General features: G+C 41.0%; 4 protein-coding genes across 4 annotated transcripts; 1 reads left to right on the top strand and 3 right to left on the bottom strand.

The window, feature by feature from the left end:
* Positions 1-43,366: 43,366 nt before the first annotated feature.
* Positions 43,367-69,180, bottom strand: KLHL42 (kelch like family member 42). The gene is made up of 3 exons (XM_040234616.1): positions 67,217-69,180; positions 54,009-54,202; positions 43,367-48,813 (listed from the first exon to the last, which is right to left on the bottom strand). The coding sequence occupies exons 1-3, from the start codon at positions 68,089-68,091 to the stop codon at positions 48,362-48,364; spliced, it is 1,521 nt and encodes a 506-aa protein (XP_040090550.1). The 5' UTR covers positions 68,092-69,180; the 3' UTR covers positions 43,367-48,361.
* A 4,832-nt stretch (positions 69,181-74,012) lies between these two features.
* On the top strand, positions 74,013-84,972 carry MANSC4 (MANSC domain containing 4). The gene is made up of 3 exons (XM_040234614.1): positions 74,013-75,373; positions 80,091-80,225; positions 83,166-84,972. Exons 1-3 carry the CDS (start codon positions 75,145-75,147, stop codon positions 83,843-83,845), a joined length of 1,044 nt encoding a protein of 347 aa, XP_040090548.1. The 5' UTR covers positions 74,013-75,144; the 3' UTR covers positions 83,846-84,972.
* Positions 84,973-86,921: 1,949 nt separating this feature from the next.
* Positions 86,922-133,511, bottom strand: MRPS35 (mitochondrial ribosomal protein S35). The gene is made up of 8 exons (XM_040234615.1): positions 133,267-133,511; positions 129,013-129,059; positions 126,378-126,545; positions 124,113-124,173; positions 113,897-114,036; positions 105,994-106,103; positions 104,234-104,303; positions 86,922-88,383 (listed from the first exon to the last, which is right to left on the bottom strand). Exons 1-8 carry the CDS (start codon positions 133,376-133,378, stop codon positions 88,114-88,116), a joined length of 978 nt encoding a protein of 325 aa, XP_040090549.1. The 5' UTR covers positions 133,379-133,511; the 3' UTR covers positions 86,922-88,113.
* A 9,142-nt stretch (positions 133,512-142,653) lies between these two features.
* Positions 142,654-143,667, bottom strand: REP15 (RAB15 effector protein). The gene has a single exon (XM_040234613.1). The coding sequence runs from the start codon at positions 143,562-143,564 to the stop codon at positions 142,866-142,868; it is 699 nt and encodes a 232-aa protein (XP_040090547.1). The 5' UTR covers positions 143,565-143,667; the 3' UTR covers positions 142,654-142,865.
* Between the last annotated feature and the right edge of the window lie 512 nt (positions 143,668-144,179).

Genomic DNA, 144,179 nt, shown 5'->3' with positions numbered 1-144,179 from the left:
ACAGTCGAAAGCCCTTTTCACTTTACAGTATTATGTTAGTTTCCAGTGAACAATATGGTGACTCACTATTTCTATGCATTATGAAACAATCACCACCATAAGTCTAGTTAGTTCCCTTTGTCACCACAGAGTTATCACAATATTATTATCACATATTCCCTATGCTATACACTATACCCCCATAACCAACAACCCTTGCAGTAATAAATTGTGACTCTGAGAGGCCACTGCCCAGTGATGGAGTGCTCCTTTCTTTAATGTTAGTGATACTCTTGGTCATGGAATAATGCTGATCTCGGAGGGAGAGTAGTGAGCAGTCCTGAAGAGAGATTTTAGTTCCGTGCCCAGGAGTTAAACCTGGATAACCTGGATGAAAACCGAGTCCTAGCCACTAGATCACAAGGGGTTAGAGACTAGAAGCAAAGTGGTCCTGACTCTTGCCCCTGTTTGAAAGCAAGAATGTTTCAAGGAGGTAAAAACTGAAAAACACAGGTACAAAGTTTATTATTAGAGACACAGCACAATGTATGGGAGAGCACACAGGAAAACAGTTTCTTTTTGCAACTCAGAAGCAGGGCAGAGATACACACCCAGAGAGAAAGGGTATGGCATCCTCTCTAATGAGGAGGGCAGTAAGTCAGACACTAGGCAGAGATACACACACGGAGAAGAGTGCAGGTCCCTGAGTGACCCAGTGCACAGGAGTAGCACAGTGCAGATGTGACGTAAACCACTATATGGGACAGTCCTTCCAGGTCTTTGTTTTTTGGGGCCAATTATCTTGTTTCTTTCTTCACCCCTGACTGGGCCATGGATCCTCCCCAAGATGCATGTGCAACTTTTTCCTAAGATGGATTTCACTGTAGAGGCCTATGGGTGCATGTCCACACTTATTACAGAGTGGAGTTCTCTCCCTTTTTGACTCCCAAGAAACCTTCCTGTGCATGTACTGACAGGGAAGTCTTCCTCGACCTCAGGAGCGGGCACCTTATCTCTTTGCTTTATTAGAGCCCAGCTTTTACCCCTAGCTTTGTCTTTGGAAAGTCTGGGTAAGAACAAAGCTTCAATTTTACTCCAACAATTTGGAAAACTCAGCAGTGGCCACAGGACTGGAAAAGGTCAGTTTTGATTCCAATCCCAAAGAAAGGCAATGCAAAAGAATGCTCCCGAACAAATGCACTCATCTCAAACGCTAGTAAAGTAATGCTCAAAACTCTCCAAGACAGGCTTCAGCAATACATGAACCGTGAAATTCCAGATGTTCAAACTGGTTTTAGAAAAGGCAGAGGAACCAGAGATCAAATTGCCAACATCCGCTGGATCATCCAAAAAGCAAGAGAGTTCCAGAAAAATATCTATTTCTGCTTTATTGACTATGTCAAAGCCTTTGACTGTGTGGATCACAAGAAACTGTGGAAAATTCTTCAAGAGATGGGAATACCAGACCACCTGACTTGCCTCTTGAGAAACCTATATGCAGGTCAGGAAGCAGCAGTTAGAACTGGACATGGAACAACAGACTGGTTCCAAATAGGAAAAGGAGTATGTCAAGGCTGTATATTGTCACTCTGCTTATTTAACTTATATACAGAGTACATCATGAGAAACGCTGGGCTGGAAGAAGCACAAGCTGGAATCAAGATTGCCGGGAGAAATATCAATAACCTCAGATATGCAGGTGCTGCTGCTGCTAAGTCGCTTCAGTCGTGTCCAACTCTGTACAACCCCAGAGGCGGCAGCCCACCAGGCTCCTTTGTCCCTGGGATTCTCCAGGCAAGAATACTAGAGTGGGTTGCCATTTCCTTCTCCAATGCATGAAAGTGAAAAGTGAAAGTGAAGTTGCTCAGTCATGTCCGACTCTTTGTGACCTCATGGACTGTAGCATACCAGGCTCCGATATGCAGATGATACCACTCTTATGGCAGAAAGTGAAGAAGAACTAAAAAGCCTCTTGATAAGTGAAAGAGGAGAGTGAAAAAGTTGGCTTAAAGCTCAACATTCAGAAAACGAAGATCATGGCATACAGTCCCATCACTTCATGGCAAATAGATAGGGAAACAGTGGAAACAGTGGCTGACTTTATTTTTCTGGGCTCTAAAATCACTGCAGATGGTGATCGCAACCATGAAATGAAAAGACACTTACTTTTTGGAAGGAAAGCTATGACCAACCTAGATAGCATATTCAAAAGCAGAGACATTACTTTGTCAACAAAGGTCCATCTAGTCAAGGCTATGGTTTTTCCAGTGGTCATGTGTGGATCTGAGAGTTGGACTATACAGAAAGCTGAGTGCTGAAGAACTGATGCTTTTGAACTGTGGTGCTGGAGAAGACTCTTGAGAGTCCCTTGGACTGCAAAGAGATGCAACCAGTCTATCCTAAAGGAGACCAGTCCTGGGTGTTCACTGGAAGGACTGATGTTAAAGCTGAAACTCCAATACTTTGGCTACCTGATATGAAGAGCTGACTCATTTGAAAAGACCCTCATGCTGGGAAAGATTGAGTGCAGGAGGAGAAGGGGATGACAGAGGATGAGATGGCTGGATGGCATCACCAACTCAATGGACATGGGTTTGAGTAGACTCCAGGAGTTGGTGATGGACAGGGAGACCTGGTGTGCTGTGGTTCATGGGGTTACAAAGAGTCAGACACAACTGAGCAACTGAACTGAACTAAACTAACAAATACCAGATGTCTGGCCCAGAGGCTCACAGTCTCCTACCTCAATGCTATCTAAGTAAGTTTACATTATCAAATCTATTTCTGTTTCTAAAAGTTACTGATAAAGAAATTGATACCACACTGTTGGGAGATCTGCCTAGTATTCCATGACTAATAACTACCAGGTCCAAATCCAGATCTTCTGACAATATAAGAGATAGAATGGAAAGAAATGGGATTTGGAGTCCATCAGAGCTGAGTGCAAATCCCAGTTTGGAATTTACACTGTGCAACCTTTAGAAGTGACTTACCTCTAGAACCTTGATTTTCTCTGTAAGGGGAGGGGTCCTCTACCCAGTGATGGAATGAGAATGGAAAAGTGTGTGGAAACAGTCTGGTGTTTGAGAGGCTCTGATTAAGAGACAGATATTTTTTCCCAACCTTGTATCTTTCCAAAGTCCATTTCTTTCCCAAGAGCTTCGCATCACAGAAGGATCACCTAGGGCGATGATTCAGAGAAGCCTTCAGAATCAGGAGAGACATAGCTTAGCCTGGCAGCTGTAAATGGTCAAATAGCAAGACCATACTGGCCTCGTCTCCAACAGTAACGAAATCGGAGGGAACTCTAAGTTTTGGCTTCCTAGATGGTTTAGTAGGGCCGACGAAGGACTTCAAGATGCTTCTCATAAAAGCTGTTTTCCTTGTGATTAAGTTGTGTTTGCCTGCTAACTATGTGGTAAACAAACTCTCAGCTCCCACCTCGGGTTCTAGTGCAGCCGCGTGTTAATTGGGACCTGGAGGGTAAGTGGGTTGGCAAAGCTGCCTGGGACAGGATGCCAAGGAGCCCCCTTTGGTTATCAGTTCTGTTGACATGAGCTGAGCTGTATGTGGTTGTGTGGCATGTCCAGCAGGTCTAGCAGGGGTTTTCCCAGCTATGAAAGGCCTGCTGTTTGAAATGCTTGGCCTGCAGTCAAATGAGGGCTTGGGATCAGGATTCCCACTGCCATCCGCCCATCAGCCCCACCAGCGCCGTCTCCCACTAGAGTGGGGCCCGGGCCAACCAACATGTCTGGTCTCATCCTTGGGTCAGGGCTGAGGAGAGAAGGAAAGGCAGGGAGTAGGGGTTAATCTACTCTTCTTAACACCCACTGCCACCCCAACAGACAGAAAGAGATCCTTTCCCAGTGCTGAAATCCTTTCCCTCTGTGTCACTTATCAGACTAAACTCAGACACACAGGACTAAACTCAGACACACTCAATCCCTGAGAAAATGCTGCCAGGGAATCAAACGGGTGGGCGAGGCTTGCTGGGAAATTCCTTCCAGCCAGTGGATACACGAATTGGGGCAGTTCCCAGTGTAACTTGCTACCCCTCCCCCAGGAGCAATCACTGTCAAAGACGATTTATGTTAAACATTTTGTAATTATTTTAGCCAATGGAGTGTGTATGTGTGTGTATGTGTGTGTGTGTGTTTGATCATTTGCGGTTAAGTCTGTGTTCACAGAGCCTTTGAGTTCAGTAGAGTCCAACCGCCAAACCCACACCCAAATATTTTGTAGATAACAGAAGAACCATTGCTGGTGATGCTTGTATGTACACAGACAAGCTTTGTGGCCGTACGGTGAGAACTCTGAAGTGGGACTTGGGCTGTGAGGACTATGCAGTAAGAGCTACAGCAAGTCATTCCACTGCATCTCAAGAGATGGGTTTAGAAACCTCCATGAAAACCATTCCTTCTGCTTCTTAGTAAATGAATATGATTAAGTACCTAAATGTTACTGTTCTTGAGTGAAGGTCTATAGAACAGGGTTAGCACTTACTATTAGGTTTAGGGTTGTTCTTATACTCCACGTTAAATGCTCACAAGATTGGAAGCAGTCATGCCAAGATGTTAACTGTGGCTAATTCTGAGAGGTGGGAGTATGAGTGAGTGATACTTGCTCCTTGTATTTTTCTAGAAATTTTTTTCTTGAAAATTTTTAGAAAAATTTTTTCTAGGAAATTAGAAAATTCCTTCTAGCTTAGAAATTTCTACAAACAATAAAGCTGAAATGCTTACTGGATGAATGAATGAGTGAATGAAGAAATGAACCCAGAAAGGTCTATTTGAAAGTAGGCCTAGTTCCTGTTTTCAAACTGCTTCTGTTCCTAAAGAGACATGATGGATCACAACATTCCTCAGCATCTATTCTGTATACTTTTTGTATTTGTTTTCCCTCTACTTTCTCTTTCTTTTTAGGGTATTTGAAAAATGAAAAATAAGAGGCAGTGTACACATTAGGATAGCACAGATGAAAGTCAGATGATAATCATTCAGGTTTAATGAATTGCTTCCTTTGAAGAGCTTGGAAGGTTGCAGATGGACAATAGAGGCTGCCATCTGGTCATATTGATGGGAAAGAAAGAAGACACCACATCAGATAGCACTCACCAGAAGGTTATGAGGGCAGGAACTATTCATCCCTGAATTCTCTGAGTCTAAAGAAGTGTCTGGTGCATGAAGCATGCTCAAAAAATAAACACGTTTTAAGTTATGAGTGAATCCATTTCCTTTGAAACCTAAGGAAAGGGGGAAATGGTTTTCAAATTGTAAGATTTAGAAAATATTTCTGACTATGAACACTTTGAAACATTATCAAGGGTTAGGCTGTGGGATTTCTAACTCCTAGAACTTTGTAAGAAAAAAGACTATCTGAAATATTACAGATGGGACTTCCCTGGTGGTCCAGTGATTGAGAATCTGCCTTCCAATGCAGGGGTTGTGGGCTTGATACCTGGTCAGGGAACCAAGATCCCACCTGCCACAGGGCAACAAAACCCACACACTGCAACTAGAGAGGCCCACACACGGCAGCTACTGAGCCCACATGCTCTAGAACCTGTGTCCTGCAGCAAGAGAATGCCACAACTTGAGAAAGCCCAGGTAACCACAGTGAAGACCCAGCAAAGCCAAAGTTAAAGAAATAAAAAATAATTAAAAAAAATAAAATATTAGTGTTAATGAGAGTGACAGTAAGGTTAGAAAGTTCTACATACTACCCAAAGAGACTTCTATATTCTCTTCTTGGGTCTTACTTGGTTTAAAAGTGATGCTAGGGCTTCCTGACTATCGACCAAGACTGGAGCACGCTCACTCATGCTCAGCTGTGTCTGATTCATCGCGATCCCATGGACTGCAGCTTACCAAGCACTTCTCTCCGTGGAATTTTCTAGGCAAGAATACTGGAGCAGGTTGCCATTCCTTACTCCAGGGGTCTTCCCAACCCAGGGATCGAACCCATGTCTCTTGTACCTCCTCCATTGGCAGGCAGATTCTTTACCACTGCACCACCTGGGAAGCCCAAGACTGGTACAATCACTGGCAAATTGCAAATTACTCCTCTCCTCAGCCTATGCTTTGCAAATGGCTCCAAGTTAAATCTTTATCTTAATAAGCTTGACAGAGCTATTTCAACACTAAATAAGCTAGATAGGACCATGTAAGAGTTAATGACTCTGTAGTAGCTGAAATTGGCCCACGTTAAGTAAATGTAAAACTATATAAGGCTAAGTTGTCGGGAATCTGATTTTAAGTTTTAAAAGAAAGGCACCTGGACCCATGGTCTCCTAGTTCATGGGGCACACAAAGACATTCTGCAGGGACCCTCTTAACTTAAATGCTCTTGCCTAAGCAGTTCAAATTTGGGGGGCCTTATACAATGGACATGAAGCCTGCTGTTGTATCTTTAATAAGTCCCCAGGACCTCACTTTGAAGTGATGACTCACAAAGAATATTTTGTCAGGCCAACTAGGCCATAAAAATATTAAACATGGTTTTAGGTAGTAAACGTTTTTATTATCCTTCTCACTTCCTGTCATGAAGCATTGCATTAAATTGTACTTTAAACGGATTAATGACCAGCTTGCTATGTTTCACAAGAAATTCATTCTTATAAATATTCTAGAAGGATTGATATTAACACTAGGGTTAGTAAAAAATAAAATAAAAAACTGGAGGTGCTCAAAAAATATTCATTGAACTGAGTCGGGGCATTTTAAACATACAAACACAGAACTGCTGGGGTGAAATTTCATTTGAATTTGGTTTTAATCCAGAAGTTTTCAGGCTTCATCCTATTATCATGGAATTGTTGAGGCTACCTTCAGAAAAGAACAAATACTCTGTTTAGGTATTTGTTAGTTCCTAGGGCAAGGTAATTTTTTCCAGCTGGTTATAACCCATAGGCATATCTCCTCTCTTTTGGGCCATTAGCTGACAAGATTGACCAAACTCTCTTTCAATGTCATTGTCTTTTTAAGTCCAGCAAGACAAAAAAATCACTTTTTGAAATATATGTTTATTTATTTGGCTACACCAGGTCTTAGTTGCCGCACATGGGGTCTTCAGTCTTTGCTATGGCATGTGGGATCCGTAGCTGCAGCACGCAAACTCTCAGTCGTGGCATGTGGGATCTACTTCTCCAATCAGGGATTGAACCCAGGGCCCGTGCACTGGAGAGCAGAATCTTAGCCACTGGACCACCAGAGAAGTCCCCCCAAAATCACTTCTTATCTTTGTTATAACTGTGAGGCTTAAAATTTGCTGAGTCATCTCCCCAGTGATCAACTTACTTTTGGGCTTTGCTAAATTCAGTCTGCTGCTTCCAGGCCACATTAACTTTAGCCATCTCTGTCTTGTAAGGCCCCACTTGCACGTTTACTGAAACAACAAACAGAAGTTATCTGAGTGTTTGTCTCATCCCTTCCTTAGACTCAATACTTGTCTCTCACTCTCCCTTGCATGTTCAGCTTCTTTTTCTGGAAAATCAGGATGAATCCATGGATGACTTGCACTAAGATAAATGATGTTTTACATCCATTTGCTAACAGCCAAGTCTTGAAACTAAACTAGCTAAACTAGCCAATATGTATCACAATTCTCAGGCTCTAACTTTGTTAGCATTTCAATATTATGTGATATATATATTCATATCACAACTTCTGGTTAGCTGAAATATGTTCATCCGATTGGCAAAGTTTAGAAAAAAGACCTGTTACCGATATGTTCCTCATTAAATTCATATTGTATTATTATACTTCTCTGAAGAAAAGATATTTAATAGTACTTCCAGAAGAGGGCAATGTTCCTGAGGCTAACTTTGCTATTAAATTTTCCAAACTCCAAAAATTCACACTAACTCCAGATTATTTATTCAAAAGCACTCTCATCCTGAAGTCTGAGAACTGATGACTTTAGGAAAACATTGGATTTGTACAGATTCCCCTTATAAATATTACTGTAATTTTCCTTTTCTCAAGAAATCTGAAACTATTCTATCTGTTTGACATAACTCTTCTCTGGGGCCTAAAGTTTCTGGGAAATGTCTTTGGGCTATGCCAGAGTCTTGGTTTAATTATGCTGACAATTCACAAACTTTTGAGACTGGCTTGCCCCTTGAGACTGAAATATTGATGTTATTTTAGATGGGTGCTTGGCTACAAAGATTACCATTTGATCTGTAAAGACAAGAACATAGGAGAACATACTTGATTGTTCTTTCTTTCTCAAATGCTTGAGCGAAGCTGACTCGTGAAACTATGGGTCATAAATCACTCTGTTGACTGCCCTGCAAATCTGAGATGTATGACCCTATGTCCTCATAGGAACCTAAAGTAAAGAAATAAACTTTCTCCCCACTGAAAACTGCATGATTACATCAGGGACTCTTCCTAGAGAGAAACTGTTTGGACTTGAATGAAAAAAACAAATAAATCACTCACTTCCTAGAAAGATTCCTGAATTCCACGCCAAAGAATTCTAACCCAAAACATCCTATAGAAAGCATTTCAAGAGCGTCCTCCTGAAGAGAATTCAAGTGGATTCTAGGTGGCAAGTGCACTCTCTCCTAAGTGGACAGCTTGTACCAGCCAGACACAATGTAATAAAAAGTGGCCTGCCAGTACTACTGGCACATCCCAAGGAGAATTTTGCCTGAAAGATCTCAGAAAAGCAGAGCCAGCTTCCATTAACCTCTCCAACCCTATAAAATTATCGCCTGGGTGGACATCTATTTATTTATTTGCTTTGTTTTGCCTGCCAACATCCCTTCCCCTTTCTTTTGGCTAAGAATTCTTAAAAAGTGGGCATGTGATCCCAGTTTGGACAATCATATTTTTCTTCTTGGAATTTGACTCTTGAGTGAAGTGATGAAAGAACAGGAATGGTGAGGTGCAATCCTCTCAAAACAGCCCAGTGGAGAGACTGCCCTTTACTTCCTGTTAACTTACATGCTTAGTACTTCCCGGGCTCTATCCTGGCCACGACCTAGCCACTCAGCCTGTCCTTGGATTTTGTGAGTTTAAGTTAACCAGACGTGGACTCTGTTGTTTGCTACCAAAGAGCCCTAAGCCAAAACATCTCCTGAATATAAAGGAACTCTATGAATCCCTATGGATTTTTAAGACCACTGGACCATTATACCACAGACTGCTACCCAGAAGATAAAAAGAAAGCTTTCTTAAAAAATCCACAAAAGACATCCAGTTTTAAGTTGGAAGAGCAAAGATAGGTCCAATCCCCTCTCAAAAATCTTCTCAAGATAATAAAAATAGGAAACAAACCATTTAATATATTTTTGATGAAAATCAAATCATCTACAGCCCTGAATCAAATGACAAAGGTTAACAGTAGAACTGTGAATTACTCAGTTGAGAGGAGGAAAGCTAAATTCAGTGTCTGAAATGTTAAGGGGTGGTGGAAGGACTTGAAGAGAGATACACTTTGAGAAGCAAACCCTGGAAAACTCCAGAATTCACGGTGCCTGTTAGAGACGAGGCCAAGGCACCAAAAAGAGAAGACCTGTCTGCAAGTCTGTAGGAGAATTCCAGGGCTCTGAGTACCACTCCTACCCTACACTGCATCCCTACACTGTCATTCCCTCCCTACACTGTCACTCCCACCATACACTGTTACTCCCTCCCTACACTGTGACTGCCTCCCTACACTGTGACTGCCTCCCTACACTGTGACTGCCTCCCTACACTGTGACTGCCTCCCTACACTGTGACTCCCTCCCTACACTGTCACTCCCTCCCTACACTGTTGCTGCCTCCCTACACTGTGACTGCCTCCCTACACTGTGACTCCCTCCCTACACTGTCACTCCCTCTCCACCCCCACCACATCAGACAAAGGTTTCCGCTCCTGCAATGATTCCTCTGGAGAAATTGAGGCAGGGAGAAGCACAGAGAAAGGCAAGGGTGATGCTCCACACTGTAAAGGAAGCACAGAGAAAGGCAAAGGTGATGCTCCACACTGTAAACAAACAATGCTTTGGATCTTTCCCTTCCCCAAAGGCGGAGGTGGGAGGAATGGAAGTAAGAAACTACCCAACAGTGTTGACTGGGCAGCCCAGTGTATTAGTAAACTTGTTGTGAAGCTGTTGGAAGGTATGGGGAGGCTTCATCACACTTTCTTAGAAATCTGTTAGTTGCTCAGTCGTGTCCAATTCTTTGCAACCCCATGGTCTGTAGCCCACCAGGCTCCTCTGTCCATAGAATTCTCCAGGCAAGAATACTGGGGTGGGTTGCCATTTCCTTCTCCAGGGGATCTTCCCAACCCGGGCACTGAACCTGGGTTTCTTGCTTTGCAGGCAGATTCTTAACCAACTGAGCCACCACGGGTTCCATCAGAGAACTAAACAGATGAAAAAATGAAGTCACTATGTGCTGTGCTAAGTTGCTTCAGTCATGTCTGACTGTTTGCAACCCTATGACCTGTAGCCCACCAGGCTCCTCTGTCCATGGAATTCTCCAGGCCAGAATACTGGAGTGAGTTGCCATGCCCTCCTTCAGAGGATCTTTCCAACCCAGGGTTTGAACCTGTGTTTCTTACGTCTACTTGCATTGGTATGTGGCTTCTTTACCACTCACACCAACTGGGAAGACCTGAAGTCACTATAGTAACATTACCTCCAGGTAGATGAAAAAAATAGTACAGAAAGGAAAATATACAATAGCATACTACTTGGTAGTGAACAACTATTAACATAGTCATAACAATGAAAAGATTCAATATTATATTTGAGAAGAAATTGAAGACAGTACTGGAAGAAGTCAATAAATATAACATAACAATTTGATAAATCAAAATATTAGGAAGTAAACACCAAAAAATACATACAAAAAAACATCAAAATTGCTACTTCTGGGAATCAGGACAGAAATAGAGATGAAAAACAGGTCATTACTGTTTTGTCACAAGCCATTCAACATTATTTGGGTTTTAAACTATTTGTAGGTGATACTTTGATAAACAATTTAACTTTTTAATCCACTAGAACTAGTTGGAAGATTAATAGCATCATTAACACTAATGAATTTTTACAACGCTGCAACTGTAATTGTTAAACTATACCAATAACTATATAAATGTGGCCGTCAGTATCAGAGACATAGCCCACATCTCTCAGTTTTCATGTCTGTAATATGGTGATTGTAAAAAATCTTTGAAAATATTGTACTAACATGTATCTTTTTAAACTTTGAATTAAATTGAGTAGTGATTTGGCGTGAAATACTTTACAAGTCCAAAGCCCTTTAAAAACTAAAATTAGCATATTTCTGAGTAGAAACTATTGATGATTGCAATACAGCACGTGCAAGCATGCTAAGTCACTTCAGTTGTATCTGACTCTGCAACCCCATGGACTGTAGCTGGCCAGGCTCCTCTGTCCGTGGGATTCTCCGGGCAAGAATTCTGGAGTGAGTTGCTATGCCCTTCTTCAGCTGCAATATAGTACAAAATGACAATGCCATATTTCTATGTATTTCACCTAACACAAAGTATTTTGAATTTTTAAATTTATTTCGTATGAAATGTCAGTGCAACTAAGATTGTCATACATTCCAATACAACATTTACAAACTAAAATCATCTCCAGGAAAAATTTATTTATATAAATGTAAATATTAAATACACATTGTCATTCTAAAATAAAGTATTTGCAAATAATTTTAATAAAAATGAATATTTAAAACATCAAGTTGCTGACATGAAAGGGAAAATATGTAAGGAATGGAAAAAGGTTAATAAGAAATATTACTTAATATTTTTAAATGCTGCCTTAAAAATAAAGCAGTGTGTCATTTGTAAATAACGCATAAATTTTTCATGAGAAATTTTCCAGCTGTTGACAAAAGCTTTTTTTGACTCTGACAGTCTGAAGACTACTGAGGAGATACTTAAGAGCCAGCTTCAAATATTTCCCTTTGATTCTTGTATTGTCAAATAATATCATCTCTTTGTTAACAATTTTAAGGAGGCTTTTTGTGAACTTTTTATTTCAAAAGCTCTGTTTTATTGATAGAACCCTGTAGTTTTTGTTTCAAAGAAAGCATTTATGACTTGTTTCATCTTCTTTACCATATTTAGAGTTCAATACTATTGTGTTCATATTCTTCTGGTTTGAAAAAATTTGAACAAAATTAAGAAATATTCTTGCAATATGTATGTGCTTAGTAGCTTAGTCATGTCAAACTCTATGCGACCCCATGGACTGTAGCCTGCCAGGCTCCTCTGTCTATGGAATTTTCCAGGCAAGAATACTGGAACAGGTTGCCATTTCCTCCTCCAGGGGATCTTTCTGACCCAGAGATCAAACCCTCATCTCTTGCATCTCCTGCACTAGCAGGCAGATTCTTTACCACTGTGCCACCTGGGAAGCCCAACTTTTGCATTAGAAGCTTGGCATAGTTGTTTTTTTGTATCTTACACATTGTAGATCTGTCTAGACTTGTAGCCTGCACATCACATTGTCTTTTCATTCCAGTTGAAAATTTGAGTTATTGCTCTTAATTTTGAGACATAATTGACTCAGGTGTCAGACATTTAAAATAATAACAGTACTATACCAAGTAAAATGTGATGATTTGGCAGTTAAAAATAGAATAGTATGCCAGACTATCCCTAGTAGGAGGAAAATGCAAATTGTATATACACTGATTTTCCGTTTGTAAAAAAAATGTTGAACTATTTACCTTCATCAATAAAACAGTACTTTTTTCAACTGCCAAGTTATATCAGTTTGTATCAGATATAAATATTCAATGCAATTAGAAATTCTCTGAATAAATATACATTTTGGGGAAAGGAATGTATGGTTACTATCTGATCAAAATTACTTAGGGAAAGCAGTAATTCAGCAATTCAAAATTTTTGTAACCACGAAGAAGTGCAGAGATGTGGTTTTACTAGCAATCACTCTGTATTAATTTGCCATCGTATCACTAAAAATTTTCATCCAAGAGGGTCTGAGGCCTATTTCTTGAAAATCGTCAAGTATATGATGAGGTTACAGAGCAAAAAGAGATGGTTTCTAGTCTCTCCCCTCAGTCTCCCTACCCTCTCTGTTTCTCAGTTTTCTTTATGCTAAACAGTCAAGAACTTGTCAACCTATTCTCTACCTGTATGTCATACTGAAGATTAACATCTGTGAAGCTCTTTGAGTGGGCTGGCAGGAGAATGATCTGAGTGGACGATTCTCTGGTGGATCATACGGGTCCCTGTAGAAGTCTGCTTTCAGACAGCGTATGTTCAGCAAATGACACAAAAATCAAAGTCCACCATTAGACATTCACTTCTGGAGTTAAGCACCATCCTCTGTGCGCAATACTACTTCCTCTGAAGCCCGTGGAGAAAAAGGCACCTCCAGTTACCATCGTGTTAGTATGGACTTTTGTTTCAGATAATAGCAAAACAAACTGGAGCACAACACTGCTGTCAATGTGAGAAAAACTGTGTAGACAGCAGGGATCAAGAGACCAACGATCGTCTCTCCTGCCTCTCAGGTTTTGTTCTGGGCCCAACTTTATCTCTAACTTTCTTAGCTCAGTGCTTCTCTCTGCATTAATTCTCAGTTCTGGATTGCTCTCCAGTCTGTATTTGGAAGGATCCACTAGCCACTCCTAACACTGAACCTACCAAACCCTGAGGTTAATGAGATTGCTTTACAAATCACAACAGGAAAGCAAAACCACCCAGAAACTGACAAGGCTGAGTAGGAAAGGAAAGGACTACAGAATGAATGAATGTGCAGAGCAGTGAATTAACAGTTTGACTACACGCTTGAAACTGGGGAAGTTAAAAATACTTTTCCTGGATGTGCCCAAGCTTCCAGTCTGTCTCAGTGCTTTCTGTTTTAAATATTTAGGCTTTGGCACACAATAGTTGTACTCCTCCTTGAAGAGCTATGGAAATTGGGCAATGTTTCCTTTTAACCCTCTCCAATTTAAACATGCGGTCCAACCAAATAAGTTACACCACAGCAGAGTTCACATCTATGCACCGGCCTTAAAGACAGAAAGGAGCCTCATGAAGTGGTCATAATTTGCATTAGGTCAAAAGGGTGGCAAAAAATCATTAAGTATGATTAATTTTGTAAAGGTAATTTTGTACAGTAGACAAATCTGTGAGGAACAGCATCTCTATCTGTGATGTACCTACATCCCTCTGGGGATCATCTGGGTGGTTGTTCATTATACACACATAGTCATATAACTTGAACTTGAAATGGTCAAATGGAGAAGGGAATGGCAACCCACTCCAGTATTCTTGTCTAGAGAATCCCATGGACAGAGGAGCCTGGCAGGCCCCATACAGTCTATGGGGTCACAAAGAGTCAGACACAACTGAGCGACTGACACTTTCACTTTCACACTTTGAAATGCTCAACAACTCAGTGAGATAAATCTGGCCTCTACTAAAATCATTCTCTTTTATTATTTCCAGTTCTAGAGATGATCACCAGAACATTTTACTAAAATCTTCATAAGGGAATATGTGAATAAGAGGGTTGGGAAAGAGACCATGACAAAGTGAAGCGTCAGGAAAGGCATTTAATCCAGGGGCTTGGTCAGGAAACATTCAGAAGAACTGCAGACTCCCTGATGGTACGGGGTACACTTATCTAAAGCTGGGCAAATTCAGAGTCAAAGAATTATCCTTATTTCAGTTCTCTGGGAGAGAAAAAAAAAGAAAGAAATCCAAACACAAACTACTAGGCAAGTGTTGAGCTATCCTATAGGAAGTTCAATGCTATCACCATCTGCCAAGGGAGTCTATCTAGACCCTGAAGGGTGCGTGGGGACACGGAATTACCCAGATTCCCTTTCAGGATGAGACATCAGAGTGGCAGGAGGAAGACCTAGAATCCCATATACCAAATGTGGTGTGTGTATCCTAACCTAAAGTATATATCAGCCTCTCAGCACCAGATCCAGCTACATGCATAATTCAGACAACTCAGCCCCATTTCATGATGGAAAATCAGTTTCCATGAAATCTGATTTTCACTTGTCTTTTTTTCCTCTTTTCTTTTATTTCTTTCTTTTTAAAAAATTATTGTACATTAGGCTTATTACCTGAAGAATAATCAAAACAAAATAAAAACTGGGTGGTCATGAGATATTTAAACTCCTTGCTCCTAGTTCTCAATTGGCGTCTTTTTTAGAGCGCTCAAGCCTGTGCCTCAAATGTTGTATTTCATCAACATCGCTCCTTCCAGACCCGAGCTCTGAATTTACACACCGGGCAGAAGTGTTTCTTCGCCTGGGGATTCTCAGGATGCCAGGCTCGGCCAAATGGGAGCAGCTTTCCTTCTAGACCACAGTCTTGCGGCCCACCTTGGAGGCTGAAATAAAGCTACTGTACTCAGCCTCCCAACCTCACCCAGTGCCCACTAATAACCTCTGCTTTATAGCCGTCGTTCCTGCAACCTGCTCTCTCCTGGCTCTCTCATCCTCTCAGAGAGGATGTGCCCTACTATGCGGCAGGTCTGGTGGAAAGTTGACAGTCTTCAAGCCAAGGAGAGCAAAACCAGCCAACACTGGATAAATGACTTGAAGTGCTTTCTCAAGGGACCCTTTCCAGGTAAGGGAGCCCTTCTTAACCAGATTTGGCCTGTGCTGGCAGACAGCCTTGTTCAGGAGCACATTAAAAAAATCAAAATACAGACACCGTTTGGAAAGCATAGAAAGCTTGACTCTAACATCTTATGTATTAAAACATTGTTACATAAAAATGACTGCAAAGCTCCAAATTCATACTTTCCTACCTTGTGAGACCAGTTGCCACTAGGAATAAACCTGGGAAAGTGTGGGGCCCACTGCGGAGCCTCAAGAGGCCTGGGGAGAAGGCTGGAGCCACATTCCAATCCCTGGGGACAAGATCAATGCCCTGGCCCTTGAGGGTGGCCTTCATCTCACCACATGAGTCTGGGGGCGAACACCCAGCCTGAGCCACAGTGGAATCGATAGCCTCTTCCGAGGCCCCCTTTCATCTGCTTCATAAAGCCCCAGACAAATTGGCACAGCTCACAGTTTTTAATGAAGCGCCGGCTCCAGGCTGGAGCCAAAGGGGCATTACCGACTCAGAATGAGGTTCTTTCATACTCTTGGAGATGGTGGTACAGAAGGCCAGACTTCTGGAATAACTTTCTGCTATGGAACTCAGTGCTGGTCATGTAATTCATTTCGTTTTTCCTCATCAAGTTGTAGTAGCATCCCAAATGGGTCATTTCTACCTTTGTTTTGAAGCATACCTGAAGTAGGGCCTTGAGAAGTTGAGGTGACCAGCCATACACGGGCTAGAATGCAACCTCTTGAGTACCGACCGTATGAGGACGCTTATGTAAAGCTTCTGGAAGAGGAAATGGAAACCCACTCCAGTATTCTTGCCTAAAGAATCCCATGGACAGTGGAGCCCGGCAGGCTACAGTCTATGGGATCACAAAAAAGTCAGACACAAGTGAGCACCCAGGCATTGAAAGCTTACAGTATGCCAGGTACTGCTAAGCTTTACGTGCATTGCCTCATTCGATCACGACAACATTCCTATGGGAAACCCACTGTCTCCCATTTCTTGCGGTTGGGAACCCCAAGTACATAGATTTGGAGCATGTAGTTAGTCCCATTCTGTCCCTCCTTCGTGAACATAATGCCTTCAACATCGTTCCAACATGAATGAGTATGGCGTGACGTGCACGGTTGGACACTTGGAAAATAAGGTATTTTGAAGTCAATCGGCCCTTGTTTAAATCTTGATTCTAATACTTCCCACGTTCCTCACTTATAAAACGGGACCATCTAGGGACTCAAGGTCTCTGCACTGGACAGTACAAAACAATAGAATACAGTTAAAACAGGGCCACCTAGAACTGTATAATTTGAAGTTCCTGTCAAGACTTCAGCAATTCCAAATTATTTATAAATTTTTCTTGCCTTTCTGTCCTCCAGAGAGAGTGTGGTATTGTGTGTGAGGGGTGAGGAAGGGTGATACACTTTGATTATTCTTAAATTTGAGTCACAGTTCATCCACATACTGGCTGTGTGACCTTGAGCTAGTCATAACCATGAGTTTTCATATCCCAGTCTGGAATTAGGAATAATCTGTTCATCTGAAATGATTCTTGTAAAGATTTTATTACCTAGAAGTAGAGTATTTGTAGCAAAAACCCAAAATGTAAGAACAGCTTTGGAACCAAGCAATGAGTAGAAAGTGTAAAAGCTGTAAGGATTTTGAGGAGAGTATTAGTGAAATTTTAAAGTGCCTTGAATACCTTATTTATATAATTTTGGACTTTGAGGAAATTGATAGTGAGGATTTAAAGGAAATTGAGGAAAATCACATTGGAAACTAGATGAAAGGATACCCTTGTTATGAAGTGGCAGAGAGTTTAACAACGCCATCACCTGGAGCTATAGGAGAAAGTAGAAAATGCATCCAATGGACTCGGTCATCCAGCTGATGATATTTCTAGCCAGACTATTAAAGTGGTACTTGGTTTCTTCTCAGCTTATAGAAAGTAAGACGGTCATATGAAAGACTGTTAAAATGAGCATGCTAGGAAACCATTAAAACCCACGATAAACAATGGTTTTGAACATTCTCAGCCCTTCCAGATGACAAACAATGATAAATTTTTTTAATTTAAATTTATTTATTTTAATTGGAGGCTAATTACTTTACAATATTGTATTGGTTTTGCTATGATAAATTTTAAAAAGGGCTTTCAAGCAAAGATCAAATAGAGGCTGCTTCCAGGAAAACAGTGTCCCTCAGAGTACTATTCATTCAGATTAAGGCCCTATAAAGATTTTAAGAGTTTGATTCACATCTAAACAACAGGACTTTAAAGATGATTAGGGACACTGTTCCTCAGTAGAATCTTAGGCCTTCAGGGAGGCCTTTCTCAAAGAGATTTATGGGGCTTTACCTAATGGAGTAAACCCCAAGAGGATTCATAGAAAGCCCATAACATTTGTAAAGAATTATTTCAGTTTTGATTGAAAGTTACAGAGAAAAGGATAAAATGAAAATAGACCATAGAGTTTGGGGGCCCCCAAACTCTACTGACAAGAAGCAGCTCAAGACAAATACTCAGCTGTGAACACATGCTGCGCTCATTGTGTCCGACTCTTTGCGACCCTGTGGAGTGAAGCCTGCCAGATTTCTTTGTTCATGGAAGTTCCCAGGCAAGAATACTGGAATGGGTTGCCATGTCCTACTCCAGGGGATCTTCCCCACCCAGGGATTGAACCCACGTCTTTTGTGTCTCCTGCACGGCAGGCAGATTCTTTATCACTAACATCACCTGGAAAGTCCATTAGCAAACACATGCGAATCTTCATGAAAGAAGAAGGAGGACTCGGAGCACAGAAGCAAGAGTCCACAGCCAAGACTGGTGCAGAGTAACTCCTGGTCAGGAGTATGACTTAGTCCTAATCAAGGAACTTCTACATTTGACCAGTTGGAATTCCAAACAGCTAACGATTCCTGTGTGCCTCTCACTTTCCCCATTTTTGAGCAGAAGTCTCTAGGATGATTATCTCATGCCTGTCTAAACATTGCCTGTTGAGTGTCAGTGTTTTTTGTATTTTATTTTTTGTTTTTTTGTCAACAGGTCTACACACAGAGAGGAGCCATACTCTAGGAAACTACACCTGGCAAGTGTCATCTGCACCTAGACCTGATTTAGAGGACAGTATTCTGCCTTTGAAATGATGGTCTAAGGGGATGAGATTTGGGGTCCCTTGAGAAAGGGATGACTGTATTTCGCAGGTGGAAGGGAGATGAATCATTAGGACCCAGAGAATAAACTGCAGTAGCCAGCTTCCACGATGGCACCCTATCTTTCACACTCCCATGTACAGTCCCCTTCTACATTGCACCAAAATTGGCCTGTGTAATAGATTGTGGTGGCTCAGATGGTAAAGAATCTGCCTGCAATGTGGGAGAACTGGGAGACCTGGGTTGGGAAGATCCCCTGGAAGAGGGCAAAGCAACCCACTGCAGTGTACTTGCCTGGAGATTCCCCATGGACAGAGGAGCCTGGCGGGCTACAGTCCACAGGGTTGCAGAGTCAGACACGACTGAGCGACTAAGCACAGCACAGCACAGAAATGGTGTTAGATTGCTTCTGAAATCAGGTTATAAAGGACACTGTGGCCTCTGTCTTGTTCTCTCTCTCTTGGATACCTCACTCTGGGGAAAGCCAACTACCCTGTTGTGAGCAGCTCTGTGGAGATGCCCATATGGTAAAAAACTGAAGCCTCCAGGCAACAGCCATGTGAATGAGCTTGGGAGTCCCAGACAAGTTCTCAAAGACAGCTGCAGCCCCAGACAACATCATGATGGAAACCACGTGAGAAATTCTGAGTTAAAATTACTCAGCTAAGTTGCTCCTGGATTCCTGAACCTCAGAGGGTATGTGAATAATAAACATCTAAACCATTTTGGAGTCATTGTTACCCAGCAATAGATAATGAATCACTTTCACTTTCATAGAAAGTGAACACAGAAAAATTTCTGTATTAAATGTGATTAAAGCCAACAAAGGTGGAAACCTAAAATATCCATCAACAAATAGATAAAGATGTGGTGCATATGTACAATGGAATACTACTCAGCCATAAACAAAGAAGGAAATAATGCCATTCACAGCAACGTGGATGGACCTGGAGATTATCATACTAAGTGAAGTCATAGAAAGACAAATAGTATATGCTATTGCTTATATGTGAAACCTAAAATATGAAAAAAATGAACTCATCTACAAAATAGAAACAGACTCCTAGGCATAGAGGACAGACTTGTGGTTGTGCAGGGGGAGGACAAGTGGAGGAGGGATGGACTAGGAGTTTGGGATTAGCAGACGGAAACTATTGTATATAGAATGTGCATAGAAATAACACTGTATAGCACAAGGAACTATACTCTGTGATAAACCATAATGGAAAAGACTATGAAAAAGGATTATGTGTGTGTGTGTGTGTGAGGCTTCCCTTGTAGCTCAGTTGGCAAAGAATCTGCCTGCAATGTAGGAATTGAACCTGAGTCAGGAAGATCTCCTGGGGAAGGAAATGGCAACCCACTCCAGAATTCTTGCCTGGAGAACCCCGTGGATAGAGGAGCCTGGCGGGCTACAAGAGTCGGACACGACTTAGCAGCTAACCCACCATATATATGGGTGTGCTCGGTCTCTCTGTCGTGTCCTACTCTTTGCAGCCCCATGGACTGCAGCCCACCATGGAATTTTTCAGGCAGGAAGACTAGAGTGTGCCGTTTCCTCCTCCAAGGAATCTTCCCAACCCAGGGGTTGAACTGGCATCTCTTGCATCTCTTGCATTGGCAGGTGGATTCTTTACCATTAACACCACCTGGAAAGCCCCCCAAAAGAAAAAATATGTTCTGTTACCCAGCATGCGTGTTTGCATGCTAAATCATGTCCCGACTGTTTGCAACCCTATGGGCTGCAGCCTGCCAGGCTTCTCTGGCCATGGGATTCTCCAGGCAAGAGTTCTGGAGTGGGTTGCCATGCCCACTTCCAGGGTATTTTCCCAACCCAGGGATCAAACCCTTATCTCTTAGGTCTCCTGCTTTGGCAGGCAGGTTCTTTACCACTAGCACCACCTGGGAAGCCATATATATATATATATATAATCAAATCACCTTGTTATACAGCAGAAATTAAGACAATATTGTACATCAACTATATTTCCATAAAATAATTTTTTAATTATTCCATAAAGTACAATGTCTGTGTGGTTAAAAAGTCTAATTACGTAAAGATGCATGTTGCTAAAAGACATGGAATATAATAAGACGCACTTGCTGGATATATGTCACTACATATGGAAAGAACATGAACATACCGAAATGCTTTCTAGAGTCAAAGTGTCATCTCTGGAGATAGGACAGACCTGTAACCCATGAGTCTTCAGGTCGGTAAAAATCCTTTGCTCTTACCGATGTGCTAAGAATGTCTTCTGAATAAACTCCTATTGATAGATATTTGGTGTCAGAACAGCTCGATTATTGGGGAAAATGCTAGTGTTTATCATTCTGCATGCCCTCAATATGGGGGGATGAAAGGGGCTGGATTTTAATCCACTAAAAGGGCTCCAGAAGACATAGGCGTGGGTGAAAGCAGGGGCTGGGTATTCTAATTCCCACAGCAAAAACTCTGGATCCCCACCCACCCTCAGGAAAGGGTTTTCAAAGCCAGTGTGACAGACAGCCCGGGTGGAGCCTGGGAGAGGAGAGACAGGGGGCTGGAAGAGCCTAAAAAGATTCAGCCCCAGTAACCAAAGTTTCCATCCTATTGAGGATAACTGAGGCATCTCCCTAGCGCCTAACTGTGACAAAACAAGCTGGAACTGACTGTCACTAAATAAAGCAACAGGAAAGGGAGGACATTCTTGACAGCCGTCCCCAGTTTCAGCGGCATGTTTTGACTACAGAGTAGCACTCGTCACCGAGAACTGACAGCAGCTAATCTTCTACATGTCAAAACACACCTCCTCAGGCTCTCTTATTTCAGAAACCTCCATCTCTGCCTCCTTCTGACCACATGAGGCCCTGGGATCTTCGGACCAAATTTGTTTTTGATCCTCTCCATGGAGCCGTTCAGATGTCTTTCTCTTTCATTACCCTCTCTCTCTCTTTCTTTTTCATGTGAGTTGAGTGCCAGTGAGAGAAGCCAGATGGAAACTGAAGCTCTCTGTTTATGACTGAACAGGTACACCACAAACAGCAGTGTAAATGTTCCAGCCCGCTGCCTCCCACACACCCAGACTGCCCCAAGCCCCACCTGGAAGGACCAGTTTCAAGCAGAGAGATGATGGTTCCATTTCTATGCTTATTGAGCCTGGTAATATTTGCTTAAGAACAACATTTGAATAGAGACTCCTTAGAAAACTCACATTTCCATATTTACTGGGGGATTTTTGTTTATTACCAATGAGGTTCAGAAACCATATTCTGTATACTTGCTAAGTGAAAATGAGCAGCCTACAAAAAAGCAGGCCAGGAAACACAATATTAGTAATCATTTGTGAGCATTTATTATACATCCGGACCTGTACCGGGCACATCAGGTCCATGAAGATGAATGGACATGAGATGAATTCATCGTGCCCATTTCACAGATGAGAGACTGAGGTGTAAAAAAAGTGGAGGAACCGATCCCACTGAAGGATCCTACTGCCTCTGGGGAGGAAGGTAGAGGTGAGGTGGAAGGAATCTTGTACTCTTTTCTACTCTTGGAAATTATCTACCACTTTTATTATTTGATGCATTTTAAGTGACAATACTTGGGTTGGGAAGATCCCCTGAAGGAGGAAGTGGTAACCCAGCTCCAGTATTCTTGCCTGGGAAACCCCATGGAAAGTGGAGCCTGGTAGGCTATAGTCCATAGGGTCGCAAAGAGTCAGACACGACTGAGTATGCCCGGTGTGGGGGGAGGTAAAAAAAGAAACAACATTTGCTTAAACTCACAGAGCTGGTAGGCTACTCAGGAAATCCAGAGCCAGTCTATCAGGCCCCCTGGCACACAGGCTCTTCGTCACTCTGCTTTGATCCTACTGTTGGACAAAGGTTCTAAAGACACCAACTAGGGACTTCCCCAGTGGTACAGTGGTTAGTAATCTGCCTTATAATGTAGGGACACAGGTTCGATCCCTGGTTGGAGAATTAATGCTGTGAGGCGACTACGGGAGACCGCACATCGCTTCAAAGACCCAGCAGAGCCAAAAATAAAAAAATAAAGACACAAACCAATGTGTGCATGGTATCTGGTTTCTGGGAGAGGGCAGTAGAATAGAGTGACTACTTCAGCTATTGTCCTAGTGGAACATTTTTGAGAATGAAGGGAGGTACTAGTTGGACCGGGTTTGTCCTCGGTGCACTAGTACTCATAGGGGCATATGCCCTAATTGGGGTGACAGCCTTCATTAAGCTCTACACATACAAATGTTCTATCCTGAGCCAGGAGTATGTTTATAAGAAGATGCCTCTGTTGTGCATCACTTTTTTAAACAAAGACACTCCTAGTTCTGACTCCTGTGGATATACATTTTTTTCCTTGGAATCACAAGTCAAAGCTTGCATAATTCAAATTATTCACCACCGCAGTCCCAGAGTGCTGACAGCCATCGGTGTGACAATCATTATGACTGCAATGCTAATATTTAATCAAAGGGCCTGGAACCATCTCTGAAAGAGAGCCGTTCCCAGCAACAGGGCAGCAACCCCATGATCATGGCTTCCACGTACAGGTGGCCAACCCAGAGGTTCTGGAAAGCCTCCCCAGAGGTCACCCGGCAAGTTAGTCAACCCCTGCTCCACCTCAGGCCAACTTCCGCCGCGCCTCTGAGCTGGAAGACAGTTTCCAGTTCTCTGCGGCTATTCATAACTTTCTCCAAAAAATAAAAGCCAACTTTGGAAGAACATATGTGTTACCTTGGCCACATCATGCTCCAATACACAAACTCCCTACCCATCTAGCCAAGACTATCAGTAAATAATGTCGTTTGACTCAAAACATGGCATGAACATTTCTCAGTAGGGGCAGCCTCGTCTGGACCAGTTCAGATGACTAAGGAACCTCAGGAAGTGGAACCATGAATCAGAAAGCTACCTCCTTTCCTCTGACTCAATGCTGAGCTCATGAGCCCAGGTGGTGATGGGGGTTCTGTGTTCCTGGAGGTGCTGAATTCCTCGCAAACATCTGAAAACCAAGGAAAAACATAATGACCTCTCAAGTACTCTCTAAACTAGGCTCTGAGATCACACTGTACATGAGTTATTTAATATCATAATAGGGTATGGTCCAAAGTACATCCCATTTTAAAGATGGAAAAGCTAAGGCTCCAAGATCTTGCCAATGCCCCCCAACCAAGTTTGTGCCTTATCAGTGCACTTTCTATTATTTTACACTGCCTCACAATAATAAGCAATAAGCAAGAATTTAAATGGTAGAAAACATTCTGTAAGCCTCTTACTAATAATTTTGACCGTGATCTTTTTTACTTCCAATTCAATAAGCTCTATAAATAGTAACATAGCTTTTATATACTTATTTCATTTCTTTAATTCTATTAACCAACTTGGAAAAGTACTACTCAATTTTTCTTACGATCACGATAATTAGAGTATTACCTATTTTTCTCTTGTATACCAAGGGGTCTAACATGTATTAGTAAATTCTTAAGAAGGAAATAAGCAGTGAAATTTTTCAGGAGGTATTAGCTCCAGCCTCAAAGGCAATGTGCATAAGTCTCCCACACTTTTGAGGGTCCACTGAACCCCCAGGAATGACAGAGTCGCAGCTGACCACACAGGGCCCTGTGGTTACAGAGCTTGGGGTTTGTATGGTCAGCCCCTCAAAGGCAGTCTGAAGCTTCTCAATGTAAACACGATGCTTGCAATTCAGACTTTTACCACTAGGTGGACGGGAATGCTTTGTGTATTAACTTATTAATGGCTTTGCTGAATAACTGGTAAGCTTTACCTGGAACCTGGTAAACATTTAACTTTATAAAGTTAGTTATACCAGCTTTAATTAAAGACAATGAGCTCCACTGAAAAACAATATTTTAAAGAGGTGAGAAAACAATAAAACCACGTGGTATAAAAAAAATCTCATCTATAATACCAAATTCCACTTAATTATGTCATTTTATAAAAATAACCTCTCTCTTAAATAAGCCTGAGAATCTAATTAACCTGATTTGGAGGAAAAATAAGTCTTCTTCAAATTGCTATAATTTGATGCTTTTCTCACTAAATTCAATTACTGTTGATTATTGCTGAATCTAATTTCAGCTTTACTTTTTCTGTTTTTAAGAAGACAGCTTTAACTTTTTTTTTTTTCCATATGTGGAGCCTCAGTTGTCAGGAGACTCTGTGTGCAAATACAACTTAAGTTAGAAGTTAATATAACTTCTCATGTTGCAGCTAATCCATATTGTAAAAACTCCTCAGAAGATCTTATTTCCCAGACCCTCCTCAGTCTTACAGTTTTCACACAAGACTTAAGGAAGATGTAGGTGATTTGTTCCATTTCCTGGTGACCACCTCCTTCACTGTTCTTTATAGGAATGATTTACTTCTCCAAACAAATCCTTTCTATTCTAATTCCCAGAACTTTGAATCCTAAAATCAGCATAAACTATAATAATGATACTAATATTAAATATCATAGTTAATGCTTACCTTGTTCTTAAAATATACCAATCACTGTGTAAGTATTTTATAAATTTTAACTCATTGTAAGCTGACAGGTTAAATATTAAAGATTATCTATAAAACTCTTCTAAATAACTCCATACCCCCTTTTGAAAAGTTTTTGACAAATGTCTATTTTTCAAATTTTTATTAGAGTAAATAACATGAATTTATTTTACAGCAAAATGAATCACCTGTATGTGTGCATGTGTGTATATCACCTGTATGTGTGTGTGTGTGTATATCTATATCTATATATATAGATATATATATGTTTCCCCTCTTTTGGGATTTTCTTTCCATTTAGGTTCCCAGAGAGCCCTGAATAAAGTTCCCTGTGTTATACAGTAGGTGCTCATTAGTGATCTGTTTTATGCATCAGTTCAGTTCAGTTCAGTCACTCAGTCGTGTCCGACTCTTTGTGACCCCATGAATCGCAGCATGCCAGGCCTCCCTGTCCATTACCAACTTCCGGAGTTCACTCAGACTCACGTCCATCGAGTCAGTGATGCCATCCAACCATCTCATCCTCGGTCGTCCCCTTCTCCTCCTGCCCCCAATCCCTCACAGCATCAAAGTCTTCTCCAATGAGTCAACTCTTCACATGAGGTGGCCAAAGTACTGGAGTTTCAGCTTTAGCATCATTCCTTCCAAAGAAATCCCAGGGCTGATCTCCTTCAGAATGGACTGGTTGGATCTCCTTGCAGTCCAAGGGACTCTCAAGAGTCTTCTCCAACACCACAGTTCAAAAGCATCAATTCTTCGTTGCTCAGCCTTCTTCACAGTCCAACTCTCACATCCATACATGACCACAGGAAAAACCATAGCCTTGACTAGACGGACCTTAGTCGGCAAAGTAAGGTCTCTGCTTTTGAATATGCTATCTAGGTTGCTCATAACTTTTCTTCCAAGGAGTAAGCGTCTTTTAATTTCATGGCTGCAGTCACCATCTGCAGTGATTTTGGAGCCCAAAAAATAAAGTCTGACACTGTTTCCACTGTTTCCCCATCTATTTCCCATGGAGTGATGGGATCAGATGCCATGATCTTCGTTTTCTGAATGTTGAGCTTTAAGCCAACTTTTTCACTCTCCTCTTTCACTTTCATCAAGAGGCTTTTTAGTTCCTCTTCACTTTCTGCCATAAGAGTGGTGTCATCTGCATATCTGAGGTTATTGATATTTCTCCCGGCAATCTTGATTGCAGCTTGTGTTTCTTCCAGTCCAGCGTTTCTCATGATGTACTCTGCATAGAAGTTAAATAAGCAGGGTGACAATATACAGCCTTGACGGACTCCTTCTCCTATTTGGACCCAGTCTGTTGTTCCATGTCCAGTTCTAACAGTTTTATGCATAGTAATATATATATGTCAATCCCAATCTCCCAATTCATCCCACCTCTCCTCTCCCACTTGGTGTTTGAATGATGCCATTTTTAAACAGAGTTTATATGTTTGTATAAATCTTATACATTCATATACATAAACATGTAATCACATATACACATCTCTTCTCACCACTTCCTGTAGCTTACTTTCCCAGGTGGTTTGTGGGTCTCTGAAAGGTAATGTTCCCTTTTGGCCTCATCTGTCATTCCTTCATTCTGTCTTTCTTCTCAAGAGCGTGGTTCTCTGATCAGCAACATCTGCATTTACTAGGAACTTGTGAGAAAAGCAGAACCTTGGACTCAATCTCAACTTATTGGAGGATCAGTATCTGCATTTTTAAAAGCTGCCTGGGTGGATTGTAAAGCAAATCTGCATTTTACTTTAAAAAAATTTTTTTATTTTATACTAGAGTATAGTTGACTTCCCTGGAGGAGGGCATGACAACCCACTCCAGTATTCTTCCCTGGAGAATCCCATGGACAGAGGAGCCTGGCAAGCTATGGTCCACAACATCAGTCGGACATGACTGAAGCAACTTAGCAGGCATGCAAAGGTGGCTTACAATGTTGTGTCAGTTTCAGGTGTACGGCAAAGTGATTCAACTAAACATATATATTCTCTTTTTCAGATTCTTTTCCACGTAGGTGATTACAGAATATTGAGCAGAGTTCCCTGTGCTATACAGTAGGTCCTTGTTGAGAGTCTGCATTTTTGTAAGATGCCCAGGTGAACTGTACACACATCACCTTTTAGAAGTACCACCCTTCACAACACATCTGAATAGGAAGATGATCACATGATGAAGGAGTTAGACATCAGAAGTGACTGTGTGGGGACCAGGCCAGAAGTTAATAAAGGACACAGGAGTGCCAATTTAGGAATCTAAAAGGTGTCACTAATGAAACTTTCCTAGTGCACTAAAAAGGAATCACGCTTCTCCACAGAGAGTAATAAGTAATGAAGGTAAGGCTGTTTTCTCCCCTCCAGGTCTTGGGATAAGGCACATCTCCTTGTTGTTTATTGTTTTCAGTAGCTTTTGCAACCCCAAGGACTGTAGCCCACCAGGCTCCTCTCTCCATGGGATTTCCTGGGCAAGAATACTGGAGTGGGTTGCCCTTTTCTTCAGGGGATCTTTCTGACCCAGGGATCAAACCTGCATCCTTGCCCCAATGCAAATAAAAGCATAAGTCTTTTTGGCTGTGCCATGCAGTTTGTGAGATCTTAGTTCCCCTACCAGGGATTGAACCCACGCCCTCAGCAGTGGAAGTGTGGAGTCCTAACCACTGGACCACTAGGGAATTCCTAAAGGCATAATATTTATAGCAGAAAGCAAAAAGTGTTGGAAATCCATGTGGTCCAGAGGCTAAGACTCCACTCTCCCAATGCAGGGCACCAAGTTAGATCTCTCATTGGGAAACTAGATCCTGCATGCAGCTACTGTGATTTGATGCAGTCAAATAAAGAGTAAATATTTAAAAAGAAGAAGAAGACAAGAAGTATTTCCTCAAATATTTGATCCTATGGACAGAATACTACGTTAGCAGTTTGCTGCTGCTGCTAAGTCGCTTCAGTCGTGTCCGACTCTGTGCGACCCCATAGACGGCAGCCCACCAGGCTCCCCTGTCCCTGGGATTCTCCAGGCAAGAACACTGGAGTGGGTTGCCATTTCCTTCTTCAATGCATGAAAGAGAAAAGTGAAAGTGAAGTCGCTCAGTCGTGTCCGACTCTTAGCGACCCCATGGACTGCAGCCTACCAGGCTCCTCCATCCATGGATTTTCCAGGCAAGAGTACTGGAGTGGGGTGCCATTGTCTTCTCCGTGTTAGCAGTTTACCTCTCTTTAAAGACTGCTAGTCAGAGTTATTCAGCTCTCTCCCCTTTTTAGATCCATTACATGAAGCAGGAACCATCCATAACTGATCATGTCCCATGAGTGGCATTTGTTTCTATGAAGGTCTCTCATAGGCACCCCATGCTCAAATCTGAAAATGTGACATGTGAGGGTGGGCATTGGCGAAAGTCACCCAGGCTCCAGGTTCTTTCTCATCAGTATCTTCTGCAAACTGCTTTAATAATTGAGAGTTAATTGAAACTGAGGAGGACACAAATGCATTCTTTACACGCCAAGAAGCAATGAGCGTTTCTAGCAGCTGTGGAATGATGTGTTTGTGAGAAGGAGGTGATTCGCAAGAAGTTACAGCTGCTGCCGTGCCAGCTCCTGCTGCCCTTTCTCCAAAGCTGCTGCGAAGCTGGGACTGACAGTTTTTGTTTTTTAATGTTTATGTAATTATTTATGTGGTTATGCCAGGTCTTCATTGTGACATACAGGATCTTTAATGACAACATGTGAACTCTTAGTCGCGGCATGTGGAATCTAGTAACCTGGGCCCTCTGCATTGGGAGCAGGAGTCTTCCATACTGGATGACCAGGAAAGTTCCAGGGCTGACAGTTTTAAACTTCAGGAGATAGGAAGGAATCACGGGGAATTAAATGGTGAGAAAGAAGGGGTGGGCCTCCCAGGGGGTGCTAGTGGTAAAGAATCTGCCTGCCAATGCAGGAGACATGGGTTCAGTCTCTAGGTTGGGAAGATCCTCTGGAGGAGGACATGGCAACCCACTCCAGTATTCTTGCCTGGAGAATCCCCTGGACAGAAGAGCCTGGAGGGCTACCGTCCATGGGGCCAGGGAGCTGGACACGACTGAAAAGGGGTGACGTGAAAGGAAATCTGAAGCTAATTCCAGCCTCTCCTTAGGTTAAGAATAAGCAGCCTGGGGGTCTTGAATACCTTGTTGAGGGAGCATCTCTCTGGAATTCCTGTCTGATGCTCTGTCTTGAAATTTTTGAAATATACATCAGTTCAGTTCAGTTCAGTTCAGTCGCTCAGTCGTGTCTGACTTTTTGCGACCCCATGAATCGCAGCACGCCAGGCCTTGATGTCCATCACCAACTCCTGGAATTCACTCAGACTTGCATCCATTGAGTCAGTAATGCCATCCAGCCATCTCATTCTCGGTCGTCCCCTTCTCCTCCTGCCCCCAATCCCTCCCAGCATCAAAGTCTTCTCCAATGAGTCAACACTTCGCATGAGGTGGCCAAAGTACTGGAGTTTCAGCTTTAGCATCATTCCTTCCAAAGAAATCCCAGGGTTGATCTCCTTCAGAATAGCCTCGTTGGATCTCCTTGCAGTCCAAGGGTTAAATATACATAGGAAAGTTAATGACAGGAATGAGATATATGGTTTTGATATTCTCAATTCTTGTTCAAGGAAGGAAAAGAAATTAAGTGGATGAGCGACATCTTGATTGTGCGTGTGTGGTTGGATTTTAAACAAAAAGCTTGCATTGTTATTATCTTCAGTTCAGTTCAGGTCAGTTTCTCAGTCGTGTCCAACTCTTTGCGACCCCATGGACTGCAGCACAGCAGGCCTCCCTGTCCATCACCAACTCCCAGAGCTTACTGAAACTCATGTCCATTGAATCGGTGATGCCATCCAACCATCTCATCCTCTGTTGTCCCCTTCTCCTCCTGCCTTCAATCTTTCCTGACATCAGGGTCTTTTCAGATGAGTCAGTTCTTTGCATCAGGTGCCCAAAGTATTGGAGTTTCAGCTTCAGCATCAGTCCTTCCAAAGAATATTCAGGGCTGATTTAGGATGGATTAGTTGGATATTCTTGCTGTCCAGGGGACTCTCAAGAGTCTTATCCAACACCACAGTTCAAAAGCATCAATTCTTTGACATTCAGCTTTCTTTATAGTTCAACTCTCATATCCATACATGACTACTGGAAAAACCATAGCTTTGACTAGACGGACCTTTGTCAGCAAAGTAATGTCTCTTCTTTTTAATAATCTTATTATCTTAAATGTTTTAAAGAATGTCTTTTAAATCAAGTCCTCAAGGTTGCCACCAAAGGCTCAACTTTTGAAGGAGCAAACCACGTTCCAAGCTACGATCCTTTGCCCATTCTTCTCATCCAGCTGACCTGCAGATCCATGTGCCCCAAGTTCCCTAGAGATTGGGAGGTGTCTAAACACCATGGTTAGTGCCATCCAATCCTAGTTCCACTGCCTTTTTACCACAAAACCACTGAGGACCAAGTAGAGTTCCTCCTGGAGTTAGAGCTGCCCCCTGTGGGGCAATTTGAAAACTGACCTGGCATTTTGGTCGTTATATTTCCTGCATTTAGTGTACAGTATTTCTAATGGTATATAGTCTGCAATAAATGGAACTGTCCTATGCAATGAATTATCCAACATCCCATGCAACTTTCATGTGGCCCAAGGACATTCATAGGTAAAAATGTCTGCTTATAATTTTGTTACCTAGAACCACAGTCCATTTTGTATATAAGTGTCAAATATTTTTGCATAGTATGACTATACATTGAATTTTCCAGAAACACAACTACTATTTAAATCAAGAGACGCTTGTCTTTTTTTGCACTCCAAATTTTGCAACAGGTTGCTTACTATTGTGGAAATCCACATCACCAGTGGCAAGGCTATGACAGGTACTTGAGTCCCTGGCAAAACATACGTTCATAAGTCTTCATTCAAAAGCAGAGATATGACTTTGCCGACTAAGGTCTGTCTAGTCAAGGCTATGGTTTTTCCTGTGGTCATGTATGGATGTGAGAGTTGGACTGTGAAGAAGGCTGAGCAATGAAGAATTGATGCTTTTGAACTGTGGTGCTGGAGAAGACTCTTGAGAGTCCCTTGGACTGCAAGGAGATCCAACCAGTCCATTCTGAAGGAGATCAGCCCTGGAATTTCCTTGGAAGGAACGATGCTAAAGCTGAAACTCCAGTACTTTGGCCACCTCATGCGAAGAGTTGACTCATTGGAAAAGACTCTGATGCTGGGAGGGATTGGGGGCAGGAGGAGAAGGGGACAACTGAGGATGAGATGGCTGGATGGCATCACGGACTCGATGGACGTGGGTTTGAGTGAACTCAGAGAGTTGGTGATGGACAGGGAGGCCTGGCGTGCTGCGATTCATGGGGTCACAAAGAGTCGGACATGACTGAGTGACTGAACTGAACTGATAGCTGTTAAATGCACAATGATTCTGTGGAGGTACAGGTGTCTGTCTTCTTCATTGTCTCTTTTAGTATAATTGTGGCCAAACATGTACATATTGGTAAAGTGAAGTGAAGTGAAGTGAAGTTACTCAGTCGTGTCCGACTCTTTGCGACCCCATAGACTGCAGCCTGCCAGGCTCCTCTGTCCATGGGATTTTCTAGGCAATAGTACTGGAGTGGATTGCCATTTCCTTCTCCAGGGGATCTTCCCAGCCCAGGGCTCGAACCCGGGTCTCCCACATTGTAGACAGAGACTTTACCGTCTGAGCCAACAGGGAAGTCCACATATTGGTAAACATATTATTTATTTATAGATTGTTTTCCTTTAATTTCTCCTTTCTTTCATCACCAGCACATCATATTGATTTGTAATGAAGGGTGTAGGGAAGCTACATTTATTTATAAACTATATATCAAAATAGAAGAGGGAATACTAAAAAATACAATAAGGGACTTCCTTGGTGGTCCAGTGGTTAAAAGACTCCAATGTAGGGGGCCTGGGTTCAATCCCTAGCCAGGGAACTCAGTTCTACATGCTGCAGCTAAAAGTTTGCATGCCTCAAGTAAAGACCCCACATGCCACAAGCAAAGATCCTGCATGCTGCAAATAAGACCCATTGCAGCCAAATAAAAAAATAAAAATAGTTTTAAAAATAAAATACAATAAAAAGAGAGTGTTGAGTGTAATAGGGTGGAGACAATGATAGAGCAAATTTTTTGGAAACTAAGAGCCAAAAGGAGAGAAGATCAAATAAATGTCCTGCAGAAATGCTAGACTGAGGATTTGAAAATTAGTAAGTGTTTCTGTTGGAGAAGGCAATGGCACCCCACTCCAGTACTCTTGCCTGGAAAATCCCATGGACGGAGGAGCCTGGTGGGCTGCAGTCCATGGGGTCGCTAAGAGTTGGACACGACTGAGCAACTTCCCTTCAACTTTTCACTTTCATGCATTGGAGAAGGAAATGGCAACCCACTCCAGTGTTCTTGCCTGAAGAATCCCAGGAACTGGGGAGCCTGGCAGGCTGCCGTCTATGGGGTCGAAAAGAGCCGGACACAACTGAAGCGACTTAGCAGCAGCAGCAGCAGCAGGTGTTTCTAGTCTAAGGGCTGATGGCTCTTGACTGCTCAGATTTCCCTTCAAGTGCCCTCTTCTCCTGTCTTCTTCTTGAATCTAGGGGTTCCAAATGTCCCCTCTGTCACCCTATTTCCTCACTCTGATCCTCATCCTTGGTAAATGTATCCACTGATAAAGCTTCAGTCAAAATCACTATACAGCTGATTCCAAATCTACACACCAGGTCAGACAGATCTGAGCATCTAATACAGGCATCAACTTTAGGATGAGACACATCTATGTTCTGTTATACCCCAAATTCATGTGGCAAATCACATTTATCATCTTTTTTCCCTAAACTTAGTCTCCCACTTATATTTTCACTATTGGCTAACAACAAAGAAATATAATGTAATCAGAGTGAGGAGTGGTCAAACTAACTTTACTGATAGTTCTACGAGTCACTTGGACTCCCCATCAAAGCCCTGTGCTGCTATAGTTCCAGTTTTCATATACTCATTTGAGATATGGAAAAGGAAAAAGTGTGGTGCCATCTATAATCATTCCCATTTATTGGGGGAGCCCAAAAGATTTCCCAGAACCTCCCAGGAGACTTTTGCTTAGTTGCTACTGCCACACCTCATTCACAGCCACTCCTAACAGGAAGGGAGATCAGAAAAGCAGGAAAAAGAATCACAATTAGCTTAGAACTGTGATCTAGAACTAACTACATGGAGACTCCCAAACAAAATTGACATCAAGTGTGACAGACTCTAGGCTGACCCCACTTTCTGGTTTTCACACTCTTGTTTAATTCATTCTCCTGGGACTTCCCTGGTGGTCCAGTGGATAAGAATGTCCCCCATGCAGGGGACATGGGTTCAATCCCTGGTCTAAGAAGATCTCACATGCAGCAGAGAAAGTAAACCTGTGCGCCACAGCCTGAGCACTCAGAGCCCATGCTCTGCAACAAGAGAAGCCACCACAATGAGAAGCCCAAGCATCACAATGAAGAGCAGCCCCTGCCCACACAGCTAGAGAAAGCCCACATGCCTATGAAGACTCAAAAATAAATAAATGTGTTTTAAAATTCATTTTCCTTCAGTGTGGGTGGGACCTGTGACTTACTTCTAGCCAACAGAACATGGCAAAAATGGAATGCCACTTCCACGATTATGTTACAATTCTTGCTTACTAAGACTCATTCTACAGACTATAGTATTCTTAGCTGGCTTTGAAGAAACATGTGGCCATGTTGTGAGGTCCACATGACAAGGAGCTGTGGATGGATGGCCTCTAAGAGCTGAGCTAGGAAGAAGCCAGGAGTCTCAGTCCTACAACCATAAGGAAATGAATTCTGTTAGCAACTTGAGTAACCGTAGAAGCAAGTCCTTCCCCACTCAGGTCTCCAGATAAGAATGTAGCTCAGATAACCCCTTGACTGGACCTTTCTGAGACCCTAAACAAAAGATCCAGCTAAGTTATATCCAGACTCTTGATCTACAATGGAATTTCCCAGGCAAGAATACTGGAGTGAGTTGCCATGTCTTCCTCCAGGGGATCTTCCTGACCCAGGGGTCAAACCTGGGTCTCATGCCTTGCAGGCAGATTCTTCACCATCTGAATCACCAGAGAAACTCCATTATTTACTTATTAAAGCCACAATGTTTGTGGCAATTTGTTATACAGCAATAGATAACTAACATATCAATGGAGAACTAAGAAATGTGTATGGTGAGGTAACCAAGAGTTTATGCTATATCAATCAAGCTTTTAAATTTCATTTCTTTTGTGTAGAAACCACATTTTTTGCCTTCTTCCATGTTTTATTATTTTTCTTATGCCTAATCTGTTGGCCGGCAACTTAAATTCACAGAGATCTTCTGTGAAGTTCCATCTTCTTCCACACCACTCCCCTCATAAATTCCTTTCTCAACTTTGTTAACATTGCACTGTCCTTGTTTCTTTCAACTTCTCCTCTTCTCGACATGTGCCTGAGGTTTACTCCTTGACCTAATGCTTTTTCTCTAGCTACATTTACCCAGTTCTTTTTGATCTTCCATAGCTACTCTACACTTGAAATGGCTGAAACCCACTATTCGTTTTCTCCCTGTCCCACAAAACAGTTTCCTCCCTCAGACCCTCCTTTTCTGTAAGTTGCACGGTCGTACTTTCAATCTTTGAGAATCAAAATCATGAAATAATAATTGATTTTCCTAACTTTCACCCCACACCAAATCCTGGAAATCTTCTCCCATAATGTCTCCAAGAATCTTCCATTTCCACTGTTAGCACCCTGTTTCAGGACTTCAGAACCTCCTGTGTATTTCACTTCAATTGCCTGCTAATTGATCTTCCTGTCTCCACTTTGCTACACCTTAATCAATTACACATACCACTCCACTGGGAAAATGAAAAAATAGTTGTATCATTTTCAATAACCTCTTTCCTTAACTATGTCAAACTTCCTCCTGATGTAGTATAGTGGTCCTTTGTAGTTATCATCCACTTTCTAGTTCCTTTTGTCTTCCAACAAGTGCTCTTCCTTTCCCTGTCCCTCACCTACACAGACACACACACACAGAGACACACACAGGCACACACACACTCATCTGTATATTCTCTCTCTCATACGGGGATCCAGGAAATCCGATTTCGACTCTAGCCTTCACGGGGAGAGCAGTGACCTTTGCTACAGCAATTGTCTCATTCCATACTCAATTCCCCCCAAACACAGCGTCAGTTCAGTGTTACTTAAGCCAGTCCAAGAAGAGTGAATCTCAGCACTAATACAGGAAATGCTGTGACAAAGATGATCTTTTCCTCACTGGATGCTCTTGAAACCACAAGAGTGGTTCATTCAACCTCATGAGGACAGTGAGGAAACCTCATACTTGGTGATATAGTCAATCTGCTGGATAAAATCTTGACTAAAGTCTGTGCTATCCTTTAATTTCTCTTATATCTTCTATCTAATAATTCCCTTTATTTTTTAGGCCAAATCACTTGGAATTTTCTCTTATTCATAGTCCAAACCATCCTGGTAAATTCAGCCAGCAACCCACAACTAACAGACTGTTCTAGGCTCTACTGCACTCATTTGTGGGTCAGTATATAATGTGGCTGTATGAGTACTCTCTTTTCTCTAATTGAATTGATGTTCATGTCTATCCCTCAACTAGACAGACATCAACCTGCTGTTAGAACATAAAGTTTTTACTTATTTTGTATTCCAATGGTATCCATGCTTGTATCATTGCTTAATAAACATCTGTTAAGGATTTACCGGGAGAAGGCAATGGCAACCCACTCCAGTACTCTTGCCTGGAAAATAGTTTAAGTTAGCACAAACTATGCTAAAATCTAGGACACTGACAGATTTAGAACACGTAAGTGAAAAAAGGGAAAAGAGCCAATTTCTTCACCATGTGTGTATGCTAAGTCACTTCAGTCATGTCCGACTCTTTGTGACTTTATGGACTGTAGCCTTCCAGGTTCCTCTGCCCATGGGATTCTCCAGGCAAGAATACCAGGTGAGCTCCCGCACCCAGCTCCAGTGTCTCCTGCACTGGCAGGCAGATTCTTCACCATTAGTGCCACATGGGAAGCCCCATTTCTTCACCACATTGACAGAATTCAGTTCCTTGAGGCTGTAGGACTGAGATCCTCTTTCTCTTGCTGGGTGTCAGCAGGGGCTCACTTTCAGCTCCTGGAGGTTTCCTGCATTCCTTGCCACAGGGCCACCTCCATCTTCAAGCCAGGAATGGTACATTGAATCTTCCTCATGCTTCTATTCTTTACCTTTCTCCATCTCTGACCTTTAAACTTGGATTTAAAGCACTTTGTGATTAGGTCAGGCTCACACAGAAAATTTTTTTTTGCCATTTCATACTGATCATGGGGTTCTCAAGGCAAGAATGCTGAAGTGGTTTCCCATTCCTTTCTCAAGTGGACCACGTTTTGTCAGAACTCTCCACCATGACCTGTCCATCCTGGGTGGCCTTACATGGCATGGCTTATAGTTTCATTGTTAGACAAGGCTGTGATCCATGTGATCAGTTTGGTTAGAAAGCAAAGAGGAATTAAAGAGCCTCTTGATGAAGGTGAAAGCAGAGAGTGAAAAAGCTGGCTTAAAACTCAGTATTAAAAAAAACAAGATCATGGCATCTGGTCCCATCACTTCATGGCAAATAGATGGGGAAACAATGGGAACAGTGACAGACTTTATTTTCTTGGGCTCCAAATCGCTGCAGATGGTGACTGCAGCCATGAAAGTAAAAGACACTTGCTCCTTGGAAAAAAGCTATAGCCAAACTAGACAACATATTAAAAAGCAGAAACATCACTTTGCCAACAAAAGTCTGTATGGTCAAAGCTATGGTTTTTCCAGTAGTCATGTATGGATGTGAGAGTTGGACCATAAAGAAGGCTGAGTGCTGAAGAATTGATGCTTTTGAAGTGTGGTGTTGGAGAAGACTCTTGAGAGTCCCTTGGACTGCAAGGAGATCAAAGCAGACAATCCTAAAGGAAATCAATCCTGAATATGCATTGGAAGGATTGATGCTGAAACTCCAATACTTTGGCCATCTGATGCAAAGAACCAACTCATTAAAAAAGACTCTGATGCTGGGAAAGATTGAAGGCAGGAGAAGAAGCGGATGACAGAGGATGACCTGGTTGGATGGCATCACCGACTCAATGGACATGAGTTTGAGCAAGCTCCACGAAATGGTAAAGGACAGGGAAGTCTGGTGTGCAGCAGTCAACATGGTTGTAAAAAGTCAGACATGACTGAGCAACTGAACAACAACAATACAGAAAATCTCCCTACTTTAAAATCAATTGGGACACAGCATAATTACAGGCAAGTCTTCAGCAGTACTTGAACTGAGAATTTACAGATGTACAAACCTGGGTTTAGAAAAGGCAGAGGAACCAGACATCAAATTGTCAACATTCCCTGGATCATAGAGAAAGCAAGGAAATTCCAGAAAAATATCTACTTCTGCTTCATTGACTACCTGAAACCCTTTGGGTGTGTGAATCACAACAAACTGGAAAATTCTTAAAGAAATGGGACTACTAGACCACCTTCCCTGTCTCCTGAGAAACCTGTATGAGGGTCAAGAAGAAACAGTTAGAACTGGACATGGAACAACAATATTAAAAGACATGGAACATGAAATTAAAAGACATGTGGAAGAAAAGCTATGACAAACCTAAAGAACATATTAAAATTACTTTGGCAATAAAGGTTCATGTTATAGACAAAGCTATGGTTTTTCCAGTAGTCATGTATGGATATGAGAGCTGGACCGTGAAGAATGCTGAGTGCCAAAGAATTGATGCTTTTGAACAGTGGTGTTGGAGAGTACACTTGAGAGTCCCTTGGACTGAAAGAAGATCAAATCAGTCAACCCTAAAGGAAATCAGTCCTGAAAATTCATTGGAAGGACTGATGCTGAAGCTGAAGCTCTACTACTTTGGCCACCTGATGCAAAGAACTGACTCATTGAAAAAGACCCTGATGTTGGGAAAGACTGAAGGCAGGAGGAGAAGGGGACAACAGAGGATGAGATGGTTAGACAGAATCACCAACTCGATGGACATGAGTTTGAGCAAGCTCCAGAGTTGGTGATGGACATGGAAGCCTGATATGCAGCAGTTCATGGGGTCGCAGAGTTGGACACCTGAGCAACTGAACTGAACTGATGGAACAATAGACTGATTCAAGATGGAACAATAGACTGATTCAAGATTAGGAAAGGAATACGAAAAGGTTGTATATTGTTACTCTGCTTATTTAAATTCTATGCAGAGTACATCATGAAAAATGCCAGGATGGATAAATCACAGACTGGAATCAAGATTGCTGGGAGAAATATCAACAACTTCAGATATGCATATGATACCACTCTAATGGCAGAAAGTGAAGAGGTACTAAAGAGCCTCTTGATGATGGTGAAAGATGAGAGTTGAAAAGCTGGCTTGAAACTCAACATTCAAAAAATGAAGATCATGGCATCCAGTCCCATCACTTCATGGCAAATAGATGGGGAAAAAGTGGAAACAGTGACGGATTTTACTTTCTTGGGCTCCAGAATCACTGTGGATGGTGACTGCAGGCTTGAAATTCAAAGACACTTGCTCCTTGGAAAAAAAGCTATGACAAACCTAGACAGTGTTTTAAAAAGCAGAGACATCACTTTGCTGACAAAGGTCCATATAGTCAAAGCTGTGGTTTTTCCAACAGTCATGTACAGATGTGAGAGTTTGTCCATAAAGAAGGCTGAACACCAAAGAAATGATGCTTTCAAATTGTGATGCTGAAGAACACTCTTGAGAGTCCTTTGGACTGCAAGGAGATCAAACCAGTCCATCCTAAAGGAAATCAGCCCTGAATATTCATTGAAAGGACTGATGCTGAATCTGAAGCTCCAACACTTTGGCCACCTGATGGGAAAAGCCAACTCACTGGAAAAGATCCTGATGCTGGGAAAGACCAAAGGCAAAGGCAGAAGTGGGTGGCAAAGGATGTGATAGATAGCATTACTGACTCAATGGACATGAATCTGAACACACTTTGGGAGATGGTGAAGGACAGGGCAGACTGGCATGCTGCACTCCATGAAGTCACAAAAGAGTCAGACGTGATATAGAGACTGAACAACAACAAATAATCACAGGAGTGAGATCTCATCATATTTGCAAGTTAATATTCAAGGGGAGGTGATTATACAAGGGTAAGAGTCAGACATGACTGAGTGACTGAACAATGAAGAGCAGAGGAACATCTTAGAGCTCTGTCTACCACAGCCCCCTACCTTTTAACTTGACAAATGTATCCCCAAATACAGACTACATCTCCCAGGCTCCCTTACAGCTATGTACAGCCACGTCTCCATGCTGGCCAAAGGAATGTAGAGCAGCATCCCAGAAACCTCTGTAAGATACTGCTGGTGCCCTATATTTGTCCCCTTCTTTTTGGATTTTTTTCTTGTCACCTGGAAAGTATAATTCAATGTCTGGAACTTTTGCAGAAATTTTGGACATGAATGAACATAGGAATGGGAGCCACATACAAGAATGATAGAGCAGAATGATAGAAAAAGCCTAGGTCTCTAATTCTGTAGAAATCTACACCCAGCAGTGTGCTGCTAAGTGTTAAAAAATAGGTTCAATGGAGAGCAAAACCCTGACTTGTAGCATTTGCCAATTTCTGTGATGTAAATACTCCACCGTGGCCAGTTTTGAATTATCAATGTGACATTACTGAACATAGAGTTAGGAAGAGATGCTTATAGCTGGTTCTCAGGAGCTGGAACAAGCCAACTCAGCACCCTGCCAGCTGTACCCGCTCCATGCTGCCTGCCCCAGGCTTCTGTTTCATCAGAGAAAATTAACTTCTATTGTATTAAAGATACTGTAACATTAGGGTTCTCTATTGCATGTAAATACACCTAATCCCATGGTAAATTCTCCAGCTTTCTTTCAACTTTGAAATGTTTTTCACTTGGAATTTTCTCTATATTGATGTTGCCATCTCTAAGCAGGATGGTGGGTGTATGGGCCCAGGATCTACTTCATGCAGTATTCACAGCAGCTGCTGTTTCATTCCAGCCTCCTCTTAGTAACATTGACCCCACTCCTTATACAGTAGAGCTTGAATAACTTCAAAGCTCAGAAGGAAACAGGAGGGTAATTGTATCGAAGAAACAATCATGACGCTTGACACAGACCCCTGGGCAGGCACCGTGATGGGAAATATTTTGAAGCCATGCAACAAATCCACGAGTCTGTGACACTGAAACCCCACTTGACAAAGCTGTCTTTGAAGACTGGTGACTTTCAAGACCCACAACAGAGCAGAAGAGACTTCAGAACAAATAAACATCAGCACTACTAGAAAACACCTATTCACCTCTCAGAAGACAGAGCTGGGAAAAGACACAGACATGCCTTTTCTTTAGGTTTCAGTGGCACAGACTCACTCTGCATGAATCACCCCCAGTGCAGAGGCTGGTCGGTGACCACCAGCCCAGAGGTGGTAGCTAGCATCTCCTGTCCACAACTGGAATTTGTACCAGGGGCATGGCAACTCCATTACAGGACAGCTTGGTGTCTGTATCTGAAACTTCACTCAACAATGGCACAGACCGACAATCCCAGGAAACATAGGACAGTCCATTTACTCTGGTTCCCTTCATTCTAGCATGTCTTCCAAATATATATAGATGTGGATATTCCACCCCACGCCCCCATTCTTTGGTATGAGCTGTTTTGAGTGATGGATTTCCTTCTTCAGTCCCCACAATAATCCCATAGAGTGAATACCACTTTCTTTCCCTTACTTCACAGACAGACTCTGAGCAAGGTACGGTAATCTTACGAAGGCTATACAGCTAGAAAGTGGCAGGACTGGGAAGCAGACTCCATCATTCTTGGTCTGCAGCCCACACTTTCAACCCTTCTGCCTGCAACCCGAGCCAGAGTCTGTTTCAACCAAAGGTGCATGACTAGGTTCTTGAAGGAAGCAAAGAAATCAGGTGGGAATTTCATCCCCAAACCCCTCCCAAAACATAGAGGCAATCATGTCTACTAAAGCAGCCTTCCCTGGGAGGTAGTCTGGCAAGGGCAGAACCCTACTGTTTCAGGTTGCCTCAAAGTTGATGAAGAGATTGGAGCCATCACGCTGAGGATGAAGGGTGAAGGCAGGAACTCTGAAGCCAAGAGACAGACGTCACAAAGATGGGTTCCAAGTTCAAGGAACTGGCCCACAGAGTTACCATAGATCAGATCTACCAGCATCTAACTGGGGTTTCTTAAGGGTTTTGTTGCCAAGGAAATGTTTATGGTCCCCACACAGGGGCCTGGGATTCCATGGTATCTGTAGAATCTCAGGCTTTCCTCCCACCACTCCCCCTAACCCGGTCAACAGGAAGACAGCCGCCACCTGGCACACACAGCCAGGAATAGCCATAGAACGCCCGCTGCAGAGCAGAAGCAAGGGCTCTCAGACTGGCTAGAACCCACCCTACCATCAGGCTGGGAAGCCCTTGCCAGTGGCTACCAGCAGGAAAATGCACACCATTTGACTTCTGACTTCTACATATGATTTCCCCTTCTCCCTTTTCCCAAGTGGCAGTTTGTGACCAGCATTGCCTCAGTTTCTTCAGCTAAAGGGGGATTCATATTTATCACCTTGGATTGCTGTGAAGCCTTTTGTTTGTTTTGTTCAGTCCCTGAGTTATGTCCAGTTCTCTGCAACCCCATGGACTGCATCATGCCAGGCTTCCCTGTCCTCCATTATCTCCTGGAGTTTGCTCAAACTCGTGTCCATTGAGTCAGTGATGCCATCCAACCATCTCATCTTCTGTCATCCCCTTCTCCTCCTGCTTTCAATCTTTCCCAGCATCAGGGTCTTTTCCAATGAGTCAGCTCTTTGCATTAGGTGACTGAAGTATTAGAGCTTCAGCTTTAGCATCAGTCCTTCCAATGAATATTCAGGATTGATTTCCTTTAAGATTGACTGGTTTGATCTCCTTACTGTACAAGAGTCTCTCAATTCTTCTCCAGCACCAAAATTCGAAAGCATCAATTCTTTGGTGTTCAGCCTTCTTCATGGTCCATCTCTCACATCCATATATTACTACCAGAAAAAACATAGTTTTGACTATATGGACTTTTGTCAGCTGTGAGGCCTAAATAAGTTAAATTTTTAAATGCCTAGAGTTCCTAGACTAAGTGCTCTATTACTGTTGGGTATGTATGAAATAAGTTCATTAGCTGATAGGCTGTCAGAGCTGGGTGGTCACCCATGGGCTTCGGAGAGATGGATAACCCCTGACGACCCTGGACTTGGGACTCCGTGAACTGAGATGTCACCTTGGATGCAGTAGCTAGATCTGATCTTTGTTTCTGTTAGGAAAAAGATGGGTGTGTCTTTGGTTTTTAATGGGGGTAGTAGTATATTTCAAGTTGGATCACTCTTAAAACTTTATGAGAAGACTTGTTCTCACAGGTCAAGCAACCAAAGGATAGATGAAGATGGACACAGGGGACATCCCTGGTGGTCTAGTGGTTAGGACTCCATGATTCCACTGCAGGGCTCCCATAGTTCAATCCCTTGTCAGAGAACTAACATCTCACCTGCCTTGCAGTGCAGCCAAAAGAATGAAAAGAGGAAGATGGATATCCATGGATGGATATCATCTAGTAACTGAACTCTATTTTTGGACACTTACCCCCAGCCCTTTCTAAGCCTCACAGACTGTGTCATAGCTGACACAATAGAAACAGAACTATGTGTTTGCTTTAGTTTTCCTAGAGCAAGAGGTGTTTAAAACAGTGGGAAATGGTAGAAAACAAGGGAGGAACAGATCGTGAGGAGCAATAATTGGTAAGCTATGGGATTTTGACTTCACTCTTATTTAGAATTGTAAGGACTCAGAGCTCCTCCTCCCAGATCCATCTTCTTCAAACATTAACAGTTTTCATAAGACACTCCACGTGGTTCTTCCTCTATTAACTGGCTCACAGGTTAATCTGGCCTTCAGGAGTTCCCACTGACAGACAGCTGATTCCTCCTCCCAGCCCTGATCAGCCCTGAGTACACAGCTGGTACTTAACGGACAACAAACACCAATTTAGAACTATTTTATTTAAAGAGATTTTCTTCTGTAGTTCTAAGCACGAAAGGAATGCTGTTTGAGTGAGTGCTTCATAGGCATCATTGTATTTAAATGAATCATGTGAATGTTTACATTTTAAGCCACACTGGAAATTGAAGACACAATACAACCATTTTAACCAAGAAAGTTTCAATCATAACAAAACATAACTATTCATTCTATAGATTATCTTTTTTTTCTAAAATGACCACTAGATATGAAAACATTGTAGAGACATCTAAAGAGTCTCTATTGTTTTTTTAGAAAAACAGCATAATGCAAATTACATTTTCCTTTTCTTTACTAGTAATAAACTCTGACATCCACTTGGCAAAGCACCAGCCAACCCCATCAAAGTCATTTCAGCACCCTTTTGCAACTCAAAATTGACCATCTTTTACATTTAATCTGTCTCCTACAGGAATGAATGGGTAAAACTGGTTATGTTAAGTGCTAAACTCAGTCTGTGTCAATTGGTGTGTATTTTATATTGTGTTCCTAAGTTAACACCAGAAAATGGAAAAAAAAAATACACTTATGTGAATGAAATATACCCTTTAATAGTTATCACAAAGGCAGAAATCAACTGACTCTCAGTCAGGACTAGTATCTAGATGTCCATTTCTTTATCAATATTTTTTATTGAAGTGTGTTAAAGGCATAGGTATAAACACGCACGTGAACAGCTGGCTTCTCTCCCAATACCTGCCTCCCTGGCTTTGCTCATCATTCTCATGGGATCAAGCTGCTGAGCTCTCAGCTCCATGAGACATGGTGCCTACTAAGTATTTTTAAATAAAGCCAATCTCATATCACCCTTCTCAGGAAAATGAAGTACGGAGAAGACTATGGAAAGTAGTGAGAAAAGAGCATACGGTGAAAAAGAAAAGAAAAACCAGAGGATGTGATGTTTAAATTGAGTGTATAGCCGGTATGAATCAGCTAGTAGGATGATTGCTAGTCAATCGTAAGGTAGGGGCCAGATTGGGGCCAGGACTGAAGATGCAGGAATGCAACACTCCCTGGTGCACCTGATGAAAGCGGGCATCTTCCAGACAGTCTAAGACGGTCACGGCAAACATTTTCACAAGGCTGCAAGGTCTTCAAGGCTAGGGATGGTGGCTTACTTATGTCTCTCTCTCCACTTCTTAGCACTTTCTTGCACATGATAGAGATTTAATATGTATTTTGGGAAACCAGAAAACAGCTGAATCAGTTCACTGCTTTCACAGCCATTCTGGGTGGTGTCTACTCATGTAATTCATTCACTCCTCTGCCTAAGGCAGGGATGACAAAGAGACCTCAACTCACTCTGATGGGCTGGTAATAGATGCCTGGAAGCATTAATGACATGGATTTTTAAGACCAATTTCTGCCACAGAGGCAAAAAGTGCTGCTCACTCGTCACGCCACCTTGAAAGAATGGTGGCATAGTGTTTCATCTTCCCCAGCCCTAGTCTAGAAGAAAGGCATCCAATGAAGGACTCATCCGTATTCCCTTTCTGTTGCTATGTCGTCTCTCAAGTGCTCTGCATTAAGCCACTGCTTATTAAGTGCTAGTCGACCAGGACCAGCAAAGCCTTCACACTCGATTTACCTGTGCAGCCAAACACATAGGGTCATGACTTTACCTAGCAATCTGAAAACACAGCATTCACAACGCTCAAAGAGTAATGGTTTATCGAAAGAGAACAGGCATTTATTTGATTACTCTCCCAGTAGAGAGTTTTGTCCATCTCAGAACAATTTTAATTGACATCTAAGGCATTTGGAATTACTTAGGATTTTGGTTTTTTTTAAAAATGGCAGAGTTAAATTCTCTTTGGTATTCATGCTTAATCCTAATCTACTTGTTTCTTACTAGTATCCATAACCTTCTCAGTACTTCACTGTTAAGATTTAACAAATATAGTTGAAATAATCAACTCCTATACATTCATCAGACAAATGTTTAAAGGGAGGGGCCTCAGAAACTAAGGATGCAGAAAAGAAAGCCAGAAGGAATGACGGGAGAACCAATAACCTCCCTCTAACAATTCACACTCAGACCATGCTCAGTGAAATAGGGTGCTTCTGGCAAGGTGGCCGGCACTCAGGTCTTCCCAGTAACTCCCCTCTCCACAGTGGGAGGGCAGCACCCCTCAGAAGCATCTCTGAAAATGAGAAAGCAGTTGGAGAAAGAGGAAATAAAGGGAGACTTTCAAGCAACATTGCCTTCATCATAGGTAGAGTCTTCAGTACAACATTGGCACTGGTGAGGGCATGAGGCTAAACTAACATTACTCTCAAAACATCAACACAGCTAATGTGTACAGCAGGAAGGAAGTCCCAAATCCACAGATCTCTCCTGCCGCACTTTCTGTTTTGCCTAAGTACTGCTGGCAGCCCCGAGGAAGTCTTGTTAGAGTCTGCGTATCTTAGAGCTTAATATGCCAGACGCCTGTGTGTGTGCGTGCATACTTGTTACACACACACATAGATGCACATACACACACATAAAACTTGGTTTATAAAAAGAGCTTTGTGGTTGAGAGTATGCCTTCACTTGGTCAAAGAATCTAATTGTTGGCAGGAGGAAAATAGACCCAAAGAATGTAATCAAGAAGAGAACTGGTTGGCAGGAAATTTTGTATTTCTTATAATGTGCGTATTTACGAGCTAGTCTCCAACTGTTTGTCCAGAATTAATTCAACTGGCTATAATCTTAGGAATATATAAGGTTAAGCCTTAAAGACGCTAAGATCTATAGTAACACAAGTTAACACTATCTATAATAAATTAGATTTTTAAATATATGTAATGAATTACTGGTCACTGGAAATTCAATTCTATAATGAATATAAATTAATATAAATCTATTATTAAAGTACTATTCCCAATAAAAATTCAGTTCAGAGTTTGTTCTTTTAAAAAAAAGAAAAAGAAGGCTAAGTATTTGAGAATAAATGGATATGGCTTAGAAACCCTTCAATATTGTTGTTGATAAGATTATTTGGTAACAAGACACAAAGATCTATCTCCATGTCCACAGTAAAGACTTACCTCATTTTACCTAATAGAAGTATTCCTGAAAAGCTGTACAACTAGAATTTTTTACAGCCAGACCCTTATTTTAAATATACTAGGAGGTCATAGTTGTGAAGAAACCCTGTAGTGACTCCTTGCATAAACTGAAGCCTGTTAAGGTCATCGACTCCTCTGTGTCCTGCCCAGTGAATGCATACTGGAGGCATCAGTAAGCGTGCTGAATGCATGAATTTGCCCTAACAGTTTTTGTTTTTCTACAGGACCTTCTTAAAGTGAGGCACGCCGAAACTGGAATGTTAGGACAGAATGAAAGGATCCAGCTCACAGTTTAAAGTTATTCCACTGCAAAAAAATCAGAGGACTTCAGAAAATGTTTTTCAGTGGAAATAAAATTGCTTTACATGTGTATATACAGGCATAACTCATTTTATGGTGCTTCACTTTACTATACTTTGCAGATTAATACACTGTTTACAAATTGAAGATTTGTGGCAACCCCACTTTGTCAGGTATAATGGTTAGCAGTATTTAATAATAATCGTATTTTTAAAATTAAGGTACGGACATTTTTTTAAGACATAATACTACTGCACACTTAATGGACTATATAGTATAGTGTAAACATAACCATTACATGCACTGGGAAACCTGAAAATCCTTTCAATTTGCTTTATTGCAGTGGTCTGGCACTGAACTACAGTATATCCAAGAGATGCCTGTATATTTTTAAAGAAATGCTGATCTATGACTGGCAGAAGATTTTTATTCATTGTTAACTACTTACTGTAAACAAACAACTGCTTGAGCTGGGTTCCACTTGATTTACCACCCAAGGCAAATAGAGCACCTTACCAAATTTCAGAAGTCCAGGCAGATGCTACTCCATCTCTAGGGGCTTCTTTCCCTCTCTCTAGCACAAATGTTTCAAAGCTGTCCTCACCTTACCCCACAAAAGCAAAGCATGAATTAAAAAGCCAAGATTAAATCTGAAAGGTGTCTGACCTAAGTATAAAGTTTCACTTTCAAACTTAAAGAACTAGGTCAAATACATTTGATAAAAGTAACTTTCAAAGGCATTTTTTTTTCTCTTATTTGGTGCTTCCTTCCCTTCCCATTTAAGACTCAATTTAAAAAATATAGAGATCCATTCTTTTAAACAATATATCCTCTTTTTTAAGAAATACAGAATGCCTAGCAATATAACCTATCTGACCACACAAATCTGCAATCTGCTACATAAATGAAGTAAGAAGTTATACCGGCCTATTTACTCAGCATTTATAACTGTTAAAAAAAAAAAAAAAAAAGACTTGAAAAATAGCTGAGAACGTTGTTACACAGGTTTTGGGGAGGACTGGGTGTTGGTTCCACTAGTGTAAGTTTCCTGGAAAGTCATGTGCAAATAAAATAAATGAACACAGAACCCTAGTTTAAACATACTGCAACATATGTGGTTGTGACCAGGAGAGAAAGACAGCGTTAATATTCATGTTTGTCAAGTAAATTAATAACAACAACAAAAAAACCTCTCACTTAAGGTATCAGTGATATTTCAAGTGACCTAAATAAAACAGATTTAAAAATCATCTTTAGCATTCTTACCAATTTTGACTTTGGCCCTTTACTAAACAGGCACAATGAATCTTCTTTTTGAAGATCAGTTTCAGACATTGGCCCAAGGGTATCACATTTGTACAAAAAACATTATCGTGGATTTGCTCCCATAATTTAAAAATCAATAATTAAAAAAATAATAAAGTTGGTCTCTTTTTTCTCACAAGTTTTCAAGTAATTAGTTCAAGTAAGCTTATTTACAGCTTCTGTATAAATGACCTAAAACTCACATTTTCCCTTTGAAAATCAGTCTCTCTGGAAATTGGACAGTTGGGTTTTCTGGCCTTGAACCCAGGTTTCTGTTTCAATTCTAGGTCAATTCAGTCAGGTTTCTGTTTTATTGGGCAGATAAAGAGAAGAGACCAGCAAATTGTGTCCGAAAGCTGGGAAACGCCTGAAGGCTTCCCAGCTATCTGAGAAGATATTGTACTTGAGGAAAACCCGGTGCTCCAGGCTGGTGGACAGGGTCACGTCTCTGCTCATGATGTAGATGCCGTCGTTGTGCAGCGCGCACGTCAGGTTAAGGCCCGACTTGGACGTGTTCTCCTTGAGGTAGAGCCACTGGCGGGTGGCGGTGTTGTAGGACTGCACGGTGAGCATGTCCTCGCTCTGGCTGCCCCTTCGTGTGGGCCCCAGCTCGTGCAGACAGCCCCCCACGATGTAGATGGTCTCCTCCACCGACACCATCTGCTGCTTGCGGATGTGCACGTCGCACGTTTCGAAAAGAGTCCAGAGGTCGGCGGAGGGGCAGTACTGCAAGATGTTCAGGTTCCGGTCTGAAAGGCAGAGAGGAGCCGCGTGAGGACACCACCAGGGGGAGCGCCACCAGCCGCCCGGCTGGACGTGCACGCCTGCCTCCGCCTGAATGACTGCCTCACACAGAGGCCAAACTGCTTCCGGAAAGCCGAAGTTGGGAAAAGAGTTTGGGAAATGGCTGGGAGGAGATCCGTGCAGAATCCTCCCCGCTGGGCTGGCATTCAGGCACGTGCCTCCCGGGCTGGCTCTCAGAGCCGGTCGGGCCAGGGAGATGAGCCGCTGTGACAGAGCACCTGCTCCTCCCTGGGTCCCCTGCACCTTGGAGAACCATCAGGCCAGTGTAGGAAGATCCCGAGCCTCAGAGAGCCCCCATCAGTACCTAACAGAACGAGTGGCTGCCTAATGCAAGTGACAGGCTGAGCCCCAGGAGGATCTATTCTTGACAACAGATTCTACGAAACAAGCCAAGTGAGCTGAGCGGGATCTCTGGAGCCGTCTAACGGAAAGGAAGCAGAGCTGCACGACAGAGAGATGCAAGAAAAAAAATCCGACCTCTGGCCTTTAAGCCAGAATCGCTTGGCAATTCTGTTTCCCAACTGTAACACCAGAGATGTGCTGACAACGGCTCTTTCCCCTCCCCTTGCCCATTTCACAAGAGATGGTTCCATATACATTTGTTTTTAACATGGACCATTTTTTAAAGTCTTTATTGAACTTATTACAATATTACTTCTATTTTATGTTTTGTGATTTTTTGGCCCTGAGGCATATGGGATTGCACTCACACCCCCTATGCTGGAATGAGAAGTCTTAATCACTGAACCACCAGAAGTCCTGAGATGGTTAATTATTGGGTGGATATAATTGGATGGTAGACGAAAGACCACCCTAACATCATTTTCAATTAATACCTGTTTCAAGGAAAAATGTTGCCTAGTCTCTTTGAGAAATGCTTGTGAAATTGAAAATATCTAGTTTCCTTTTTCTTTTTTTTAAAAATTGTTCTTTTATTCTTTCTTTCCTCAAGGGAAGAATAAATGGAATATTTTCGCCTCAGCAAAAAAAAAAAAAAAAAAATTAAAAATTCTCTGAATTATCCGAAAGAATGAACTTTCTGTTTGTTGTTTTTTAAACAACAACATCAGTGTAAAGAGACAGGTCAGCTTGGGAACTGACGTTCAACGAAAGCCGCAGCCTTTTGATCACTGCAGAGACTGGGAGCAGTACTTCCTCCTGAGAGAAGGACCCACCCACAGAGGGCTGTAATTAAAGCTCCACCGTGCTCTCTGCTACAAGTTGAGTGCCTTGACGAGGACACAGGGGATAAGGGGACATTCTAGGAGACAGCACTAGAGAGTCTGGTTACTAATCTACCAACAAGTACTCCTGAGTAACCTGGTTCTCCATCCTATGAATAAAGGACTTATTCTGGCCAAGCGTCAGTGTATTTATTTCTCAGGTCCAGGTTTGAAGGTCCTTCCAGGTCTTCTGTAAATGTTTTCTCTCCTCACCCAACAAGGGCTCAGGCCATGATGATGTTTGAGTTGGTGGAATGATGTTTGAGTTGGTGGAATGATCTTTTTGCATTTACATTGAGAGTTGATGCTGACATTTAACAAATCACCCCTCTTCCCTTTAGTGGTTACTACTACTTTCTATTGAATTTCATTTCTTCAGTGCTGGCCAAAGAACTAAAATAATCAAACAGTTATCATAAAAATGATGAATTATCCCTTACTAAATTTTAAAAGTATCACCTGACTTAAGTGAGTAGGTTAAAAACCCAACTTCAATTCCTGATTTTTTTTTTCATGGCAATTATGATGTCTTATTTTAAAGACAAGGAACTATTAGGAAGTGCCGGGATGAGCCCAAGCAGAGGAGGAGGGGGCTTCAGAGGACAAGGAGCTGCCTGCCCTCTCATCGTAGAAAACTCATTTTCAGCCCTTGCACAAACAGCCATCCATCCACGTCATCTAACCATCTTGTCATGGGGATTTGGCTCAGGGAAGCCGGGTCAGGGATCACAGTGGGTGGCCCAAGTGAAGAAGGCACATTAGTAGTGGCCTGTGAAACTAGAAAACACAGAAGCAAGGGTTTTCCAGGTCAAATCTAAAGAACATTTGCTCAGCCAGGGTCATGGAAAAACTAGGAAATCTACCAGTGGAGTCGTCTTTGGGTTACAGTGCTGCCTGTCAGGGCTTCCCGACTCTGGGGTAGAAGAGAAACCAAGGGCTGTGTGTGCATTGGGTCAGCCCACAGGGCACATTCTGTGTCACAAAATCTAGGGAGGAATCAGAATTCTTAGAAATGTGCAAAAGTAAATAACTGTATTTACTTTCCTCGGAGAGAAGACACACAGATACACACAGGGGTATGTATGCACACACAGGAATTCTCTGGGGTCTATGGCTTAGTTAAGTCTATAAAGTTGACCACTGTAACCTGAACACCAATGCTGAAGTGAAAGAAGTGACTGCTAGGTTTCATTTTCTTTCAATTATTTGTAAAGGAAAAGTGGAAGGATATCTTATCATCAGTGGAGAGTCACAAGGGACAAGTGATAAAAACTTGGTGTGAAAAAGAAAAACCTCACTGCCCCCCATGCACTTTCTTACCACGTCACCATCCTTAAATCTATAAATAAAAACACCACCTACAGCAGGTAACGGTGGCCCCTGGATAGATATGTTCATCTTCTAACCCCCAGAACCTTTGAATGTCACTTTTTTGGGAAAAAGGATCTCCACAGATGTAACTTTAGTTAAGGATCTAAAGAAGAGACCATCCTCTGGATAACCCAGGCGGCTCTAAATCCAAGAAGTGTGTCCTTGTAAGAGACAGAAGAGGATCCAAAGAAGACAAACAGTTGGCCAAGAGGCACATGAAAAGACACTCAACTTCTCTGCTAGAGAAATGCCATCAAAACTACAATATAATGTCGCCTCACATGAGTCAGAATGACCATCATCAAAAAAGCTATGAAAAATAAATGCTGGTCATTTACTTTTGTGGAGAAAAGGAAACCCTCTTATACTGTTGGTGGGAATGTAAATTGATACAGCCACTATGGAGAACAGTATGGAGCTTTCTTAAAAAACTGAAAATAGAACTACCATCTGACCAAGTAATCCCACTTCTAGGTGTATACCCAGAGAAAACCATAAGACACATGGTTTTCAAATTCCGGAAGACAAATTCCAAAAGACACATGCACCCCCGTGTTTATTGCAGCAGTATTTACAACAGCCAAGACATGGATGCAACGTAAATATCCATCAGTAGATGAATGGATAAAGAAGATGTGGTACATATATACAATGGAATATTACTCAGCCATAAAAGGCAATGAAATCATGCCATTTGCAGAGATGAGGTTGGACCTAGAGACTGTCATACAGAGTGAAGTAAGTCAGAAAGAGGAAAATATCATATACTAACATATAGGGGATCTAGAAAAAATGGTCCAGATGAACCTCTCTGCAAAACAGAAATACAAAACCTCTCTGCAAAACAGACATAGACATGAAAAAAGGAACATGTGGACACCAAGGGGGGAAGAAGGGGTGGGATGAATTGGGAGATTAAGATTGACATATATACACTACTGATACTGTATAAAATAGTTAACCAATGAGCACGCACCATATAGCACAGGGAACTCTACCCTGTGCTCTGTGGTGACCTAAATGGGAAGGAAATCTGAAAAAAAGGGGATATTTGTGAACATACAATTGATTCACTTTGCTATACAGGAGAAACTAACACAGCACTGTAAGGCAACTAATGAAAGTGAAAGTCGCCCAGTCGTGTCTGACTCCATGGACTACACAGTCCATGCCATTCTCCAGGCCAGAATACTAGAGTGGGTAGCCTTTCCCTTCTCCAGGAGATCTTCCCAACCCAGGGGTCGAACCCAGGTCTCCCGCATTGCAGGCTGATTCTTTACCAGCTGAGCCACCAGGGAAGCCCGGGAATACTGAAATGGGTAGCCTATCCCTTCTCCAGCAGATCTTCCAACCCAGGAATTGAACTGGGGTCTCCTGCCATTGTAGGCGGATTCTTTACCAACTGAGCTTTCAGGCAATTATACTCCAATAAAAAAATGTTTTTTACAAGCTGTGAGATGCTCCCTACTAAGACCAGGAGCATAAAACCTACTGGAAAAGCTTGTTATTTTCAAATCATTAACTATAAAATGACCACCAAACCAAGCAGAAAATACATGTGCATACTGAATGCTAAGTCACTGCAGTTGTGTCTGACTCTTTACAATTGTATGGACTGTAGCCCACCAGGTTCTCTGTCCATGGGATTCTCCAGGTGAGGAGAATACTGGAGTGGATTGCCATGCCCTCCTCCAGGGGATCTTCCTGGTCCAGGGATCAAACCTACGTCTCAAGTCTCTCGCATTTGCAGGTGGGTTCTTTACTACTAGAACCACCTGGGAAGCCCAGTAGTCACTCAGTCATGTCCACCTCTTTATAGCCCCATGGACTGTAGCCTGCCAGGCTCCTCTGTCCATGGAATTCTCCAGGCAAGAATACTGGAGTGTTTTGCCATTCCCTTCTCCAGGGTATCTTCCCAAGCCAGGGATCGAACCCACGTCTCCCCCATTGCAGGCAGATTCTTTACCATCCGAGCCACCAGGAAAGCCCAGAAAACACATATGTATGGTTTAATAAGCAGCACAACCACCTCCCACTGCTGGTCAAGAAAGAACACTCTTCATGCTTTTGTTCCTCCTATGATAGCTGAACAGCCTGGAGCTGAATTTCTGGAATCTGTATCCCATATGTTTGTGCCCAAACACAAGGGAGAAAGTGAAAAGAAAGACCTGCAAGGATGCACTGGCGGTAAATTCCAGTGTTAGACAAGGCGGGTTCAGTGTACATTTAAGAGAAAGATAGGAGTTATCCAGCCAAGTCACAGGATGGCTGACTACAGGGTGGGATTTCCAGAGCAGGAAGAAGAAAATACATGTTTTCTTCACAGCTCCCCCCACACCATGCAATTTTCATGTTCATACGAAGGTATCAAGGACACCTCTTTGATGTCCCAAAGGATGCTCTTTTTTCCAGATATGTAAATATACAGTAAGCAATACATAACATCAGGCTGGTGTACACTAGAGGGCTTCCTCCGGCCCCTCCCGTCCTCCCCCAGGCTGCCAAAGCTCACATGGAGGAGGACCACTTTCCAGGCCTTCACTTACCTCTGGTAGTGTATCCTCCAATGACATAAATTTTCCCCTTACACTCACACGCAGAGAACTCAGCCAGAGGGTTTGGTAAGGGTGCCACGAAATTCCAGGCATCCTGCTCAGGGTTGTAACACTCAACATTAGAAACGGCCTGCCCACCAATGGCATAGAGTTTGAAATTAACAGCCACAAGCTTGAAGTTAGACCTGCAAGAGAGAAACAAAGGCCCACAAAGTCAGTTCTTCTGATCACTCAAAAGACCATGGCACAATCTGCTAAAGCTGTGTGTGGAATCTGCTGGGTATTTGAAGGAAACGAGCTCTCCAAGTGGGGTGCTGCTATGCCTGGGGACAGAGGAATGATGGAATAGCATCCAAGATTTCACCCATCCCCAAGAAGCCACAAGAATGCTGCATTCTCCAAACTTTAGCTGTTGAAGGTAAGCAATTCAACTTAACAAGGACTAATCTTGCTTAGTTTAAACCTAGAATCAAAGATACTTTGTATATGCTAAACTCAACACCTCTGTATCCAATCAAAAAATAATATAGTTGTAAAAAATACTTCACTCAGAAATAAAAAATTCACAACACTGTAAATCAACTATACTTCAATAATAAGTAGATTGATTAAAAAATAAACTCAATACTCTCTCAAGAGTGGGAGCAAGTACTCACTCAACTCCCTTGCCCATCTCTACTCCCAGGGGGTAGGCTCCATCCTAGGTATACATCAGCACTGCCTACACAGACAAGCACATGCAATATGTTTTCTACAGGGTGGTCCAAACACCCATTTACCATGAGTTCACTCAAGCAGGTGGCTCACCCATCCTCATATGAAGGCATCTTCTACATTGCTTTGCAACATACAAAGTAGAGGGAGGTAAGCACTGAACTAAATAGAAATATTTTGATCTGGCATTTGATCTCAACAAATAACAGATATCAACAAATGCTCACCTGTCACAAAAGTAAACAATTTTAAAAAGAGAAATGTATTGCTTTTAAGATTCATATTCAGTAATACAATTACATTGCTTATTGGCTTCAGATACTAAATAAAAGTCTCATGACTTTTGGATAGAAAAGAAAAAATTAACTTCTTTCACTGTAGTACAGGGATTAATGGACTCCTTGAAGGCCAGGAAGGATAAGCATTTGGAAGTGCCGGGTGAGCTGACTGTGATACATGCAACGGTCTCACCTTCGCACTCCTACGAGCAGCGGCACAGGGCTGCAGACCTGGTTCTGGACCTGCTCTGGCGATAACCAGCTATCTGCCCTTCGTCTCAAGTGTGTCAGCCACACCCATCCCAGGGCGGTGGAGACAACCACAGCACACAGCATATCAGAAAGTACCAACACAATGCTTTTGTCGAAAGTAACAATGTCCTACTAAAGAATGGGGGTGCAGAGGCTCTAAATGTTCAAATAGAAAAAAGCATGGAAGAGGGTAGACTAAAAAGTGGTAATGAACAAGTAGCCATGCTGGACAGATGTTTAATAAACAATGACACATTATGATATAGAACGTATGTTCGTAATAGCCACCTACTAAAAAACTAGGATTTTTTCACAGAATGTGGTCCACTGGAGAAGGGAATGGCAAGCCACTTCAGTATTCTTGCCTTGAGAACACCATGAACAGTATGAAAAGGCAAAATGATAGGATACCGAAAGAGGAACTCCCCAGGTCGGTAGGTGCCCAATATGCTATTGGAGATGAGTGGAGAAATAACTCCAGAAAAAATGAAGGGATGGAGCCAAAGCAAAAACAATACTCAGTTGTGGATGTGACTGGTGATAGAAACAAGATCCAATGCTGTAAAGAGCAATTCTGCATAGGAACCTGGAATGTCAGGTCCATGAATCAAGGCAAATTGGAAGTGGTCAAACAAGAGATGGCAAGAGTGAACATTGGCATTCTAGGAATCAGCGAACTAAAATGGACTGGAATGGGTGAATTTAACTCAGATGACCATTATATCTACTACTGTGGGCAGGAATCCCTCAGAAGAAATGGAGTAGCCATCGTGGTCAACAAAAGAGTCCGAAATGCAGTACTTGGATGCAATCTCAAAAACGACAGAATGATCTCTGTTCGTCTCCAAGGCAAACCATTCAATATCACAGTAATCCAAGTCTATGCCCCAACCAGTAATGCTGAAGAAACTGAAGTTGAACGGTTCTGTGAAGACCTACAAGACCTTTTAGAACTAACACCCAAAAAAGATGTCCTTTTCATTATAGGGGACTGGAATGCAAAAGTAGGAAGTCAAGAAACACCTGGAGTAACGGGAAAATTTGGCCTTGGAGTACGGAATGAAGCAGGGCAAAGACTAAAATAGTTTTACCAAGAAAATGCACTGGTCACAGCAAACACCCTCTTCCAACAACACAAGAGAAGACTCTACACATGGACATCACCAGATGGTCAACACCGAAATCAGATTGATTATATTCTTTGCAGCCAAAGATGGAGAAGCTCTATACAGTCAACAAAAACAAGACCAGGAGCTGACTGTGGCTCAGATCATGAATTCCTTATTGCCAAATTCAGACTTAAATTGAAGAAAGTAGGGAAAACCACTAGACCATTCAGGTATGACCTAAATCAAATCCCTTATGATTATACAGTGGAAGTGAGAAATAGATTTAAGGGCCTAGATCTGATAGATAGAGTGCCTGATGAACTATGGAATGAGGTTCGTGACATTGTACAGGAGACAGGGATGAAGACCATCCCCATGGAAAAGAAATGCAAAAAAGCAAAATGGCTGTCTGGGGAGGCCTTACAAATAGCTGTGAAAAGAAGAGAGGCGAAAAGCAAAGGAGAAAAGGAAAGATATAAGCATCTGAATGCAGAGTTCCAAAGAATAGCAAGAAGAGATAAGAAAGCCTTCTTCAGCAATCAATGCAAAGAAACAGAGGAAAACAACAGAATGGGAAAGACTAGAGATCTCTTCAAGAAAATTAGAGATACCAAGGGAACATTTCATGCAAAGATGGGCTCGATAAAGGACAGAAATGGTATGGACCTAACAGAAGCAGAAGATATTAAGAAGAGGTGGCAAGAATACACGGAAGAACTGTACAAAAAAGATCTTCACAACCCAGATAATCATGATGATGTAATCACTCATCTAGAGCCAGACATCTTGGAATGTGAAGTCAAGTGGGCCTTAGAAAGCATCACTATGAACAAAGCTAGTGGAGGCGATGGAATTCCAGTTGAGCTGTTTCAAATCCTGAAAGATGATGCTGTTAAAGTGCTGCACTCAATATGCCAGCAAATTTGGAAAACTCAGCAGTGGCCACAGGACTGGAAAAGGTCAGTTTTCATTCCGATCCCAAAGAAAGGCAATGCCAAAGAATGCTCAAACTACCACACAATTGCACTCATCTCACAGGCTAGTAAAGTAATGCTCAACATTCTCCAAGCCAGGCTTCAGCAATACTTGAACTGTGAACTCCCTGATGTTCAAGCTGGTTTTAGAAAAGGCAGAGGAACCAGAGATCAAATTGCCAACATCCGCTGGATCATGGAAAAAGCAAGAGATTTCCAGAAAAACATCTATTTCTGCTTTATTGACTATGCCAAAGCCTTTGATTGTGTGGATCACAATAAACTGTGAAAAATTCTGAGAGAGATGGGAATACCGGACCACCTAACCTGCCTCTTGAGAAACCTGTATGCAGGTCAGGAAGCAACAGTTAGAACTGGACATGGAACAACAGAATGGTTCCAAGTAGGAAAAGAAGTACGTCAAGGCTGTATACTGTCACCCTGCTTATTTAACTTATATGCAGAGTACATCATGAGAAACGCTGGACTGGAAGAAACACAAGCTGCAATCAAGATTGCCGGAAGAAATATCAATAACCTCAGATATGCAGATGACACCACTCTTATGGCAGAAAGTGAAGAGGAGCTAAAAAGCCTCTTGATGAAAGTGAAAGAGGAGAGTGAAAAAGTTGGCTTAAAGCTCAACATTCAGAAAACGAAGATCATGGCATCTGGTCCCATCACTTCATGGGAAATAGATGGGGAAACAGTAGAAAGTGTCAGAGTTTATTTTTGGGGGCTCCAAAATCACTGCAGATGGTGACTGCAGCCATGAAATTAAAAGACGCTTACTCCTTGGAAGAAAAGTTATGACCAACCTAGATAGTATATTCAAAAGCAGAGACATTACTTTGCCAACTAAGGTCCGTCTAGTCAAGGCTATGGTTTTTCTGTGGTCACGTATGGATGTGAAAGTTGGACTGTGAAGAAGCCTGAGCACCGAAGAACTGATGTTTTTGAACTGTGGTGTTGAAGACTCTTGAGAGTCCCTTGGACTGCAAGGAGATCCAACCAGTCCATTCTGAAGGAGATCAACCCTGGGATTTCTTTGGAAGGAATGATGCTAAAGCTGAAACTCCAGTACTTTGGCCACCTCATGCGAAGAGTTGACTCATTGGAAAAGACTCTGATGCTGGGAGGGATTGGGGGCAGGAGAAGGGGACGACCGAGGATGAGATGGTTGGATGCCATCACTGACTCGATGGACGTGAGTCTGAGTGAACTCCAGGAGATGGTGATGGACAGGGAGGCCTGGCGTGCTGCGATTCATGGGGTCGCAAAGTGTCGGACACGACTGAGCGACTGAACTGAACTGTAATGTTTACATTTAAATGAGTTTTAGCTTAGTTGTGTTTTTCAGATCAGAGAGTGAACAGAGTACTCTTCATCAAGAACCTCACACTGTCCATTAAACCCAATCAGCCATTCAGTTTTTCCTGCCAACAGACTTCACCAGGGTGGCAGTTACTGGGGGGTCCCTGGTTCACGGTGCTTACCTTTCCTGCTGCCAGTGGTCCTTAAAATCTGACCGTGATGCCCTCTCTGTGTGTTCAAATTTGGGGAACCGAAGGAAATAAAGCTTGTAAATAAGCACTAAATTTTAGCAGCCCACAATTTGTTTTTGTCCCCCAAGGTACACAGATAGTAAATGTTGTAAGATCAAAACAGTGTTTGATATTCCTCCAGCATAATCATTTGTCCTGTACAATATGTGAGGGACTTCTTTCTGAGGCTGAAGTAACAGGCAGTTAAAAGTAAACAACTCCATCTCTCCAGACCCCAATATGCTCAAATTCACTTGAAAAGAGAAAGCTTTCAATATTGAATTTATGATGAAATTGCCACCCAAACACCGGCCACTTGATGAAGAGGCAGACGGCCAAGGATTATGAACCCAGGCTTGTATGGGGAAGTCTCAGCTCCCCTGCTAAACAGCTCTGTGACCTTGAACAAGGCATTGAATCTCACCCGATCTGAGTCTCAGTTTCCCCACTTGTGAAGGGGGGAGAAGAACAGCACATTGTTAAGAGTTAAGAAGGGTAATCTACAGAAAGAGATCACTGCCTGCATGTCTCTGCACGTTTCTTAACCTCAGGAGGATTAGTTTCTCATCGGGCAATTGCAGCCATCACTGGCTACAAAGCACGAAGTACTGGATTTCTGTACAAAGTACCCTCATGTCCATAAATTCTTGCCTTTTCCCGTTTTCTGAAAGTAAGTCTTCCATTCTTCACATCCTGCAGGGTAGGGGTATGCATCCAAGATAGCCATTATTTTAATTATCACTTTTATAGGGTTTTTCCTAATATTGATCCCTGACATCCTCCATTCAGAAAGCAAAAAGGATTTTTAAATCAAATAATTATTTGCTGTAGCTACATACTTGACTTAAACAGCGGATAGAAATGAAAGTGAGAAAAATTAGATGATGATCTAGTTTCTACTTCACTTAGAAGAAATTAAAAGCTCTTGAAATCCTTCAAAGTTAAGTAACATGAACTATGCTAACCACCAGCACACAGGTATCAAAGACGAACAAGAGCTACTACAACCACTGTAGCTGTAATAGCTACACAGGATGATTGGGGTCTGAGAGGCTGGGAGTGCCACCCAATGAAACTCACTGTGCCTCAGTTTCCTTTTGGGGAAAATGGAGCCAACAGTAAGGCCCACCTTACAGAGGCCCTGGAGGACTTCTAAAGCGTTGACCACAACATGCAGCCCTGAGTAAGAGCTCAAGAACTGTAAACTACCAGCAGGTCCTGCTGCTTAGAAAAGCTGTTACTATTAGGGTAAAACTTGGAGAGAAAAGCTCGCTCCTTTCTCCTGTTCCTGTCCTTTCCCAAGCTCTCTGAGAAAGATGGTGCAGTCTGTGGACCACTAGGGCCTTCTGTCTCCTCCTTCCCCTATGCTACTTCCCCACGTAGTAGGGTGCCCTGGGGACCAGTAAGGGGAGAAGGAAAGGTTAGGAGACAGAAGTAGTCATGCCTGCTCCCTACTCCCAACCATCTCTCAGAAAACCTAACACGCAAAGCAATTTAAACTGCTGGCCAAAATTATATTGGGTGCGGGGAGGAGGCGAATAGACATATGGTTTTCTTTACTTCATGGGGCTTTCCTGGTGACTCAGACAGTGAAGAATCTGCCTGCTATGCGGGAGACCTGGATTCAATCCCTGGGTCAGGATGATCCTCTGGATAAGGAAATGGCATCCACTCCAGTATTCTTGCCTGGAGAATTCCATGGGGTCTCAGGGTTGGACAAGACTGAGTGACTAACACACTTTACTTCATGCTGTCCTGAGGCTCCACTGCAATTTACCATAGAGGACAAAATTTCTCAAAGGTTCCATTACTCTAGAAAAGTTCTAAAATAAACTTTGGCTCAGAGGAAAGAGGACAGCCAAAGCTGACAAGTGTAATTCCTTCCAGGCCAAGGACTTGTTTGATAGGTTTCTCTCCCAGCCTTGCTGTACTCACATGCGAAACAACCCTACTCTGATTTCAGAGCAAGGGTACAGGGCAACAGAAGAGACTAGAAACAACTCTAGAAATAGAGAAGTTAACCAACTGATGGCTGCATCAGTGCCAGTTCCTGCAAGGTATCACAAAGTAAAGCAAGGAAGGGAAGCAAGTCTGTGGGCATACAGCATCTACACACGCAGAGTTGCATCCTGACCACTCCAGACATCAAATCCACGTTCAGACCCCTGGGCAGAATTGTGTGCTTGGACTTCAGAGCAGCCCCTCCAGCAGTGGTGTGTACTCACTGCCATTTGCAAGTAGAAAGCACAATCCTAAAAGTTTCTTTTTTCTCCTTTTCTTTTTTGGTTCACCACTGGTCATTTAACATCATTTTCTCCAGGGTGCAAAGGGCTTTATAAATCTCCCGGTCCCAGGGGAGTCTGAGTTCCCACCTGTCCCTTGTTATTTAAGATTATGGGATCATTTTACTGTTCAGTCCCCATGGAAAGTAGGCTGCTCTGTCTTTGAACCCTTTGTCAATGGTCCAGTTAGCTCAGCAAAGGCAAGTGAATGGGGTAGATGTGAAACACTGTGTAACCAGGGGTCAAAATCTGCCCTTTCTACTCCAGGTTTCTTCCAGTGTTTCTTCCAGTCTCCTAAATTCCAGTGTTTCCGGAGCCTGTGTGGGACACATTATCCAGCAATAATTCCATTCCAGGTTTCACTTTTATTTGTCTCATCATCTAAATTCAACTATAAACTCCTTCAGGGCAGAGCCATATCATCGTGTGATTTATTCAACAGTGACCAGAACGAGGCTGGCACAGAGGCTGTGGTGAGGGCTGAGACACACGTGAGGAAATCCTGAGAAGCAACCCAGGATCGTGAAATATCTGAGCTCGATTTCTTGGAAGAAAATAATTTTTAAAAGGAAAAGTTAAAGGTTTTCATGAAGACAGTCACTATCAGTCATTAAGCCAAAACTTGTAAGTGCTCTAAATGGTTATATTGAGTCAATGAATATTTAAATTTTGGTTACTCTATTTTTTACACACCTTGACCAATTTTTTTAAAAAGTAGAGTAACCAAACTCCAAGTAGGGCTTCCCTGGTGGCTCAGATAGTAAAGAATCCGCCTGCAGAGGAGACCCAGGTTCAATCCCTGGATTGGGAAGATCCCATGAAGAAGGAAATGGCGACCCACTCCAGTATTCTTGCCTGGAAAATCCCATGCTCAGAGAAGTCTGGGGGGCTACAGTCCATGGGGTCGCAAGGAGTCAGGCATGACTGAGCACTAACCCTTTCACTACTCCACATTTTACACATCTTGAGCAATTTACTTTCTGTGCCTCAGTCTCTGCTTCTGTAAAATGGGGACCTAATATGATCCTTGAGAAGAATAAGTGAGACGATACACACAAAGCAGTAGTACAGAGTACTAGGTACTAGACAGTACCTAGTACAGAGTAAATGTTCAATTAAATGTTACTTACTATTATTTTTCAGTGATTCTAAGTAACTAAAATGACTATAATGACTTACAAAATAAAAATACTCACTGTAATGTTACATTTTTAAAAGAACAAAACATACATTCACTTTTATTACAATAATGTAAAATATATTCCACAGTTTAAAAAAAGCCATGCATTTAAAGCATTTATTGCTTACCATGTTAGCAGTTTGAATATACATAAGCATTGAATAAGCAAGAGGTCCCAATCAGAAGAGAAAGAAAAAAGCAAAAACAGAAAATTTCAATTCAGGGTGAGGAGTATGCTAGAAAAGAAAGCATGGCATTTCATCACTTAGTCCAGTTGAGGGTTCAGGGATGGAATCCTGGTTGAGAGTATGTCAGATCTGAGTCAAAGTATGAAGGAGAAAAGAAGGTTAAAATTCCAATATGGTACCCAATTCTAAAAATATAATGAAAAAAGGTATCTGTGTAGAAAGAATAATAATAACTTGAAAATACATATAACAACAAAACAAGCAAACAAACAAACAAACAAAAAACAGACCACACAAAGGTAATAAAAGAAACCTTTCCTGAAGGACCAAAACTCCCCCAAAATATGTGGAAAAACAAACCATTTTTCCATCTGCAAAGTATCAGACAACTGTGAATCCTCCTTCAAATTAACCTATGATACAACGCAATTCCAATCAAAATTCTAACAGGACTTGACAAGAAGATTCTAAAGTATATCTGAAGGAGAAAATGTACCAAGAATAACCAAGAGAATTAAAACAGAACAAATGGGTCTCTGTGCTATAAGACAATAACATAGATTCCCAAGCTACAAAAATTTAAAAATGTGTTATTAATATAGGAATGGCTAAACTGCCCAATGGGAAACAGGGAAATTAGCATAGGATAACTGGTTTAGCAAATCACAGTGAAGAACCAAGACAACTACTGAACATTCAGGAAACATGTTATAACATAAACCCCCCCAAAATATTCAGATGTAAATGTAAAATGGCAAAACTATAAAAGTAACAGAGCACAAGAGAGACGCGGGCTCGCCTAGTAAAAGTCTTCCTTGTAGAAAGCCTTTCCTATGCAAGATAAAAAGCTCATAGGACGCAGATGACAAAACTGACTACAAAATATTGAAACGCTTTTCCTATAAAGGCAAGTGAAGTTGCTCAGTCGTGTCTGACTCTTTGTGACCCCATGGACTGTAACCTACCAGGCTCCTCCCTCCATGGGATTTTCCAAGTAAGAATACGGGAGTGGGTTGACATTTCCTTCTCCAGGAGATCTTCCCGATCCAGGGATTGAACCTGGGTCTCCCACATTGTAGGCAGATGTTTTACCATCTGAGCCACCAGGGAAGTTCCCTTTCCTATAAAAATACCCTATAAACATGAAGCCCCAAACTGGAGGATCACAAGGCCAGTCCTTGTTGTTGTCGACTTGCTTGCTTTTTAAATGGAGTACGGTGCCGCTGCTGCTACGTCGTTTCAGTCGTGTCCGACTCTATGCGACCCCATAGACAGCAGCCCAACAGGCTCCACCGTCCCTGGGATTCTCCAGGCAAAAACACTGGAGTGGGTTGCCATTTCCTTCTCCAATGCAGGAAAGTGAAAAGTGAAAGTGAAGTTGCTCAGTCATGTCCGACTCTTGGCGACCCCATGGACTGCAGCCTACCAGGCTCTTCCGTCCATAGGATTTTCCAGGCAAGAGTACTGGAGTGGGGTGCCATTGCCTTCTCCAAGTACGGTGCCAACATTTAAAAATTGAGATGTCTGGCGACACCATTCCTCACGCCTATGGCAATAAGAGCTGTGGTCGCGATGTGGCGCTCTCTTGCGGTGGATTAGTAACTCTCCCGGAGAAGGCAATGGCACCCCACTCCAGTACTCTTGCCTGGAAAACTCCATGGACGGAGGAGCCTGGTAGGCTGCAGTCCATGCGGTCGCTGAGAGTTGGACACGACTCAGGGACTTCACCTTCACTTTCCTGCATTGGAGAAGGAAATGGTAACCCACTCCAGTGTTCTTTCCTGGAGAATCCCAGGGACGGCGGAGTCTGGTGGGCTGCCGTCTATGGGGTCGCACAGAGTCAGACACGACTGAAGCGACTTAGCAGCAGTAGCAGCCCCAGTAACTCTCCAGTTCACCATAACCCTTCCAAACCCCTCTACTCACTGGCTCTACCTGCCTGGTCACTTCTGGGCATTTCACTTTTGACCTTTATGATTTAAAAAAAAAAAAAAAGGCAGATGAAAAACATGTGCAACATTACCTAATAGATCAGAGTTATTATCTATATACAAGAAGAGAATTTCTAAAATGAATACAAAAAAGATAAGCCAATTTTTTAAAAACTGGGAAAGGCCATTTATAAAAGATATACACATGGCCAATAAACATATGAAACAAACAAGCTCTCCTCCAAGCAGAGACATTCACACCAGTGTTTTTGTCCATTATAATGGTAAAGATAAAAAATGTTCATAATGTCTTATCTTGGCAAGAATTTAGGAAACTGGCAAGCTGAAACACTGTTGCTAAGAGAGGTAATTAGATCAATTTTGATGAGAAATTTGGCAGGAGCTACTAAACTTGAAAATGCATGTGTACTTTGTTCCATCTATCCAGGGATTCCAGGCATTTGCCATATAGAGCTAACGTATACCAACTAAGATAGGCATACATATTCGAAGATGTTCAATATGGGATTTTTATAACGGCCAACAGAAGTGACATAAATGCTCATGATAAGGGAAGAACTGATTACAGTACTGTGCATCCATAGGCTGGAATACTGCACAGCCATTAACAAGAGTGAGGTGATCTACATTCGCTGATACAGAAAAAATACTCTCAGAGTGGAAATACCAAGGGCCATAATAATCAGCATAAGCTAAACAATTTTGCAGTAAAAATATGTACAAGATGCATATATACTCCAACATGTAAATGCATATATATTTTTTCCCCTGTAAACCACCATTACTATATTTATAAATATACATTTGTGATGTATATTATGTATTTATATATTTACATTAATATGTCTATGCTGCTGCTGCTAAGTCACTTCAGTCATGTCCGACTCTGTGTGACCCCATAGACGGCAGCCCACCAGGCTCCCCCGTCCCTGGGATTCTCAAGGCAAGAACACTGGAGTGGGTTGCCATTTCCTTCTCCAATATGTCTATAGATACACATTATGTTTTACTCCATGGTTTTTGAATGTCAGTTGCAATTTTTCTAAGCATGTATTCATGCATTACTGGAATACTTTTTTTTTCCCCTCCCTAAAGAGGACAGTAAGGAGTTCCTGCAGGGGTAGCAGAGAAAGACTACCAGAGATTTGGAGAGAAGAAAGAATCATGTGAGGTGCTGTGTTAAGAGCTGTGGAGCTGGGTTTGTGTGCTGAGCACCAAATGTACAGCAGGAGACACGGGAGCAGAGGGGCCAGCCTGCTGGCCCTTCTACCCTGGTCTCAGCATCTTCTGTCACCACTGCATGTTCCTTGCTTGCTTCAACAAAAACTCTTAGAATCCATTTAAAAGTAACACTGTGACATCAGGTTTTCAATACAGCAGTGTAGATAATGCACTAGAGAGGGGATAGAAGAAAATATGCCAACCTGTAGATGGTCATCGCCTCCCGCAGGAGGAAGTGGTAGTAATGATATTTGTCTATGGCCATACTACCCTGAACATGTGTGATCCTGGAAGCTAAGCAGGGTCAGGCCTGGTTAGTACTTGGATGAGAAAAGTGACAGTCTTCCTGCTTCTTCATTCTTTGCCCTTTTACCATGTTTTCTAGAACAACTACTCATTTTTTAGCATGAGAAAACAAACAACACGTTCCAAATTCAATTTTATATTAAGGTAGAAATGAAGCCAGTGTACCCTCCCCCACTCAGCCTAGAGGGGCATCTTAAGTCAAGTAAATCTGTGTAATGACCTTCTCATTCTTGTTAAGACTTTCTTTGCGCAGTTGTGAGTTCCCCAACTCCTTGTTCCACACTTCAGGGCAGGAATCACGGTGGGGGGGTGGGGGCTTGAGATGGACACAGATGGGCCAGAAGAAAGGGCATGCCTGTCCTTTCTTGAGTTACATTGATTCTTCTCCCCACTTCTGAATGGCTCTGGGCCATCCTGGGCTCTGCCATTGTTTTTTCTTTTTTTTCTAACACTTCTTCCTGTAATACTCTTTGCCCTTGTTTTCCTATTCCATCCCTGACTCTGTTCCCTCTTTCTGCCCCTGATTTCTTCCTTTTCCTTTCTTCAAGTCACCCAAGTGCATGTTGAGAGGGATCTGCAGGATGGGAAGGGAGAAGGTTGGGGTGGATGATCATGTTCTAAGTCTGCAGGTGACCAATGCCAGGCTCAAGTCTTGGGTCCATGATGAAGACTGTCTGGGAAGAAAAGTGAGATGCAAAAGAGAATAAAAAACAAGGAAGGTAATCCTGGACAGCTAATATTAGTAGAAGTCTAACGATTATTTTCTGATCACAGATTGGTAAGCTTCAAAGTCATCAACAAGAACATCCAAAATCAGTGTTACAGGTTACTGCCCCGTGTGTCATTATAATCAGGATTAGTTCCTAAAAGAAAATAAAAATAAAAGCAAAATTAAATAAAGTTTTCTTCGGAAGTATCCTTCTAGGAAAACCCAAAAAAAGGCAATTCGTCTGAAGGCAAAATACTTGCTAGGAAAACCACTTAGCGAGCTGACCTCCGTGGGGGCCTCTGCTTCTCTGCAATTTCTTAGTTCATCGGGAACTTTGCCAGAGTCAAGGCCAACAACACTCCCGAGCAAGCCATTCACATCTCAGAACCACCTCCAGTGACTGCTGTTGACTCCAGTGGAGTCAACCTGAGGGGTATGGCTTCCGGAACAGGCGGATGTGCGGGAACGCAGTAGCTGGCTGGGTGCTTACCTCTTCTGGTTCATGGAGGCCACCTGGAGCCACTCGTTGGTGCTGGGGTTGTAGGAATGCGCCGCGGAGATCTCCTGGCTGGTGATCCTATACCCGCCCACGATGAAGAGGTAGTTGTCCAGGATGGCAGCCCCGTACCCCCTGACATTCACCAGGTCGGGAGGGAGGTTGTTGGCCAGCGGGAACCAGCGCTCCGTCATCTCCTCGTACCTGAGCATGGACGGGGGCTCCCCTTGGTAGGGGTGAGGGGCCAGGGGTCCCCCCAAGAAGTCCCCCAGGGCCACGAGGACCGGAGTCCCGGTCATCCGGGCCTCTCTCAGCCTCTGCTTCAGGCTGACATCCCCAGGGGCCGGAGGAGAAGAGCCCAGGAGGTGGAACTGGGGCTTGCACAGCACCTCGTGGAAGTGGACAGCCATGAAACGCAGGCAGGCCTCCTGCAGGTCGGGGAGCCCGTACACCTGCGCCAGGCGGTACAGCTCCAGGCAGTTGGTGAGCCGCACCTGGGACAGCAGCAGCTGCAGCAGGGACGTGACCTGCAGGAAGGAGGCCGCCTCCACCAGCTCAGATAGCAGGCTCGCCTCGTCCATGTCCTCCTCCTCCTCCTCGGCCCCGCCGCCCGGCTCCCCGCGCCGGCCCAGCAGCCAGCCCTCCCGGGCGCCGCCCGCGTTGATGAAGTCCAGCACCAGGCGCAGGCCCGGGGCGCTGAGGCCGCGCAGCTGCTGCACCTCGGGGCCCCCGGCCTCTGGGCTCAGGGACTCCCGCATGCCGGAGCGGTAGAGGGCGCGGAAGTAGTCGCTCTGCTCGATGAGCTTTCGCTTGCTCACCGGGTAGCAGCGGTCCTCAAGGCGAATCTGCACCATCTCGTCGGCCGACATGGCCGGGGGACCAGGGGCGGTGGGGGCTCCCGCCAGCTCTGCGCGCTCGCCGGGTTCGGGGGTGGCCGCGGAGCGCGGGGAGGAGGCGGCGGCGGTGCGGGGCCGCCCGCCCCCGCCCAGCCTCTCCGGGCCGAGGCGGTCCCGGGAGCGGTGGCTCGGCCTCGCCCCCCCCCGCCCCTCCGGCCTCGGTCCGCGCCTAAAAAGGCCGGGGCGGCGCGCGCTACCCGCTCGGGTCGTCCCGGGCCGTCAGCCGGGAGGGGATCCCAGTCCCCAGCCGCAGCCTCCTCCCCCCGCGGCTTCCCACTTCCGGCCGCGGGACCGCAGCCGCCGCAGCCGCCACCGCCGCGCTCCGGCTTTCAGGGAGGGCAGGAGGCGGCGAGTCTCGGGAGCCGGGAAGGCGCCTCCCCGCGTCCTCCCCTGCACGCCGGGCTCCGTGACCCTGCTGCCCGCCGGGGCTGCAGCGCCGCTTCGCGCGAGCGGGGGACGGGAGGAAGCCTTGCCTTCCACCGCGCCTTACCAGCGGGAAGGAAACGCAAGAGAAAGGGGCGTGGAAGGAAGGGTATGAAATGAGTCGAGGTCTAGGGAGTCAAAAAGACATCACGCGTGGGGTGGCGCATCCGACCGAGTCCGGCCTCGGGTCTCGGGTGGGGACCGAGCCCCGCGGGCCGTCTCTGGACGCGTAGGTGGCACCTCGGGCTGATTCCTCGGAAGGGTCATCGTGGAGTAGCCATCTTGCAGGAGGAAGGGCCTGCTGGATGGCCGCAGGTTGTGCAGGGCTGCGAAGCAGAGGAGCGTGTGCGCACTGCTAGGGTCTGTGCTCTTTGTGCTATTAAAAGAAGTACGACGCAATAAACGTAGATCAGCTGCTTTTCTTTAAAATATTTTCTAACAGCCATTGCATTCCCGGCTTCATTTTGGTGGGACTAGCCACCCTGGAATGTTACCTCTGGGCAAAAAGTCTGGTGGCTTTTGCTCGGATTTTCCTACAGAGGTGGCTTTTCTGTCCACCCTCTGACCTCCCTGACCCCGGCCAACTGAGGACCACTTAAGCAAGGTTACTGCTTCCCCATCTTCTCCCACTTGAACACCGCAAGTAGAAATCGCACCTCATATAAGGATCTTGTGTTACTTATAAGAGGAGAATTAATCCTAGAAAGGGGGGAAGTGAAAGTGAAGTCGCTCAGTCGTGTTTGACTCTTTGTGACCCCATGAACTGTAGCCTACCAGGCTTCTCTGTCCATGGGATTTTCCAGGCAACAGTACTGGAGTGGATTGCCATTTCCTTCTCCAGGGGATCTTTCCGACCCAGGGATCAAACGCAGGTCTCCCGCACTGTAGACAGACGCTTTACCATCTGAACTACCAGAGAATTCTAGAAAGGGGGAGTAGGTAGTGGTACTTATTACGTTACCTTTGAGTAGAAGAAGGGTTAAGATTGGGGGGGGCAATAGTGTGTGTGTGTATGTGTGTGTGTGTTCACTCTTATCTTAACAAAAGCTCCTTGGAAACTTTCTTTGCCCAGAGATTGAGAGCCAAATATAGTAGTCCTCAACCTGGGGAAAATATGTCCTTGGATTTTTTTTAACAAGCTTCATCTTTCTTCATGAATGACAAAGTGTTAAATAGTAACTTCTTCATGAGTACAATGCCCCAAATTTCAACAAAAGATAACCTCCTACAGTGCTGATTAACTTCTGTTAGGAAGTTGTTGTTTGTTCAGCTGCTGAATCATTTCAGACTCTTTGCGACCCCACAGACTGTAGCCCACCAGGTTGCCCCCCAGGTTGCTCCGTCCATGGGGTTTTTCTGAACAGGAATACTGGAGTGAGTGGAAATTTCCTTCTCTAGGGGATCCTCCCAACCCAGGGATCTCCCCCATCTCCTCAACTGGCAGGTGGATTCTTTACCACAGAGGCGCCAGGGAAGCGATTATGTTAAGGAGGGGAAAGGTTAAAAACCAGAGAAGGAAGTCATATCCTAAAACATGAAATCATTTCAACACATTGTTCACTTACATGGTGCTTCTTTCTGTGTGATTTAGGGCTTCCCAGCTGGCGCACCGGGTGCAGTGGTAAAGGATCCACCTACCAATGCAGGAGACGTGGGTTCGATCCTTGGGTCAGGATGATCCCCTGGAGAAGGAAATGGCAACCCGTTCCAGCATTCTTGTCCAAATCCCATGCACAGAGGAGCCTGGCAGCCTACGGTCCATGGGGTCGCAAAATCGGACATGATTGAACACACACACACTGTGTAATTTAGCTGCTTCATCATGAGATAGTGTCGTCCCTTATTTTCTTTATACTACACTATGAAGAAGGAACTAAAAATTTAAAGACAGGGAAGAAAATTCTAGTAGATTCTGGCCTCCCTGGGAAAAGTGAAGGAAACAAAGATGGACCTATGACTTGCCTCTTTCAAGGTATTTTCTTGGATTCTGGGGAAAACTTCTAGTGCTCCCTGTGTTTGACGTGGCCTTTAGATCATTACTGATAAAGTTCCAGTCTCACATGGGACCTCTCACACTTCTGTTCTCAGTGAGCAAGTAGTGGAGACATCTAAGGTTCTTTGTGGGTGCGCGATCATGACAGTAGCTTCCTGTTTGGAAAGGCAATGATTCACTTCCAGTGTTAGGCTGGGAAACTTTGGCCAGGAGGCGCCCCTTGTGTCAAAGAGTCTTGAGCCTGGAATTTGTGCCTCCGTCAGCAACAATGCCGGATTCAGTGGGTCAGCTAAGAACAGGCTCTTAGTGTTTCCTCAGTCCCTTTAGAATCTTTCACCAGCGGATGCTTTTGTTTCCCAGGTGTCATAGATATGCCTTAGACTGGTGTATTCTTGCTTTGTAAAAATGGACCAACGTGAAAAAAGATCACGCTCAAAGAAGCGCATGCATTAGAAAGTAATTCACGCCCAATAATATTATCAGAGCAGACCTTAGGCAGGTAATGTAAGGGGTCAGGTTGCCAGTACTAGGTGCTGAGCCTGTATTGGCCCCTGACATGAGAGTAATGTCATTTAGAATTAAAAGTCTCCTAAAGATCGAATCATTTTAATAACTCACGAAGTAAATTTTCTGTTAAGCTAGAAATGCAGTCAAAAGGTTATAAACTTTATTTGCCAAAGACCTAAAATTACTATTAAGCTTCATGAAAATGTTGCTTGTCTATAACTGCAGATACACTTTTATAGATCTGTTATTGATTGATCTGTTATTGACTGACCTTTGTGGCACCATGATTCACTTCAAACACATAACAATCTGTTTTACTAAAATCTAAAGTAAGGGTCAAACACAAAGTTAGACTATTTCTTTAAGAATTTATGGACAGACTTTCCTGGTGGTCCAGTGGTTAAGTCTCCAGGCTTCCACTACAGGGGACACAGGTTTGATCCCTGGTCAGGGAACTAATGGACTTCCCTGGTTGCTCAGACAGTAAAGAATCTGCCTGCAATTCAGGAGACTGGGTTTGATCTGCGTTGGGAAGATCCCCTGGAGAAGAGAAGGACTACCTACTCCAGTATTCTTGCCTGGAGAATTTCATGGAGAGAGGAACCTGGTGGGCTACAGTCCATGGCGTTGCAAAGAGTCAGACACGACTGAGCAACTTTCACTTTTTCTCTCTTCAGGGAACTAAGTTGCTTGGCACAGCCAAAACTAAGAAAAAGATTTTAAAAGAAAAATAAAGAATTTATGGAAAATATACCTTTTGACCTAGAATAGAGAAAAATCAAAGTACAAGGTGTTTATCACAGTGTTGCTTTGAATAATAAAAGATTGAAAAACAACATATAACAATAGCAGTAGCTAACATTTATTGAATGTTTATTTTATGTTGTAAGTGCTTTACATGGATTGCAATCTATTTTAATACTCTTCTACAGCTGAGGAAGTTGAGCTGCAGACTAAATTTTGGTATGAGTAGAATGAATATCATAGAACTGTTACAACTTTGGATGCAGAGCGTTCTTTAGAGACACTGAACATATGATTTTACATTGGATTTTTTAAAAACAGTTTCTGAAACAATATGAATCCATTTTTTGTAAAATTGTACACATGTATTTTTTTATGGAGATGTCTGGAAGGATGCTTACCAAAAGATTTAAGATTGTAAGATCTTGGATGGCTATTATTTCTTCTTCTTCTTTTCTGTATGATTTGGGTTTTAAAGTACATGCTCAGGCTCAGTCACTCAGTTGTGTCTGGGGACTGCAGCCCGCCAAGCTCCTCTGTCCACTGGGATAATCAAGAACACTGGAGTAGATTGCCAGTTGTATATGCATTTAATAAAAACAAAACATTTTAAATTAATGATATATTCCAATTTCTCAGGCCCCATTTAAAAAAAATGATTTCCATCAATTTTATGAACTGGTGAAATGAAAATGTTAAGTAAATACTACAATTACTATCTTAAAAAAGAGGAAATATTGACTGTTTTTCAAACATCTTTTGAATTTAGTGTCTGTTGTTACCTCACTGCCACTTAAAAATTGTTTATATCTATTTTTTAGTCCATCCTGTATTTCTAAAACAGTTGTTTCCTTTTTGTTTTTTAATAAGCAAGACTGAAATTTCTTGCTTTCATTAAAGCATGGGGGCAATTTAAATGTTTAAAGTAGAACAGTTCTTAAAATAGCTCTATTTAATTCATGCTGAGCCTCTTCATGTAGCCGAAACTTTCGCTTATTTCCGCATTTTCCAGACATCTTAGGAAATCACCTGAGACATTTCATAGAAAGATAAGAACTCTGGTTCCCATCTCAGAGCTACTGAGTCAGGCTCTTGGGAGGCTGGCTCCGGGCCCTATCTCAGGCCATTGTAGTCTCCTCCCTCTTCCCCCCCCCCCCACAGCCCCCCACCCTACCCCCGTCTCCACACCCCCCCTACCCGCCCCCCACCGCCATGCTGTCCTGCTTTTAATCTCTCCTTTTCAAAATGGCCGGCTCCAAGAAGTTACCTGTTTCCAGACTCAGTGTTTAACAACCACCCCAAAAATTGTTTTAATAAATTTAAAGCCTGCTTTTACATTGGAACTTGTAGAGTCTTTAAAATGCAACCTTGATCTTCCCGTGAACATCATCTGAGAGCAAAGGGATTAAACAACTGTGGATTGTTCCCTTACCCCTGCCAGAAACAGGAGCACTTCAAGGAATTATATATCGCACAAAAGAAGCCACATTTAATGTGACTGAAAGATGTGGAGGTTAGAAAGTTGACTTTCCGGTTTATGTCCCCAGGGTTTTGACTAATACAAACAGCTACTGGAATCTAAGGGGAAAACAGGGAATACTCTTTTGTTCCTCCTCTGTCTCCTGTTTTTGCCTTTAGGAAGCCTTTCTTCCCTCTTTCCTCTGAACAGATGAAAGCCTGTTTGCAGGTAAGCAACTGAAACTTGGTTTTTAAAACAAGTTTATTAGAATAAAATATTTATTATTTTTAGTGTATTTTATGTAGCTTATGCAAGGTTAAGACTTATTCTAATTTTTGCTCAGAAGAAATTTTTTAAGTTAACCTTTTGACTGTCATCCTCTTTATTATTAATTACTAATATATGTTTCTAAAAATCAAAAGATATAATTACACTATTATTAGTAGACAGATGGAGAGGTGAAAGTTCAAAATGTGTGATAAACAGATCACAGGAGGGAAATTTTTCACCTTTTTTCATTTTTTTAAAAAGCAGTACAGCACTTTTTGGGCTTCCCCAGTGGCTCGGTGGTAAAGAATCCACATGCAATGCAGGAGACACAGGAGGCGTGGGTTCGATCCCTGGGTCGAGAAGATTCCTTGGAGAAGGAAAGGCAACCCACTCGAGCATTCTTGCCTGGAGAATCCCATGGACAGAGGAGCTTGGCAGGCTACAAGTCCATGACATTGCAAAGAGTCAGACACGACTGAAGCGACTAAGCACACACAGTACTTTATACCCCAAACTAATTATCACTAGTGCTTTGTATAAAAATGGATATTAAAAAGCAACAGTTCTTTACTTTGAACCAATTTCATCTTGGATATTGTGGAATATGGAACACAATCTTCACAAAAGAGGCCATTTTCACGGCCTTTAATATTTTTTTCAAATGTTTTGGCATTGCAGTGGAAGTAACTTTATTAATATTTAAAAAACTATTTCCCTAATGCCCATTTCCTGTAACTACATCTGCTTCAGAGATGCCTTCATGTATGTGCTTCACAAAGTTTTCTTTGTAACTTGAAAACATAAATAGCAGAAAACCCCCAAACTGAACTTCTTCACAATTTTCTATTATGCTTTTAACTCTTGATTGAACAAAATATTCTTGGCTGGATCTTTAATCTTTTCAAAAAGCATGTGGCTGGCCTTTGCAAAAACAAATGCTTGACCCCAGAAGTGACCAGGATTCATACTCAGTGTTTTCAAAATCACTGCAAAGCTAAATTTTTTTTCATTTTTATTTCATTTTCACTTTTCATTTACTTTTTTTCCCCCCAGTGATTCTGAATATTAGAACTTCAATTCAAAGAAAAGATAACTGAAAAAAAAAAAAAAAATCTGCAGTCACAAGTTTCTCAAAGAAACTGACAGAAGTATCCTGACAAAATGATGTCTTGTTTCCTGGTGAAACTGATCCTTCCTTTATCTGACGTCAAGTGACTGAACTGTTGTCTTACTCAGAAAGACTCTTGGCTAGGATTTCAAATTGTCTTTATATTTACTTGGTAAAAGGTGTCTGTGACTTCCCTTTCAGAGAAAGAAGAAAAGCAGAGGAGAGAATCTACGTCTACCAGAGGCTAAAGGACAGAGTACTGAAATGGCCTGGAAAGTGTTCAGAATTAACACCAGCAAGTCACCAAGTCCAAGGTGTGGGGTGCAACTGGGAAGAAACAAAAGAAAAATCAACGTGCAGTCAAAGAGCTGCTTTATTTTTCTAGAAAGTGACCCTTCTCAAAGTTCCAAGGAAGCTCTTCCTTCACAACAGCCCTGAAATCCCAGCTGTTCTGTACCCTGATGGTCAGCTCCAGCATCTGTCTGGTCGCCAGGCTTCCTGCCGAGTCTTCATTCCAGGGAAATGCGTGCGGTGGCAGTAGCAGCCCATGTGATACTGCTCCTGAGCATGGGGGGGACCTCAACCTCTCTTTGCTCACCCACCGTGTTTTACAGAGACTGCTGGATCCGTCGTTTCCCAGGTCTTCTGATCGACCTGGAGGAGTCTCAGAAGCTCGGGGCCCAGTTCCTGAGGTATTATTCCGAAAACACCGGTCAGAAGTGCAGTCGGAACTGCTGTCTTAGGAAGGATGGTAAGTGTCCATGATAGACCTGAGAAAATCAGGGCAAACTTCTAAAATGAGGACCTGGGGAAGGAGCCCTTGGCAGAGGGTCCAGTGAACAACTGACCCAGACTAGGGAAGATGCACTAAAGGAGGGAGTGGGCAGAGAGGGAGAGACACTGAGACTGACTTTGCAGTTGAGGTCAGCGCCAGCTTGCTTCATAAATCTAGCAATGACCCGGGAGGCAGTGAACCTGCTGGTAACAGGGAACCGCTTCTCTTCACTAAAGTGCTAAATGAAAATACTTCCTTGAGGGCTAACTAACAATATTTCTATAGCCCAGAATACAGCATATATAATTCCAAAAGAATTTAAAATAATTTCCTTTTCAAAGTTCTTTCGGTGATATTAGTATCATATCACACTTTTGAAATGTGCTCGCTTGGGCTGGACAAATGTGGGAATGTATTGAATAGGATTTAGATTGTGATTCATGTTTTGAAAGAAATAGGGAGATATTTATCAACTAGAAAAGGGAAGAAAGGCAAAGAAGAGAAAAGAAAGGAAGGAAGGATGGGAGAAAGAAGAAGTGGGGGAGGGAGGAAGAAAGAAATCTACAAAACACCCTGACATAATTTTTTTGGGTATGAGATGTGGAATCAGGGTTAAATATCATTCATATAATACAATCAAGGCCTGTATTAGAAAAATGCTTCATTGTTGCAGAATTTCAAGTTACGTTTGACTTCATTTATTTCTTTTCCAAGATTTGAAAGCTACTTGGAAAGAACAAAAGTGACACAGCACTTTAAAATAATTCTCTTGTTCCACTCTTTCTTCCTGTGGTCTCATACTGACATTAATTGCCTCTTACCCAATTATCCATCTAAGATTTCTACGGTGCAGGTTGGAGCTCCTTGGAGAATCTAAACTGTCAAGAGACCCCAGTATAAGAAGCTGTCACAGACTAAGCCCTCAAATTTAATCAGGCACAGAAGAGAGCAATTAATTTATTAAAGGGGAATGCCGGGGTCCAGCCCTGGTGGATCCAGGGTGATTCGAAGGTGAGGACGGAGTCGGCGTCCTTGGAAAAATACATATTTAATTACAGATATATAGAGAGATTAGAAACAGATAGTGTAGTAGGAAGATTAGTGGAGAAAAAGAGGCTGAATAACTTGGTTTACGTGGAATAGCATCCATGCTCCAGATGGGAATTCAGCCAGCAAAACTAGGAGCAAGAAATAACGACATGGGGGTATCAGTCTTTCCGGAAACTGATCCGATTTCTTTATTTGGGGGTTTGCTTATATACCTTTTGTTACACATAGGGATGAATACAGAGTCATGCAGGGGTCAGCAGTCCTGACCTTTATCAAAATCAGGTGCTTCACATAAATGTATTAAAAAAAGGTCTTAGGGATATTACATCATCTGGCGTGAGACCTGCTGACATTTTATGATCCTTTCTTTCTGATAACCAAAAAACTTATTTTTTCCAAGGGTGTTTTTTCTTAAACCAGGCACCACCCTCCAAATAAAGTTGCATTCCTATAGGGTGAGGGTGTAGTAAGTTACAATCAAGAAAGGAATTTATTTAACCCAAGGTTAACATGATTAATCTTAAAGGTTAATGCTTATTTCTCCTAAATGCTAGTTATATTCATTATAAGGGCAGGGAACATGGAGATTTAGCAGCAAACATCAACCCAACAAATGAAAATCCTTTCACCAATGCTCCCCTTAAGACCTATTTAGTCTTAAGATAGTGATGAAGTTACATTTTTACATAGCAAGGACACAGTGATTTATAACAAAGTACAGTGATCTATTACAAAAGAGAAAATTCATTAACTCAAAAAGTCTAGTATTGCTAACCTTAAAAACTACTACATTTCCTTTTCTATATTCGAAATACATTGATTAATATATTCCCAGGTGCCTAAGGATATGGAGGCCTGGCAGCAATCATTGATTCAACAATGAGAAAAGCCCTATGCTAATTAAGAGTCTCAAAATACTCCAAAACTCTCTGTGCTGTTTATGGTTGAGAGGTAGTAAACAATCATGTGCATAGTGGCAGGAGTATGGATAATCCTGTCACACAAGCTAGTCTGTCAGCAGAGAGGTTTGACCTAAGACACCCTTGTCACACCCAGGGTAGGGAATTAGCAGCAATTATTGGCACAACAAATGAAAAAACCCTTCACCAATATAATTCCTAACCAACCCACTATACTACTAATTTCTAAATTCCCGAAAGAATTTGCCTTTAGTAAGTCTAAAACATCTCGTGCCTCTCAGATTGGGAAGCTGTAAACCATCACATGTGGCCGGATTAACCTATACAGGCTAGATAACCTTCAGAGGAGTCCATAAGCTGAAACACTCTTGTCACGCCCAGGAATTTTTATTGCCTTGGAGCTGCACGTTTACTCCTTCTCCAAGAAAAATGGTTATGGGGGAGAGCCCCCCGTAAAGTCAGAGGTGTAGGTGAGAGCATAAAACAGACTCTGGTTTTGGGGTAGATGCTCGGGAACAGGGGGTTTCCTGAGGCTTGATCATGCCTTTGCGTATGCCAAGCCTCCTTCCTCATGACCTTTGCCATGGGTGGAGATCTTCACGATGGCCCCCGGCAGGGGAATTTTGAAAAAGGTAGCAAAATTTCAGCTTCCAGTTGCTTATAACCCCAGAAACATTCACTGAGAGCAGATGAGGGAGGGGTGATAACTTTTCCCCATTTTCCCATGCCATGAATTTACCTTATTTTCCACACCAGGGAAACTATGGACTATGGACTTTCACGGATACTAAATGCATCCATTTGGAATTCCAGGATTTTAGAGTCTTGTGGGGTTGTGGCTTTCCTTCTCCAGAAGAAAAGGCACGAACACACATCTCTTTTTACCTGGAAGCCAGAACTTCAAAATGCTACCATCCTGCAGTAGCTAACCTACTCAGAGCTGGGACTCTGAAATACACATGAAGAATGTAAAAGATCTTAAAAAATTAGTCTCTACAGGATCCATTGCTTTCTTATCAGAAATTCAGATGCCTAAACTGGAATGATGTTCTTTCTTCCTTTTCCTTGAACTTTACAGCACAGTCCTCAGGGAAAATGTCTTGGTAATCTATAATGTATTGTCATGCGAGTGTTATGTTCCTCGGTTCTTTGTCTCATCACAACAAAGATTTGGAGCAATGGACATTAAAGCCCTCGGCGCATCACAGCTCTCGGGTCTTGGACAGACCGTGTTACAGCTCTTAGGCAAATCAGTGTTACAGGTCTATTTTATTTAGAAGATAGCAGGAGAATACACCCTCGAAGCATGAGGGCATGCCAACCCGAAGACTTGAAGAGAAGAGAGTGGAGGAGCGCGTGGGAGAGAGAGAGAGGAAGGGAGAGAGGGAGAGAGAGAGAGAGGGAAAGAGTGCATGCACGTGGGAGAGAAAGCGAGAGAGCGCGCGCGCTTTGGCTCCTCCTTTTATATGTTTTTGCCTCCACCTGGGCCTGCCATATGCAAATTGGGCTTAGCCAGGAGTGCTGTTTGTTCTACCTGAAGTCTTCACTCTGGTCCTCGGATCTTCCTTTGACCTTCCTTGTGTTTTTTTTTTTTTTAGCCACCGCCATTTTGGACTCCTTTTCCCTATTTTACCTACCTAACAGTATTAGCAATGAATTATTAATTGACTTTTCTCTCATTCTTCCTCCTGGAAAAATAAAGAGAGCAGAAACATGGGGTGTCCCAAAAGTAATGGGGGAGAGGTAACCCCCACAGTTTAGCCTTACACAGAAGCAGAGCAGGTTCTGCCAACAGTTCCACAGCAGCTGCAGGTACATTCTGAGGTCTGGTAACAGTACACTATTCCTCTGTAATCTCATTTTATTAAAGAAGCCGATACCTTTGGGTCAAAGAGTATTTCTTATCACACGGTTCCTGCTATTCAGCAGCAGGAGGAAAATCTGTGCTGCCCTACAGGGATGACAAGACTGAAGATATGCACTCAATAAATCTGACTTAAAAGTTATCCAGAAATAATATGACATCTTTTAAGGAGCAAATCTCCTTAGAAAAGAGGAGCTGGGGAGAGCAATGCCCCCTACAATTTCAAGCTAGCCACCCTGTCGGTCTACTCCCTTCCTCTCACACTGATTAGCTTTCACTGGAAGTAGCTTAGCAGCATAGGGCTGGCACACACCTGCAGCCAGGGTCAAGGTCATGTTTAACACTGCTGCCTCTATACCACCTGAGCCTCTTCCAGCAACAGTCAGTGCTGTTTTTGCTCTTCCCCTCACTACCCTTTCTGTTATAGCATTTGTCCATTTATTGTCCTATTTCTTTCTCTGGTGAATTCCTTAGCATTCCAAGACGGTATTACGCCTGGAAATCTCATACTGTAAACATCAGATTAGAATATATGATATTATAAATCTCCCCTCTGGGGAGAGGTTTTTGTAGTCAATTGAGTTTTCCTGAACATGAAATACTGGGATTGCAAAATAATTCCAGGTAATCCTATGTAGCATGTGAATGTACAAACGATTACTGAAAAACAAATCAGTATTTTCTTTTGAAGAGGCATTTCCCCATCTTCACAGAAATAGCTGCTCTCAGTTCATAGTTAGATGTCTGAAAGGCCCTGCAATGAACTGTTAATCCAGTGTTTGTGAAAGAAACATAAGCTACTCAGAGCTTATCAAGCTGCAGAAATCAATCAGACATACTCTGCCTGCTTCCTTTTCAGTGTCCTGTAACCTGGCCGTCTTCTTCCATGATCCTGTTCATGACAATGTCAACTGCCTCCATGTTCACTGCCCAACCCTGGAGAGCTGCATATTGGAGCCTGGAACCAGTGCCATTTTATATAACATAACAGATGGTAATCATTTATGTATTTTGTACGTATTTCTAAGAATGTCTAATATTTTAGTAGAGGCAAGTAACCTAGAAATTGACTGGAAGAAGCCATGTATGAATCTCTAAATAATTATTTTCCAGTGAACTCTGTCTGGAAAAGTTTGGGGCTTCCAAGGCAGAAAGTAAAAGGAAATTCTCATTCATTTGGCATGTTCGGCAAGGATGACTTTGTCCCAGATAACAAATCATATGTGACTGAACAAGAATATTGTATTTCATTTATCCCAAGAGCCTTCAACAGGAGCCAAAATAGGCATTTCTACTATAGTTGTTAAGAATACAACTAAGAAGTAAGTAATATGCTAAATGTCACTTTTGAGGCTTGCTGACACTATATACAAGGATTCTACAAAGACTGATTCGGGGATGGGAAATACACTTACTGCCACATATTAATTTCTGGTCCCAAGATAACCAGTATGTTTTACTTTAGAAAAACACATGATTTAAGTGTCCTTTGCCCATGTATATAATCTCAGGGTACAGATTAGTAAACATCAAAGGCCAACTTTTGCCATCACAGTGCAAAAGAGATCAATTTCTTTACTGGTCTGTGCTTGTTGCCCACAAGCTGTGTTTGTCACTGCAGCTGTGTCTCTGCCCTCAAGTCCCTTCTAATCTAGCTGAGGAAAGAAGTCTCACAGTTAAAGACATACAATTAAAAATAGGTGATACTGCCTCAAGTACAAAGGCTCCAAAGGTTGGGGGTGGGGGAGCTAAAGAAAGCTCGATTATTCAGGGGAGTCTTCATGGAAGAGGCCATAGAGGTAAGGAGTTTATGTCATTCCCCAGGAAAGTAAGAACACTGATATCGCTACAGTATGGACACATTTGGGGCTGCAATGGAAATATGGGTAGGATAGGGTAGGCCAGGTAACAAAAGAACAGAGTGGAGTGTTGGTTTGACTTTGTCAGAAATATGGAAACAACAAAGGTATTTAATGATAAAATGCTATCATTAGAGTGATGTGTCTGGTTATCTTAGTTCAGGAAAATTATAAGCAGAATGCAGGCCAGAACAAGGCGATTTTACTTGCAACGAAGGAGAGGGATAGTTACCAGCATATTGGGAAGGGATTGGATAGCACTTAGTTTTTGGATAGAGAAGAGAAGTCTTAACCCTGCGGTCCAGTGGTTGACTCTGTGCTTCTGCTGCATCGACACAGGTTTGATCCCTGCTCTGGGAAGTAAGATCCCTCCAGGCAAAGAAAAAAAAGAGAACAGAGGAGTCAAAAATCCCTTAGCAGTGCAGTCTATCATGGGTGATGGAAGAATGATGATGCCTCTGAACAAGACAAGGAGGTAGATAAGATGATGGTTCTGAAAATGTCAGTGGTGATATGAGATGTTTAGGTGGGAACATCCAGTAGTGCACAGGAGAAATGAGATCAGAACTCAAGAAAGGGGAAAAAATTGGGCACATGGATTTCAGGGTCATCAACGTAGTAGTGACAATGAGGATAGTATTTTTGGCAGTGGCTTTGGGGTGGGGAGCTTGGGGTGTGTGGTCAGGGCAGGGGTTATATGGAATGCAGAGAAATGCCGCAGAAAACCAAGGACTAAAGACTGTAGAAATCATGCAATCCAGTTAGGACCAAGGAGAGAACCAACAGAGGAAGGAAAATATGGGACACAGGCAGCCTGAGATAAAGTGCCAAAGGAATCTGTGGTGCAGGGAGTCAGTTCAGTTCAGTCACTCAGTTGTGTCCGACTCTTTGCGACCCCATGGACTGCAGCATGCCAGGCCTCCCTGTCCATCACCAACTCCCGGAGTTATGGCCACTGAGTCAGTGGTGCCATCCAACCATTTCTTCCTCTGCTGTCTCCTTCTCCTCCCGCCTTCAGTCTTTCCCAGCATCAGGGTCTTTTCAAACGAGTCAGTTCTTCGAATCAGGTGGCCAAAGTATTGGAGTTTCAGCTTCAGCATCAGTCCTTCCAATGAATATTCAGGATTGATTTCCTTTAGGATGGACTGGTTGGATCTCCTTGCAGCCCAAGGGACTCTCAAGAGTCTTCTCCAAAACCACAGTTCAAAAGCATTAATTCTTCAGTGCTCAGGTTTCTTTATGGTCCAACTCTCACATCCATACATGACTACCGAAAAAACTATCGCTTTGACTAGTAGACCTTTGTTGGCAAAGTAATGTCTGCTTTTTAATATGCTGTCTAGGTTGGTCGTAACTTTTCTCCCAGTGCAGGGAGTCGGAAGAAGAATTCAAGGAGGGGTGGCCCTCAGTGTCAAGGACAAGAGAAAAGTCAAAGCAGTGACTCCCAGCAATCAGGAAAGAGGGAAGGTACTGACCACTCTAGAAGCAGAATTTTGGCAGAATAGAGGATGGAAACATGACAGAAAGCACAAAACAAAGTCAGAAAGGACATGAAGGAAGTGGATGTTGGTGTGCTGAGAGAGGGAGGGAACAAGAGAGGCTGAAAGGGAAACAGTTTCTGAAGCCAGCCGGAAAGGAGTTTCTAAGAGGAGAGAGGACAAACACTGAAGAAGACAGGAGGCACTGCCAAGGGATGAGATTTAGGGCTCTGCTGATAATTTTCAATACCTACACTTCTCCGGCCTCCTTTTGTTTAACTCTAAAATGTTACTCATATCAAATGGTTACTGTTTCTGAAGTTCTTGCCCCCAGCCTGCTATTGTTGCCTAAAAGCCCTGGCAGATACAAAGTTTTCTCTATGATGTAGCCAAGTTTGTTCCCAATAGAAGATGTCTTAGAAAGTTAAGAATTCGAATGTGGTCAGTATGTCTCAAAGCCTTTGAGAAATGTGCACTAGTGGAACTTGCAATTAGCTTAGTTCAAACTCAGAGAGGCAAAATCCAGGACTTCACTAAACTGTACTTAGGGCCCTCTCTGCTAAACTAAAAATAAATGATGCCTTACTTATTTTTCAGGTATAGATCCTGATTTGCTGGTTTTTGAACAATCACTGCCCACATATCTAAATACCCGTTCTTCATCTGATACATGGGAGAGACTAAGGATTCTAAAAGCTATGTATTTAGATAAACAACAAACCGCCATGATAAACCAAATGCTACCATCAATAGAGGCTCCGTCACCAACCACACATCAAGATGTATTGGCAACCGCAAATAATACTAGGTATTCCAAGGAATTGACCACAGGCTCTTGGGCAAGATTCATTGCCCTGAATGACTCCATTACCACAAAGATAAATACGATGTCAGCCAGTACTGACGGCATCAACAATCCAGATAACAAGACTGTTTCTCCTTTCTTTGTGCCCAGAGACACAAAACTTTCTCATATGCCTAGTCCCTCCCAACTCGACAGCAGTAAACAATTACTAAACAAGACCAAAGGGTACAACAGCAGAAACCATACATCTGAGAATGAAGACTCAGCACCCAATGGGGCACCCATGACTGCTGCAAAGACGTGGCTGGTTCCTGTGGCCCTCTGCACCTCGGTCATCTTTCTTTGCTCTTGTGTAGTCATCCTGGCATCTGGTTGCTGTCGAAAGCAGAACGGCCAGTATAAACCAGGGCAGAGAAAGTCAGGACCCAGGCAAACTAAAAATTGTGCCAATCAGAAGGAGTTCTCTTACTGATGAAAGGTGAGTTTTCAAGAGTATCATTTTGTTTGCTTAAGACAAGCAATTTGGTTAAAAAAAAAAGGAAAAAAAAAATAAAGCACAGATGCCCATTCATACCAATCTCTAAAGAAGGCCAATGTTTGATAAACATAACTGCTTTTTGTGATTATATCCATTTCTTGAATAGTGTACCCTTTGCCAAGCTTCAAAATTCTGACCCCTGCAGTTATTCAGCACAAAATAAGAGATACTGTTCTAAGTGCTGTATGTGTATCGACTTGTTGAATATTTAGAACTCTTTCATTAACCATCATTAACCATCATACTGATATTTTACAGATGAGGAAACAGGAGAAAAAAGCCGAAGTATATTGCTGAAAGTCACACAGCTAGTATGTAGCAAAGCCAGATTTCATAGGCAGTATGGTTCCAAAGTCCACGCTTGAAATCCCCGTTGGACTACAAGTCTCCACTTTCCCAGTGAGCATGGAAAAAAGATATAGGAGGAAAACACCATAATATTTTTCTCCCATTAAGGTCATATTACCATCACATATGTTAATGAAATCCTGTAGTGGTTTGAGCAAAAAAGCTTCTTGATCTTTTATATAGTTTTCTATGTTCAATTGATTAATCTTTCTCAATCCTAATCCATCTTCTTTATTTTCTAAAACATGCCTCTCAATAATTATGGCAGAGATTTCTGAGTTTTCTGTTGAATAAATGTTGGGAGTTTTAGTTTATGTTCCTCAGTTGTATACATTGTTTTCCCAGGGCAAATACTAGCTCTAGGTATTTCAAGATCTGTCCACTCCTTACACCAGACTCACCCCCTAGATCTTATATTCCAACTCTTTAAGTGTAGAAAACTGAATTACCATCTCTAATGATCTTAAACTTTAGACCCTTAGTCTCATCCTTGAAAATATTTTTTAATGGGAGCACAGACATTAAACAGCTATTTGTAGTATGTGTGTGCACGTTCAGTCACTCAGTGGTGTCCACTCTTTGCAACCCCATGTACTATAGCCCGCTACTCTACTCTGTCCATGGGATTTTCCAGGCAAGAAAATGGGTTGGAGTGGGTTGCCATTTCCTCCCCATATATGTTTCTTAATACACTAGTAAGAAAAAACCAAAAAACATGCAATTTAGAGGAAATAACAAGATTTACTCTAAAAAGATATTTATCTGGGAAGCTATGATTTGTATACACATTCTTTTAAAGGGTTACTTAACTTTTCTTTCAAATATATACAAATTGTCTGAAGGCTTCCCTTAGGGTTACTAAAAAAAATTTTTTTTTCTTCCTTGAGATTCCTTCAGAATTTTATTTGTTCCCTAAAATTGCAGTTTTTATAAAAATGACCACAATTTAGGAAAAACATACTTACTTTGTAAGAAAACAAATTCTTACCCCTCTTCTTCAGTCTCTACCTTTGACCATCAGATAAATAGAGGAAACTTAAACTGTAAAGGTGACCCAAAAGTTTGGCCAAGAAGCAAAAACAGAGAGACCTGAAATCATGTCCTTCCTGGAAGTCAGAGGGGCTGGAGAGCGCTTCTGAATAGAATTGAAAGCTTTCAAGAAACAAAGATTTCAGGGCTTAGTCACAACAAAGGCTAAGGTTGTTACACACATTTAAGAAATAACCACGATTACTGAAATCTTTCTGACACTGAAACTGGCCAAGACCTTTGGGGGAAAAGTCTATATTAAGTCCAATATTGTGTGATATATTTACCAATTTGGAAAGAAAATATGCAAAGAAAAAACTAAAGCTCCCTACAATTAAGAAAACACGTTTGTTCCATTTTTTAGTTGCCTATGTGTATAAGCAACTTCTGAGCCACGGAATTTACGTTTGAAGTCAGAAGTGATCACGTTATCAATATAGCAAAAAGTGTCCCTTAGAAACCTCATTAAAAGGATATTCATTACGTTCATTGTGATCTTAGATCCATTAATAGCTTAAAGAGCAGGAATCTAAATAAGGACAAATAATGCTGTTTAATTTTTGCTAACAATACAATGACAGCAGTTTTGTAGTGTTAATCTTACAGCCCTAAGATATTGCCATTAGGTGTCGAGTCTTCAAATCAGTTGCTCAGTTAGTCAAACTGCAAAGGTTAAAAGGGCACAGTCTTCTACACGATCTCCCTTACTTGTGACACCAACTATAAGTTTGGGGGATGGCAAGTCCCAAAACCACTCTCAGGTTCTGTACTTCATTAGAGGAATTTACAGAATTCAATGAAAGCTGTTATACTTACGGTTTATTATGAAAGTGCAAAAGTGTTAGGTGCTCAGTCATGTCTCTTTGTGACCCCATGGACTATAGCCTGCCAGCTTCCTCTGTGCATGGGATTCTCCAGGCAAGAATGCTGGAATGGGTTGCCATTTCCTTCTCCAGAGGATCTTTCCAACCCAGGTCTCCTGCATTCCAGGCAGATTCTTTACCATCTGAGCTACCAGGGAAGCCACAGTTTATTATAGGGAAAGGATATGGATTAAAATCAGCCAAGGTAAGAAGTACCTCGGATGAATTTCAGGGGGGTTCCACACTCACAACTTTGTAAGACACTGTCTTCTCCCTGTGGAAGCAGGATGCATGACTCCCCCAGCACCAGTGTATGACGATATGTCCAGAGTATGGTCAACCAGTGAAGCTTACTGGAGCCTCAGTGTTCTACATTTTTGTCGAAGCTCTGTTACACAGATATACCTGGCTGACCAATTACCTGGGCAGTTGATCTCAGCTGGTAGGTGGACTGATTTACTGAGAGACTCAAAGCCCCTCCAACCCTAAAACACACGGTTGGTTTTTCCAGCATGCCTAAGACTATCAAGTGTAGCTAGCCCCACCCTAAAATCCACTGTGACCAATTCCTGCCCTAAACAAAGACACTTCCATGAGGTATGACAGATTACCTACCGCCCAGAAGGTGACAGAAGAGGCCAGAATCTCTTTGGGCAAAGTGAAAATCTTTATTACACATCATTACTCCATCTGCTTCGATCTGTAGTCCAGGACTGAGGACCCTAATGACCACCTCTTCACGTGTTTCCAAATAACCACCTCTCCTCAGCTCCTTCTTCAGTCCTGTTTCAGCATCTGAGTTCTCCATAACTCTTTGAGTCTCTAAGAAATGTAACATTTCGATCCATTTACATATGCTTTAAATCAGATCGAGAAGTTCAGTTGTATCTACTTTGTTTTTTATTCCCCATCTCCATCCAATGGAGGATGGAACTTGAAGCTCTACTGTTATCCTTCATAGCCTATGGACTCTTGGTCTTGCTAATACCAAATCATACCTTCAATTTATATACATCTTTTGAGAAACTATTTTGAAATTCCTTTTAGCATGTTATAGTCTCAAATTCTGTTAAGCAATGTAAGTTTTAAGCAAATAACAGCCTACATAATTCCTTTATTTCAATTTTAAATTATTCATCAACAACTTTAAAAGTGGTAAGAAATGACGCACAGATATATTTAAAAGTATTCAATTGACAGCTAAATGGAATGAAATGTTTTTTAGGGCAGTGATCACTGTTGTTTATTCCAATTAAAGGTCTTTATATCTTATCTCTTTCCTGAGCTGTGGAAGTTCTAGCTGGGGCTTCCAGAGAGGTGAATATTGGTCAACCTCCACTTCCACTTTTCTGCAAGTTTGGGCTTGGAGAAATGAGCCAAAGAAAATGGAAACAGGATGCTAAACAGAACTGAATCAACATAAAGTGATCCCAGAACAGAGGGATGGAACAAACTTCTTAGGTTAGAAAATACTGCCAAGAACCTGTTTCTAATCAGAATCAGCATCTGCAAAAACCTCACTCGGCAGATAGCAGTTATGTAGACAAAACACTAAACTGCAGTCAGGGGACTGGGTTTTGAGCCGAACTTCCTAAATAACCAAAATCATTATTCAAAAGCAACCAGTAAGTACTGATTTGTAGAGAAAGAAATAGAGCAGGTGACAAAAGAACAATATTGTGTATATATATGTGTGTATGAATACTAAAAGGTTATGGTAGAAATAAAATTCAAACACTTTAAGACCAGAAGAAATCAGAATCAAATTAGTCTGACTGCCCCAGTATATAAGAAAACCTTTGAATAATCATTGCCCTTGTATCTTAGAATGAAAGGAATAATTTTAACTCTAATGTAGTAAAACAATGGCTTAAAAAAAAAAAACATTTTCAACTTTATATCAAATTAATGATTACATATGTATCATAAAATTAGTAAATCAAGGAAATTTTTCTATATAATTCACGTCAAATGTAATAGTCTCTTCACTGATTCTTTGTACTGAGAAAGGGTATGCTCATTGTCCCCCTCATTCTTAAGACTAACAACAGAATTTTTGTAATCTTCAACTTCTTTAGTACTAAGGAGCTCCTCTTTACTTAGTTCTGGATTTTTCTCAGCAGCTTTAATTTGGAAAAGGGTCTCCAGAATGTTTTTTTCTGAGGAGCTGTCTTTCCATACATATTCTTCCATATCTGCTTCAGTCTTCTTTTTCTCCCACTCTTCAGTTTTCTGAAAAGAAAAAAAGAAATCTCTGATTTTGAGAATTATTACTCAGAGACAAAGTCTGGTCAACACTTTGCATGTTCACCTTGATTCACCTCCCTTATCCAGCACAGCTGCCTACCTGCACCAACAGCTGTGGGCTGCACACCCTTATTACATGAATACCTCGTTACCACTCACTAATTCTATCCACAGAATTTATACTTTATCTGCCCTATAAATGGCACTTACAAAGCAAGACTGTTTCCCAAAAGACACAGAAAACTCACTCCTTGTAGCTTTCTAGACTCTAAACTCTAACACAGCAAACATTTCTGAGGTTAAAACTATGAGAGCTGAAAGGAGACTGTATTTATCTTTGTAACATGCCTGTGGGGATCACAAGGGGAAGACCAATTATTATAATAAAAATTAAAATATAAAGTTTGTGTGATTTTTAGTTATAATGATTATATATTCTGTAATTTTGTTATTATCATAACTTTCTGTTCCTAAAATGGAAATAATTTTCAATACTACTTATTTTTTCTTACAGAAAGTATTACCATGTTATTTTAGGGAACACTGGTAGGTTTTAGATTAATATAATTCAGATTTATGATTTAAATGAAGATGTAACATTCTATGAAAAAAAAATCAAGCAACACAGTTCATATGTAATACACCCTGGTTCAGAGAAGTGCTGAATACCAGCCACATTCTTTCCAAATTAACACATAACAATATTGTGAGCCATAGGCTATTATGGAATGAGCCACTAGTCTTACAACATTTGAAGGTGGTAAATCCCCCAAATTATAAAGTTTTTAAAGTATTAAAAATGAAGGCAGGTTTGTAAGGCTGTCAGAAATCATATTCTAACTTTGAAAACTCCTCTTGAAATAGACCACAGCTTGAGCAGACAAGAGCTCCAAGGCGCCTTGGAACCAAATGAGTTAGCAAGAAGGAGGCAGTTTCCAGCCATGCCTCGCTCCCCTCCCCACTCCCGCCCCAAGAGCTCCTGAGAAGAGAGACGCAGGAGCGATCTGTGTCTCTCAAAGGATGCATAGGAGCCCCGCCAAAGGCAAACAAGCCACCGGGATGCCACTGACTCAGCAAACCCCACTTGGATCACTCAAGCCCCGGCAAGAAGCTCCCCTACCACCGAGATCCACAAGAAGAAGAAACCCTCCTTTAATCCTTCAAACTGTGGACTCTCTTCTTCAAGAGAAGCAAACAGACACAGTGTTTCCTCAGCTCCCAAATTCCTCAGCCTAAGCGGGGTCTCCGCTCGCAGCTCCCCTGTGTCTGCCCCACCTCCTTATGCTGAGTTTACGGCTGAGGACAATGTTCCAACTTAAGTTCTAGAAACATCTTATCCAGCTGAGAATCAACTCTGTGCCCCCTTTTGCCTGGTAAGGGAGGTTTTAGGCTTGGCAGAGGGGCAGGGAGAATATGGAATAATTTCTTTTTGTGCTGTCTCCACAACCTTGTTGCAAATAACTTCTAACAGCCAAACTCTAAGTCTGTACATTAAAAAAAAAAAAAAAAAATCTGACAGAATGACAGTACCCTGCCTAGCTTTCACTGTAATAGTGAAGTTGCTCAGTCGTGTCCGACTCTTTGCGACCCCATGGACTGTAGCCTATCAGGCTCCTCCGTCCATGGGATTTTCCAGGCAAGAGTGCTGGAGTGGATTGCCATTTCCTTCTCCAACACTGTAATATATGAGGAAGGAATAAATGTCAGCCCCTTAACAAAGTAAATGCCCTAAATTAAATACGTTACTGGGCCTATCTACTCTTGCCAATGCTTCAAATGTTCAAGACAGTGTCAGATTTCTTCATAATTCTAACTTACAAGTGAAATAAACTGAGCTCAACGAACACATTTTATATAGTATTAAGCAAAACAGTCACTCCATCTCATTCTGAACTGTTAGAAAGTAAGCAATTAACAAACAAAAAAAAAAAGTAAGCAATTAAGAAACAACTGTTTAAAAAATTGTTTCACCTAGGTTTATCTGGATTTTCTTAATTGACTTGAAACAGATGCTTAAACAGAGAAGCTAACCACATTAAACCCACTAACAATTTCCAACATTTTTAATTTTCCCCTTATATTTGGTATATACAATTCTACATTGGTTTCTAAGATGTGTTTACAGTTGTGCCATGATACTAATTCCTAGGCACTCAAGGTGCCCAGTGAGCCGGGAGTAGCAGGGATGCCCACAGCATCCCCCTCCTTCGTTTATTTCAGGAGAGAATTTTCTATGTGTGCAGTGACATGAAAAACATTGCAGCTCCCAGGTGGCTCTGGTGATAAAGAACCTGCCTGTCAACGCAAGAGACATAAGAGACCGGGGTTTGATCTCTGGGATAGGAAGATCCTCTGAAGAAGGAAATGGCAACCTGCTCCAGTATTCTTGCTTGGAGAATCTCACGGACAGAGGACACTGGCGGGCTACAGTCCACAGGCTCGCAGAGAGTTAGGCACAACTGAAGCAACTCAGCACGCACACATGTACACTTACTACTGTTCTAAATAATCACTGTCAGCTGCAAGATTAACAAAACTCTTGTTTTTCCATATATTCTAGCTTTAGGATCCAAACTCAGCCCAGCTCAATATAACTTCCAAGATAATAATAGTAACAATCTCCCAAATTTGAATACTTATTATATACCTGGTACTTCTATACTTACATGTATAATTAATAGGATTTGTATTAAGATCTACTGGATTAGATTTTAACATCTCTACAGATAAGGAAACTAAATATTACAGAAGTTAAACACAGGGTCACAGTCACCTGGGAATGGTTCAGAGTGGCACATATACCATAAATTATGTAACCTCTCCAAAGAAGGTGACAGCGGCAACCCCTAATCAGACAGATTACTACTTTTCTAGCAACAGGCATGAATATTCACACTAAATGGGATAAACAAAGGCTATAAATAGCTTCTCATCCATTCAGATCTCATTTTGCCACCCAACAAGTCATGAAAAGACTAGTGATTTCCAAAGCTTCTGGAAAAACCCTACATGCCACAGTACAACTAAGCCTGTGAGCCGCAACTACTGAGCTCACACTCTAGAGCCTGTGCTCTGGCAACAAGAACAGCCACGACAATGAGAAGCCCGTGCATCGCAATTCGAGAATGCCCACACGCAGTAATGAAGATCCAGCACAGCCAAGAATAACTAAATTTAAAAAAAGTGATCTCAATGGAGCCCTGCCTGGAATCCCCTGAACTCTGGCTCCTGGCTGGGTCTGGCTAATGGGAGGGGCCAGCAGGAGACCTAGAGAATGACAGAGTTAGGTCACCGCTGTCTGCCCAACTCTCTCCTTACAGGGACCACGCCCCACGGCCCCGTCAGGTGGCCCACCCACCCACAGCTCGCAGCACCTCCCTCCCCCACCTTCATACACGGGCTGTGATGGCACCCTACTCTCACCACCCTTGAGAACGGCACCCTTACTTGTTTCTGTTACTGAACCTTTGTAAAATGTCTCCTTAATAAAATATCCTGAAAATGAAGAAAAACAAAAAAGCAATTCCAAAATAATCTTCTAGTCTTTGTAATTGATAAAAAAAGCAATAATATTTTATATAATGCTTGTCACTTCAGAATATTTTTCACTTAAAGAGGTATAGATATAAAATCCTTGAGGGGAAAAAAAACTCCCGATTTTTTTTTTAAATTTTACATTATGATTTCCACTTTTAAATAGGATGTAACAGGTCACAGCCTGCCTCTGCTCTGGCTTCAACTGGAAAAAAAGCCAGGCAGTAAAGATACCAGAGAGTTCCAGAATCAATAAGGACTAGATGAATGTGAATTCCGGGCTGCAAGGATCTGGGAAGCATCCTTCTGAAAACCCCTACCCATTTTCTGCCCTGAGACCATTTTCCAATTCTGTATGAGACTGGCACCTGGCCCATGTGGAAGGACTCTACTTGGGAAAAGAGAAAAGAAATGAGGTTTTTGAGCTGTCATCCAGGGTTTGTGTGACAGATTGGAATTGAAGAGTCCCCAAAATGACTGGTTTTAGTTCTGGTACTACTTCTGGAAAACTCGGGAGGCTGAATCAAGCTTCTAAAAAGCAAATCTCTTGTATTCTTGTAGTGGTTAGGAGGCAAAGTCCTAGTAGAGGAAAGCCCTGTTTCAAACACACAACCAGTCTCCCGATCAAGACATCTATCTGCTAGATTCTGCTGCAAGGGCTAGAGGTTATCAAGTTAAGCTCAAAACTTCTCAAAGGCACAAGTGACTCTTAAGCAGGCTTTGAGATGTGGAAGCAGATTCACCAAGTTTCTAAACAAAATGCTTGAGAAAGAGACACAGGTGAACAAAATCTTAAAAAACTGTAACCCAGTCCCACTCCAGCTCAATTATGATTGGATTAAAATGATAAGCCAGTGATCATCTCTGCCAAGAGAAAAAAAGAGGCAATTCTTTCTGATGGATGACATCATATGGTAAAGAATCCACATGCAATGCAGGAGACATGGATTCGATCCCTGGGTTGGGAAGACTCCCTGGAGGAAGGCATGGCAACCCACTCCAGTATTCTTGCCTGGAGAATCCCTAGGGCCTGAGGAGCCTGGTGGGCTACAGTCCATGGGGTCTCAAAGAGTGGGACATGACTGAGCAACTAAGCACGGCACAGGTCTTTCACACATAATATCTGTCATGCAAATTACTAGACACTTCAGACATTTGAAGAAAATCAATCAATACTGTTGATAGCCAGTGCATGTCCTTCTAAATTAATTTTTTAAAAGCAAAGCTATGATTACTTTTCATATATAATTTTGTACCCTGAGCTGTAATTCACTGCCAAATTTTTATTGCTTCTGAAATTACACCCAGGATTGAAGTGGGCAATTGTAAAGAATTTCTTTTTTTTTCGAAGAGTAGTTGGCATGTATTAATTTTAAAGCATAAACAACAGATATTCAAATTATTTGGGGAGGGCACTTAAAAATAACCAATGTAAGCTCAAACTGATCATCATTTAGGCAGAGTCTGATTAGCCTGTAGACTTCAATTTTAATACCTCAAGTACTAAACATTTACCATTTCACCATCTAACTTAGGTATGTATACAATACATATATGTATATATGGTCTCTTTTCTTCCTTGCCTACCACAAGAGAACCTGCTCTGATTACATTCCTAGAGGAAGCAACCTTCCATTCCACATGATCCTGTTCTCTTGTCCACACAGTCAGCTCTATTACTCACTCACTCAGTACGTATTTGTTATACAACTACTGACCCAGGCACTGGGCTCTCCTGGAACTGCCAGTCTAATATATGGAATGTTGAGCTGAGTGGGAGCTGTCAGATGAAGGCTGTGATCCCAGTAGAGGAAAGAGTATCCATAAAGGTGGAGGCAGGAATGAGCTTAGTACGTTCAGAGCTGAATGAAGGCCAAGGTGAGGCAAGTGGCGTGGGATGAGAAAGCACGTTACATATATAACTTCATTTAACTTTCACAGCAACCCTATGAGGTAGTATTGTTCAAATCTGTTTTACAGAATGGGAAATTGAAGCCCAGAGCAATTAAATAATCTGTCTCAAATCATACTGCTTCTCAGTGGTAGAACATGTTGCAAGGAACATAGAAACACGGTAAAAAAACACAAAAGAATAATTTAATTTCAATCTATCATGTTTCTTCTCATTGTAAGCTTGAATTCAATACAAGGGAAAACACAATAGCTACTTCATGCAATGGTCAATGAATTCCAATGTAACAAGAAGGCAATGAAGCATCTGTTTCACTAAACACACAAATATGTCACCTTCTACCATCTTATTTATAACTCCCTTTGCCTAGGACATGAATCACTGTAATATTCCACTTCTCATGATTACAAGTAAGGCATTGTGCTAGAGAACAGAAAACAGTTTTACTATTAAAAAAATTCAAGTTACTCAAAAATCATGAAAAATAGGAAGAGGTTAAATATCTGTAACGGATTAAAAAGTTACTGACAACTATTTTAGTTACCAAACCTAAACTTTTAACTGAGTTATGTCAAAGAATTCAATTCAAATCAGATTAGTTTTTAAAAAATGTACTGAAAGCTAATATGCCAGATAGACACTTTACTAGATGTTGGGAATATAAAGATGAATGAAATACGCTATCCTGTCCTCAGTGACCGCACAGTCTAATCGAGCTTGGCAGATAGGCATACAGGCAATAACCATAAACACAATGAAAGGAAGGCTAACTGGTGGAAGGAGGCAGGGAAAAGGAAGCGAGGAGACACCTAAGAGAGGTCACATGTGAGGTTTATTAGAGGATTCATATGAAGTTGCAAGGCTGATCAGTTTGAAAAGGTATTATAAGCAAAGAGAACAGTACATGCAAAGTTATGGAAGAACACATTCTGTTCATTAAGTTACAGGGTATATAACCTATATTTCCTGAGCAGCTGGTAATGAGGGGGTGTGTGCGTGGTTAGTCACTTAGTCTGTGTCTGACTCTTTGTAACCCCAAGGACTGTAGCCTACTAGGCACCTATGTCCATGGAATTCTTCAGGCAAGAATACTGGAGTGGGTTGCCATTCCCTTCTCCAGGGGATCTTCCCCACTCAGGGATTGAACCCAGGTCTCCTGAATTGCAGGCCAGATTCTTTACCATTTGAGCCATGAGGGAAGCCCAATGAAGTGGTTCAGTTCAGTTCAGTAGCTCAGTTGTGTCTGACTCTTTGTGACCCCATGGACTGCAGCATGCCAGGCTACCCTGTCCATCACCAACTCCCAGAATTTACTCAAACTCATGTCCATTGAGTCGGTGATGTCATCCAACCATCTCATCCTCTATTGTCCCCTTCTCCTCCTGCCTTCAATCTTTCCCAGCATCAGGGTCTTTTCAAATGAGTCAGGTCTTCACTATCAGGTGGTCAGAGTATCGGAGTTTCAGCTTCAGCATCAGTCCTTCCAATGCATATTCAGGACTGGTTTCCTTTAGGATGGACTGGCTGGATCTCCTTGCTGTCCAAGGGACTCTCAAGAGTTTTCTTCAGCACCACAGTTCAAAAGCATCACTTCTTTGGCACTTAGCTTTCTTTATAGTCCAACTCTCACATCCAAACATGACCATTGGAAAAACCATAGCTTTGACTAGATGGACCTTTGTTGGCAAAGTAATATCTGTTTTTTAATATGCTGTCTAGGTTGGTCATAACTTTTCTTCCAAGGAGCAAGCGTCTTTTAATTTCATGGCTGCAGTCACCATCTGCAGTGATTTTGGAGCCCCAAAAAATAAAGTCTCTCATGTTTCCCCATCTATTTGCCATGAAATGATGGGACCAGAGGCCATGATCTTAGTTTTCTGAATGTTGAGTTTTAAGCCAACTTTTTCACTCTCCTCTTTCACTTTCATCAAGAGGCTCTTGATGAAATGAAGTGGTAAACTGCTGTAAATAGACATACTAAGGAGTTTAGATTTTATCCCACGTAATGGGAAACCACTGAAGGATTTTATAAAGGGATATGATATAACAGATTTGTTTTTTAGAACAATTACTTAATAGCATATGGAAGATGGATAAGACAGGGAAATCAATAAGGCTATTATAGTTATTCTGATAAAAAATGACAAAGACCCATACAGGATAATAGCAGTACGAATAAAGAAGAGAAAATAGTTTTAACAGATGTTTAAAAGCTAGAACTGAAAAGATCTGGTGACTTATCAGGGGAGACAGGGAGGGAAGAAAAAAGTGTAACTTTCAAGTTTCATGACTTCAGCCACTAGATGGAAATTTTTCTTAATGGCCTTTAAGTATATAATAGGCTTCTGGGCATCAGATATAAAATGAAATCTTGCCTGAAGGCAAAGAGATATGAGATGTATCACTTTACTGTATCATCATCCTACTCAAGAACAGCTGCCTACTGCCTACCACATTAAGTGAAAAAAAAAAAAAATTCTATGTATGTATGATACACAAATCCTTCCTTTTTCTTGCCCCTTTCATTCTAATGCCCATATCACACCCTCAGGGCTAACACTAGATACATATACAAAAACTGTCTTTTTTTCTTGTTTTAAGATTTTTTTTAAAATGTGGACCACTTTAAAAATCTCTATTGAGTTTGTTACAATATTGCTTCTATTTCTTGTTTTGGTTTTTTGGCCACAAGGCACAAGCTTCCTGATCAGGGATTGAACCATACCTCCTCCATTGGAAGGCAAAGTCTTAACCACTAGATCACCTGGAAGTCCCCAAAAACTGTCTTAGAAGAGATATATTAAACCTTCTAATCAGCTTCTTTACTAACAAAATTCAGACTGGGGAAATTATTCACAATCAAGAGCTCAGTAACAGAGCCTTTAGAATAAAATACATCTGGGTCTCTCCTCTGGAGATTTTGACTCTGCAAGATCTAAGTATCTGTAACTCAGAAAAGTTTGACAGGTGAGTTTGATGAAAGCCCCTGCTGAAAATCAGTTATGGAGACAGATAAATTTTCAATTAAAAGATAAGTTTTAAGAACTAGCAGCTAAAGTTCAGGTTTGATTTCATCTCTTTTGTTTCCTAATATATTACCATGGAAGTTGAATAAAACTAAGTAATATGATACCATGAAAAGAATGTGAAACTCTGAAGCTGCAGTTCAAGTCTGAGTTTCTTGGGTTCACAAACTCTGTGGCCTTGGGCAAAATACTTGATCTCTCCTTTAAGTCTTAATTTTTCTCAAGGGAATGAAGAAGTTATAAAGGTTATATAATGAAGAGGTTGTAATAGATAAATTTTGTAGATAACTTCTAAAATAATATAGAATTAGAACATGTTTCCTTTAAATATTTGGGAAAAAAAACATATAGTCAAATGAAAAACAAACCTGATCAACATATAGCCCAAATCATACATCCATGAAAATTAAGTACCTCAAACTGCTGCAAAGACATTTCTTAAACTTTGGGCATAATTACTGACTGTTGATTATTAATAAATCATTAAAAAGCTATACCAGTAAAAAATTATTGCTAACATCTAACAAGTATGCTACATTTTACATTACTAAAAAATGAATTTGTTTGTAACTCTGTCACTTTACTTTTTTAAGACGAAAACCCACTTCAACTGTCTGTTTTTGGATATCCAAAAGAATACACAATGTTTCAATAGCTGTCAATCCATGGAACATGGACTAAGGCAACTTTTGTACTCAAGATAGTAAGACAGTGTAACTTGCTGTCTATGCAACGTAGTCAGACAAATAAGAGGCACAAATATATCTGAAAAGAATTAATTTCCAAAATATATAAAGAACTCATGCAACCCAACAGCAAAAAAAGAAACAATCTGATTAAAAAATAGGCAGAGGATCTGAACAGACATTTTTCCAAGACAGACATACAGATGGGCCAACAGGCACCTGAAAAGGTGCTTAACATCACTAATCAATGGTACCACCTCACAAACCCGTTAGAATGGCTATTACCAAAGAGACATTAACAAGTGTAGGTGAGAATGTAAACTGGTGTGGCCACTATGTAAAACAGTGTGAAGATTCCTCAAAAAACTAAAAACAGAACTTTCGTATGATCTAACAGTTCCACTTCTGGGTATTTAGCTGATGGAAATGAAAATTTGAACTCGAAAAAGTATTTGCACCTGTTCACTGCAGGATTATTTATAATAGCCAAGGCATGGAAACAACCTAAGTGTCTGTGAATGGATGAAAGGATAAAGAATAGTCAGTCAGTCACAGCCGCTCAGTTGTGTCCAACTCTTTGCAATCCCATGGACTGTAGCCCACCAGGCTCCTCTGTCCGTGGGATTCTCTAGGCAAGAATACTGGAGTGAGTTGCCATTCCCTTCTTCTTGAATTGAACTTGGGTCTCCTACATTACAGGCAGATTCTTTACTATCTGAGCCATAAAGAGTGTGTAGATATGCAAGGGACTATCATTTAGCCATAAAAAAGAAGGGAATTTTGCCATTTTCGACAACATGGATGAACCCTGTGGGCATTATGCTAAGTGAAATAAGTCAGAGAAAGACAAATACTGTAAGATCTCACTTATGTGTGGGAATCTAAAAGAAAAACAACAACAAAAAACCTCACAGAAGCAGAGAGTAACTGCTGGTTGCCAGAGGCTCAGGGTGGGCAAAATGATTGAAGGTGATCAAAAGTACAAACTTCTAGTTATAAAATAAATACGTCACAGGAATATAATGTACAGCCTGCTGGTGACCACAGTTAAGACTTGAAAGTTGCTAGGAGAGAGGATCTTAAAAGTTTCTTTCTCATCACAAGAAAAAAATGTTTATTAACTATGTATGGTGGTGGAAGCTGACATATTGCTTGAGCGCCTATCAAAGCCCTGAAGGATATACAATAAACAAGTAGAGAAAAAAAACTGAACAGTAAATTATATAACCTTTATAACACTTTTATAATATTTATTGTTAAATATTATAGTATTTATTACTAAACCAACTTGCTTCCACTAGTATTCCTCAAAGGATAGAGTTTTCTTCTTAGGTATTAACCTCCATAGCCAACAACACCAAGCATACAGGCAACTAGTAAACATGTTCCCATCAATTAATAAACAGTTCATTTTATTGAAAGCACACTTGATATTTGCCGTGAAAATGGTTTACTCTTTCATAAACACCACAACAGTGAAAGAGGTGCCTTTTCAAACATCAAGTAAAACGGTACGGTGCATGCTCACACTCAGCTGTGTCGGACTCTTTCTGACCCCATGGATTGTAGCCCACCAGGTTCCTTTGTCCATGGAATTCTCCATGCAAGAATCCTGGAGTCGGTTGCCATGCCCTCCTCCGGGGGATCTCCTTGACCCAGGGATCAAAGCCACATCTCCTGCTTGGCAAGTGGATTCTTTACCAGTGAGTTACCTGGGAAGGATCCCCTCCGCCCCCACCCCCACCAATGCTACTACATCAGTCATTACTGCCCTCTGGATACAAATCTACACTCATTAAATAAGCCCTATGGCCTGCTCACAGCCTGGCTCAGAACGATTTTTCAGTCTCATCTCCTACCTCTGCCTGTTGGTCATACACCCTGGCCACACCAAACTTCTGCCTGCTCTCTAAACCCACCAGACCTAGAGAGTCCTTCAGCCACTTCTCCACAGCACACTCCTACGCATCTTCCAAAACCAGTCACCGCTTCTGTGAAGCTTCAGCGGAGAGTTGATCTTTGTCTGCACCTCTCACAGCATTGTGTGTCAACCTCCCTTACCTGGTGAAACAGACTATACTAACCACCAAATCCTTCCAGAAATAAAGCTACTTAAAAGCAGAGGCTCATTCGTTTTGATCATCTGACTGATACCCACCACTTTTAAACAAGAACAAAATCATTGATGAATGCTAAGAAAAGCAAACAGATATTGTTCAAGCATTCTCTCTAATATAACCTGGAAATGTATATGTACGTGAAAACACATGAAAGATCACAATGAATTCATCAACCACCAGATTAAATGGTGATTATTGCTCTGCAAAAGGATTATTATTTTTACCAGAAAGTGAAAGTGAAAGTGAAGTAGCTCAGTCGTGTCTGACTCTTTGCAACCCTGTGGACTGTAGCCCACCAGGCTCCTTCCGCCATGGGATTCTCCAGGCAAGAATACTGGAGTGGGTAGCCATTTCCTTCTCCAGGGGATCTTCCCGACCCAGGGATCGAACCAGGGTCTCCCGCATTGCAGGCAGACACTTTAACCTCTGAGCCACCAGGGAAGCCCTTTTACCAGAAATACTTACAATAAAGTCCCCTTTAAAAATAAAACTCTTTGTAAAATTATCCCTTTTATCAATTTTGTTATGTGACTTTTCAGAACCACTTTGTTACAAACCTAGATACATTTCTGCCTGGCAACAAGACTATCACCCAATCCAAATAAGAGGGTCCAAAATTCAAATTTTAAAAGGCAACATTGAGTAATTAAGTATCAAAATCATTCAAGAACCCCTTCAATCCAGTTTTAGATCTCTACAATTTCTGAAGCAAGTGTTTACTTTCTTTCCCCCTCTGTCTGTATTTTAGTCTAACTTTTGTGCAAGTCAGGTTGTAAAATGCTTCATTCAATCATCTTTTAACCAAATCATTTGTGGAAGGTTTAAAGAACATGCAACAAAGTTAACATTTAGGAAGCTTTTGTTATTATCAGTTGTGTCAGAACCTGAGTCAGATACAAGTTCTAAAAATTCAAATACAATAGGACATAGATCTGACTTCATCTGTATAAAGTCTTTGCCAAGTTAAATCTGAGCTATACACAGAAACTGGGAATGAATCAATTTGAAATTCTAAGATACATCTTCCTTCATTTTAGTAGTTAACAGCAATATTAATAGCCACCATTTAATGAGCACCCACTTTTCACCAGACATTTCACGTAAATTCTCCCTGATCCATCCAAAAGCCCCTCAAAGAAATCTGAGCCTCAGACACTAAATGGCTGGCCAAGGCTACACAGGTAACAGGTTCATGAGTGTTTGCTCAGTTGCTTCAGCTGTGTCTGACTCTTTTTAACTCCATGAACGGTAACCTGCCAGGCTCCTCTCCTCCATGGGATTCTCCTGGCAAGACTATTGGAGTGGGTTGCCTTGCCCTCCTCCAGGGGATCTTCCCAACTCAGGAACTGAACTCAAGTCTCCTGCATCACAGATGGATTCTTTACCCACTGAGTCAGGTAACAAGAAATGAGATTCAAATTCAAATTTGAATGGTTCCAAAGATTAAAACTTAATTCACTTCTATGCTAACAATGTGTAATATTGAAATATTAACCCAAATTTCTACAAGTCTCTTTCCTTCTTTGAACTGCTTAAGGATAAATGATTTAATGTATTTCTGTTTCTCATCACCTTCTTAGCATGCAATAATCATTCTCTGAAGCATTACTAAGACTCTGTGCCTGAAGTCTATACTTTTTGAATACAAAAATGAATACAGAAAACCTCAATTAAAATTAGAGTCGGGAATGGCTTGTAGAGGGAGTTCTCACATATTCTCACACTCCATTATTTGCATGCAGTGACCTTCACTGACATGCCGCTCTGGAAGCAGCACTCTGCCCTCCCAAACAGAAAGTGCATCTACTTTACAGTTCCAAAGGAGGAATTTCTCCTTGCTCAGCAAGAGCCCAGGCAATAAGAAACCTCTCAGCTCCATAAATGAAAAGTCACCACCACCCTAAACTCCTACTTTCCTCCCCAGGACTTTCATTTAGAACAGACCCTCTCAGCTCTCTCCTTTTCCTATAAAAGCATGCTCCCCTTGTCTTTATGTGTGTGTGTGTGTGAAGTCACTTCAGTCATGTCCAACTCTTTGTGACGCTATGGACCACCAGGCTCTTCTGTCCATGGGATTCTCCAGGCAAGAGTACTGGAATGGGTCGCCATTTCCTTCTCCAGAGGGTTTTCCCAACCCAGAGATTGAATCCGTGTCTTTTAAGTCTCCTGCCCTGGTAGGCGGGTTCTTTATCACCAGCACCACCTGGGAAGCCCCTTGGACTTACCTAGGGTTCACCATAGATTACATTTTCCAAACTGCAATTCTGCACTGTTCCTGAATAAACCTATTTTATTGTTTTAGATCAACAAGTTTTACTTTAATACTTCTATACAGTTAACTGTTTTGAATAGCACACAACAGTAACTTCCTTTTACTAAAGTCTAGACAAATACCTTTTTGGAGAAGTTTCAGTACCATGTTACATAAAAGTACCAACTACTTTGTCTCAATGCTACTTAGAGGTAACCTCCATGGAGCTTAGCTTTTAGGTATTAAATGCTCTGAAACTAGCCTTAAAAATAAAGGAATGGATTAAAAGGGGCTCTCTAAATATTTGATTAAATACCAGGTGGTAACATCAATTTCAAGTATGAATTCCATGCTGGTGAAGGAAAAAAAAGTTTCAATTCAATAAAAATTCTGTTCCACCAGCTCTGCAAAATTTCACGGCTCATCTGCATTCTCTTAAAGCTTCTTCACTGATGGTACTTGTTTAGAAAGGATCAAGAGCCAAGTTTAATATAGGATTTATTTAATTATATCTGTTTAGGACAGTTGTATGTGGGTAGTTATTCTGCCATCAAAGTAATTAGCATTAAGATCAAAAGCTCCTTGCGTGAATCCAGAATACAAATTTGTTTGGATTTTATGTCATGGAACCACAGAAAGAATCCAGTAAGTCAACTTTAACTGAATTTATTTATGCCTGTCATTTCCTTTGGGGCAAATTCATTTTACAGACTGCTGGCAAAATAAGAGACTCAAAACTGGTCAGCTTTTATTGTTTGGTATTAACTCTTTAAGTGGTAGCCATAGAGCTGAAGCTAATTCAGCCATGTTGTTGGTTCAAAGGGAACTTAATTACCTCAAGCCAAAGGTATTTATAAAATCAGTTGACAAGAAACAGATTAACTGCTATTATAATGTTCCTGAAGCCAGGAACTAGAAAACAAAGATGAACTGTAATTAGAACAGCTCAAAAGCAAAGAGCTACCAGCTACTTTTTGTCCTTCTACTAAACTTGCAACAAAGTATTATTTTATTATTTTTCACTCACCCTCTTGTGCTGTTTTATGATTAACATCAGTGAAATCTGCAATAAGAGTAGCTGTATGTGTTCAGGGAATTACACAGAGATGAAAGGAGACTCAAAAAGACCCATCTAATGCAACTAACATCTGAAGAGTATATTCCTTTTACTATATCCCCACTAAGCAATCACTCCTGGAGAAGGGAACAGCAACCCACTCCAGTATTCTTGACTGAAAAATCCCACGGACAGAGCCTGGTGGGCTACAGTTTGCAGAGTTTGACACGACTTGAGTGACACACACATACACACCCACACACGCAATAAGCAACCAATGGATGAAACATTTTCTACCTATTAAAGCAGCCCACTCCATCTTCAGATGAATCCTGTACAGAGCTTTCACTCAGTAAGTAAATCATTATTGTTTCTACTTTCCTGTATCCTTAAAAGTCATGAAAAGCAGATCTCTTTTTTTCGTATGAAGTCCTTTGAACATCTAAAGAGAGTGACTTTCTCCACCTACTTCCATTCTTTTATGTGTTCCTGACATGAAATGCGATAAGTCCCATGTCTATGTTGGGCAAGCTTCAAAAAATTAAATTTATGTACATATCTAAAATTATTTTAACTTAAAAACATATAAAACTGTGAGTTACCTAAATATATTAGTTACCAACTTTAAATGAGTTGATGCTCACACATAGCAAAATCTTCCTTATGTGTATATTTCCTTATGTGTACACAACTCAGTAAAATCAGATACCAGACTGTTTTTATACTGTTTCAATAATTAATTGCCCTAACTGCCCCTAATGTATACAAGTGAAAAGTTCACATGAAAGACTACATGTTAACTAAAATTTTAATAAACATTTAACATACTTTCGATAAAGTTTTAGAGCTTTGTTTTGTAGTTTACTTGAATAACAGGATGAATTATGTAGTTTCAAGTAATATAGATGCGATCTCCCTTCCATAACTTTGACGACTTTCACCCAAACTCAAACAAATAAAAAAACAAATAAAAAATTTTGCATTTTTTTTAGCCTAAGCCAGAACCTGAACTTAAGGCATTTTAGTCATCTGATTTCTGAAGGTCCTGAGATGGACTGCATAATATATTTCAAGATCCTCACTTTCAATATCAGTAGAAGTTACCTTAAAACATTTCACATGTCCTTACCTTAAACAGCAGTTCATTAAACTCTCAACTGAATGCTGGATACACAGACTGTTTTGAAAGGCTAACATCTCTCAAATTACAATGACAAAATTATTAAACATTCATTCTACAGTCACTTACCCAAGACTCATGGTATAAAACTGTTAGTAGATACATTGCATAATCATAATTCTGTCTCTTTAAAGGGCACCTTAAAAGACAGAGGAAAGAAGTCAAAATGGTAAACTTTCAGTATACAGAATAATTTGCAAAGTACACAAATACTAAATACAAAGGATAACTTATATTCAGGAATTCCCTATCTACCTTAAGAAAATTCTGTCCTTGGAATAAGAATTATCTATGCACTTTATGACTTGAAGACATTGAAAACTGATGCTATTTTTACTTTTATTTAGAGGATCTCTTCACTTTCATTACTAAGTTATTTACATATGATAACAGCTTTACACTATTTTTAATATGACTGTGTCAAACCCAAGCGCCTTTCATGATCTCAGGGATACGAGTCTGCGATGACCGGAACATATCTGCTGTGTTTCTTTAAAGAATACAGAGAGACAGATGGTAATCTAGAAGTTCATCCTGATCTCCCCAGAGCTGATTCTTTTAAAAATGAGCTACACTACACAATGCTGTATTTTTATGCTGTCATATTTAGAATGGAACTAATGGCCCAATATTAGATAAACGTCTACATGAATATGAGCTGGCATTAGCTTTTAGGCTACAAAAGTAATAGAGAAACGGAAGTAATTACTTCAAATTTCTTTCAATATAAAATAAAACTATCATATGACAGTTGACTTCAATTGTACTCTGTTTATTCTGTATTTGGTTTAATAGTTTTCTACATAGTTGTTACAGTAAAACATATTTATACTCTGACACTTGTAAACTTAGGGGAAAAAAGCAACATTATCAGAAACTTAAACAAATTTCTAACAGTAACACTTTTTAAAAATATAAATTTATTTATTTAACAGTAACATTTTAAAGGTATTTTTAAAAATTGCAAAGACTAAAAACAGTGCTACTTTATGTTCTCTGAAGCTAGCAAGAACATATTATTCATGTATTAATATTTCAAATCTATTTCTCCCTGAGCTTTTTCCACCCCCCATTCAGTAGCCTGAATGTCTCTATACCACTAAGAAGCAAGACATAAAACCTAACTGATATGGCTGATTCATGCTGATATATGGCAGAAACCAACACAATATTGTAAAACAGTTATAATTCAATTAAAAAAAAAACAAAACAAACCTAATTGATACTGACACCTCCCAATGCTTTGAAACTAGGATAAGGCGGGAGAGAGGATATCTGCCATTTGCTTTTCTTTATATTTTGACCTAATTAGAAACAACCAAAGTATAATTCTAGAAATAAAATAATCATTTAGCAAAAACATACCAACAGCCTTGCTTTACCTTAAATGATCTAATTTATAAATTCATATACAATAAATACTGCTTTTACAAACGTCTAGGCTAGCAATGAAATTGTGCTTATTTACAAAAGTGCCCTGATACATTAAATTTCCACATTTAATAATCTTGATTTTGAAATATAAGATCTCTATACTTTGATTTTGCAGAAAGCTGTTTAAGCATTAATCACTGGCAAATTATACTTTGTTTCCTTCTAACATCTTCCCTGAGTTTTACATGTACAAATATATTAAAAATAACAATAATTTAACTCAGCTACACAAGCCTCTCCTTAAACACAAAGATCACATCAATAGGAGGCTAGTGTGAGGGTATTAAAATATGAATGAGACACCTTCTCTGACCTAACAGGTTAATATCAGGCCTGCCAGGGGACTGGAGGACAATAAAGCAACACATGTGATGATACACTGAACTATTCTTTACCTGTCTGTCTTGATGGTAAGCACATCTGTGCTCTTGCAGTATCGATCTCCTACTAGTTTAATAAGTTTCTTCTTTGCATGATCATCTAAATTCAGACTGGAAAGTTTAACCTTAAAAATACATGAAAAAATTTTGAAAAAAATGATATACTTTAAATGAAAAAAAAACAGTGGCAATATTATCTATACTAACATTAAAAAAGAAACCTTTTCAAACTCCTTTGTATACAGAGTTATCAATTCACAAGTATCATGAAGCCCGATCTCATTCACGGAAAAAGAAAAAAAAAATGGGAGCAAACTGGGAATTCTTTGAATGTTCTGGGCATAAGTACCTTTCCTAAAAGAATCAATGACATGTCTCTTGGATGAAATTACAGTGCTCATGAGTAGCAGTAACTAGTAGAATTCAACTCAATAAGTGTTAGTAAAGCTGTTTTTAAAAATAAATGGATGAAAAAAATTTTTTTAATAAAAAATAAAAATACATGGATGAAACATACAGGCTTTAAGGACTCCTACCATGCAAGTATGAGACCCATATCACTGCAACAGTTTAGGGACATTTATTTTAAGAGCTGCAGATATCTCAAGGAAGCCAGAATAAAGCACCATGAGAGGTCAAAACATTTGAAATGATTCGGTTCAACATCTCTCAAAATGCTAGTGCTGCAAGCTGCTAAAAAGAATTTCAAAAGAATTTACTTCATTAAAAAGGCTCTCTCTATTGAATCTATTTAGGAAATGCTGAATTAAATTGGGTTCTTCATGGCAGGATTTCTTAGACAAAGCAAAATGTTAAACAGCATTCTGAAATTTCAAAATGCAAGATGGTGATGTAATAATTTTCAAATTTATTCAACTTGTGATTCCACTTTTCAAGGGATAATTCATGAACCTAGTCTTTCTTAAAACATATTTTGGGAAATGCTGGGCTAAATGAGCATACTTTTTAATTTGCAGAGAATTATGGCCTTGGTTGAAAGGTATTATCCAGTGATAAACAGGCTGGATCCAGGAAAACGGGTTACAGGCTAGAATACAGTCAAGTGAGGTAAACTAAACATTATCTTTCCATGGAGAGCACTGAGCATATGCAAGAATTAAAACTATATGAAGTAAAAGGCTAAATAAGATTTTGAAATCCCACATATTTCTTTCTAGCTTCAATAACCCAGCATTTCTCTCAAGACAACTGTAGCATAAGAGCTTATTTATTTTTCCATTTTTCCCACTAGGCCACAAACTCCTGAGAGTAAGGACAATGTCTGTCCTGTTCCTGGCAGTGACCTCGCACCTAAAAAGCACGCAACATGTATCAGCTAAACGAAATCACACATTTTAAAAAGGGAGGATATGTTGTTTCTTTTTTAAGCACAGTGAATTTTTTAATTTGAGTTAGAGAAAATAGGAAATAAATAAATATGAATGCAAAGACCGTTAATAAGAACAATGACAATTAAATATTAATCCCAAAGGATGATCATATGGTGTAGGCAATGCGAAATTACTAGTCTTCCGAAAAGAATTTATGTCAACAATCAGGTTATTAGTCTGAGGGATAAAATATTAGTTTTATGATGACTCTGATCGCTAGCATTATGGAGAATTACCTATAAGAAAACCAAAAATATACCTACATTGTGATTATTATTATGAAAATATATGCATCCATACAGATATAGTACAGAGAAACAGATTTTACATTCGGCTACTGAGAACGTAGTGATTTTTCCCTTTTAAAACTCGTTCAATAAAAATCAAGATATTTAACAATAATTTTTAAAATTTACCATTAAAAAATTTGTGTTTCTAGTTTCTTATGTGAGAAAGTCAAAAACAAAAATTGGCAGCAATGTTGATCATTACTGTGACAACTGCTTTAAAACTCATGTTCACATGAACATTTTAATGGTCAAAAGTTATATAGGGTCTTATGCCAGAAACTCATAAATACTGCAGAAGCAGCTATGTGGTACACTCCCGCCACCTACTAGCACTCAAAGGCACTGCAAAATTGTAGTCTTTAACCTGGACTAAAACTCTTACTTTGAAGCTGACTGACATTTATTCGTCATTCTTTTTCCAAAATTCAAAAGAATCCTTACACTTTTTTAAAAAAAGTTACTGTATCTTAAAGGGTCAGTATTAAACTATTAACATTATGCTCCAAACAATGTTGACATTTCAAATCAGAGGTGGTTGCAGTAGGGTGTATATCTTCAAATGTCCACTTAGAATGACATAAATTGAAAGAGGTCTAAATGAGTGAAATAGTTTCTCTATTTACAAGAATATGCAATTAGTTAAAGAACAATGGCATTAACACATAAGCCAAGAACTGGACTTCATGTCTAGATTTCTACTTAACAGATAAGTGACTTTAAACAAATCAGGTGATCTTCCTGTCTGTTTCCTCATTTATAAAACAGAAAGAATTCACAGAAGTTTTGTCAGGAGTAAGTGAGATTAAATAGAAGAAAGCACTTTTAAAGTAAAATCCTACACAAATATGTTACTTTAAATTCTGAACTACTTCTATGACTTATCACAGAACATGATACCAACTCTTCCTTCCCTGAATTTAAAAATCTGAGTATCTCTAAATAATATTTTACAATAGTTGATTATCTTCACAATATTACATTAAATCATGCTGGTCTACACATTTTAATCTGTTTCACCTGCTTCTACCCTTAGACCACAATACCAGTCTGGACACTGCCTCTGAGCCTCAACTATCAGCAGATGGACTGAAACTAGTTCGGAAGGGCAGCCAGGAGTCAGGCAGGGGGTATAAGGGATGGCGGAAGGTGTGGTGTGGTGGCATGCAACAAGGAGCTGATCGGCAGGGATGGCCACAGGATACAGTGAGTGGCATCTGTGGGCATACTTTAAGTAAAGCACTGATTATTTTTGAGTGAAACAAAATCAGCAGATTTAGAACCAGTAGGGACCTTACTGTATATTCTAGTACTTAAGACTAAGGCCCACAAAAACTAAACCCCAAAACATGAATTAGAATCTAAGTTTCCTAGAAATTCCCTGGCGGTCCAGAGGTGAGGACTCCACTGATTGCTGTGGGTCCAGGTTCAATCTCTGGTTGGGGAACTAAGATCCCATAAGCCCCATGGTACGGCCAGAAAAACAGAATCTAGGTTTCTCTGGGTTCGGAGATTTTACCATAAAACACAGAACTCAGTGTTTGTTATTATCATTATTATTAAAAGAAGTTAACATTTATTAAGTTCTTAAAAATGTATGAGGTATTATTAGTCTATAATAGACACTCTGTTAACCCACGGAATGGTATCAGTAAAGCAGACTTTTAAGTTCTTCTGTTTTCCTTTGTCGATCCTATGTTTCATAAAATGTATATAATAAATCTTTTGTAATTTTTATATTTTAAGTATCTCTAAATACATAATTATATTGCTAGACACTTAAACTATCCTATGGATTTAAAAAAAATGCTGAAAAGCTTCAAAAATTCATTTCATAACCCTGACACTGAAACTCAAAGAAAGAAAATTACAAGTTATATATGGCTGCTTCTGCTACTGCTAAGTCACTTCAGTCGTGTCCGACTCTGTGCAACCCCATAGACAGCAGCCCACCAGGCTCCCCCGTTCCTGGGATTTTCCAGGCAAGAACACTGGAGTGGGTTGCCATTTCCTTCTCCAATGCATGAAAGTGAAAAGTGAAAGGGAAGTTGCTCAGTTGTGTCTGACTCTTAGCGACACCATGGACTGCAGCCTACCAGGCTCCTCCGACCATGGGATTTTCCAGGCAAGAGTACCGGAGTGGGGTGCCATTGCCTTCTCCGTGGTTATGGCTATAACACTGAAAAAATTTCTAAAATTAAATTTTGCCTATTTGTTAGCATACAATGCAAAGATGGTTGCACAGATTTTCAGCATATTTTTGCAGTAAATTGGAGTCTTCCAATTTAAAATACAGATTACATGGAGTACAAAAACAAACTTTTTGTATTGGAAAGCCCCTCAAAAAGGTGGGCAGTCACCCCCTAGAATAGGTGACTCAAAAGCACATTAGTAAAGGATCTCTGGACAAAGGGACAGAGAGTATCTAAAATGAACTAGGGGCACTCTGTGGTGTCAAAAAATGAAGATGTGTTTAAAACAAAAATGATGGGCATGGCCAAGGAACAGAGGGGCCAAGTGAATAAGTGTACAACTGCCAAAACCAAAACAATTTGAGCAACACAATGAAGTATTACTGGACCAAAATCCGAGGGATGAAATAAATATCCCTGAGTCCACACTGATATAAATACATGATTGAATAAACAAATGGAGGTGAACAGACAAATTCCCCACATAGAAGAATTCCAAATAATGTGTGATCTTTCTCCCTCAAGGTGGTGGAGTATAACTTCCATAAATGTGGGCTATGCAGAGTGACTTTCTTCTAAAGGGTATACTATGGAAAGGAAGAAAAAAAAGAGTAATTTTAAAGTGGAGAAAGATCTAAGCTGCATCACCAATGATAAATCAAGTGAGCAACCTATACCCTTGCTCTGACACTATGAGAATGCCACTTTGCTTGAGGCTTTTCCCCCCAAAACGCAGAACAGTCCAACCATGAGAAAAACATCAAACAAATTCAAATATATCAAAATGGAAGGACATTCCACAAAATACATAACTGGTACTTCTCAAAACTGTCAAAGGCACCAAAAACAAGGAAATTCTGAGAAACAATCAGTCATGAAGAGCCTAAGGAGACAAAATGACTAATGCAATGTGGTACCCTGGATGGGATTCTGAAAAAAAAAAAAAAAATTAGATAAACACTAAGGAAATCTGAATAAAGTATGGACTTTTTCATTAAAAGCGTATCAATAGTGATTCATTCATTAGTTGTAACAAATGTACCAAAGTACCATAAGATATTAACAATAGGAGATATTTGGTGAGACATAAGGAATGATGCTAAAGCTGAAACTCCAGTACTTTGGCCACCTCATGTGAAGAGTTGACTCATTGGAAAAGAGTCTGATGCTGGGAGGGATTGGGGGCAGGAGAAGAAGGGGACGAAGAGGATGAGATGGCTGGATGGCATCACCAACTCGATGGACATGAGTTTGAGTGAACTCCGGGAGTTGGTGATGGACAGGGAGGCCTGGCGTGCTGCGATTTATGGGGTCGCAAAGACTCGGACACGACTGAGCAACTGAACTGAATTGAACTGAACAGCAAACTCTGTACTATCCTTGAAACCTCTCTGTAAATCTATTCTAAAAGTAAAAGTTTAATTAAAAAAAAACTGTCCGTGACTGCTGTGTGAGAAAGATACATCATGTGCATCAAGAGACAACAGTACGGGAAACAAGGGTTTCCAATACTAACTTAGGAGTTACTAGGCCACACGTGGAACTGCACTGGCGTGTGGCATGTTCCTGATGAGTGAGGCAGGGCTTTGATGTTCCTCCAAAGCAACATGAGATAAAGACAAATGGTCCTAAATAAAATATTAAAATAGCAAATCAGTCAGTGGTAAAGTAAAAGAATAATGTACCATAAACTGATCAGGACTCAAGAAATAATTCAGTAATTGAAAATCTAGAAATATAATTCGTTACTTTAAAAAATTCAAAGGAGATCATTCCAAACATACTAGTAAACTAGAAACAGGAAATGGCAACCCACTCCAGTACTCTTGCCTGTAAACTCCCATGGACGGAGGAGCCTAGTGGGCTGCCGTCTATGGGGTCGCATAGAGTTGGACACGACTGAAGTGACTTAGCAGTCGTTAACATAATAGGGACTACTGTCTCAAACTGGGGTCCATTTCAGAGTTAAAGGCTAAACACTAGAGGCACACACATTTTAGAGCAGCACAAGGGACTATATAAACATTTTAGAAACTAATGCAAAGGAAAACAAAAAACAAGATGTTAAAAATGAAAACTACCATTAATTATCATTTATTTCTTGAGAAATGACCCAAAGAACCAACTGAAAAGTCCTAGCATTCAGATTTTGGTCTCCAAACATCAATGTTCACTAAAATGTATCAGAGTTCCTAGAGAAATAGCTAATTCCAGGTCTGAGATACGAAATACACTATAAAAGGAGCCTGGGCCATCTTGTGTCAGAAGGCAAGGAAATTTTCGAATGCTAATGGGATTGTTAAAAAAAAAAAAGGATATAGGAATCAGCTGAGACTCCTACTGGCCAAAGTTTGGACACACTTCGAATATCAAAAAGCATACGATTTTATTTGATTAAAATTTGCTGAACATACCTATCCACACTTACCTGTTCAAGGGAAATGGAAAATATATAACCTCACATTAGGGAAAGATTGTGTTGTCAGTCTCTTAAGCATGTGATCAATCTCAGCATACTAAAAATATAGTAACCAGACTTTACGTGTCTTCTCATGGAATGCAATATAAAATACATAGCAACATCTCTCAAATACTGTTGTCACAGTTAACTGTAATCAGCCCCTTAAATCTAACTTCCAGCTTATATGAAATACAGAAAAATAAGGTAAGTGACATCACGATGCATTGACAACTGCAGAAGGTAGGGAATGCTGCAGAATAAAATGCCTGTCTCTTTAACTTGTCTGCGTCATGGTGGGGGTGGCAGGTCGGGGGGTGGGAAAAGGAGTCGCAGGGTCCTTTGCTGTTCTAGATTTAAAAAGACGCAAATAACATTGCAGGCAAATGCAACTGTGTTTGACTGGATCCTGGTTTAAACAACTCAAATGTCTACTGACTGTAAAGTGGATAAATAAAAGTGAAGTGCAAGTGTTAATTGCTCAGTTATCTCTGATTCTTTGCAACCCCATGGACTGTAGCCGCCCCCCAGACTCCTCTGTCCATGGAATTCTCCAGACAAGAACACTTGAGTGGGTTGCCATTTCCTTCTCCACGGGATCTTCCTGACCCAGGGATTGAACCCAGTTCTCCTAGTACTGCAGGTGGAATCTTTATCTGAGCCACCAGGGAAGCCCAAGTGGATAAAAAAAAAAAAAAAAAAAGTGTGGTGTATCCATAAAATGAAATATTATTTGGCAATAAAAAGAAATGAAGAATTGATGCGTAACAGATGAAACACTGAAAGCATTATACTAGGCAAAAGCATACATGTTATATTATTCATTTACATGAAATGTCAAGAATAGGCAGATCTACAAAGAAAGAAAGTAAGATTAGTAGTTGATAGGAGCTTGGGGGAAGTAAAGAACACTGGAGAAAAGAGAGTGATTGATAATGGGTATGGGATTTCCTTTCTATGGTGATGAAAATTTCTGGAGTTAAGTAGTGGTGACGGTTGCACATTTCTGTGACTATGCTAAAAACCACTGAGCTGTAAACTTTAAAAGGATGAATTCTATAGTAGGTGAATTATCTCAACAAAGCTGCTATTAAAAAGAAAAAATAAGTTTGTAAGAAATCAATACAGCATTACAATGGGCAAAGGAGCAAAAAAAAGTATTTTACAAAGGAATAAACTTTCACCCTCATTGAATTCAAAGACATATATATTTCAAATAAAATTTTTACCTATCAAGCTAATAGGTAATAATAATATCTAATCTGGTAAGAGTACAGGAAAATACAGCCTTTTTTCACAATCTGCTGGTATTGTATTTGGAGGAATTTTATATAATCAAAAAACTATCACAATATATATAAAAAATCCTTAAAAGATCTATATCCTTTGACCTGGCTTCTCATTTTAGTAAGTTATCTGAGGAACATAATCAGAACTATATAAAAATATTAATTTCTAAGAATATTCACTATATGTTTCTAATAAAGAAAACTACTAGAAAGCCTAACTGTATCAGTTTTATAGTCACACATACAAAATACTATTATAAAGTGTTATCATAATTCTTATTTTTTAAAAAATAACTCTTACCCTTAAGGTCACTACTCGTGCTTTGGGGTTTCGGATAGATGGTCCTGATGAAACATAATCAGCTGTGTCAATTTCAATTGGAAAGTGCTTCTCACATTTCTCATCACTGTCTAACGCAGCTGGCCACTCAGTGCAAAAATCTGAGAATAAAAAAAAATTTCAATTGTAGTTTTATAATTCTCATTGTAATATATATTACCAGACAAAATTAAATTATTGAGGGATTTACCTTTCAGGATACATGGAATGAAAGAACAGATTCTCTTCTGCACTTTATATACATCATCATCCCACACGCATCACTTTTCTTCCTAATTCTTTCTAATTAGGGGATTTAATTAAGGGAATGATTTAGCTAGTTCAGGTTTGATGGGGAGCAGTAAGTTAAAAGGGAACTATGACCTGATGGAAGCTTATTATAGCTTTACACATTTCTGTTATGAGACAGTGTTAATTTCTGACCAACTGAAAGCAAAAAATTTCATAGAGCCTGGAGCATTATTGTTTTTGAAATGGCAATATGTAATATGAATTCACATCCAAATGAAGGTTATTAAAAATCAGTTGAAGGGGAAACGGAAGTGAGCGGCAGGGCCAGCTGACCGTAACAGGGTGAGAGTTTGTGCGCCGAACAAATTGAACATGAATGCCAGAGAACTTGGATCTCAGCTAAAGGGCAGTATTCCAGTTACTGAGCTGTCCAGCAGGTGGACCTTTTGAAAGTCATCATCTTCTTCGAAAAGGTCTCTCTTGTGTGAAAAATGAACTTCTGCCCAGTCATCCTCTTGAATTATCAGAAAAAAATTACCAGCTCAACCAAGATAAGATGAACTTCTCCACACTGAGAAACATCCAGGCTCTATTTGCGCCACTAAAACTGCAGATGGAATTCAAGGCAGGGCAGCAGGTTAAGCCTCTTCCATTTCCTCCAAGCTCAAACCTTTCACTGGATATCTTGAGGGGTAACAATGAGACTATTTGTAGAAAGCAATGGCAACCCACTCCAGTACTCTTGCCTGGAAAATCCCATGGACAGAGGAGCCTGGTAGGCGGCAGTCCATGAGGTCGCTAAGAGTCGGACACGACTGAGCGACTTCCTTTTCACTTTTCACTTTCACACATTGGAGAAGGAAATGGCAACCCACTCCAGTGTTCCTGCCTGGAGAATCCCAGGGACGGGGGAGCCTGGTGGGCTGCCTTCTATCGGATCATAGAGTCAGACATGACTGAAGTGAATTAGCAACAGCAGCAGCAGATGAGACTATTGGATTTGAAGACATTCTTAATGACCCATCAAAAAGTGAACTAATAGGAGAACTGCATTTGATGGCTGAATATAAACTTGGCTTACTGTAATGCCGTGTGCTGTTCATGGAAGTAGAGGGGCTGCATCTTGTTTACAGCTGTCTTTTCCCTATAACTTGATGTGCACAACATTAAAAGTACTGACACATGGAAAAGAAATCAGTTGAAGGGAAGTGATAGAAGCTCTGAAGAGCTCTAAGAGGGGATTCCCAGGGGGTCCATTGGGTAGGAGTTGGTGCTCTCTTGGCCCAGGTCAGGGAACTAACATCCACCAAGCCACGTGGTGCAAGCTCTACCACAGAAATGAGATGATGTCAACCTTCTTTCCGAAATTGAGTCAACAGGGCCTCTAACTGTAGAGCCTCAGTTTTAAATGATCCTTAATTCATGTTTATTTTGACTTCTGAGCTCCTGGCACTAAATGGAAAGAAGAACAGACTTGTCCGCATATTCACGCAAGACAGCCAGTCTGGAGAGAGTGGGTCTACGTCTGAGATCTGGGCTACAACCAGAAGTTCCAAGCCTGGAGAACACTGCTCATAGCACAGAGGTGCAAACTCAGGCCTCAAATGGAAAAGAAAAAATCTTTCAAGGAAATGAGAGAGCTCTCAGCCTCCTGTAGCTATCAGTACAATATCGAGGCACTCCCTAAGTGGACAGCTGATTTCATTTTGCCCTAGTCTATCAAGTTAGTACAGTAGAGGGCTCCCAGTCTGGGATGAAAACTTCTGAGATTATCAGGTTCCCCTTAACAGAAATCCCATTTCCTAAACAACCTCTTCCTAAGAAGAGCTAAAAGTAATAGGTTTCTTAGATCAAACGGATGAGACCCCATGGATCCATGCTTTTTCCAACAACATTTTCCCTGAGCTAACAACGTTCTTATAGTAGACACTATATTTAGCTCCCGTTTAGACTTTAAAATCAGTCAGCAAAATGTCACTCCAGATTACAGAGACTTTCCAAGACCTGGGACTAAATATATGTTAGCAAATTAAGTATAGCTCACACCATTCCCTAAATACTGTGTTTAAGAGATCAATACCCAGACACACTGAGGGGAAAGAAATAGCTTTGCCATTAAGAACATTCTGACATTTAAATAAAATGAATGGAGCAAAATTCCTGGGGTTAAACTGCATTCCCATTACGGACTAATCCCAGTATCCTGTACTGTAAGATGCAACAGTGCCAGACAACTTTATTAGACAGACTAGTTTGGGGAATTTTATGAGTTACTGAGTTTGTACTGACCTTTTTTTCTTTTAAACTTTGGATAAGTCATTTCAATCACCAGATGATAATTACAGTTTTTAAATTAAATTGCCCGATTATATGCTCAAAAAACCCCAGCCAACTGGAAAGTACATAATAGACCCTTCTCAACCTTTTTTTCATCTGATAGGTAGACCAACAGACTAGAATTCGGAAGACCTTGGTTTTTACTTAACTTCTGCCACTGATTATTAAAGTTTTAGTAAATTACCTAACTTTCCTGTGCTTCAGATTTTCCATTTGCAAGTCAGATACAAAATCTGAACTGACCTACTCTGAAAGAAAATTGAGAAGAAATACTTGAAAAGCCTTTTGAGTTATTTGGAAGATATGATCTAAATCTAGAAGAAGGCAAAAGTATAAAGGCAAAATTAAGATTAAAACACTCACTTAAATATTATAAAATATAATGCCCTTCTAAATGCACTGTATAAAACCCTTTCATTTAAAAACTATGAAGTATTTTCAAACTATCTCATTACCAGTTTCTAAATTATAAATGCACATTAAAAAATAATGTTTAAAAAACAAAAAAGTGGAATTTATCACAGGGTAATATATTTGTTCTTCTGTGTATTCTTTCCATTTCGTCTTCATCTCTTCAGCGTCTACTAGGTCTCTACTCTTTCTGTCCTTCATTGTGCCCATCTTTGGGTGTAAGAGGCTTCCCTGGTGGCTCAGACAGCAAAGAGTTTGCCTGCAATGCAGGAGACCTGGGTTCAGTTCCTGGGTTGGGAAGCTCTTCTGGAGAAGGGAATGGCAATACCCTCCAGTATTCTGGCCTGGAGAAATCCATGGACAGGGGAGCGTGGCAGGCTGCAGTTCATGGGGTCACAGAGTTGGACATGACTGCTCAGACTTCCACTTTTTCACTTTTGGGTGGAAAGAAGGCAGAGTGCCAAAGAATTGATGCCTTTGAACTGGGGTGCTAGAGAAGACTCCTGAAAGTCTCCTGGACAGCAAGGAGATCAAACCAGTCAATCTTAAGGGAAATCAACTATGAAAACCATTGGGAGGACTGATGCTGAAGCTCCAGCATTTTGGTCTGATGCGAAAAGCCGACTCACTGGAAAAGTCCTCAATGATGGGAAAGATTCAGAGTAGAAGGAGAAGAGAGTATCAGAGGATGAGATGGCTGGGTGGCATCACCAATGCAACGGACATGAACTTGGGCAAACTTCGGGAGATGGTGAGGGATAGGGAGGCCTGGTGTGCTGCAATCCACAGGGTCACAAAGAATTGGACACGACTGGGCGACTGAACAACAATGCATTTGTTAACTGGCTTTGCAAAGGATCAAAAAATTACATATGATTTGTGTCATATGGGGCACAAATGTGCACCAGTGATCTCTGTCAGTCTAACATTCAGTTCAGTTCAGTCGGCTCAGTCGTATCCAACTGTTTGCGACCCCATAAACTGCAGCACTCCAGGCCTCCCTGTCCATCACCAACTCTCAGAGTTCAATCAAACTCATGTCCATCAAATCGGTGATCTCATCCATCCAGCCATCTCATCCTCCATTGTCCCCTTCTCCTGCCCCCAATCCCTCCCAGCATCAGAGTCTTTTCCAATGAGTCAACTCTTCGCATGAGGTAGTCAAAATGCTGGAGTTTCAGCGTTAGCATCATTCCTTTCACAGAACACCCAGGACTGATCTCCTTTAGAATGGACTGGTTGGACCTCCTTGCAGTCCAAGGGACTCTCAAGAGTCTTCTCCAACACTGCAGTTCAAAAGCATCAATTCTTCGGCACTCAGCTTTCTTCACAGTCCAACTCTCACATTCATACATGACCACTGGAAAAACCATAGCCTTGACTAGACGGACCTTAGTTGGCAAAGTAATATCTCTGCTTTTGAATATGCTATCTAGGTTGGTCATAACTTTTCTTCCAAGGAGTAAGCGTCTTTTAATTTCATGGCTGCAGTCACCATCTGCAGTGATTTTGGAGCCCCCCAAAATAAAGTCTGACACTGTTTCCACTGTTTCCCCGTCTATTTGCCATGAAGTGATGGGACCAGATGCCATGATCTTCGTTTTCTGAATGTTGAGTTTTAAGCCAACTTTTTCACTCTCCACTTTCACTTTCATCAAGAGCCTTTTAGTTCCTCTTCACTTTCTGCCATAAGAGTGGTGATTGAGATTTCTCCCAGCAATCTTGATCCCAGCTTGTGCTTCTTCCAGCCCAGCGTTTCTCATGATGTACTCTGCATAGAAGTTAAATAAACAGGGTGACAATATACAGCCTTGACAGACTCCTTTTCCTATTTGGAACCAGTCAGTTGTTCCATGTCCAGTTCTAACTGTTGCTTCCTGACCTGCATACAAATTTCTCAAGAGGCAAGTCAGGTGGTCTGGTATTCCCATCTCTTGAAGAATTTTCCACAGTTTATTATGATCCACACAGTCAAAGGCTTTGGCATAGTCAATAAAGCAGAAATAGATGTTTTTCTGGAACTCTCTTGCTTTTTCCATGATCCAGCAGATGTTGGCAATTTGATCTCTGGTTCCGCTGCCTCTTCTAAAGCCAGCTTGAACATCTGGATGTTCACGGTTCACGTATTGCTGAAGCCTGGCTTGGAGAATTTTGAGCATTACTTTACTAGCATGTGAGATGAGTGCAATTGTGTGGTAGTTTGAGCATTCTTTGGCATTGCCTTTCTTTGGGACTGGAATGAAAACTGACCTTTTCCAGTCCTGTGGCCACTGCTGAGTTTTCCAAATTTGCTGGCAGATTGAGTGCAGCACTTTCACAGCATCATCTTTCAGGATTTGAAATAGCTCAACTGGAATGCCATCACCTCTACAAGCTTTGTTCGTCGTGATGCTTTCTAAGGCCCACTTGACTTCACATTCCAGGATATCTGGCTCTATGTGAGTGATCACACCATCGTGATTATCTTGGTCTAACATTAGGCACCAACCAATAAAGAAACATACAATCTAAAGGGACAGAAGTTCATCCTAATGTCTCAAAATAGAAGACAATATAACTTAATGAAAATAAAAGAGATTTTTCTTCCCTCGTTTCAAGTGTAAGGTTATTATTCCTGTTTTTTAGACCTCTTTTTACGATCTTTTCATTTTTTCTTCTTCCTTTAAATTTTCAACTGGAAGGCCCTTACAGAAGCTCAAATTTCATTGTAATCATGTTTGCTAATTTATTTCTCCTATTAGCATAATCAGGCTACCTGTGAAGTTTCTGGTTTCATTTCCTTTTCTGAAAAGCCTTGATAACTATACTGAGCAAGTAGACATCAACTTCAGATAAACATGGGAGTCCATGTATCTCAATATTTCATCTTCATTTCCTCTGGATATATATCAAGAAATAGGATTGCTGGATTATACAGTATTCTAATTTTCATTTTTTTGAGGACTCTCCATGGTGTTTTCCAGTGGCTGCACCAATTTGCATTCCCACCAACTGTGCACAAAGGTCCTCTTCTCCACATCCTCATCAACACGTTACCTTCCTGACAATAGTCACTTTGGTGCAGTGATTGTGAATTTTTTCCCCCTGATGATTAAAATCACTTTTTTTTTTTTTTTTTACTATTGAGTTGTGTGAGTTCTTTACATATCTTGGCTATTAGCCTCTTAATAGATACATGACTTGCAAATGTTTTCTACCATTCCACAGATTGCCTTTTCACTTCACTGATGGTTTCCTTTGCTGTGCAGAAGCTTTTTAGTTTGATGTATTCCCACTTGTTTATTTTTGCTTTCCTTGCCTTTGCTTTAGGTGTCAAATTCCTAAAAATCATTGCCAAGACTAATGTCAAGGAGCTGACATGCAATGTTTTTCTCGAGGAGTTTTATGGTTTCAAGTCTTACGTTCAAGTTTTTAATTCATATTCATTTTTGTGTATAGTATAAGAATGTGGTCAAGTTTCATCCTTTTACATGTGGCTGCCCAGGTCTCCCAACAACATTTACTGAAGAAACTATCCTTAAGTATTTTTGGTTCTTTTGTCACAAATTAACTGAACAAATACATGACTTTATTTTGGAATTCTGTTCTGTTCCATTGATCTATGTGTCTGTTTTTATGACAATACCATACTGTTTTTTGACTACTACTATTGCTTTGTAATACAGTTTGAAATCAGGATGTGTGATGGCCCCAGCTTTGTTCTTCTTTCTCAAAACTGCTTTGGGTATTTGAGGTCTTTTACAGTTCTGTACAAATTTTAGGAGTTTGTTCCATGTCCGGGAAAAATTCCTTTGGAATTTTGACAGACTCTGCATTGAATCTGTATATTGGTTTGAGTTTTGCGGGTGTTTTAACATTATTAATTCTTCCAATCTGTATCTTAACACTTTTGGTGTCTTCTTCAATTTCTTTCATCAATATTAGTTTTCAGTATACAGATCTTTCATCCCCTTGGTTAAATATATTCCTAAGTACTTTATTCTTATTTTTATTATGTGTTCATATATATTTTACTTTTATTTCTTCCAGTTTTGAGATATAATTGGCATATAGCACTGTATAAGTTTTAAGCACTTTTTAAAAAAGCTGGCTTAAAACCCAACATTAAAAAAACTAAGATCATGGCATCTGGTCTCATCACTCTATGGCAAATAGGAGGGAAAAAGGTGGAAGCAGTGATAGATTTCCTCTTTTAGGGCTCCAAAATCACTGTGGATGGTGACTACAGCCATGAAATTAGAAGACACTTTGCTTCTTGGAAGGAAACTTATGACAAACCTAGACAGTGTATTAAAAAGCAAAGACATCACTTTGCTGACAAAGGTCCCTAAAGTCAAAGCAATGGTCTTTCAGAATTGAACCATAAAGAAGGCTGAGCACCAAAGAACTGACGCTTTCGAATTGTAGCGCCTGAGAAGACTCTTGAGAGTCCCTTGGACAGCAAGGAGATCAAACCAGTCAATTGTAAAGGAAATCAACCCTGATTACTCATTGGAAGGATTGAAGCTGAAGCTGAAGCTCCAACACTTTGGCCACCCACAAACAGCTGACTCAATAGAAAAGACGCTGGAAAGATGAAAGGCAAAAGGAGAAAAGGGTGGATGATGATGAGATAGTTGGATAGCATTACTAACTCAATGGACAAGAACTTGGGGAAACTTCGGGAGATAGTGAGGGACAGGGAGGCGTGGTGTGCTGTAGTCCATGGGGTCACAAAGAGTCAGATACGGCTGAGGGACTGAACAACAACAACTGTGCAATTTAAGGTACAGGGCATAATAATCTGAATTACATAAATTATGAAATGATTATCACAATACATTTAATGACTATCCATCATCTCATATAAATACAAAATAAAATAAATAGAAACAAAACTTCTCCCTTGTGATAAGAACTCTTAGGATTTCTTCTCTTAAAAATTTTCATAGATAACATGTAGTAGTATTAATTATATTTATCATATCATACATTACATCCTTAGTATTGTTACCTTGTAACTGGAAGTCTGTATCTTCTGACTGCCTTCATTCAATTCTTCCTCCCCCCACCCAGTACTTTATTCTTTTTGGTGCTATTGTAAACGATTTTCTTAACTTCTCTTTCTTAATCTCCTTCTGAACTCCAACTTCACTGCAGAAAATGCAACTGATTTTTGTATACCAACTGTATCCTGCAACTTTATAATGAATGAATAATAAATAATAAATGAATCCATTTATTAAGTTTTTTTGGAGTCATTAGGATTTTATATGCATAAAATAATGCCATCAGCAAGTAATGACAATTTTCCTTCCTCCTTTCCTATGCCTTTTGTTTCTTCTTCTTGCCTAGCTGCTCTGGCTAGAACTTCCAGTACTATGTTGAATAAAAGTGGTGAAAGTGGGCAGCCCTGTCTTGTCCTGATCTTAGAAGAAAAGCTTTTAGCTTTTCATTGCTGTACTATATTAGCTTTGAGCTTATTACATGTGGCCTTTATTATGCTGAAGTCTGTTCCCTCTATACACACTATGTTGAGTTTTCTCATGAAAGGATACTGAATTCTATCAAATGCCTTTTCTGCATCTATTGAGAAGATCATATGATTTTTATCTTTCATTTGTTAGTAATATGTCACACTGGTTTACTTGCAGGCGCTGCACCACCTTGCGTCCCTGAAATAAATCCTTCTTGATCATGGTGCACCATCCTTTTAATGTACCATTGAATTTGGTTTGCTAATATTTTGTTGAGGAGTTTTGCATCTACGTTCATCAGGGATATTGGCCTGTGTTATTTGCCTTTGTCCGGTTTTGGAATCAGGATAATGCTAAGTTTATGACTTTGAGTGTTCTCTTCTCTTTTACTTTTTTGGAAGTTTGAGAAGGATTGATATTAATTCTTTAAATGTTTAGGAGAACAAACCAGTGAATTTGGAACTTGGGATTAAAATATACACATGATTATATATAAATAACTAACAAAGACCTACTGTATAGCACAGAGAACTATACTCAGTATTTTAAAATAATCTATAAGGGAAAATAATCTATAGAAGTATACACAGATTTATACGTATGTTTAATTGAATCACTTTGATGTATTGCTGAAATCAAGGAAACACTGTAAATCAACTATGATTCAATTAAAAAAAAAAATCACCAATGAAGCCATCTGCAGTGACTCAATCTCCTTACTAGTAACTGGTCCATTCAGATTTTCTATGCTTCAGTCTCAGCACATTATATATTTATAGGACTGTATCCATTTCTTCTAGATTGTCCAATTTGTTGGCATAAAAATGTTCACAGTATTGTCTTAGATCCTTTGTATTTCTGTGATATCAGTTGCAACATCTCCTATTTCATTTTTAATTTTCAAGCCCCTCTTTTTCTTACTAAAGGTTTGTCTATATTGTTTATCTTTTCAAAAAATAAGTTCTTATTATTTCTGTTGTCCTGTCTTAATTTAGTCCCATTCCAACCATTATACTTCCCTCCTTCTACTAACTCTGGGCTAAGTTTGTTCTTCTTTTTCTAGTTCCAAGTTAGGTGGCTTAGTTGATATTTTTCTTTATTCTTATGTAGGCTGTTATTACTATAAAATTACTTCCTGGAACTGCTTTTGAGACATCCCATATCTCAAGATATTTTCTGGATGTCTCTTTGATTGCTTCTTTGAATCAGTATGTGTTTAAGGGCATGTTATTTAATCTCCAGATGTTCGTGAATTTTCAACAGATTTCTAGTTTCAAATCATTGTGGCTGGAAAAAATGTTTGATGTGATTTCAATTTTCTTAAATTTTATTAAGACTTATTTTATGGTCTAACATATGATCTATTTTGAAATCATGTTTCATTTGTACTTGAGAAGAAAGTGTATTCTACTGCTGTTGGATGGAATGTTCTGTAAATGTCTGTTAAATGCATTTGGTCTAATGTGTAAGCTTAAATCCAACCTCTCCTTACTGATTTTCCATCTGGATGATCTACCCATTGTTGAAGGTGGAGTACTGAAGCCCCCTACTATAATTGTATTGCTTTCTATTTCTTCCTTCAATTCTGTAAATATTTTCTGTATATTAAGTGCTCCAATTTTTGGTGCCCAAATATTTACAAATACTGTATCCTTTTGATAAACTGACCCCTTTATCATTGGAAATGAGATTCCTGTTAAATTAATAAAATATTAAGTTCATATTATAAAACAACCACATACCTTTAAGAGCCTCACAGTGCTTTTTAATTGCTACAGGAGTCAAATGCAGAAAATTGGGAATCTAAAATAGAGAATTTTAAAGGATAAATTAGCCAAGTGTCTTTGTTTTTTGTTTTTTTTGGCCAGGCCATGCAGTGTGGGATCTTAGTTCCCCAACCAGAGACTGAGCGAGGCCAGAGCAGTGATAACACCAGGCCCTAATCACTGGCTGGCCAGGGAATTCCTGCCTAAGTCTCTTAAAAATATCAAACATAATCTTCTCATAAAATTAAATCATAAGCCTCACAAACCTTGTAATAAATAAAATCTTTTTTTTTTAACAATACTGAATCCATGTCACAGATGTAAATTTAAGAAATGAATTTCCTAAGATAAAGATTCAGTACCAAGTATCTTATAAGAATAATGGTAGAGAAAAAAACATTATTTTTATAGTATTATTCCTGCCACAAATCTACAGGTGTACATATTTCCCTTGTAAAACTGAAAACACTTAAAGACACAGACCATTGTTAAATAATCTTAATCCCCCTGAAACACATACCACTGCAAGACATTTTCTGTTTTATCCTTAACAGACATTTTATGAATTGAATGGAATGAAGAAACAAAGCAAGGAAATCTTAAATGAATAGTTAAATGAACTTGGGACTATGTTTATAATACATTGAAAGGTTCTCTATTTACAGGGCCAATGAAAACTTAGGTAAGGTCAGCGATTTGATTCCTTCAAATAAATAATTAACACTTCCTAGGATATTGGAGAAGGAAATGGCAACCCACTCCAGTGTTCTTGCCTGGAGAATCCCAGGGACGGGGGAGCCTGGTGGACTGCCGTCTATGTGGTTGCACAGAGTCGGACACAACTGAAGCAACTTAGCAGCAGCAGGATATTTTAAAAATAATGTTAAGCATCTAAAGAGAAAATGTAGTTTAAAGAAACTTATTTTGAAAGAAAATCTGAACAAGCAGAAAGTTCCTCCAAACATTATGTCTGGAATCTTAAGTACCAATCAGAAAATGGTTATTTTAAACAAGAGAAAACAGACACCAAATAGTGGGATTATGGGGGTGGGTGACTTCATTTTCTATACTTCTAATTTTTGAAATGTGACTCAAAGTCATAAAAGGAAAAAAATAATAGTGAATGCTTACACAGGATTTATATTGGCACTGCTTTATGAACTCTGCATATGTTACCTCAGTTTACAAGCTTATCCATATGGCACTTACTGGGAACAGACCATATCACTGGATTAAGCATATGGTGATTCTTGAAAGGGACAGCATGCATTAAATGTTCAGATTTTTATATTTATTAAAATTCCATTCACGACCACCATTACAACATTATAAACATATTGTTACTCTCTCTCTCTCAGTGATATTTTCCAAAGTTTTTTTTTCTTTAAACTAAGTTGAATTCTTCTCTTCCATTTGAAGAAAAGATTAGTTTTACAAGTGTTTGCTTTATCTCTTGAAATGTTACCTTGTCCAAATTTCATCTGCCTGTCCCCAGCAAAAGATGATCCCCTTTCCATGTTACTATCTCATTAAAAAAAATTTGTTTATTTACTATCTCATTTTTTTACCATCAACTTTTAGCAAATTTTTGTTTTTCGTGAAGTAGAAAATACAGTTTCTCTCATTTAGTAGAAAAGACAATTCCTTGATGATAATTTCATTGTAGGTAAAAGGAAACCATCTAAGACATGCATTCCCTGGTGACGGACATTTATATTTTAAGAAGTCTACTTTCCATAAGTCACAAAAGGTGTTATCAACTCATTATAGATGCATTTAACTGAAGCATTTAACATGATCTATTTTGCTTCACGAAATAAAGAAGTTTAAGGACTATAACAATAATACTAAATTAATTTTCTAGAAAGTTTTTAAATCCCTTTTTTAAAAGTAAAAACTTCACTCCTCTCAAATTAGGTTATTTCATTTAGTTCTGCTTGAAAAACACAACAGAAAAGATACAATAGAAAAAAAAGCCAAAAGGAAGCCACAAGACCAGTTAATTACCCATTCTTAAATGCCTAGAATTCTTTGAGCCATCGTTCCAAGGGATAAGTAAAACACAGTATCCATTATTACCCCCAAAACAACTGAGTTAAAATACAGTAAGCTGCTATGCACTGAACCTTGAAGTGTTGCGGGGGATGGTGGCTGCAAGAGCAGGGGGAGGGTAGGTGTCAGAGGGAAATCAACATTTATTTAAATATAAGTTTCAGCCAATGAACCAGCAACTTATCCTACCTTTAGAAGTTCCAGATTTCCCTCCTTAGCCATGGGCACTCCCCTTTTTACTGGATAACCCATTCGAACAGGAAGAGGTACTGCGGAGGGTTTAAATGGAGCTGCAACAGGGTAAACACTAGGCCAGTCCTGGTCAACAGACATTTTCTCTGTCCTGGGAGGTAATGCCTGAAGAATGTAAAACAATTTAATATTTTAAATATAAACATGAACTTTAAAGGAAAAAAGGTACAATTAAGAGAAACACAAAGACTTGCAACCTATATAAAATCTGACGTCCCGTAACTGCTGCTGTTGAAATAAAAAAAAACACCCCAAAACAAACCTACCTAAATATCCTTGGCAGTTTCCTCAAACCCCGTGGAAAGGAACTCTTTAATAGCACATTTGCTTTACAAAAAAAATTTCTCTTACAGTCTTTTAGCAAACTTTCTGCATATTGTTTATGAAGGGGTCAGTAACAGTATATGTTGAATAATTTTTAAAACTTCAGTGAAAGTCAGTACACGAGATAACAATGAGAATTTGAAATAAGGAAAACAAGAAATAAGAAAAATAAAGAATAAGAATTTAGAAATAAATTAAGATTAAACTAACTGAATAGACACATAATGAGAAATGTCTTCCAAGCCCAGAGAATAGCTATATGATAACTTAGTCAATCACATTAACATTTATTTTTTAAACTGTATTTGACAGATGAGGATGGCCAGCATTCCCTTTAAACCCAAAAGGAAGGTTCGAAGATGCAAAACTAGGTATCCTTCTAAGCAACAGACCAGTGTAGCATATATCCTGGAAGCAGTTAGTACTCCTGTGAAAATGAGTACTCTATATGATTATAAATGGTGCCACTTCAGTTCAGTTCAGTCGCTCAGTCGTGCCTGACTGTTTGCGACCCCATGGACTGCAGCATGCCAGGCCTCCCTCTTCATCACCAACTCCCGGAGTTTACACAAACTCATCTCCATTGAGTCGGTGATGTGCCATCCAACCATCTCATCCTCTGTTGTCCCCATCTCCTCCTGCCCTCAATCTTTTCCAACATTAGGGTCTTTTCAAATGGGTCAGCCCTTTGCATCAGGTGGCCAAAATATTGGAGTTTCAGCTTCAACATCAGTCCCTCCAATGAACACTCAGGACCAATCTCCTTTAGGATGGACTGGTTGGATCTCCTTGCTGTCCAGGGACTTTCAAGAGTCTTCTCCAACACCACAGTTCAAAAGCATCAATTCTTAAGTGCTCAGCTTTCTTTACAGTCCTGCTCTCACATCCATACATGACTACTGGAAAAACCATAGCCTTGACTAGATAGACCTTTGTTGGCAAAGAAATGGCTCTGCTTTTTAATATGCTGCCTAGGTTGGTCATAACTTTCCTTCCAAGGAACAAGCATCTTTTAATTTCATGGCTGCAGTCACCATCTGCAGTGATTTTGGAGCCCAAAAAATAAAGTCAGCCACTGTTTTCACATCTATTTGCCATGAAGTGATGGGACCAGATGCCATGATCTTAGGTTTCTGAATGCTGAGTTTTAAGCCAACTCTTTCAGTCTCCTCTTTCACTTTCATCATGAGGCTCTTTAGGTCTTCTTCACTTTCTGCCATAAGGGTGGTGTCATTTGCATATCTGAGGTTATTGAGATTTCTCCCAGCAATCTTGATCCCAGCTTGTGCTTTATCCAGTCCAGCATTTTTCATGATGTACTCTGCATAGAAGTTAAATAAGCAGGGTGAGAATATACAGCCTTGACGTACTCCTTTCCCTATTTGAAATCAGTCTGTTGTTCCATGTCCAGTCCTAACTGTTGCTTCCTGACCTGCATACAGATTTCTCAAGAGGCAAGTCAGTTGGTCTGGTATTCCCATCTCTTGAAGAATTTTCCACAGTTTATTATGATCCACACAGTCAAAGGCTTTGGCATAGTCAATAAAGCAGAAATAGATGTTTTTCTGGAACTCTCTTGCTTTTGCGATGATCCAGCAGATGTTGGCAATTTGATCTCTGGTTCTTCTGCCTCTTCTAAAACCAGCTTGAACATCTGGTAGTTCATGGTTCACGTATTGCTGAAGCCTGGCTTGGAGAATTTTGAGCATTTCTTTATTAGTGTGTGAGAGTTCGGTAGTTTGAGCATTCTTTGGCTTTGCCTTTCTTTGGGATTGGAATGAAAACTGACCTTTTCCAGTCCTGTGGCCACTGCTGAGTTTTCCAAATTTGGTGCCACTTAACTTCCAACTAATGTGCCTTTGTTCTGAATCCACACTTATGAAGGGACCTTACAATATGGATTCCTCCATGACGATGCCCACAGGGTGAGACTAAACTGGTTAGATGAACGAATACATCCCAGGCTGCCTGACTGTTCAAGGCATCGTCAAAAACAATTTTTTATTCTGGTTTATCTACCTATTTCCTGGGAGTAAGTGAGTGAGTCTGCTTCTGAAAAGAGGATCCATTCTCAGGGAATTGACAAAACCAACCAAAGACTAGACAGAGCCAGGGCTTCAGGGTCGCCCGTGCACATGCCCATTTGAAGCCTGCTCATGTGGCACCCTCTACCTCCTAACGAAGATCTGCCTTACTTTAGATCAGAAACCCACACAGCAGTCTACACCAGAGTACGTTAACTGCTTACCTTTCTTCTTGGTGGCCTTTCATGTCTGGAGGTTCTTTCTGTTGTAGCTAAAAGACAACACAACAGTTGCAGAGAATTTTAATTAGTACGGAGTTGTTCCACATTGAGACAATAACCCATTTTCTGTAAGTTCAGAGAGTAAATCATTTTAATGCAAATGAAAAGTCAGAAATAGATGAGAAAAGTCAAGAGTTACTTGAAAATATACTGTGATTGACAATACATGTGCTTAGTTGCTCAGTCGTGTCCGACTCTTTGCGACCCCATGGACTGTAGCCGTCCAGACTCCTCAGTCCATGGGGATTCTCTAGGTAAGAACACTGAGAGGGCTGCCATTCCCCTTCTCCAGGGGATCTTCCCAATCCAGGGACTGAACCCAGGTCTCCCGCATTGTGGGTGGATTCTTTACAGACTGAGCCACCAGGATGATAAGATATAGTTAGCTCATCAACTAAAGATGTATTTTTAATAACTTTTAAGGTTGTCAAATAAACTCACTCTCCCAAGTTGAAATATCTAGTTAGAAATAAGTATTTTGCATCTTTATCGTTGGTGATGGACAGGGAGGCCTGGTGTGCCGTGATTTATGGGGTTGCAAAGAGTCGGACACAACTGAGTGACTGAACTGAACTGAACTGAGAAACAACTGGTTTGAAATGTTCTAACATATATTTGCTCATATCTGGTATTACTCTGTTCTTTACGCACACACACAAAATAACCTTCAGTTTTCTGTCTCTATTGTTAAGTAGAACTGCCAATGCTACAATAGCATCAACAATAACAAAAATCATAGTTATTCCTAATAAATCACATAACTGTACAAGATAAATTATTTATATACACTATCTTTTAAAATATTAACTTATATCTCTCTAAATTAATGTTTTGCTATACTAAAATAATATGAAATAACTATATTCAGTACTTTAACACATCCAGACACTGAGCTAAATGCTTTTCATGATCTTTTTAAATCTTATTCTTCACAGTAACTATAAGCACTAAATATATTATCCTTATTTAGAGGTCATTTAGCCAAGAAAACTAAAGACAAGGTGTTAGGATAATGAAAGCTCAGCACAAAAGACTTCACACTCTGAACTACTGTCTCCAGCTTCACTTCCTTTCACAAAGCCCTAGGCTACACTGGACTTTCAGTACCAGGCCCCTGAGTTTTTCTCTGAACTTTCTGTTCTGCCTGGAATGTGTCTCCCTTTCATCTGCCTGGCTTCTGTCCTCTACTCCCTCTCCACCTCATTCCTTGATCTGATAAATTCTTATTCACCCCTCAACAGTAATTCACTGATTCATTAAAAAATTGTTTGAGTGGTACTGTGTACCAGCAACTCAAAAGGCAGCAATGAACAACAGACACATAGTCCTTGCTCTTACTGAATGCAGTCGGTCATATAAGGTAACTATCTAGCAAGAAATTTCAATAAAGAGTGATAAATATTAATGTAAACATACAGCAGGGGACCCAACTTAGTCAGTTAACTGGGGAAAAAAACTTAAAGATGAGCAGGAGGAAGCCATGGGAATAGGCAAGTAAGAAAAAGTGTTCTAGAGTGAAAGAGAAGCTGGAAAATCAAAGTAAACAAGTTCAAAATGGCTGAAATTTAAGAGTAGGGCATAAAGAGCACCCAGAAAAGTGGTATTTAATAGGTCTGAGACAGGGATTTTCCTGATGGTCCAGTCGCTAAGATTCTGCACTCCCAACACAGGGAGCCTGTGTTCTAGCCCTGGTCAGGGAACTAGATTTTGCCTCAACTAAGGTGCCTCAATTAAGATGCATCTAAGGTGCCTTAGATGCCTCAACTAAGACCCAGCACAGCTAGATAAATAAGTAAAAAAAATTTTTTAATAAAACGTCAGAGATACATTCAACAGGCATCTCAACTAAAACACATCACAGAGCTCTTGATTTCTCTCTTCAGTCTCCTCAGTTCCTGTAAACGCTATCACCATTCATCCAACTGCTCAAAATCTAACATGTTTCCTTGAGACTTTGGCTCAAGGCCCCATATCAAATCCATCAGGGAGTCTTGTTAGTGCTGCCTTCAAAATATATCCCAAGTCCAACCACACCAGCATTTCCACTGTTAGGTCAATCCAAGTCACTACCATCTCATTTGGAGCACTACAACAGCTTTCAAACTGGTCTCCTGGCTCCCACTCTTACACCAAGCTCACCAAACAGCAGTCAGTGATCTTTCAAAAGTATAAATCACATTACCTCACCTCCTGTTCAAAACCTACCAATGTGATCCCAAATCCAAGCCAAATGCCTACAAGCCTTTACCAGATCAGGTCATTATGTATCTTTCTGACATCTTTTACTTCTCCTCTTTACTCACTTTAGCTCCAGCCACACTGGTCTTCTTTTTGTTTCTTGGTCACACCCATAACCTCATTCTACTTTTGAGCTTCTATACTTTCAGCTCCCTATACCAACAAGGCTCTTCCCAGAGATGCTCAAACATCACTTCCTTAGGGAGTTCTCTCCTGACTATCCGATCTTGTCTTGCCCTAGACCGTAAAGCGTCTGCCTGCAACGCAGGAGACCCGGGTTCGATTCCTGGGTCAGGAAGATCCCCTGGAGAAGGAAATGGCAATCCACTCCAGCACTCTTGCCTGGAAAATCCCATGGACAGAGGAGCCTGACAGGCTACAGTCCATGGGGTCGCAAAGAGTCGAATACGACTGAGCGACTTCACTTTCACAGCCTCTATTCCCCCAATCTATTATTCTCAAGGCCCTATTTTATTTTTCTTCATAGCATCTGACATTGTTTACCTATTTATAATCTGATTTCCTACCAAGAATGTAAACTTCATGAGATGAAGGACCTGTTTTTATGATTATTCATTTATTTATCTTTGGCTGCACTAGGTCTTCAGTGTTGGGCAGGCTTTTCTCTAGTTGCAGCGAAGAAAGGCTTCTCATTCTGGTGGCTTCTCCTGTTACGGAGCACAGACTCCATGGTCTTCGGGTTTCAGTCGTTGCAGCACTTGGGCTCAGTAGTTGCGACTCCCAGACTCTAGAGTACAGGCTCAGTAGCTGTGCACTGGTGCACTGGTTTACTTGCCCTGCCGCATGTGCGATCTTCCCTGACCAGGGATCAAACCCTTTTGTCCTGCATCGGTAGGTGGATCCTTAACCAATGGATCACCAGGGAATTCTGAAGGGCCCTGCTATATTCCAGTATCTAGAACGCTACCTAGCACACAGTAGGAGTTTATTTGCAGAATGAATAGATGAACGAATGATTAAAAAGTGTTAAGACTATTAAGTGCTATGATGATGCATTAAGGGATTTACCGTTTATCTCAAAGCCATGAAAAATCTTTTGTATATTTTGAACATGGGAGTGGCAAGTTAAGATTCGCTTTGTGCACACTTCACTCTGGCTATTGTGAAAATCCAATGTAGGAGAGTAAGAGTAGAAATAGAGACCAGCAAATAAACTATGGCAAACGGGAGATATGGTGGCCTAAACTGGACAGTGAGAAGTATCACTACTAGAAATATTAAAGAAAATAGCACGGATAAGACAAGACGAATGACTGGCAACGCTCCCTCGACAGAGCTTTTTTGACTCTTGAGGGTTCCTGCTCGGTGTTCCCACCTCCTTACTGTATTCACGATTCTATTAACGGCACCTAACACAGCACAGTACTCCTAGCTAGTCTACCCACAACTAGACTTTTCCACTAGATTCCTCCAAGGCAAGAACGGTATCGGGTAGCCCTAAAATCTCTCTTGAATGAAGGTCACCTCAGTACGCCTACTGAATGAAGGTCAACCCCCTTTGGTGACATAGCTAGCCCTGGAATTCAGAGCTGTACCTTGTTTCAGGCCATTTGTGGGCCTCTCTTAAATTTCGGGAAAATCTGTGGTTAAGCATCACCCAACAAATATTCCGAGAACCAGCAATCAGAGAGAGACTTGTACCGCTGGCCCTGGGAGAGACTACCGGAAAGCGCAGGTCACGGAGAAGGTGGGGAAGCAAGTCCGCGGCGCCCCAAGGACCAGAAAGAGAAACTGACTGCCAGGAGCTAGGCGACACTCCGCGCAGGGGGCACACCTAAGTCCGCGGTTTCCTACTACTAGACGGACCAGTGACCGGCACGGAGGACGTACTTGAATCCCCAGGGTGGCTCTGGCTCCGCCACCGCAGCCGCCATCATGCGCCCGTATTCCGCCCGCTTACAGCCCCCAAAGCCCGGAGGCGACGCGGCAGACACTCACGCGGGCTTAGTCTCGGAGCGCCAGTGACAGGAGACACAGCGGTGGAAAAGGCACGAAGGGTCCTGGCTCGCGTCTGCAAAGCCAACCACGCAGGGAGCGAGGGGGCCGCCATGTTGGCCAAGACGGCAAGCCGGAGAGGACAAGCGCGGCTCCGGGTCAAGGGGCGGGCTTGAGGCCCTACTGCGCAGGCTGGCGAGCCTTGCCCCGCCCCTGGGCTGGAGAAACAGGAAGCACGTGGGCCTCGGAATGCAAAGTCGGAGTCAACCAACTGTGCAAGAAAATACTCTCCACGTAGAGAAAGGAATGGAAAGAAAACAAAAAGATTTTGTGAAAAATCTAAGCTGTCAGTCCAAAGACAGTTGTAAAGAAGGACCATAGAGGATGGGAGAAATGTGGCTTATTGGAGGGCGGAATCTCAGATGGTCTGGGAGTCTGGCAGTCTAAGCTAAGGCCCTGTTTCTTTGCAGTTGCTGCTTTTCTGCACTTTCTTGAATTAAAGGAAGTCTTCAGCTAGTGCAAGTGATGTGCTTTAAGGAGAGAGGCAGTATCCAATAATAAGTAAAAGGACGGCCTCTTGATCCAGACTAGTTGAGTTCAGTTCAGTCTCTCCGTCTTTTACAATTCATTGCGACCCGGTGGGCTGCAGCATGCCAGGCTTCCCTGTTCATCAACAGCTCCCGGAGTTTACTTAAACTCATGTCTATTGAGTGGGTGAGCCATCCAACCATCTCATCCACTGTCCTCCCCTTCTCCTCCTGCCTTCAATCTTTCCCAGCATCAGGGTATTTTCAAATGAGTCAGTTCTTTGCATCAGATGGCCAAAGTAATGAAGTTTCAGCTTCAGCATCAGTCCTTCCAATGCATATTCAGGACTGATTTCCTTTAGGATGGACTGGTTGGATCGCCTTGCTGTCCAAGGGATTCTCAAGAATCTTCTCCAACACCACAGTTCAAAACCACCAGTTCTTCAGTGCTCACCTTTCTTTATAGTCCAACTCTCACATCCAGACATGACTACTGGAAAAACCATACCTTTGACTAGATGGACCTTTGTTGGCAAAGAAATGTTTCTGCTTTTTAATATGCTGTATAGGTTGGTCATAACTTTTCTTCCAAGGCGCAAGGAGTTTTTAATTTCATGGCTGCAGTCACCATCTGGAGTGATTTTTGGAGCCCAGAAAAATAAAGTTTCTCACTGTTTCCACTGTTTCCCCATCTATTTGCCATGAAATGATGGGACTAGATGCCAGGATCTTAGTTTTCTGAATGTTGAGTTTTAACTCAACTTTTTCACTCTCCTTTTTCACTATCATCAAGAGGCTCTTAAGTTCTTTTTCACTTTCTGCCATAAGGGTGGTATCATCTGCATATCTGAGTTTATTGATATTTCTCCCTGCAATCTTGATTCCAGCTTATGCTTTATCCAGTCCAGCATTTTTCATGATGTACTCTGCATATAAGTTAAATAAGCAGGGTGAAAATATACAGCCTTGATGTGCTCCTTTCCAGACTTGGAACCAGTCTGTTGTTCCATATCCAGTTCTAACTGTTGCTTCTTGACCTGTATGCAGATTTCCTAGGAGGTAGGTCAGGGGGTCTGGTATTCCCATCTCTTTCAGAATTTTCCACAGTTTGTTGTGATACACACAGTCAAAGGCTTTGGTGGAGTCAATAAAGCAGAAATAGATGTTTCTTTGGAACTCTCTTGCTTTTCTGATGATCCAGCGGATGTTGGCAATTTGATCTCTGGTTCCTCTGCCTTTTCTAAAACCAGCTTGAACATCTGGAATTTCACAGTTCACATTCTTTTGAATCCTGGCTTGAAGAATTTTGAGCATTACTTTGCTAGCATTTGAGATGAGTGCAATCATTCAGTAGTTTGAGCATTCCTTGGCATTGCCTTTCTTTGGGATTGGAATGAAAACTGACTTCTTTCAGTCCTGTGGTCACTGCTGAGTTTTCCAAATTAGCTGGCATATTGAGTGCAGTGCTTTCACAGCATCATCTTTTAGGATTCAAAATAGCTCTACTGGAATTCCATCACCTCCACTAGCTTTGTTCGTAGGGATGCTTCCTAAGGCCCACTTGTCTTTGCATTCCAGGATGTCTGGCTCTAGGTGAGTGTTCACACCATCATGATTATCTGGGTCGTGAAGATCTTTTCTGTATAGTTCTTCTGTGTATTTCTTGTTAATACCTCTTTTTAATATCTTCTGCTTGTTAGGTCCATACCATTTCTGTCCTTTATTGTGCTCATCTTTGCATGAAAAGTTCCCTTGGTATCTCTAATTTTCTTGAAGAGATCTGTAGTCTTTCCCATTCTATTGTTTTCCCCTATTTCTTTGCATTGGTCTCTGAGGAAGGCTTTCTTATCTCTCTTTGCTATTCTTTGGAACTCTGCATTCAAATGGGTATATCTTTCCTTTTCTCCTTTTAATTTCACTTTTGTTTTCATATTTATGTGTAAGGCCTCTTCAGACAACCGTTTTGCCTTTTTGCATTTGTTTTTCTTGGGGATAGTCTTATCACTGCCTTCTGTACAATGTCACAGACCTCCATCCATAGTTCTTCAGGCACTCTATCAGATCTAATCCCTTGAATCTATTTGTCACTTCCACTGTATAATCATAAGGGAATTGATGTAGGTCATACCCTGAATGGTCTAGTGGTTTTCCCTAGTTTCTTCAATATAAGTCTGAATTTGGCAATAAGGAGTTAATGATCTGAGTCACAGTCAGATCCCAGTCTTGTTTTTTCTGACTGTATACAGCTTCTCCATCTTTGGCTGCAAAGAATATAATCAGTCTGACTTCAGTATTGACCATCTGGTGATGTCCATGTGTAGAGTCTTCTCTTGTGTTGTGGAAGAGGGTTGAGTTTAAAACTTGACCTCACCATCTTTAGAATCTGTGATCATATTCCATCATATATCTGGGTGTAATATTAGCATATTGATCTCCTGTGCCATTTAGGCTTTGAAAATTAGAAAGTGGAAAAGTTAGTCCCTCAGTACTGTCCAGCTCTTTGAGACCCCCATGGACTGTAGCCTGCCAGACTCCTCTGCCCAAGGAATTCTCTAGGCAAGAATACTAGAGTGGGTGATCCTTCCCTTCTTTAGAGGATCTTCCGAACCCAGGTATTGAACCTGGCTCTCCTGCATTGAACACAGATTCTTTATGGCCTGAACCACTAAGAAAGCTCCTATAGGCTTTAACTATAATCAATGATTCTGTTAGCTTGTGTGTAGATCAGGTTAGAATTACAAAAAGGCAGAACTCATCAGACCTAGAAAATGATGGTAATCCTTAAAGGAGCTCTCTTATTTTCTACCCTAGGATGGATTAACATACAACCCTTAATAAAATTATCCTCTATTTTTTCAATCGATATGCTGCTGCTGCTAAATTGCTTCAGTTGTGTCCGTCTCTGTGTGACCCCATAGACAGCAGCCCACCAGGCTCCCCCGTCCCTGGGATTCTCCAGGTAAGAACACTGGAGTGGGTTGCCATTTCCTTCTGCAATGCATGAAAGTAAAAAGTCAAAGTGAAATCGCTCAGTCGTGTCCGTCTCTTAGCAACCCCATGGACCGCAGCCTACCAGGCTCCTCCGCCCATGGGATTTTCCAGGCAAGAGTACTGGAATGGGGTGCCATTGCCTTCTCTTAAAGCAGATAATTATAATAAGAAGAACTGGAAACAAATAGAACTGCGCCTTGTTAAGCATGCCAGGTAGAGCAGGTATGCAGGTGTCCTATCGTATTCTACCTGTGAACAGTGTGCTATGGGCATCAATAAGCATGCAGCATGATAATAACAAGTATTTGTAGTAACCACCTTCCTCATCTTTTCTGGCCTCTTTATCATCCCATTATTGTTCCAAAGTGGAAGTATGGTGTGTTCGCTTCCTACGGCTGCTATAACAAAGAACCAGAAACTGGGTGACTTAAAACAACAGACATTTATTCTTTCACAATTCTGAAACTAGAAGTCCAAAATCCAGGTGTTGGCAAGAGATGGTTCCTTCTGGAGGGTCTGATGGAAAATCTGTTTATGCCTCTCTGTCTCTCTCCTAGTTTCTGATGGTTGCTGGCAATTTCTGGCATTCCTTGGTTTGTAGACACATGACTCTAATCTCTGTCTCCATCTTCACGTGGTATTCTCCCGTCCTCCATTTTTAAGATTTAAAGCATGGCCTTTAAGTCAGTTGGATGTGGGATTTGAGTCCAGGTTCTGTTTCTTTGTGATCTTGGGCAACTCCACCTAAACTCACTGAGCTTCAGTTTCAGGGAAAATGGGAACAGTATCATCTTCCTGAAAACCACTGTGATTAGGTGAGTAATGTTTTCAAAGCCATAATATAAAAGGTGGCCATTCAAATTAAGCTTAGGGTCAATGCAGCAACCACTTTTTCTCTCAATTTTGTATATTTTAGTAGAATAAAGTACAAGGCCTATCTCATAGACATTTAGGGACAAATGAGAATGAATTCTATGGTTTTTCCTGTGGTCATGTATGGATGTGAGAGTTGGACTGTGAAGAAGGTTGAGCACTGAAGAATTGATGCTTTTGAACTGTGGTGTTGGAGAAGACTCTGGAGAGTCCCTTGGATTGCAAGGAGATCCAACCAGTCCATTCTGAACGAGATCAGCCCTGGGATTTCTTTGGAAGGAATGAAGTTGAAGCTGAAATTCCAGTACTTTGGCCACCTCATGTGAAGAGTTGACTCATTGGAAAAGACTCTGATGCTGGGAGGGATTGGGGGCAGGAGGAGAAGGGGACGACAGAGGATGAGATGGCTGGATGGCATCACTGACTCAATGGAAGTGAGTCTGAGTGAACTCCGGGAGTTGGTGATGGACAGGGAGGCCTGGCATGCTGCGATTCATGGGGTCGCAAAGAGTTGGACACGACTGAGCGACTGAACTGAACTGAACTGAGAATGAATCCTTAGAGAATTAGTTCATATCCAGAGACTTCTCAATTTCTGAGCAACATGTTAAGAGATTCAGTTCCTCATTCAAACTGCTTATGATTTCTTCCTTTTGTTTCACTCTCTCCCTGAGACTAAAGTAGATCAATTCTTCTGGAGTTAGAAGAGCCAGAAAATTCTTATTGTTTTCTCTGATATCAAATACTATGAAATTTATTCTATGTTAAAAGTTAAAATGTCATTTGTAATGCTATAAATGGGCAATAATGCTGTTTCATGCAGTATAAAGAGTAAAGCATGTACTATCATGTACATAGAAGTTAGTAAGAATAACATAATTTTTCAGTTAGAAAAGATGTTAGAAGTATAAACGATCATGATAAAAATCTTTTTTTAAGCCTTCATGACCAAATAATCCAACAAAATGTAGAAGTCAGGTCAGTTTCATGGGCTTGTGACTTACACATAGAAGAGCCCTGTGCTTGGCTTAATGTTTGTTGTCTCTGTCTTGAAATTTTTTACAAAATTTTTTACAAATTTTTTACACTCTTTATTTTCAGGTTGCATTTGGTTCCACAAATTACATAGCCAAGTCTACATATGTAGATCAATTTTAAATATTAAGATTTTTTTTACAATTGGTTTTTGCTATATTTGAAATCTGCATTAATCCAATGACTGTCAGGGAGCTGTTTTTAATTTTAAAAATAACATAAAAAGTGAGTGAACCAAATTTCCAGTTATAGGATAAATAAAGTACTAATGATGTAATGTACAACATGATGACTCTAATTCACACTGCTGTATGGTAAAATTGAAAGTTGTGAAGAGAATAGATCCTGAGAGTTCTTGTCACGTGGAAAAAAGTTTTTTGCTTTTTTCTTATATCTATATGAGATGGACATTAACTAAACTTATTGTGATAATCATTTCATAATGTATTAAGTCAAATTATGATGATGTACACTTAAACTTATCCTGTGCTGCATGCCAATTATATCTCAGTAAAGCTGGAAAAATGAACTCAAACATAAATACACGCTTACCAAAAAGAGCGAGCGAAGTATGTTGATTCACAAGCATGTTAAAGAAACAATATGTAAATATATCCAGGGATGTGGATGGACTTTGGAATCCAAATATCCATCCAGACATTACAGATTAAGTATATCATGGTGTATACGTACAACAGAGAGGACTACTTAAACACATCTTAATCCTAGTTGAACATTATAATTACTTTAGGAGATTAAAAAAAAATCTGTCTTGGTTCTCTCTCTCTGAGATACTGATCAGTTGATCTCGGTGTGTTTGCAGCCTTGGTGTTTTTTTTTTTTTTTTCCTTTGCTTTGAAGTTTCCCAAGTGAATCTAATATGCATGCAGGGTTGAGAACAGAACCATTGATATCACCCCAGAAAGGAGGAAAGTGAATATAAATGTATTAACATGGAAAATTGACCACAATAATCAGTGAAGTTTTTTCTTAAATGCAGTTTGTTTTTTTTTTAACTGCAGATGGTGACTGCAGCCATGAAATTAAAAGACACTCCTTGGAAGAAAAGTTATGACCAACCTAGATAGTATATTCAAAAGCAGAGACATTACTAAACTGACTAAGGTCCGTCTAGTCAAGGCTATGGTTTTTCCTGTGGTCATGTATGGATGTGAGAGTTGGACTGTGAAGAAAGCTGAGCGGCGAAGAATTGATGCTTTTGAACTGTGGTGTTGGAGAAGACTCTTGAGAGTCCCTTGGACTGCAAGGAGATCCAACCAGTCCATTCTGAAGATCAGCCCTGGGATTTCTTTGGAAGGAATGATGCTAAAGCTGAAGCTCCAGTACTTTGGCCACCCCATGAAGAGTTGACTCATTGGAAGATTCTGATGCTGGGAGGGATTGGGGGCAGGAGGAGAAGGGGATGACAGAGGATGAGACAGCTGGATGGCATCATGGACTCGATGGACGTGAGTCTGAGTGAACTCCGGGAGATGGTGATGGACAGGGAGGCCTGGCATGCTGCGATTCATGGGGTCGCAAAGAGTTGGACACGACTGAGTGACTGAACTGAACTGAACATAAATGTATTAACATGGAAAATTGTCCACAATATTCAGTGAAGTTTTCTTTTTTCCTTTTTTTTCTTTGAAGTTTTTTTTTAAATGCAGGTTATAAGGCATTTGTAGATCATATAATTACACTTGTGTAAAATATGTTTAATACACAACACGAGTTCTGGAATGGTAAACAGTAAACTGGAACAGCAGTCAGTGTAAGACTCATGAAGAAGTAACTTTCTATTCTTCTGTACTTAAATCTTTACACAAAAATGCTGATTTTAAAAAAACATGAGAATACAGTATTTTTTAAAATCAGTAAAAGCTTCACATCTTTATTTTTATTAAAAAAAATGGTGAGTCTTTGATTTATATCTTCCAGCTCTTTATCACATGAATACTTACAATTTGTACTAGACACATTAAAATTTTGGTAAGCTTACCCTTCAATAAAATAGAAAAGTGTTGTCACAAGCATTGTCTCCTTTGAATTAGCTGAAGTCATTCCCCTTTCACAGATAAGAAAACAGAGTTAAACCTCTAGATTCTACTTTTAAAAAGTAGAAACCCACCTCTGATCCCAAGCTGCAAACTCTTTTTATTCCACCTCCTTGATAGCTTGCCCTACACAGCACTGATGCAGGCAGGGGTCACTCTATACAAGGAAACAGAAATTGACTGAGAAAACCTTCCAGGCATATTTCAAGTAGGAATAATTATTGCTTAACAACATGAAGAGATGCCTCTCTTGCCTGTTTGTACCTACTTATTGAAGACAGAAGGCTAAAATGTTTTCCTTGAACTTTTGGTTTCCTGGAATGAAGGAATGCCATATTTAAGAAGTTTGGAAATAAATGTTCTAATTGGGATATATTGCATCCAGTCATCAGCAAATGATGTATGCTTTACCATCCACTGTTCCTAATCTGACCTCTTCACCCTTCTCTCCTGCCACTTTGCTCGAGGCTACTCTTTGCTCCCATATGTGTATGTGACTGTGTGTGTGAGCACGCATGCATGCTCAGTCGTGTCCAGCTCTCTGAGACCCCATGGATTGTAGCCGGCCAGGCTCCTCTGTCCATGGGATTCCCAGGCAAGAATACTGGAGTGGGGTGCCATTTCCCCCTCCAGGGGATCTTGCTGATCCAGGGATTGAACCCACGTCTCCTGCATTGGCAGGAGGACTCTTTATCACTGAGCCACTTGGGAAGCCCCAAGTCTTTTTTCCCCTCTGAGTTATTATAATAGTTTCCTAGCTGCCCCCTGGGCTCTGCTGCTACTCTTTCCTCCCTACAGTCTAGTCTCCACCCAGCAACTGAGTGAGGGTTTTAGTATCTACGTCAGGTCAAGGCATGTCTGTCCCCATATCACTCAGAATAAAATCCAGAGTCCTTACAAGTGTGATCTGCTTCTTCTGTTTGCTGGCTCCTTCCCTGACTGTCTCCCATCAGTCTTCTCCCTGTTCACTCTGCCTCTGTTACTATATCTCGAACATATCAACTCCATTCCCAGGTCAGGCCTTGGCATCTGCAGATTCCAATGTCTAGAACTCTTTCCCAGATACCTGCATTGATGATCTCTCTCCATTCACATTTCTGGTAAATTGCCCCTTCTCTCTGAGGCCTTCCTTAACCACCTCATATAAAATACTATCTCCTTTTCCTTTACACCACCCCTGACATTTATTTAAATATGCGTTTACAATATATGCAGGTATTAATTTATTGTCCATGTTCCACCATTAAGAGGAAAACTCCCTGAGAGTACGGACTTTGTTCTTTTTACTGCTGGACTGGCAAGGCAAGGAACAGGGCCTTTCAAGTAACAAGCATTTAACAATCGTGTGAATGAATCAAGCTTCCCTTAAGCATTTTTTTGCTTCTGTCCTCTAGAAGCATAGAGGAAAACTTATTTTTCCTTCCCTAGAGTGGTTTTAATTCACCCCAGCTTTTAAGTAAAGATAGTTTTTATATATATTTTTCTTACTGCAAATGCTAAATAGATGTTAATCATTATTACAAGAGATTGTGATATGGGTTAAAATCGTAAGTAAAGCTAACACTCAAACAAGTCCCCAAGGGATCCCACCAAGGTCCTCTCTGCAGAGAGCAAGCAGCTTGGGATGAGGTGAGAGCCTGGGTAGAGAGGAAGAAAACCAGGCTCAGTTTTGCTTATGTGTCCTGAATTGAAACTGGTTTTGTATTAATAAACACAACTAAAACTTCTGTAGTCCTTTGCACCCCCTTGCCCTCCCCACCTCCAACCCATAGCAGTCAAAACCCATTTTACACTTTTAAATGCTAGACTTACTCTTATCAAACACAATTTGTTTTCAAGTTGAACTTTAAAGGTGACTTTATTATTCTTTCCTCCCACTTTTATTGTTGAATAATAAATAAAAGATTAAGCTAAATTTTCCCATTTTCCCTGAAATACAGGTAGGCTTTTTTTCTGTCCATAATCATGACACTAGGATGTTTTGACCCAGGAGATGGTTTTCATTCAATGTGGGGTGGGGGAAGGGGAGAAAAAAAATCCCATGATGATAAACTTATTAGAAGAACATATTTTTGTTTTCTTTTTATCTTATAGGCCAGTCTCATCTCACACAGCCAGTTCAGAGGATGCTAATATAAACCTTGCCCACCTCTCTCAGCCTGTCTTTCTTACTCAGACAGTTTCCAAGCAGCTCCCTGATGGAGATACAATCTTCTGTTTCCAGGATGAATCGTGCCACAGCTGTCCCTCCTGGCTGATGACCCTTCATTCTCTCTCTCTTGACACTGTCCAGGACAACTCCTCGGATGTCTTTAGGGTTTCCTGGCACACCAAAGATGATACACAGGCCAAGACAGTCCTCTCCTATCATGTTACAGAATTCTTCCAGCTTGTCAAACCTACTTTTCTTGCTGGAAGACTTTTCTGCCTTGGAATCTGGGTTGGAGGGGTCAGATTCCACAGGAGGAAGAGAAGCCATCTGCAGTGTCTGCACGGCCAATTGAAGCTGTATTTGTTTGTCAGATCCCCAGAAGGTCCAAACCCAATCTGCCCCGAAGAGGAAGGCTTGGTGCTTGGTCATCTTGGTGGTGGTGAGCCACTTGTCAGCTCCTTTCTCTTGGCAGAAAGTGACAAAGTGGATTAAGAAGATCTCATTGAGAGTGTTTGGATCTGGGCACAGATTGCTCGGTGTGTCTTCAAATCCAAGATAGGCCTTCAGTTTCTGAGCTGCGTGGATGACAGCTCCACTGACCACCTCACAGACGCTGAGAACCTCTTTGTCCTTTGGAGCCAGCTGTTGTGATGGTTTCTGCCCCATTTCCCTGCACACGCTGAACACTACTTCTAGAACTTGAGCACGTGAACTGTTCTTTTTCAGAGTAAAAATTTTGCAGTGAAGTCACATCTGTGAATGTAGTCCCAGTTTTTGAACTCTACAAGTAAGCATATATACACACAGCTAAACAAACATGTTAGGCCTTCCTGTTTGCCAACTGGGTGTGTTGTACTCATATCGAGTCCTGCTGGTTTATTAAGTCAGAGATACTAGCTTTCACAAAAAATCTTCTGTCTTCTAGTTATATTCACCTAACCTTAAATATTCAGTAACCTCTTCTGAGACAAGTTTCCTTTTTTCAAGTTTTAGTTTTATTAAAAAATACTATTTAATTCTTTAAAGAAAGAAACATATGTATATAACTAACTTCTTTCTACAACTAACTTCTTCAAACTTGTAGGCAAGTCATTTCCGTTTGCTTTTCCAATACCCCTTTGCCGTGATCCCTCATTCCCCAAGCTCAGCTGCCTGTGTTTCCTTTCATGAGAAAGTTTCTAAAGTAAAGGTCTTAAATTTTCATCTGTTGATACAGGCTATGCATGCTCAGTGGCTTCGGTCGTGTCCGACTCTTTTTAACCGTATGGACTGTAGCCTTCC

This window comes from Oryx dammah, unplaced genomic scaffold (assembly GCF_014754425.2).
Source record: "Oryx dammah isolate SB20612 unplaced genomic scaffold, SCBI_Odam_1.1 HiC_scaffold_29, whole genome shotgun sequence".
Lineage (NCBI taxonomy): Eukaryota > Metazoa > Chordata > Mammalia > Artiodactyla > Bovidae > Oryx > Oryx dammah.
This window is presented reverse-complemented; position numbering and strand designations above follow the sequence as displayed.

Coding starts and splice junctions, on each gene's coding strand:
- KLHL42 (XM_040234616.1), bottom strand. CDS start 68,091: ATGTCGGCCGACGAGATGGTGCAGATTCGCCTTGAGGACCGCTGCTAC. Junction 54,203..67,216: donor GCCTCCATGAACCAGAAGAG/GTAAGCACCCAG, acceptor TCTCTCTTGCAG/GTCTAACTTCAAGCTTGTGG. Junction 48,814..54,008: donor TGGAGGATACACTACCAGAG/GTAAGTGAAGGC, acceptor TCTGCCTTTCAG/ACCGGAACCTGAACATCTTG.
- MANSC4 (XM_040234614.1), top strand. CDS start 75,145: ATGCGTGCGGTGGCAGTAGCAGCCCATGTGATACTGCTCCTGAGCATG. Junction 75,374..80,090: donor CTGCTGTCTTAGGAAGGATG/GTAAGTGTCCAT, acceptor CTTCCTTTTCAG/TGTCCTGTAACCTGGCCGTC. Junction 80,226..83,165: donor TTTATATAACATAACAGATG/GTAATCATTTAT, acceptor CTTATTTTTCAG/GTATAGATCCTGATTTGCTG.
- MRPS35 (XM_040234615.1), bottom strand. CDS start 133,378: ATGGCGGCCCCCTCGCTCCCTGCGTGGTTGGCTTTGCAGACGCGAGCC. Junction 124,174..126,377: donor GAAATCTGGAACTTCTAAAG/GTAGGATAAGTT, acceptor TCTCTATTTTAG/ATTCCCAATTTTCTGCATTT. Junction 104,304..105,993: donor CTTACCATCAAGACAGACAG/GTAAAGAATAGT, acceptor CTGTCTTTTAAG/GTGCCCTTTAAAGAGACAGA.
- REP15 (XM_040234613.1), bottom strand. CDS start 143,564: ATGGGGCAGAAACCATCACAACAGCTGGCTCCAAAGGACAAAGAGGTT.